Below are 144,179 nucleotides of genomic sequence, written 5' to 3'. Positions count from 1 at the left end.
TTTTGTTAACTGAAAAAAAGTAAGATATATTATAGTGTGTATAGCAGGCTACTACTGGTGTATAAAGAGGGAGAGAATATAGTAGGTTTATACTTTTATATACATAGACTATCTCTAGAAAGATTCACAAAAAATTGATAACAATACTTGCCTCTGGGTAGGAGAAGTACATAGCTGGGAGACAGGAAAAAGAGACTTATTTGAACATTGTCATGACATCTTTAAAAATAAAACCATAAAAATGATTGATAAAGTATACAGTAATGTATACTTTTATAATTTTTATTTTATAATTTTTAAAGTCTTAAAGTCAAAGGTTTTTAAAAATATGACACAAAACTTAGATATCATAAAAGAATAGACTGAGAAATTCAAATACCCAAAAGTTAAAGGCTCCTGCATGAGGACAATAAAAATATCACATCTTTTGCATGTCCTATTCAAAAATTAATATAAAATAATTAATACTTAAATGTTAATTTAAATTAGTTAAATTCCCATAACATCCCTGTCCCTCTCTCTACCTTACTATTCATCCTAGGACCAGTTTCTCTGGGTAGCAAAGCATCCCAGCCTTTGCCCCCCAACAAAGGTGTTGTTGTTTTTTAAACCCCCAATTCTAGTGAGGTTTTGTTGTTCTGGTTTGGTTTTCACCAGAAACATTTAAAAAATCATATCATCATCATCCCCTCTTTTAAAGGAGAGAGATAAAATAAGCAATGTGGATGCTCTTAATGCCTCATTTCATTTGACTCAGGGTACTTCACAATATACTTGTACCTCCTCCAGGCCAGGCTCTGGGTGGTGGGAATGAATATATGTGTCCAGTGAAACTCAGTACTTTCTTATATGATGAACATTTCCCATCTGTTTTAAAGGAGAAAGCTGATGGGATGTCTTTTGCATTATATTTTAAGAATAAAATTCAGAATCCCTAGTGCTAATGGTAAGATTGATATTCTAATACTCTAGCTCTAAGCCTAGCTTTGAATTCTTTGAATAAGGGAAGTCATTTCTTATGGCTTCTAACAGTTAATGCTTTTTTTCACTGATCTTCTTTCCGGGATTTTCTTTGTGAGGCTTTTCAAGCTTAATAGAAGTGAGTGCTTTGGGTAAACTCAAAGCTTGCTTCAGCCCTGGCAAGACTTATATTTAAAAAAATAATAATAAAAGGAGAGAGAGAGATTAGGGAAGACAGCTATTGTCACGTGTTTTACTCAGCTATACTGAACCAGAATTAGTTGTCTCAACCAATGGGAGTATTTATGAGGGAAGGAGGAAGGCAGGGAGTTTTTGGATCTGTGTAACATATATAGTTCTATGCTGCTTTTTGCCTAAAGGTGTTAAAGATTCTGACTAACTGGTTACTGTATCCACCTCAAGCTGTTATGAAATAAACTGATAGTACTTTAGATGTACATTTACTATTTGCCAGCAGACCTAGGCACTGTAGGAAGCAAAAAGATGACTCCTATTTTATACCAGAAGGCTTGGATAATAGTTAACTTAAAAAACCCATGTAGGGACTTCCTGGGGTCGCAGTGGTTAAGAATCCACCTGCCAATGCAGGGGACATGGGTTCGCACCCTGGTCCGGGAAGATCCTACATGCCACGGAGCAACTTAAGCCCGTGCACCACAACTACTGAGCCTGTGTGCCGCAACTACTGAAGCCGGCGTGCCTAGAGTCCGTGCTCCACAACAAGAGAAGCCACCGCAATGAGAAGCCCTCGCACCGCAACCAAGAGTAGCCCCTGCTCTCCGCAACTAGAGAAAGCCCGCATGCAGCAACGAAGACCCAATGCAGCCAAAAATAAATAAATTTATTTAAAAAAATTTAAAACATGTAAATGTATTGTCTTTGATTACTTCCTGGTTGAGCCTATAATCAAGTGGCAGAAATACCATGTGAAAGACTGCATGTGCTGGCCTCTTTTGTGGAAGACATTGTCTGCCTCCCATTTTGTGTCCACGTATATGTAGATTTTTGAGATTTGCCTTCTTAGTGTTAAGATTTAAATTATGAAGCAGCTTTCCTTAGACTGATCATGTTCCTTTGGTATGTGGTTATTTGCCTGTCCAGTGCAGTTCTGAGCTATCCACACTCAAATTCTACTATTCAGTGTGCTCTGAATGATAGATGAGAAGGTAGATAGTAAACCGGATAGAACTGGTAAACTAGAAAGGACCTAGAGAAGTCCTCTTGTACTTCTCCTTTCTTCATGTAGGACTATGTCAAAACCACTCTGGAAAGTCAGTACTCTTCTTTAATATTTCAAATTATTCATTTATTTAAAAGAACTTTTTAAAGATGAACTCTGAGCAAGACACTGTGTTCAACCTCTGTCTTTAGACAACTTCAGTCTGGAACAGCTGCTCAGTCTTTCTTTGACATTCATAACCTTGATACTTTTGAAGATTACAAACTAAGTTATTTAGTAGAGTGTCTCTCAATTTGAGTTTGTCTGATGGTTATGATGGTCCCTCACGATTAGATTTAGGGTATACATTTGACCAGACTGTCGCAGAGATGATGCTGTTTTTCTCACTGTGTCCATTCTATCAGAGGGAGCACAATTTTGATTCATCCGTTACTGGTGATGCTCATCTTGATCGTTTGACTAATGGTGGTTCCTGCCAGGTTCTCCATGTAAAGTCTCTATTCCCCTACATAACTAATAAGATTTTTGTGGTGAGGGCCTTGAAATTGTGTCAATTTCCCATTCCTAATCAAAGTTTAAATTTATTTCATTTGTATCTATGTGGACTTGTGATTTCCTATTCAATATTCTATTTTGTTCCTATCATTATTCATTTTAAAGCTCAAATTATCCCCTTTTTAGCCATTAGGAGCTCTTCCAAGATGGTGTCTGTGTCATTTGACATGTTCCCATTATTCTCTGAGCATAACTTGCTTTTGGAACAACAAGATATTCCAGGCTCTTTTTGTGCTTTCCTGGCTCTAGCCTTGAAACCAGGTATTTATTTAAGTAGCCCTCGTTCTTTTTAGTAGAGTATGGTATTTAGAAACCAGGATCTGTGCAGAAACTATGCTCACCAGGGAGGTATCATTGCTTCTAGGCCCCCTCAGCAGACAGAGCTAGGGAATACACACATACACACACATACACACACACGTGAAAACTCTGACCATGCACCATTACCTCCACTTCCAATCCAACACTAGAGGGTTCATCCTAGTTTTTTTCTCTTTCCCTTAATTTTTTATTAACATTTTTTATTGAAGTATAGTTGATTTACAATGTTGTGTTAATTTCTGCTGTATAGCGAAGCAAAGTGATTCAGTTATACATATATATATATTCTTTTCCATTATGGATTATCATAGGATTTTGACTATAGTTCCCTGTTCTATACAATAGGACCTTGTTGTTTATCCAGTCTATATATAATAGCTTACATCTGCTAAACCCAACCTCCCTCTCCATCCTTCTCCCAACCCCCTCCCCCTTGGCAACCACCAGTCTTTTCTCTGTGTCCATGAGTCTGTTTCTGTTATGTAGTTTCATTTGTGTCATATTTTCGATTCCACATATAAGTGATATCATATGGTATTTGTCTTTCTCTTTCTGACTTACTTCACTTAGTATGATAATCTCTAGTTGTATCCATGTTGCTGCAAATGGCATTATTTTGTTCTTTTTAATGGTTGAGTAGTATTCCATTGCATATATGTACCACATCTTCTTTATCCATTCATGTGTTGATAGACATTCAGGTTGCTTCCATGTCTTGGCTATTGTGAATAGTACTGCTATGAGCATAGGTGTTCTTTCCATTATCATAACTACTTTCTCTGACACTGAGAAATCTGGATCCTTAATTTGTTCCATCAATCCCCTTGTATGCATAAGTCTGTTATTTCTGCTGTCCCTCACCCCCACCTTGTGTGGCTGCCCTCCTCACTCTGCTGGGGCCCTAACTCCCCATGTCAGATTGCACCCCTCTCATGGACATCTTCCACTTGAACTGCAGCACATCCATACCAGGCTGCCTCTCTGTGTAAATGCCCTCCTCACTGTTCTTGGACTCTAATGTCCCCCATGAGGCCATCTCCTTGCATGGTTACCCTCCTCACTTTGCTTGGGTCCAGTCTCTCTGCTTGAGGCCACCCTGCACTCTGTTTTCATGGGTTGGTTACAAAAGGAAATTGGATGACTGACAAGTACTCAAGAATTGGCCCTAATAAGAGGAAACTAGGGCAGAGGTTCTTTAAGTGTGTTCTCTAGACCAGGAGCATCAACATCACCTGGCAACTTCTTAGAAATGCACAGTTTCAGGCCTTTCCTCAGACTTGATGAATCAGAGGCTCTGGGAATAGGGCACCGTAATGTGTGCTTTAAGAAGCCCTCCAGGAGATTCTGATGCACACTAGTGTTTGAGACCCACTGTCCTGGGGAAGATGGATTTTCTACTTAGTATTCCAGTCTTTATTGAGGTTATCTCTTGCATAATGAAGATTCCCTGGTTGTCAGGTGTGCTTAGGGACCATTTTTAGGGTTTTGGAGCCATCCCAGCATTTATGGCCTTGCGTCTGGGTCAGACTGGAGTATCTATCCAGACCAACTCATAGTCTGTGGAAAGCCCAGTCCTCTAAGGAAAATTATAAAATTGTAGAAGAATTAAACTTTGCTTCGTCTTTTTGGTTTAGAAACCTTTTTATTAAAGCCTAACAGAAACAGTTAAAGCAGGGATCAGAAATGGTAACAGCAATATCAAAGCAATGGAAGTTGTACAGTTGTTTTTTTTTTTAATTCTAAGGTCACTTATAAAGATATACAATTAATGAACTATTACTTTCCCATACAAACTATGTTTTCTGCAGCCATTAAAATATTCTATGCAATCCTTGTGCACCGTTGGTGGCAATGTAAATTGGTATAATCATTATGTAAACATCTTTTTTTCCTGAATGGCATGAAAATATAAGCCAAAAATACCTGTGTCTATACTAGAGAACAAAGCATAGTTGGTTCAATGTTGTGACCTTCACCTTAACTGGATTATCAGGGAATCTGTTCTTTGTTTAGATACCTGGGCCAGATATATTCTGTATCCTCTAGCTTTTCTGTCAGCAAAAAGGAATAATTATGACACAGTACCTGAATTAAAAATACTTTCAATTTGTATTAAAGGTTCCCTTAAATTAAAACTGACTCCCTTCTTAAACAGTGATTGATATTTCTGATTTTTTTCATTTTCTTTATTCTCAAAGAAGGCCCTTATTATTCTTTTTCACAAAAATTTTGTAAATGTTTCTGGGTTCTCTGTTCTGTGTTCATGTGAATAATAGTTTTGAGAATATCTACGTGTGTAATACCTTTGGCTTTTTCTGGACTAGAAACAGTAGATATGTAAATACATACCCACTCATATTTAGAGTCTAGGAGATGAAGTAAATCACTTAATATGAACTTTGGCTTAATTTGGTCTGGTCCTTACATATTTGCATTTATGAGTAATCTTTTGAAAATGTTTCACAGAAAATCATTAGCTTTGAAAAAGGAAATTTGAAAAACTTAGTATTCCAAGATTTATGATATAGATTTTTTAATTCATGAATTTATGATTTGTGATTTCAGCATTTTTGTGAGTTTTCTCCTAAGAGCCATGGACACTAATATTTTGTAATTTTGCAAAAGTCCTGATTGTCAGTATATGCCCTGTGAGGCTGGTGAGGAGCAAGTCTTGATGAGCCCAGACTTCTTTTCAGCATCTAGATTTCAACTTAACTTTGTTTCTGAGTGGAAGACATCTCCAAAGAGAAAGCGAGCTACTAGTGCTGATGGTAGAATTGAGGAGAACATGAAGGCCAAGGAAGTTATGGTTTTAAGCAAGAAAAAAAAAAAAAAAAATTTGGAATAAGCTAAAGCATGCTTTAACTTACGAAGTTTCATAGTAATGTCTGTCTATGTTATGAACCTATATCACTGTATACTTTATATAAGCAACAAAGTGCTTCATAAAACTATCTTAACTATTATGTTAGCCAGTACAAATTTGCTTATGAAAAGAGAAAGAAAAAACATTTATGGAGAATTGGAAAGTACCAGAATTTATCAGTAACTTTGGTCCCATATTTATAGATTCACCTTCATTTTCATTTTTTCAACTACTAACCTGAATTTTATATCGTAAGTTATATGTTACATTATAAATGATTTACAGAGTCTCAGGACAACCCTCATGTATACCAAGGTCTATAGTAGTGGAAGCTGGGGAAGGAGAGCTCCATATATTTTTTTTAATAAGATTAACTTTAAAATAGTAATATTTCATTAAATAAAAAGGTACCTGGCAGTTAGAAACTCTGTCTTACTCATAAATGTTAGTATTACTAGCACCTGGAGCTAGATGATGAGTAGGTTCTCAATGTGTACTTTTTGACGTGAATAAAATTAGACTTTACTTGAATCAACAGTGAAAACTGGATATCCTAACTTGGAGTTCCTCTGTAGTTTGTTCTTATATTCTTGTTTTGGAAATATCACGTTGGAGATTGTGGTAAGTATAAAAAGCCCATTTAGGCCCCAAAAGGTTTATCCTAATATTCCTACTTATCTTGTTGGCCAATGCTCTTGACACCTTTCTGTTGAATTGTATTAGATAATGTTCAGGTTTTGTATTTGCCTGAGGCATGTGTGAGTAGAAGCCAAGTTATAGGGAACAATTTGGAGTAACAACCTCTCCATAAAGAGTGAAAAAGAACCTCAGAGATAAAATTGAGTCACTGACATATAAAACAAAAAGAATTCTTCTTTTTCTTTCTCAACCTTTGCATATGTTTAAAAGGATCATGTTGAAGAGGATATTTCCCCTTGAGCTAAAAGCTTAAAACAGATTTCTATCTATAAGTCACTTTACATGTGTATCCTTTAGCCCTTGGATGTAGAGGGGAAATGGGTAATCTTTAGCAAGTTCTGGCCTGTCCTTTTCAATTACAGTAGCAAAAAAATAAAATAAAATAAAAAAATATATATGTGTATACCTCCCCATTTAAACTCCAACTAGGGAGATTTGAATACAATACTGTATGTTTATAGAATTCTTTACAAATGCTTAAGTCAAGATCTCTCACCAACACCATTGGACTCAGTGTTCCAACTCTAGGTGTAGCTGACAATCTTTACATAGTTTCTTGTAATAAGATATAATTAAATCGATTTTAAAAGTTAAATCAGGTCCCTCCTTCCCCTCTCTCTCCTTTTCTCTCTCCTCCCTCCATTTAATTAGTTCCTCCACACTTTCCCACATGCACCATTTGGAGGAAGTTTGTGACATCAGAGTGACTTGAGCACACTCTTCATTTCACTGCCTGTCCTATTGCAGTCATTTGTTTTAAAATGATACATGACATTGGAATTATGAAAGACAGCAACAGACTAAGCCTCAAGAGATCCCTTTGAGTGTTCTTTCTCATGCTAGGTATATAGTCAGTTTCCCCGTTGTAAATTATTACAGTGGGGAATTTATTAGGGAAAACATCATTTAAAAATCTTAACAGCTTCTATAAACTCTCATTTGTCAGCTCTCAGCTGACATTCAAACAGCTGAAATCTATGAGTGAGCTTTCACTTTCAGCTGCTGGAGGTCTTTCAATTTCTGTTCCAATGGAAATGAGGAGGGCTGGATGGGTGGAAGGGAAGTGAGGGTTGAGGCACACATTTCCCCATACCTTATTTTTCTTGCCTCCTCACAGTTTCCATGGAAACGGGAACATAAAAGCCACTCTACCCCAAGCTTTGGAGAACAATCATTCATGTGTAAACAGCAGTAGATGGGCCTTAAACAGGCATAAACAAAAAACCAATCTTACAGCCTTTTCTCTACCTGTGCAGCAAAACCTAATTGCAAGTATATTTTTATTTGATCTACTTCCCCTCAAAAATGATTAAATTAACTTTTAGAAAGTTTGATATTACCTTTTTTTCAAAGTGAGAATTGTCTTACACATACTCTTGTTGATTGTCAGGTATATGTCTATATATCTGTCCTTCGTGTTTTAAGCATTTAGTATGCGTGATACTTTTACTTATGTCTTTCCCCCCAAGATTAAAGAAATGAATTTCAGTTTAGGAAACAGCATCCAATTGCATAGCATAAAGAGTCTCCTCAAATAGTCTCATTGTTATGCACTACTTTAGAAATTGCCCCACAGAGCAGAGGTAATTATTGGCTCTGTCAAACATATCAAGGAAAACTGCCATTTTTAATTGGTTATCACAATCTTCTCATTTAGGTAACAAAAATATCCTGTGTTAAGTGGATTTCTATGTCTTTGCACTTATCAACTCTCTGTCATCACATATCTCCTGTAATACCCATACTCAAGGAAAATACATGGGCATAGTCTTTATCTGTCGTTTTTATTCCAATATTTAAACTACTTCACAAAATCCCTTTGAACCTTGAGACATTAAGAATATACTTAACTGAACAAATCTGCATTAGGCATCTACTGAGTATTCGACTTTGTGTTCGATTAAAGCAGTAGATACCAATTTAAAATAAGGCAGGGTTCTTTTTTTTTTGCCATAAAGCATCCTAATTGGGTTAAGACATTTCAAACCCAGGAAAAACTCATTACAGCCATATGTGATTATTAAAAGTGAAATAGACTAATTCTAAAGAATTTTTGGGAGGGGAGGGATGACCTGGCCTAACCAAAATGACCAGGGAAGATTTGCTTTAGAAGAACTCTCTTTTATTGGTTTCAATGGTCCTTCCTTTCCATTTCTACTGTCGCTTCCTTTTATTCTTTTATATTTTATTATTTAAAAAAAATTTTTTTTGGCCTCACCACATGGCTTGTGGGATTTTAGTTCCCCAACCAGGGATCAAACACGGGCCCTCAGCAGTGAAAGCGTGGAGTCCTAACCACTGGACAGCCAGGGAATTCCTGTACTGTCACCTTCTTAACAAAGGCATTTTCTCCTGAACTATTTTCATAACTTTATAAATATTATTTCAGTTGCCACCTTCCTCCTTTTCTTTATCCCCTTTTCTAGTTTAGCATGTATACCATTTTCAATGAACATTCTTACCAGCACAGTTAGGATCTTTCTGTTGCCCTATTTTAAAAACCTCAGTGACTTCTTATCATAACTGGGACAAGACTATTTTTTTTAAAAATAGTATCTATCTATTTATTTATTTATGGCTTCACTGGGTCTTCATTGCTGCACGTGGGCTTTCTCTAGTTGCAGTGAGCGGGGGCTACTCTTCGTTGCAGTGTGCGGGCTTCTCATTGTGGTGGCTTCTCTTGTTGCAGAGCAAGGGCTCTAGGCACGCGGGCTCAGTAGTTGTGGCTCGTGGGCTTAGTTGCTCTGTGGTATGTGGGATCTTCCTGGATCAGGGCGCGAACCTGTGTCCCCTGCATTGGCAGGCGGATTCTTAACCACTGCTCCACCAGCGAAGTCCAGGGACAAGACTTTTTTAAAAAGATAGTTCTAATGTCAAATATTCTGCCTTCTAAGTTCCATAAGCTACCGAAACAATTTAAAATTTTAGTATTTTATGTTCTTTCATATTCCAGATTGCTTCTCATATCCAGAATGGGCACAAACATCTGTTAAGCCCATGTGCCTGCTTTTTATTTCAGAAAATATGGTCACTGAACTAGCAACTACCAAAATAGGTTCACATTTTCATCAGTTTGGCAACGACCTAGATCTTCTAATGACCCGGCTCCAGGGTATTCTTTCCAGCCTGCTCTGCAGGTGCCATACACCAGGCATCTAGCTCCTCACCCAGACAAACATAGCTGTGTAGCACAGTTTGTAGGCCCATGTTTTTAGATCCATGCCTTTGCTTACAGCACTGCAGCTTCCTTTATGGAAAGGGGAAAGAAATAAGCCATAATGAGCTGTTCCCTCCTTATCTTGCCCCTCTCTGTAGCTCTTACAGTCCTACCCTACTGCTATACTCTCTGTAATTTACATTAAAATACTAAAACCTACACAGTGTGATATAATGTGTGTTAGTTTTAGTCTACACCTTGGACTTGATTAATATTTGAAGCACCCTGATAATGGGAATACACAGTCCAGGGGTAGTTGGTTAGCATTGGAAAGACCCTAATCAGGAGATAACTGCTATAAATTCAACCTACTTATATTTAACTCTACACTAAAGGGTTTTCTAATTAGCATAAAGGATGTTAAATAATTTTTAATTGGATTGGCTAGAAATGCTATATAGACCTTCTAGCCTTACATGGATTGCATGTAAGATTCTAGTAAGCTAGCAGTCTGAAACCTGCAGGATGACACCTGCAGCCGAATATGCTGGGCTTGTCGACTCTCACCTAACAAATGATGCTTCCTGCATGGTAGAAAGGTAGTGGGGTGGAGACGTATGGCCATGCTTATCTCCAATCCTTGGAGGCTACTGATCTCTACCAAAAAAAAAGAGAAGACGATGAAGATGAAAAGAAAAATCCTGACACTTGCAAATGGTCAATAGCAACAGCTCCCTCCAGGACAATGCTTGTTTACATGCTAGCTCCATTTTAAAGTCTGTCCTAAATTTCCTTGTAGATTTGTGAAAATATTCTTCTCTAAGCCATAACAGTATGAGGCTCATATTTCAATGATGGCATAAATCAAAGTCTGTAGTATATTGTAAGTTTCTTGATGAAAGGATTGTGTCATAGCTATCTTTGTATCCCACATGGCATCTGGCATAGTGCCTTGTACACAGTAGATATTTGTTGAATGAATAAGCACATACATGCACTTCTCAATTCTGCAAGGAACAGATCTAGCATTGGGTCCTGGGGGCACTAGGAGACAATGTGTGGGTTCCCAGAGTTCCACTAATTCAGCATTCAGAGTTCTCAAGGAGTCAGTAGTAATTGTCCATAACTACCTCAGCTCTAGTTGGCCATCAGTACAAAGATACATTGGGACTGTCATCAGTAGCAGAGGAAAGTAGCATTGTCTGTGTCATCTTCAAAAATCCATACCCAAATGTATCTCATGTTGCTGTTTCTGCCAACTCTGGCTCTAGAGGATGACGATGGATAAATCTTTAGGAAAATTATTTTTCTTGTTCTGTATCTCTTAGCCAATTTGAGGCAGTATATATGCTAATCAAGTACATAAAAAGGTTAAAGTAACAACAGAAGATCAGGGAGAAGAAATAAAATAGGCACAAGAATAACATAGAGACTGTCAAAAGCAAAATAAAACAACGTTTGTAAAAATGGTAGTATCATATAGTAGTTCAAAGCAAGGACTTTGGATCTGGACTGCCTGGATTGGAATAAATCCCCACCTTGCTAGCTCTGTGACCTTGGGCAAGTTATTTACCCTTTCTGGCTCTCTGTTTCCTCCTCTGTAAAGTGAGGAAAATTAATAGCACCTACCTCATAGGTGTGAGGCTAAAATAAATTAATACATGTAAAGCATATAGCATCCAGTGCCTGGTATATAAGGCAGTGCTCAGTGTGTTTGCTATTTCTACAGTGATATGGCCAAATCATTGCTCTAAAGGCAGAAGAATGCTAATTTCAGTCCGTTTGAAGTTCTTCTGTCTGTGTGTTTACACACTCTACCTCAAATGAGTAATCTTCACGCCTTGAATCTCCCACAAATTGGTGCTTATACTCTCTTGTGGAACTTATCACATTCTACCCTAAATAATGCAATTATTTGTAAGCTGCTTAAAAGCAAAGACTATCTTCTTTGTCTTCCTCTTAGCACACAGAAGAGTGCTTGCATAACAGCCTGGCTTACACAATAGCTCTTTAGTAACTATTTGTGGAACTGTGAAGGAGACAATAGTAGGTTGGTCTGTGAGGTTGGTCCCTGGAGGCCCTGTACCTTGGGCTGGTGCCTGTGTACCTCGCATACCTCTTCAGCCTCAGCTAGCCTTTTCTCTTCTCACTGTGCTCCAGCTGGCCTTCAGTCCCTCCAGCCAGCTTCATGGGCATGTGACCTGAGCGACTGCATTTGGTTTAATGCTCTACTGTCACCTTGAAATTCTCACTTTGGGGACAAGGGGCCTTGATTTTCATTTTGTATTGGTCCTGGCAAATTATGTAGCTGGTCTTCCTCTTTCCCATCTTGTGCCCATTGTGCCCTCTGCTGGGAACACTCTCCCCCCCTACTCTTCACTGGCTGACTTACTCTTCAGGTCTCAGCTTCATTGTCATTCCTCAGAGAAGCAATCAAAATTAGAACCTTGTGCACTGTTATCCCTCCACCTTTACTTCTCCCTAAGAGCACTCACCTTATGTAAGTGCAGTATTTATTTCAATTGTGTGATCATTTCTTCAAAGACCTCCTCCCCACCAGACTGTGCTCCTTGAGGGGACACACTGTGCATTTGTTCCTGGATGGCTGTGCCTGCTACACTGTATATAATCAATATTTGTGGAATGAGTGAGTGAATGGGTGATTTTTAAGAATGCAAAGGAGGTATGAGTTTTTCTTCCCATGTTAAAAAGTTGGTGTATAAAAATGGCAGTGCAATCATCATGCAGTTTAATACTGCTGCTGCTAACTGCTAACCAGTTTGACTTACTACCTTTAAGGTAGTACCTTAAAGATAGGTGAATACAGAAAAGTTTCCCCATTTCTCTTTCTTTCCCACTGCTTTCCTTTTCAGATAGTCTGCTATGGTAAAGGTGAATCTCTCTGAAGACGGAAGTACTCAGACTGTCTTATACAGCTGCTGTTTGGCATATTAGTCTTGAATTAAATTTCTTATAGCATAAATGTCTATAGCCTTCTGTCTACTGTGAATATTTTTCGCAATAGTATATATTTACTTTTGATCTAATTGCCAGTAGAAACTGACATGAAAGTACTGCTTCAGGTTTCTCAGCATCCTCAGTGCAAAGGCCAGCACTATTCTAATGAACATAGCATTTGATGGTAATAGTGTCCTACTTCGATCCCCTATCATTCTTCCCTCTGTCTCATTGTCTAGTTTTAAATAAGCTTAATTAGCTTGCTCTGAATGCATAGCTGTATCAGCTTTCTGTGGCCCAGTTTGGGGACTACATCTGGTTAATCTACTCCCTGGAATCAGACCAATACCATTCAACATGTAACCAGATTTAGTGTATTACATACCATCTTACAGTCTTAATTTTTAGCACTTGGTAGTCATTCTGTTATTTTCCAAAACTATAATAAACATTTTAAGCAATACATTTCCAATAAAAAAACTCATTCAGAAGTGGAATTTTACATGAGATATTACAGTGGATTTTGAGCACCTCCCACCAAAGGAAATAAAAGCATCCAGTATGGTATACCAACTTAAGATATCATTGCTTTTTAATCATTACAAAGAGGAAACAGAATTTCCATAATTCAGCCTAAAATGGAAGTTAACCAACATTGTGAGATATAAGGATTTGTATTGCTTAAAAACAGGTAAAATGTCTTTTTTTCTCCTTCAAGTATAAAAAAATTTGAGAAAAAGACTTAAAAACCAACAAGGAATAGTTGTGACCCAGTTGCAACTGCTGCACGTGGGTGAAAAAAAGAACCCATCTTTTTTTTTTTTTTTTGTACAAATCAGTACATGAAGCAGGTGGAACAGAAAGAAAGAAATATGAGAAACAATACACAGAGAAGGGCATTCTCAATGAAGCTGTAGGCCTCAAAAAATGTTCCATCTAAGCTCTGACTGATTCCAGTACCTTAAGGTAATTTGCTTTAAGCTGTAAATCTCCTAGATTGTTTATGCCTCAATACTTTTTTTGAAGCCTGAGAGAGAAGGAAAATATATCATTTCAATCTGCCCCCTCTTGAGACTTTATGGAATTTTAAGCAGGCTTCTCCCAGAGTTAAACTCCTGGTTCAATCACCTTAGGGTCTATTTGACCTTCCCTTTTTTGTTCTAGTTTGCCCAGAAAGTTCAGGGAGGAGGTGTATATATTTCTGAGCTCCTGCTTTATGCCAGGTAAGACAGCAGATATCCTAGGTTCATCACCTCCCAGTCAGGTGTTAAAGTATCTCTGTCATCTTGCAGTTGATTTGCTCAGTTAGTTGCAGCAGGCGACTGATGAGGCTTAGCAAGGGTCTTGGGTTTGAGAGCTCTGTGTGCTGGGTGGATGACAGGCATGTAACATACTGCAATTAAGGCTTTACCTTTGGTGTCAAAAAGGCCTATTGGGTCAGTCATTACCATGGTCCCTGTGCATGTCACTTAATCTTTCTCAGTGTACTCAATTTATTGAATGGGCATAGTAAACCCAGTTCAACTTTGTAAGGCTTAAGTAATATAAAATATGTTAAGTGTTTAGCCCAGTGCCATGGCATGCTGTATGCGCTTAATAAAAGGAGATGGACATGGTAGTTGTTATTTGTGTTATACCCCCATTTTAAAAAGTAAATAATTGAAGCTCTGATTAAGAGGTTTATTGCATGATATTTTCTTTTCTTTTTTTATTTTTTGGCACTGCCACGCGGCTTGTGGGATGTTAGTTCCCTGACCTTCAGGATTGAGAGTGCAGAGTCCTAACCTCTGGACCACCAGGGAAGTCCCCTGATTAAGAGCTTTAAATGAATTGCTTTTAGAATTACATATCTAGTATTTGACAGAGCAAGATTTCAAGTATAAACTAAGCCTGTTTAACCCCTAAATCACCCTACTTATAATATTGAGGAGTAACTCTATTGTTTAAATAATTGTTCTTGAAGCGTATGGGTTTTCCCTTATTTAAAACTTGATTCTGTCCTTATATCCAAACTGCTTATATAATAGATTCTTGAAATATTTTAGAACATTAAAAATTTCAGTTTTTCCTGAGAGTCTTCCTGATCTTAACAAATTTATTCTCTCCTAAAGTTTATTTAATAATTGGTTGTTTGAAACTCAGGATGGGTATTCCCTTAGAAACCAATGATTATGTTCTTAGGCCAGTTCATAAAAGCCTCTCTAGCCTGTCTGTCACTCTTCCCTTTCCATCACTTGATGTTTTCTTCCAGTGTTTTTCAGATGGACAGTGTATTGCCTGAGGGGCAGGCAATTTATAAACATAGAGGTGCATGACCATACCTCAGACCTTTTGAATTAGAATCTTGAGGTGAATGTGCTGGATCCGTCCCAGCAGGAGCAACAGCAGGCTCGAAATCCTGAGACAGGACAGAGTATGATGCGTCAAAGGGACTGAAAGAAGTCCAGTGTGGCTGCAGTAGAGACTGGTTGTCTCTAAACTCTTCTAATCGTGCATTGCTGTTAGTAAAAGGAATTTAAGCGTATACCTCCAGTATATGAATATTCATTTAAAAATAAATTAAGTACATGTACTTTGATAAAATCGGCACAAATATAGACATTTTTAAAAGTTGAGGTTAAAAAAGAAGTAGAACTGAAAATTCTAATAATTGCCTTTTGCCTTTTTGCATGCTTTGGATCCTTTTATGTACCCCTTGGGATGGGTGAACCCCACTTTTGTGAAATATAGGCATAGAAAGTGAGGGGGAGAGGTAGATAGAGACCAGATCCTATAGCACCAGCAGAACTATGTCAAGTATTTTTCTCTTTATCCTAAGCATGAGAGGCAATTGAAAAATTTAGGAAAGGGAATGACATCGGATTTGCATCCTGAAAAAAAAAGTTGACTACCTTTGGGAGTAGAGCAAGCATGGACACAGGGAGACCAGCTTGGAGGTTATTGCAGTGATGAGAGGTGATTATGACTTGAACTAGGGCAGTGCCAATGAGGTTCAAAAGAAGAAGACAAGCTAGAGATATATTTGGAGGCATACAGTATAGAATCTAGTGACTTACTTCATGATCATTGATGGGGGGAGAGGTCAAAGGTGACTGCTGGGTTTCTGTCTTGAGCATCTGGATGAAGATGAACCATGGAAGAGTAAATTGGGGGGTAGGGAGTGGGTTGTCTCTCCAGGTTGAAAACAATCTCAAATGTGAAACATCCAAATGATAATATGAAATTTACAGTTGATTATGTAGGTTGAGCTCAATAGAAGCCTTGGGCTGGGAACTATAAATTTAGGAGTTGTCAAAACATAGATAATAAAGAAATTACTCTACCTCCAGATATTATTTATTGATAGGAAAGCTCTAGAACAGAAGTGCCAAGGAGTTCCATAAAAATAGTATACGAGATTAGATTTATAGGCCTGGAGATGAGAAATTAGAAATGAACAGATAAGCAGTTTCTATAAAATGCAAGTGTCTCTTAAAGTTGCTACAGCATTGGGACCAGACAGCTTATATTACAACATGGTGAAGAAAGTAGAAATCAATATTTCAGAAGCTTTCATAGATACTTTGATGAGCACACTACATTAAGGAGTGAGCCATGAATGCCGGAAAGTGACTCACTTCATACAATTATTCATGAATGAGGACAGGAACCTGTCACAGGTGTGTGCACCATTAGGCTTGAGTAATTGGGGAAACTGAGCATGCCCAATGAAATGAAAGGAAGTGCAGCACTGTGGACTAATGTGTGGATTCAGGAAAAGAATGCCTAGTAATTTGATGTCTATAAGCCTTGGGAGTTATGTTAGAGTTACAGCAAGAGACAAATACTTTTCTTGTCCTCACTCCCTTAAACCATTGTATTCCTTAAGTATTGGAATACAACTAATATTGCCAGAGGCTCAGGGTCGTGTGAAATGGGTGAAAGGGGGTCAAAAGGTACAAACTTCCAGTTGTAAATAAATAAGTCATGGGGATGTAATGTACAGCATGGTGACTGTAGTTAATAATACTGTATTACATATTTGAAAGTTACTAAGAGAGTAGATCCTAAAAGTTCTCATCGCAAGACAAAAAATATGTAACAGTGGAGATGGATGTTAACTAGACTGATTGTGGTGATCATTTTGCAATATATACGAACATCAAATCATTAGGTTGTACATCTGAAACTGATATAATGTCATAAGTCAATTATACCTCAATAAAAAGGAACACAATGAATAATCATTTATAGGCTTTTATGTTCTCTGAAGGTTTTTCCCCCAGTACCCTGGGGTAAAACGACTCTGTTCCCCTCCTCCTAACGCTAAAAGCTCTAAGAGTCAGAATAGCTTCTTTTGCTGAATACCATGAAGAGGGTTAAGTGAAGCCTGTAAGGACATTCTCCCTCTTCTTAGATGTCTTCTCCTTTTGATTTCTTCTCATCTATTTCCTTCCAAGTCCTTTGGGCTTCTGCAAGCTGACTTAGAATTTGGGTTCCCACTGATCCACTTTCTGTCCACAGATCTTGATAGGTCTTCACGGAAGTGACTCTGAATTAAAAACTCTCAGCCTGGGCTTCCCTGGTGGCACAGTGGTTTAGAACCCGCCTGCCAATGCAGGGACACAGGTTCGAGCCCTGGTCCGGGAAGATCCCACATGCCGCAGAGCAACTGGGCCCGTGCACCATGACTACTGAGCCTGCACTCTAGAGCCCGCGAGCCACAACTACTGAGCTTGCGTGTCACAACTACTGAAGCCCGCGCACCTACAGCTCGTGCTCCGCAACCAGAGAAGCCACTGCAGTGAGAAGCCCACACACCACAACAGAGTAGCCCCTGCTTGCCGCAACTAGAGGAAGCCCACACACAGCAATGAAGACCCAACGCAGCCAAAAAAACCCCAAAACTCTCAGCCTGCGCCCCTCCTCCCCATCACCAAGAAATGTGGAACTCTGCTACTTATCTATTTTTTCTCTGTCCAGTGATTAATATATTAAATTGGGATCATTGTTGTTTATCCTAAGAAATTATCTGAAGTAAGAGCAGTACATAATGGTTAATACCTTCGACCTGATCATTTTTTAGGCACTCAGACCTCTGACCATCAGGAAGATATTGACTAGATCTTATCAGCCTTTTTCAAAACTTGTGATTTACTTTGCCAGAGTTTGTATCTATCACTAAATATTTTTATGTTGTTTATTTCTGAAATAGAGAAGCAGATTCATCAAGCCCTGAAATAGCTCTTACAAGTGACTGGCCCCCTGTTAAAATTTAGCACATGGAAATAGAGCATTATTTAATCTGGCAAGGTAGTCTACATGAACCAGTCATAATGAAAATCCTCCCTCACTGAGGCGCCCCCCCCCCCCCAACAAGTTTCCTCTTTGCACGCAGTAGATCCAGGTGGTTGAAGAGGGCAGACTCTGGAGGTTGACTGCCTGGATCCCATTTCTGACTGTGTTTACCAGCTGTGTGTGATCTTGGGCAAGTTATCTCTCTTCAGTTTTCTTATTTGTAAAATCCAAATAATACTTACTTCACAGAGTTGTTGATAGGCTTAAATATAGAGTTCTCTAAATTATAGCTTTAAAACTGTTAGGAAATTCTTTGACGTGGAGGCATTTCATGTTTTTCTTAATGCCGATTACTGCTGATCAAAAGCAGAGCGTCCCTTATGAATGCAGTACTGAAAACAACGCATGCTGGCCAGGCCTCCTTTGTCTTCATTGATAATTTTTTTTTTTTTTAAAGAAGAGGGTTTCTTTTTAAAAATTAATTAATTTTTTAAAAAATTGTTGGCTGTTTTGGGTCTTCGCTGCTGTGCGCAGGCTTTCTCTGGTTGCAGCGAGCCGGGACTACTCTCCGTTGCAGTGCACAGGCTTCTCATTGTCGTGGCTCCTTTTGTTGCGGACCACGGGCTCTAGGCGCGCAGGCTTCAGTAGTTGTGGCATGTGGGCTCAGTAGTTGTGGCTTGTGGGCTCTTGAGTGCAGGTTCAGTAGTTGTAGTGCATGGGCTTAGTTGCTCCGCGGCACGTGGGATCTTCCCGGACCAGGGCTCGAACCCGTGTCCCTTGCATTGGCAGGTGGATTCTTAACCACTGCACCACCAGGGAAGTCCTTCATTGATAATTTTTAGCGCAGTGGTTTTTAGTACGAATTCCACTTCCCAAGCATCTACTCTTCACACCTCCCATCCCCCAATGCCCTCCCCTTTCTGTTTGGAAAGGTGTGTGTGAATCCTAGGTGTCACAATGACTGGAGGGCGTGACTAACATCTAATAGGTGATATGTCAAATAGGCCAGGGATGCTAGAGGCTCAGAAATAGGAAGCGGGGTCTAACACAACCAAAAATTATTCCACCCAAAACGCCAGAAATTCCCCCACCTTGAGAAACACTGGTGGCTCCTAGATTCTTTTCTCTAGTTAAATTCTAAACCAACTTTTCATAAAATTGAAATACTATTTTCATAAGATCAGCATATGCCAACAATCATTCCATATATACTGCAGAGTTTAGATCAGGTTGAAAAATCTCCACACATGTGTTCTGCTATATTGTGTCATTTCCCTCTTTTCTATGTATAAATTTTCCTTAAGTTACTATAATAGGTGTATTCCAAATTTGTGACTTAAGCATTCTATTACTCCATTAATTACTACCCCAAATTTAAGATTTATTGTTTAAAGGCATCTGAACTCCTTAAATGTATAAAAATCACATTTGATAAACAGGAAACCTAACCAAATCATATGCATAAGAGAAGTATGTTTTATTAGAAATAACTAATGCATATGAAATTCAGGTATTCATAAGGAGTATTCAAAATAATGTAATAAAAGTAAAAACTATGAAATAAAGTAACTCAGGTGGATATGGTTACTGAGGTAAAGGTTATTAAGACAAATTCATCTAAAATTAATTGGTATACTTATATGTATGTATATTTATTCTATCAGAGTCATATAAAAACAGGAAATATGTGCTTTAAATGAAAAGAAGAGAGAGAGCATGGGAAACGAAGAATGTTGAGCATACAGTAGTCACCCCTTATCTGTGGTTTCACTTTCCGAGGTTTCAGTTACCCTCAGTCAACTGCAGTCTGAAAATATTAAATGGAAAATTCCAGAAGTGAACAATTCATAAGTTTTAAATTTTGAGCAGTTCTGAGTAGGGTTATGAGATTTTACACTATCCTGCCCCAGTTCACCCAGGATGGGAATCATTCCTTTGTCCATCGTATCCACTCTGTGTACACTACCTGCCGAGGAGTCACTTAGCCAACCCAGTTATCAGATCAACTGTCGTGGTATCACAGTGCTTGTGTTCAAGTAACCCTTTTATTACAGCATGTTATCTATATTATTATTAGTTATTGTTAATCTCTTACTGTGCCTAATTTATAAATTAAACTATCATAAGTATGTGTGTATGTATAGGAAAAAATAGAGTGTATGTAGGGCTTGGTACTATCTGCAGTTTCAGACATCCCCTGTGGATGAGAGGGAACTACTGTATTCTTATTTAGTCTTCCCCTCCTACAACTCCACCTGAGGCCTGCATGATTAACCTTTAGAAAGAGTAATGCAAATTAGTAATTACAGTCAACCCTTGGCATCCACAGGGAATTGGTTCCAGGAGCCCCCCCCCGCAAATACCAAACTCCACGGATACTTAAGTCCCTTATATATTATTTTGCATAGTATTTGCATATAACCTATGCAGATCCTCCCCTATTCTTTTGTTTTGTCTTGTTTTTGGCCACCTGCAAGGCATGTGGGGTGTTCCTTGACCAAGGATCTAGCCACATCCCCTGCAGTGGAAGCTCAGAGTCCTAGCCACTAGATCACCAGGGAAGCCTCCTCTCCCCTATACATCTCATTCTTCAAGTACACACTTACATTAAATTTATTTAACTTAAGGGAAGAGATACCTATACTGCTCTTGAGATAGTAGGTTGTTTAAATTCTAATAATTCTTAATGACTTTATGTTTTTTTAAATTAAAACTACATACTAAAGAGGTTTTTTTCATTCCTTTCTTTGATAAGAAAAAATTTAAGCTCAATATTACATTCCCTAAAATAAAATCAATTTTGTCCTGAAATATAGTTTTGAAAACTGTAACAGTCTGTTTTCTTTGATTATCTCATAAACCACGGGAGTTTCACATCAGCTCTCCTTCCTCTTCCACCTTTTTTTCCCCTTTTACTTTGTGCCAATCACAGGTGGATGCTCAATATCACCCCACAGCACAAGATAAATAAGCTTGGAAGGTTTCCTAGCAACATATTGTTCTGGGAACCTGCACTGTTTCCCTGAACAAGATGAAGCCAAACATCCTAGAATCTCAGCCAGATGGGAAAGGATTAGCTTATTGAGGGGTGTTTAATGCATTTTTAAAAATTTCACTTTGAAATGAACCTCTTAATATAACAAGATTGACTTTTAAAAGGACACTCTTAAAAAAAAAAAAAAAAAAAAAAAAAAAAGGACACTCTTTTACATATTTTTTAAAAAACCCTCAGTCATAGTTCCAATTTAAAAAATACAGTTTTAGAAGAAATTCTCTAGAGACAAGCTTGTAACATGTAATTCACTTCTTGGTGAATGGATCCATTTTAGAACTATGTGGAAAATACTTCCACATAAGACTGATGTTCAGCCTGATACCCAGTGGTACCAGTATTCAGCTACAAAAATATTAACATATTGTACTTCCTTCTCATTTTGTGGTAAGTGGCTGCTGGAGTAGGCTCCCTCCTCACAGTGCCTCCACACAAATCCTCTCACTTCTCCCTTGACCCCTCCTTCTAGAGATCCACGGGAAACCCCTGTCACTGCTTAAAACTCTGGGACTTCTCCCCTTTTCTCGTCAGCTCCAGGGCTACTTCAGTGCCAGTGATTTGCCATTTGGTCTTGAGAGTCTGGTTTTGGTTTTCAGAGTATATGATTAATACAGAGAAAAGAAAACTAGAGGAGATTTCCCCTCTCAAAATTCATGAAAAATAATGTTGTTGCTGTTTTGTTAGCACATGATCATGTATATTTTCCTTGCTGTTTATCAATGATCTTGAGGCCACGCAGTTGGCAGGTGGTGTTTTTCTTTCTTTTGCACTCTCGTTGGTCACAGCATACTGTTAAAGGTCTCTGGAGATGAAGTAGTAAAGGGTTAGAGTTTCTCATGCCAATATTCTGCAGTGGTTTTGCAATTCAGTTACATGCTGGAAAATGTTCTTTCCTCTAGTCTGATTGGGTAGGCAGTCCCCCATCAGCCAGGTGAATACTGTCATCATGTGGTAATTGAATGATTTACACTACCTGACAGGTTTGGACTGTGTGCAACTTCCCAGTTGTGGTGAGAAGCAGATAATTCCAGTACTCACAGTGCTCCTGGATGGAAAGAACAAAGTAACTAGAATAAGCTGGGGAATGACACCTGGTGTCTTTGCGTTTTATTTAACAAATTCTGTGGCCAGATTTAAGAGAATTGAGACTATCCTCATCCCGGAAAACCATAAGATAATTTTATTTTCATTGGTGCTTTCCATTCTCTCTTGCTCTCTCTTTCACACACTTACATGTTTTCTAAATACCATGTTTTGAAGTCGACAAGAAACAATCTGTTGAGGGCCTCCTAGGGGCCAATTACATTGGTAGGCATCATGATGGATACTGAGGGGCATCAATACATGGTCCTTGCCTTCACTGAGTCCCCAGTCATTAACCAGATAATGCACTTATTATCTTTTTAAAAATTTAGATAAATTTATTCTTCATTTCAAGTCATTTACGTTAGGACCTAAACGTTAAGGAAAGATTTTGATGTCTAAAGGAATTATATAATTTTGATTGTCCAAGAAAAGCCTAAGAGTAGACTTAGTCTGTTATATATAACATGTAATAGATTAAAATGGATTAATTTTTTGGAATATTTTCTGAAAACACAGTTTTAAAAAATTCAATGAACCAGGCATTATTTTAGATACTTTGTCATTTAATTCTCCTGACAACCATTATGAAATAGAAATTTGCCTACCAATTTTAGAATCTGTTTTCTCTCTGGTATATTATTAGCTCCATTAAAACTTTTTTGTGTTGCTCAATATTTTATTTTTATAAAATAATAATTCTCATTTTTAACATGTTGGGAGAGTGAATTTTACTTAAAGAAAGGCAGTTAACAGAATTAACACCACTGTTAAATGCATTAGCAAGAAAAAGTGATGCTATATCAGCAGTGTTGTAGAACAGACTACAGCGCATTTTGGTATATAAAATTTTATTGAAACACGGCCATACTCATTTGTTTGTGTATTACCCATGGCAGGCTTTGTGCAATAACAACAGTGGAATTGTGAACTAGATTGTGTGGCCCGCAAAGCCTAAAATGTATGCTATCTGGACCTTTACAGAAAACGTTTGCAGACCCTGTTCTAGAATCTAGATTTTCCCCCTACATTGAGTATGGTGTGCTCCTTTAGAATGCCAGAGGCTTTGTTGGGAAGCACATCAGAAAATGGTTTCTTAAACGATCTCCTTGACTAACATGCTTGTCCTCTAATCCCTGCAGGTACCGACCAAGAAGCTAAAGAAATATGAGAAAGAATATCAGACAATGCGAGAGAGTCAGCTGCAGCAGGAAGACCCAATGGATAGATACAAGGTATGGGAGACAGGGGTCACCTGTCAGAGCCAAGTGCCTTCTTTCCCCTAAAGCAGCAGCTGTGGAAAGTTTGTTCCCTCTGTTCCTTCTTGATTGATGTAGACTCTGACCATGCTCAATGTCCAGGTATGTTTTCATCTCAGGAGACTCCTGAGTGGCCAACCATAATATTTCTTTTCTTTCAGTTTGTATATTTGTAGGTAACTTCACCCGTTGCATTTATACTGGGAGTCTTCATAAGAAGCTGAGAGAAAGAGAGGGAAAAAGAAAGAGAGAAAGTGGCTATCGACTACTTTCAAAAATGAGAAAAAAGGAAAATGGCAAAGTACGGTTTTAGCTGTGCACAGTCACATCCACAAAGACTTTTAGAAGGCGAACTGCTTCAAGACTGGCACAAGAATGTTTCAGACTTACCTCTGTCTGTAGCCAATGTTCAAAATACAAACTCACTCAAAAGGAAAAATAAAACCCATAAAGCTATATTGAGCACACTCATGGTGTTTGTTGCAACATTTATTTCCACAAACAAATTTATGAGTAACAGTGACATTTCATTACAGTATGCAGTTCAAGAATCAAGATGATTTCAGTTTAATATCTCAGTTAATTGTAGTATTTTAAAAAATGGAGGCCAGTCATAAAGATCTCCTCAATGGTAATTAGCAACAGTGTTTCCATGAAGCAATGTTGGGGAAGTACTGATTTCAAACTTATTTTTTTTCCAACTGAAATATTTGTGTCTCTCTTCAACATGTTTTAATTCTTCAGATTCCTACAGATACAGAATGATTCCCTCCCTCTCCACATCAGTACATTAGGACAAGAGAATATTGTATTCACACATTGCCAAATGTATGTATTCAGCAATGCCAAAAAGTACTGCAATGACATTATTAATTAAACCACCCACTGTGGGATGACTTCTGCTTGTATAACTAGAGTTGCCTTTATGTGGTCAGAGAGCCGGACACGGGCAGCTGCAGTTACACAGTATATCTCGTCTCCGCTGCTGAATTGAATAGCATTGGAGGTTCACATAGGGGAATGGTGGAAGGAGTGTATGGATTTTGTAGTCAGATCTGAGTTCAAAACCTGAATTTCTGAAAAAGGAGACAGAATTTGGAGTCCAAGTTGGGGGTTTTAATCCCTATGCCGTTGTTCAGCATCTTGGACTAATTATTGAGCCTCTTCCTCATCTGTAAAACATATAGTACAAAAAAAAAAAAATAGGGCTTCCCTGGTGGCGTAGTGGTTGAGAGTCCGCCTGCAGATGCAGGGGACACGGGTTCATGCCCCGGTCTGGGAGGATCCCACATGCTGCGGAGCAGCTGGGCGTGAGCCATGGCCGCTGAGCCTGTGTGTCGGGAGCCTGTGCTCTGCAACGGGAGAGGCCACAACAGTGAGAGTCCCACATACCACAAAAACAAAAAGAACAAAAAAACCCCATATAGTATACACATTTTCTTGAAAGATTGTTGTGAGGATGAGGGATGTTATATGTTAAGTACCCAGCACATAGTTGGTGTGCAGTAAATGGTTGTGATTAGCCTTATTAGGTCCACTGCCTCTAATTACCCAATTATTACTAGAATAATATCACCTTATTTGTTTCTGCTCCACCAGTCCCTTGCTTATCTTTCTCCTATTTCTCTCGAGTATTGCTACCTAATAATCTAATATCAGTGTGTTACTGCCCTTGTTTATAAAACCAGCTGATAATAAAATCCCACATATTGCTATGGCAGATAACTATTACCATATAAGGTGCTCATAGATAAAGTTCAAAGTTAATTTCCACCCCTCAATAAAACCAGTTGTAATGCAGCTTATGTAGCATGCTGCTTTAGAAAGGCTTGAAGTAGTAATTATAAAATATTAAGGATCCAAAGTGAAGCTCTCCTACTTCTTGCATCATTCTAATTTTCTTATTGATGCCATCATTAAGAGTAAAACCTAGGAAGGATACTTTAAAATAGAAGAGAGGGAAATGAAAGACTAAAATGGTGTATTTAAAATCAGCCTGGAACTGAACTTATTATTTCTTATATCCTTTTTGTGTCAAAGCAGCTATGTATAAATAAATAGTACAATGCATATTATTTCTTAAAAAGTAATTATCACACATATACTGTTGATGAGTACAGTTTTTACTGAGGGGTCAAAGTAGAATTAAACTTTTTTTTGGTCTTTGTTTTGAAAACAGGTACTACTTTTAACCTTGAATGCTCTATTTATGCATATCAGATACCCTCTATAGCTGTTTCTTTTGCATTATTGTAATAGCTTGTCAATACATCATCCAACTAATATTTCTATACACTTTTAATAATGTCTAGAAATTTGTACTGGAGATAAACTTGGTAAAGTTATAGTCCTCACATTATAATTACATTTTCAAGGTGACAATTGACAACAGTGTCCAGCCATCAACAGATTTGTTCTTTCAGATATTCAGTATCTAGTTTAAGAAGCTAATTACAGTTGTATTCATTAAAGTAGGAAGGTGTCTTAGGAAATACATTTTAGCAACTTATAAATTTAATCCTGTCAAGAATAAGATCTGTGCCCTGGGAATAAGCACTTGATAATTCATAGTTCTTGGACTGGGAACCCGAAAATTCTCAAGAATAACTTGGGAAGATCTTTGAAGGCATTGAGTCAGAACGTATACCAGTTCACTGACAACCCCTCCTCAACCGTTAGGATCCATAGTGTTTAAAATGCCTTGTTTATCCTCTGGCTTGCCATATGGCCAGGGAGTTAGGAAGATTGTGTCAGTTAAAAAAAAAAAAGAAGGCCCAGAAATGTTATACCTTAAGATATTCCAAGAGATTTTTTCAGCTTCATACTATTTCTCTTGGGCATGGTGGGGTACAAAAAGAGGATAGCTCTCAGTAGTCACATTCTTGCTGTAGCTATCTAAACATGTGTTTTGTGTCTATTTTTATGATATATGCAAATATCTACTTCTGAGGTTATGTCACTGTGCTCACCTGTATTTAACACTTGATGAAATGGTGTTGGTATAAATTTAAATTTTAGAACCCTAAGCACAATGAAAATGTTCTGGAATTTGATAGTGGTGACAGTTGTACAACTTTGAGAATGTAGTAAAACCACTGAATTGTATGTATATTTTAAAAAGATGAATTTGGGCTTCCCTGGTGGTGCAGTGGTTGAGAGTCCGCCTGCCGATGCAGGGGACACGGGTTCGTGCCGTGGTCTGGGAAGATCCCACATGCCGCGGAGCGGCTGGGCCCGTGAGCCATGGCCGCTGAGCCTGCGCGTCCGGAGCTTGTGCTCCGCAATGGGAGAGGCCACAACAGTGAGAGGCCCGCGTCTCACACACACACACACACACACACACACACACACACAAGATGAATTTTATGGTATGTGAATTATATCTCAGAAGAAAAAAAAATCCAAGCAAGATGTCTGAAGAGAATTGGCATCTGCCTGCCATCCTTTTTTCATAAACCTCAGTCACACCAGAGGTACCTGTGCACAAGCCATACTTGTGGGAGGGAGACCTCCTGTCAGAACTGGAGCTAATCAATGACTGTAGATCTTATGTGTACTCATATTTATAAGGGAAAGGTCAACATAAGTGGGTGATGCATTCGTTTTCATGTATATATACGTACGTATGTATATATATATATGTATGTATATATATGTAGTATATACGCATACATGCACACAGACATAAACATATAAATAGATAATGCATATATATACACACTGCCTGTGCTACCTGGTGTTGGCATCAGTTTGTATTTGAAACCAGTAAGCTCTATAATGACTGCTTACAGCCTTTGGTGTACTCTTTCTGTTTATCTTCCTGACTAGATTCCAAGACACAGAAAGGAAACTTTATGGGAAGAAGAATATACAGTATTTATTCTAAGCCTCTTTTATTGTCCTTCTTAAGTTTGACCTGGCCAGATTTGTGTAGTGATATTTATCTGCTCTGATATTTTGGTTTGTAAATTTATTTATAGATTTCAAGTGAAGTGAAATGCAGGATAAAGATTTGTCTGTAGAAATACATCATGTATACTTTTATCTTCATACAAATCTCCAGAAAACAAACATTCATGGATATGTGCAGCTGTTTTAGTCACTTTAAAAATTAGTAGCCAAGCCCCTAAAAAGCAGCTATTAACTTCAGAAATTAAAATATTATTTGCTATTTTAAGGTGATGAATTGTTTTCATTTGGGGGAAGTTAGTTTTCTAATGACATAATCTATTGATGGCAATTTTAGAGAACTACAGCCTTCATCTTTCTTTAGAAGATGACATGCTTTTCTTGTTTAATTAAAGAACTACTTGTACAAATGTGGTTTAAGCCTTCAAAAAGCACAGCTAATTAATTAAATTCAGTGAATCTCCCATTGTGTAATGAAGGTTATGTTATTACCTGTTCTAGATGGGCAAATCCTAGAAAGAATCAGGAATGCTTAAACTCTCTTGGGTTTGGGAGACAGTATTATAAATACATAATTTCTAATTGAAGAATCTTATCTGTGTTCAGTATAATTAAATCTAGAATGTTTAACTTCTTTCTTGAGGTTAGACATAGTACATTTTTTATCAAAATGTAATTCAAACAGAAAAAAAATGATTCCTGTAAGTTCACAGAAGGTTTTTCTTGCCCATACTAATTTTTGTAGAGCAGTCATCCCTGCATGTGATTTAAAATTAAGCTATTTAATTATAAATAGTACAAACAAGATTTTCTAAATAAAGCTTAACTTGTAGTATTTGCTATCCTTACATATCTAAGGAAATAATTTAGAACAATTGTCACATTTTGTTTTTAACTTGATAAATGAAGAAGTTTATGCTAAACATACATGGAAAAAAAGGCCCCACCCCCACTTTTTTTTTTTTTTATTACTGTATTGGACCCTTCCTTACTCAGAGAAGTCAAGATAAGTGAATCCATCTTTGCAAAGTATTTTTCTTCCAGTGAAAATAAACTTATTATTTTTCACATCACAGAGATATTGCTGGTTTTGGGAAATATTTATGTTATGAAATCATGTGCTTTTTAACGAACAGTGATAGTCAAGAGGATGATTTCTATCTGCCTGTGACAACTTAATGATAAACTTCAAAAGGCTGCCACTCTTTCTTTTTGCACTTGGGTAACTCGATGAACTCACTGTTACAGGATGGTGGAGAAGGCAAGCCTAAGTTCTCTTGATGCTTCTCGAGCCACTTAGCTAAGAAGGAGCAGGTGGTTTCTAATGATACTTGTCTGCTGATTGAGTTATACTTAACACTCAGGAGAGGCATAAATGTTACGCATATTAAGAATCTCTTGGTATATTTATCAATGATCTTCAGAATTAATTCGCCAAAAATTTTCTTCAATTCTTAGTACGTCTTGTTTCCTGTTAAAGGAGTCTGACAGAGAAAATTACATCACACTCCTACGTTTCTACGTCATCTGTAACCCATTTGCTTTTTAAAAATTTGATTTGTATGCTAGAGTAGTACAGGGATTTGCAAACCATATGGCCTGTGGGCCAAATCTGGCCCACGGCCTGTTTTTGTAAATAAAGTTTTATTGGAACACAGCCACATGCTTATTATCTATAACTGCTTTTGCACAACAATGACGGAGTTGAGTAGCTGCAACAAAGACCATATGGCCTGCAAAGCCTAAAATATTTACTGTCTGGGCATTTACATTAAAAGTTTGCTGACCCCTATGCTAAAGTGTAATCTAAGATTGTTTTTAAGTGCTATGAGAAATGCAGTCTCGTTTGCCAACTGCCAGTTAGTTAGTACTGACAGGATTTTCTCTGTAGTTTGGCATTTAAAATTGTTTAAATTTCCACCAGAAAGATAAAACTGGATATACTGGGTAAAGTAGGAGCATAAAATGATTTCAGACATCCAGATTTTCTTTCTCAAATTTCATCTGCAGATAATGTAGACATTTAAACATTTCATCTATAGGCATTTGTCTTTGAATGTCAAAAAACTGTTTGATGAAATTTGAATATGATGACTGTCAACTCTTTTGAAAGAGGCATCCAGAAGGAAAGGTGTGAGAGTTGAGTGTGTTGTTGCTAATAAAATTGCATTGGGTCTTTTAGGAAAACATTTTCTCCTGACCCTTAAATGTCTTTAAAAGTCTGTGCCAAGAATTCATTATAGCAGCAGACAGCACACCCAAAATACTGAGCTAGAGTTATAAAGCTGCCTCCTTCCCCAACATTTTTTCCTTTAAGGCTGAGTTCATTTTCTTCTGATTGCCAGTTCACATTTCTCTGGTTTCTCATCTTGGAAAAAATCACATTCACCATTCCTTATACTGCTTCACCCAAACTCCAACCCCCAGACACAGAGGAGAGCTGGGATCCATTTTTCTTTTGCATTCCCCTGCCCAGCAATTTCATTCTGTTGCCTGAAGATGAAATATTTTGCAATGTTTCTGACTTTGTCATATAAGGAAGTTCCTTCCACCCAGCTCTAATAACAGTGTAAACAACTCACACCGTAGTTGCAAATAGTTCCACAGACAGCGTTTTCATCAGTCATGCAAACTGCAAATAACAGCGTGGAGAGGGAGGAGTTTAGTGTATCAGTCTTCCTGAGTTGAGACTTTGCCCATTGGCTGCCTCAAGTATACTTTCTTGCATCAAATGTTAGCTGTCCTGGAGAGAACTTAGAGTAAATGACACTCTAAGGAAAAACAGAAGAGCAAAATAGCATTAACAAGCATCTGTTTTTGTTATTGCCATTTCCTAATTGTATTAGTAGGTGTGCAATTTCATTGGATATTCTTTTTTTTTCAATTGTCTTTGTACCTATGATTGAAAACGGTAGTTGGTCTATGGCTTTTCAGGAGGTAAGTTTTTTGTCTATGTACGTCTGTAATATCAGCGTCTGTCTTTCTGAAAAATGCAGTATCCTCCTCCCCAAAGTTACTAACCCAACTTTCCCAGCTGCACATCTCCTATGCAAGAGGGGAGGGAACTAATGAGGAAAGTTGTTGTCTGCTGTTTGTTCCAATGTTGTTAATTGTGTGACCTGGAGGAGGTTTCAAACAGTGTGCTGTGAATTTTAAGGGTTATGTAAGCATTATCTCCTGTAGCCTTTTCCGAAAGGCAAGGGAAGTGATTTGCCTGTGTTGTTTATGGGCTCTGAGCGTTCAGCACATCCGCCTGTGCAGACTTACGGCATGTGAGTATCTCTGCACTGGCTGAGGTTATGGGGCCACTTCACGTCTTTCTCGGGTGGGCCGCCCTTGCCAACATTTCAGAATGAACCAAGCAAGATTCCGACCTTTCCCAAAGCTAAACTGTCCTCTTTATTCAAGTCTAAAGGCAGACTTTTTCTACAGTCAGTTCTAAAAACAGTTTTGGCTCCCTGGGAAAGGCTGGAAAAGACAGCCAAGTCATGTTGTCTCTCTTTAACCCTTGGTAAGCGTGGGCGGGTTCTTCTTCATAGAAAATCTCCACCTTGCCCCGCCCCCAGGTTCATACTTTGGAGGACGATACTGCATTTTTGGCCCCAGAGCTTGCTTTCCCACATGTCTGAGTGCAGAGCAGGAGTTGCACACTTCCCACTGTGCTGCTTGCTTTGCACACACTGAACTGAAGCTTCTTGCTAGAGCAAAAGCCACTAGGCTTGCCCCCTAGGCAATTTTGCTTTTTAGGGACCCTCAGGCACCCCTAATTTCTCCCCAGTCTTCCCCTATCCACCCCACCCCCTTAGCTATGTGTCTGCGAGGAAAGGTTTGAGTTGCGACAGTCATGGTAATGGGAAGTGACCAGTCAGTTTTCAGCCGAGCTCACACCTCTTGCATATATAATATAACATAACCCATCAGACATGTATCTCTAATCAGTAGTGAAGTAGCTCCTGGTGCAGTTTTTAAATACTTTGAACAAAGTGCTTTTCCATAGCGTTGTATGACTTTATTTGGAGGTTATTTTAACTTGATTCTAAGCATATGTCACTGTAACCTGAAAAACTGGTAGCTGCAACATTTTTCTCTTGTGCCAAATTAACGCAGTGTAATAAGTAGTTGAGGGAGCTGTTTGTATCTTGGAGACCTAAGTACAACTTCAGTAGAAACAGGACACTTAAGAATACGTATTCAAATAGTCTTATCACGGTCTCTTTTGAGGGGATTTATCAAGAAATGAGAAAAATCTCTTCCCTGCCTAAAGCAGTCTGCCTTGTGAAATATGGTATGATGAAATTGTGCTTGGTATTGCTGCTTGTTCCTGGCAAGGAGGAAATTTGTTGGAAAAGTTTTGAACCATATTTTTTTAATCTGTTTCCAACAAGCATGTAAGTTGTTTCTGTAAAAAGGGGTAACAGTTTGAAATATCAGGATGAAAGACTAATAATCTCTAGCCCCTGCTAGAATTTAGATGACTTCAGCAAAGATTGAAAGATTCAGCTGTAGACACCCTGGCTTTTTTATATTTTAGTTCCCACTTTTATTATGCTTCTATGGGAGGGTAGAACTTCTGTAGATTGAGGAGACAGACAGAATTTGATGAGTATAATTTGCCCCTACAAATATGTACACTGTCTTTTCAGGAATATCTTGGGAAAAGGGTTCCTGGCAAGGTGTCCTTTCTTTTGAGGGGTTACATTGTATCTTGGTCACAGAGGAAGATCCATTAGGGTTTCACATAGAACATGAGCTTCTAATAGGAGAAGACTTTTAAAAAATTCTCATTTTGGCGTTTTATCCTTTCCAATGGAATTGAAATTCTGAATTACTTTTTATTTTCTAAACAACTTTTTAAACACGTGTATTATATTCATTGTAGACAACTTGGAAACACTTTAAAAGCACAAAGACAACAGTTAAAATAATCCACTACCCAGAGTTAATGTTATTTATGTTGTTATGGAAATGAGATTTTCCAATTATTTGTCTTTTTTTCCTATAAAGTAGCATAAGCATTTCTCCTGTCATTAGATATTTTTCACTTATATTTTAACACTGTATGGAATTCTATCATTAATTTATTTAGAAGTATTTAAGATTGTTTTTTCTTTTTTAGATCTCTTTTTCAAAAATGTTTTGACTGTTCCCAACTATCCCAGTCTACCTTTAACAAAGGAAAAGGCAGCAATGGACCCTGTTGGCTGGCTATAGTCAAAGTGCACGTTTGTCCTTCGGCTTCTTTGCTGGCCCTGTTTTTGGATCCTCTCCCTCCTTGAAAGTCTCAGGCTTTGCCCTTACCATCTGTTTCTTAGCCCTTTTTAAAAAACAAAAAGAAAAGAAAAAGAAATCAGGGCTCTTCTTTCCATATAACAAACTCCAGGTGGTTCTACAGAAGATAAAATTCCCTCCCTCCCCCCATCCCCACCCTGCCTCCAGTATGCTCCGGTAACTATCTTCCAGGGCATAGATTTGTCTTCTGGTTGTACACCACTGCTTTGTCTGAGTTTTTGCCATCCTTGCAGAAAACACCGTAGGAGTGTAAATCTGAAAAACAGGAAGGTCTCATCACATTGATGTTTTTCCTGTCAGCTCTCTTTTGAATCTTCTGTAACTGCTAACAATAGCAGAGAGAGCACTTTTGATACTTTGGAATGGAGGACGCTAAATTGCTATTCAGAAAAAGCAGAGTGAATGTACACAGTTCATAATGACTGGTGAAGGGGAGCTCTTGCTTCATAAGAACTAGTGACTTGCTTCTTTCATCATATAACTGTTTCAAATTTTTTTCTAGGAGTTCAAGGGGAAATAAGCAACTCAGTAATTTATTTTGCCCAGAACCTTTTAATCTGAAGTTTTTTAAAAAAGCAAAACAAACATTCAGAGACATTATCATAAGGACAGTTGCTCTTACTAACACAAAAATTGGCGTTCAGAAAAGTAAATACATTCATATCCAAAGAATGAAAATGTCAGTTGATAGCAAAACAAATCCAAACCGTGTATCTTAAATATACTCAATTAATTTAAACTCTGATATGGGAAAAACTATTTAGAGAAATGTCTAAATTTTCCCAATTTCATCCTTACTGTGTCTTTGCAGCTTCCTTTGAGGTCAAGGGTGGGATTATCGTGCATGTTTCAAACAAAGACTTGCCTGTGTCTGTATTCGAGGTCTATATGAAAACCTCACAAGATTGAGGGTGTGTTTGGAAATTTTGCTTTTCATGGCACAGTTTTTATGATGAAGTCCTGTCTGGAGGGCTTAAGGGACAATTGTAAGTTTCACTGGGTAGAGTTCCGCATCTGCTCCGCTCGCTTAACCCACTGTTGTTTTCCAGACAGCAATCCTGCCTTCCTGTGCCACTCGCACCTTCTCCTTTTTACACCTTGAAAAGTTCACTTTGTTATTGTTGTTGCTGCTTGTTTCCTCACCAGTTCCATTTGTTTCTGGTAGTATGTCCAGGCACTAATGCCCTAATGCCCATCTCTGGTTGTTGCTCTTTTTCTGCAGAGGGAGAACCGGAGATTACAAGAGGCCAGCATGAGGTTGGAACAAGAGAATGATGACCTTGCCCATGAACTAGTAACCAGCAAAATTGCTCTGCGGAATGACTTGGATCAGGTAAACCTGTCCTTCACTAGGCGGAAATAAGACTGACACCCTCCTCCGGGGCAAGGACCAAGTTGCTCTCAGGGCAGTCCCACCAGGGCTTGCTCTGTACTTGACCCTGAGTGAGCTGCCTGATGGGTGAATGGGTGGGTGGTAGGTGGGAGGGGACTGCTGTGCTCACGGGAGACAGTGGAAAACGCAAGCTTTTGAGATAGGTTTCGGTCATTTCCAAACAGCATGTGCAACGTACTTAAAAAATAAAGATAGCTCTATGCTTCTCTGGTGTCTCTTCTCTTAACCTCTACTTTTCCTAAACCAAGGACTGCCAGCATCATTACCTGAGAATATCAGTCACCAAGAGTATACAGTGCCACTCTAATATCTGTAGGCACTGTATATTTTTGTTCCAAAAAGATTTCTCATCTACAGTAAATGTGGGAATTTTATATGAAGTATGTACATTGAGATATGTGTTGTTGGATTGACAGGCATCCTAGTGGTTGAGAGCCAAGACTGCCTGGGTGTGCATCCTGGCATCACCACTCACTAATCACGTGACCCAGGGCCATTCTTAACCTGCCCATAGGTTTAAAAAAGTGTTGACCTCATAGGGATGATGTGAGAATTAAATGAGGTAAAGCACTACAAGAGTATGTGTTCAATAAACATTAGCTGTTGCTAGGAAACCCTTAAATTCTTTAACTTCCTTGTCCTTTCCAACAGTACTCACAGCTTTAGGACTTCCTGTTTTAACATTGGTTGTGTTTTTGGAAATAATTGGCAATATAGAAGGAATCTTGCACAGATTTGAAATCATCACTCTATTTTCTGACTTTCAAAAAGCCAATATTCCCAATGGTGCAGGGTCAGAAAAGTTGAGACTTAACTGGTTGAATCTGTAAAAAAGAGGCATTACCTGTGCTCTGACTATGCATTGACAATATTTAAAATACAAATCCGTTAATAATATAGAGTTTAGGGGCTTCCCTGGTGGCGCAGTGGTTGAGAATCCGCCTGCCGATGCAGGAGACACGGGTTCGTGCCCTGGTCCGGGAGGATCCCACGTGCCGCGGAGCGACTGAGCCCGTGAGCCGTGGCCGCTGGGCCTGTGCGTCCGGAGCCTGTGCTCTGCAGCGGGGGAGGCCACAGCGGTGAGAGGCCCACGTACCACAAAAATTTAAAAAAAAAAAAAAAAAAAAAAAATACAGAGTTTAAAATTGGAGGAATTTTTTTAATGTTTAAAAATGGTCCCTGCCACAACTTCTTTTCCCAGATAAACAGCTAATTTTGCAGCTCAGAAGTTTTAGCCACAGTAAGATGAGAGATAAAGCCACTGTTAAGGAAAATTGTGCTGAAGGGGGAGAGGAGGACGCTGAAGGCATCAACACTAAATGGAGTTTGAAAATAAAACAAAAACTGTGCTGCTTGGGACACAGGATATAGAATGTAGAAGCAGCAGCCCCATAGTGGAAAGGCAGGGGAATGGCCCTTTTAACTGCAAACCCCATTCAGCCAGCCTCTCTGCAGGTTGTTAGAGATGGTATGAAAAATGTGTGACTCTAAAAGAGTCAGAAGCTGGGAAGGTAGAGGGGTCCCCATTCAACAGGGCCACACCCAGCCTGACCTTGGCTGTTGTACTTTTGTAGCAATAAGACCACAGTGTGACTCAGTACTCTAATGAAATTTTTGGTTCCATATTAGCTTTCCAAATGGCCTTGACTGACACTTGATTCTGCCATTTTGAATATTTTATCCATTAATAGTTTTCTTAAGATGAAAAAGTTTTGCAATAAATCTATTGTAATCATTCCATGTTGTATGTAATTCAGATCATTTTGTTGTGCACCTTAAACGTACACAGTACTGTATGTCAATTATATCTCAATAAAACTAGAAGGAACAAAAGTTTTAAGCAGTTAGACTCAGTAGGGATGTGGTGAAATAAGTTAGAGTTGTAAATTGAAAGTTATATGGGAAATGTATTTGGTACATTAAAATGTACATTTGGTATATTTAAAAGGTTGAACAATAATGAAATTAAATACTTACTGAGTTCCTACTATGCACCAAGCACTTTATTCAGCAATGTATAAGCATTATCTCATTTAATTTTCCTAATGACTCCATTAAGCAAGTATTTTATCTTCCATTTTATAAATGAGGGAACTGACGTATATACTCTGACTTGGAAAGCTATCCTAAAAAAAGTAGAGATTTGCTCAGAAATATAGGTACAAGGTTGTTTACTGCAGCATTACTTACAAGAATAAAAAATTGAAATAATGTACATGTCCAATAGAAGGAGAGAATGAAGGTATATCTGTAAAATATCTTTCTGGAATCATTTTTAAAAACAATGGGAAGGTAATGATATAATATTTTTTTTAAAAAGTAAACTTATCTATATATAATGTTTGTATCTAAATTGCAAGGAATATATGCTGGCAGAGGGCCATCCTATAGGAAAAGAAAGGAGGCTGGAATATACATTGACAGGAAAAAAAGCCTACAAGGAAATACATCAAAATGTTACTATTAGATGTCTCTGGGTGATAACAGTAAATCTAATTTTTATATTCATCTTTATACTTTTTTCAATTATATATCTTTTATAAGAAGACCTTAAATTGCTTAACCACCCTTGGTTAAGTAATAATGTGCGTTATAACTCTTTAATGATCAGAAAAAATATTTTATTTTAAAAAATTGTTTCACCACCCAAAAAACCCATTTTGTAGATTAGTCCAGAACAATTGCTAGGGTCCTCCTGAAATTATTGAGTACCTAGGTACCTCATGGAGCTACTAGATCAATCCCTGAAGAAAACATCCCTTCTTTTTATTTCCTCCCTTCATACCTCTCTTTCCCTTTTTAAAAAAGTAGTTAAGACCTGGCCCCTCTGCCTTTTGAAGCTTATTTTCTAGATGAAAGAATAAAAATTGCCATTTGATTGAATTGCTAACTCAAAAATTGCTATCTCCTCCTCACATCTAATTTTGTAGTTTCAGCCTGAGCAGGGTTTATTTGCACATCAAAAAGCTGTCCCTGCAGTTTAGGTGTCCTGCCCCTCCAGTCTTTGAGGAGAGGAAGGATATTAGCGTGAGGCTTTGCCTGCCTTCACCCAGTTTGCCCAGTACTTTTCCATTCCCAGTTTTTCAAAATCAAATCTTTTAATTAAAATAGCAAAATGTTGGCATACATTAAACAAATACGAAAGCAGATTGTATTTGAGACAATATGTAAAGCAAACAAACCTAATTAGGTAATCAGGTAAGTTACTTCATACCCATGTCATTTTAGCGCTGGCTTCAGGCTTCCTGGTCCCCAGCGCTCTTCATTTTTCTCTCTGACAGAGACTTCTCTTTTGACAACTTGCGGTCCCTGAGACTCCTTAAATAAGGACTTATCAGTGATTAGAAATGAAAAAAGATACAACATCTCCATTTCAGTTTCTGTTGCTATCTGCTTTCAGGCCATTCCTGTTCTTTCTGTTCCCAAGGAACAAAAAGCAAGAGACACCACAACCAGTGCTTTCCCACTGCAGCCTGGGCCCAGGTCCCTTCTGACCAGAGGGAGTTCCTGTCAAACCAGAAGCTGCATATCACAAGTGGCACATTCTTTTTTTTTGCGGTACGCGGGCCTCTCACTGCCGTGGCCTCTCCCGTTGCGGAGCACAGGCTCCGGACGCGCAGGCCCAGTGGCCATGGCTCACGGGCCCAGCCGCTCCGCTGCACGTGGGATCTTCCCGGACCGGGGCACGAACCCGTGTCCCCTGCATTGGCAGGCGGATTCTCAACCACTGCGCCACCAGGGAAGCCCGGCACATTCTTTTGTTCTGTTTTAAATTGAACAACTGCCTTGGCTAGTTCTTTGAGAAATTATTTCTGAAAGAGCCTCATCCCTAACGTGAGAGCTGAGCCTTCTGAGCAGGTTATCAGTTGGTTCATGATTTAATCACACATTGCAGTGTTTTTGTTTCTCTCATATATATATGTCATAGAAGTTAGAGAGCAATTAGAAGTTTTCATATCAATAAGGCATTAAAAGATGTTGGTAGGTGATTAGAAGACAGTAAGGACAATGGTCCACTCAGTCTTATCAAATTATGGTGAAGGTTTTATCATTTGGGCTCAAAGATGGCGAGTATCTATCTGTTTAGTATTCTGTTCCTGGAGATTCCTTTAACATTAAAGATGGTTTCTACTTAAGTGAGGTATAGAGATTGGCTATATAGAGACCCAGAACACCATTTTTAAAAGGAGAACCTTTTAAAAGGAGAATTCAGATCTGGTTCTATTTTGATGAGCAGAATCAGTCCTACTTTACTGTTCAGCATGGAGGGGAAACTCTGGATACAGCTTCCTGTGGGACCCACGGCAATTTCTGCAGATGTCAGATCTGATAACAACAGAAATAGAGGGAGGTCACCTGACCTTGGCATAGTGAAGAATGTGCAACAGAAAATGTGTACATAAAACTAATAGGCCTCGGACTTCTCTGGTGGTCCAGTGGTAGAGAATCTGCCTTACAATGCAGGGGATGTGGGTTCGATCCCTGGCCAGGGAACTAAGATCCCACATGCTGCGGGGCAACTAAGCCCACACGTCACAACTACTGAGCTCACGCGCCTCAACTAGAGCCCACGTGCCACAAACTACAGAGCCCACGTGCCGTGGAGCCTGCGCGCCACAACTAGAGAAGAGAAAACACACACACCACAACTAGAGAGAAGCCCGTGCGCCACAATGAAAAAATCCCGCATGCCTCAACGAAGATCCCGCTACCGCAACTAAGACCCGACGCAGCCAAAAATAAATAATAAATAAATCTTTTTTTTTAAAAAAAAAAAGTCCCTGTCGTTAAAAATTTCCTCAGGGAAGTGAGTTTTTTCCCTTTTTTTTTTTTGGCCGCACTGTATGGCATGCAAGATCTTTTAGTTCCCCAACCAGGGGTCAAACCCACTGCCTCCGAGGTGGAAGTGAGGAGTCTTAGCCACTGGACCGCCAGGGAAGTCCCGTCCCTTTTCTTATAGATATTTCCAAAATCGTACAACATCTAGATATGCTGCAGAATTTTAGAAGCTTGTTGCTGAATGTCAGGACAGCATTGACTATTCAGAAGTTGGCAAAAGGCTCACTTTTGAGTTTGAGTGAATCTCCCTTCAAGAAACCAAACTTAGAAAACATTTGTTTCAGTGTGTCATGATATATATTATAAAAAGGACTATTTTCTTCACCAAATGGAGATTGCTGAGGGTACGGTAAGAGGTGGTTAAAGTGCAGTCTTCTTTATTAGCAGGGCTGTCGCTCAGATATTCTGGGGTAGAATATCTAAGTGGACTGCCATTCTAGGGAGACAGATTTGGTAAGATTTTTAAAATGCTAAAGCCATCAGGACAGCATTTTTTTTTTCCACTAGAAAAATTGGATTTTTAATTTAAAAATATTTGCAAAGGCTAATGCCATAGTGGAACAACCACAGGATAGTTGAACCAAATTCTCAGGGCATTAGAGGAGCACCTGCCAACACAAGCTCATGATTCGCCACCGGGAGACCCTCTGTTGGAGACCTTGGGAAGGATCTCCTGCTTTGTAGGTAACTTGTCATCTGCCTTGCGGCTCTAGAATTCGCAGTTTTGAGTTCCCATAATCTACATCTAATATCTTACGATTTATTAAAACTTGCAACATGCATGTTGCATTTTTTTGGATATTTTTCCTGAAATTTAATTTTATTATAATAAAGACTAATTATGTCTTATAACCTAGTGACTAGTGATAGTTCATAAGTTTAGTAGTTTACTTTTTGGAAAGTGTATAACAATATTCAAATAAGACGTTATAGAAAGTATTTTAAAGAATGAAATGTTTTCTGTAATTCTTTTTAAAAGGCTTGGTCCATTTTGAAACATTGACAGTGAATGAAAAATAAAATCAAAAGAAAGAAAAATAAGTTTTCCCCTCAAATACATAAAAAACACTTGCTGGTATTTGTATTTTAAGTGCCTGGAGTAAGATGGGCTAAATTTTTCAAAGGCAGTTAGTAATAGCTTGTATACGGACTTGTTTCATTTGATTTAGTACCAACTAAAATAAAAATAAATATACCATTTAAGATATAGTCTGGTTTCTCCTCCATTTCTCATACTGCCCCACTTCTTGAGACCCACCTCTACTTTTAGGATGCGTTTTTGCTGTGTAGATTTTCCCCCCTAAAATCTAATGTACCAGAACAAATTTCAAAGTCTTTAAAAGGGACTTTTTCACTTTAACTACCCAATAGTTCCAAATTATCTGAAAACAGCTATAAGCCCTAGGCTGTGGGACATCAGGAACTGGAAGACAGAGCCGAGAAGCTGGAATGTAGTTTCTCTGCCAGGACCCAGCAGACTGTGCTGGCCTGCCCATCTGGACATGTGGGAGATATGGTGAAACACAGACAGAAGGCCACCTGGCCAGTTTTCACAAAGACTTGGACAGCATTTTGCTGCTGTCAGCCCGGGATGGCTTCTTCAAAGAGCTGCCTGTCTCCTGTGACTGCGGTTTTCTCTGCTGAACTCATCCTACGGCCCCGTCCACCCAGTCTGCTGCTCCAGGGCCTCAGAGCGCCACGTCCATTCACTCACTTACGGAGCACCTGCTCTGTCCCAGTCCTGGGCTCAGGGCTGGGGGTGTAGTGATGAGCAAACAAGAGAGATTTCCTGCCTCCCACAGCTGCAGACAGCTGGGCGAGGCACACATATCACACACGCAGTTTGTCGCTGTAGGTCCTGCTGTGTGCTGTCAAGGGAGATACGAGCTTCGGTGGGGTGAGGAGGCGGTGCGGATGGGGTGAGGGGGACAGGGCTCAGACCACGCTGCACTGCAGGGGTGAACCTGAAGCCGAGACCTAAAGGGCGAGCTAAGTGTCCTAACGTGTAAAGCAGACACGCGTTAACTCAGTTAAATATACAAACACACAGTGCTTTCACGGTGAATTTTGGTTCTGTATCCAAATTATGAGCAGTGTGCTCTCTCCAAGCTTTTCTTGGCTATTCTAGAAATATGGTCTTTTCTGCCTGGATTCCTGGTCCTTACTTCAGTTTTCCTCGGGGCTGTCTCTATCACGGGTTTTTGGTCTTAATTTCTCCTTACTGTACTCGTTGCTATTGTGAATAGCCTGGTGGGCCAGGTTCACCGCCCCACGCACCACCAGGTGGAAGCTTCCAAGTGAGGCTCCACCCCTTCATCCAGTCTTACCATGCAGTCTCAGAGTGAGTGCTGTAGTGACAGCTGAAAATGTGGAAGAGGCGTTTAGAAAGAGCATGGGCTTCAATGCCATTCATATCTGAATTCAGATCGTGGCTCTGATCTTAGATGTGTGTCCCAGTCAGGTTTATTTGATCTCTCCAAACCTCACTGTCATTACCTGGAAAATAATTTTTGTTGTGAGGATTAGAGATAATGTGCGCTAAGTGCGTGGTACCTGGCTGGCATTCAGTGAAAGCAGCCATCCCCTGGGTGAGCCAGAGGGAATAGAAAGGCTTCCGGTAATGTTGGAACAATAATAACTGGAGGTCGGAGAAAGTATACACGTGCTTTCTTCACCTTCTTTATGACTGTGATGGACTCTGATTTGCAGGCAGAAGACAAGGCAGATGTGCTGAATAAGGAGCTCCTCTTGACCAAACAGAGGCTGGTAGAGACTGAAGAAGAGAAGAGGAAACAAGAGGAGGAGACAGCTCAGGTAACAGGCGTAGGCGGGCTTGTCCTTACGCAGGTGTATTGGTACGCGGAGTTGATTAATACTGTAAACAAGAAGTAACATGAAATTTGTTCAGATCAAGGGCGATGCTGAAGCAGTACATGTGAGTAGAATTGAGGCAGCATTTCCACCCTTGAACAGCTTTTAGGAATTTGCCTTGACTGAGACATCTAGCGAGAGTGGTACGCTTTCTCCAAGTTTAGGAACTTGGAATTATGATCCAAGAGCTTTGAGGCATCCTCAGATTTCGTGTTGTATCTCCAAGATGTTTGACTTCTCTGAAGTAGTTTATGAGGATTGCTAAGCTGGAAGCCTACAGAGATCTCTGCTGGGAGTTACCTCCATCAGTCACGCTTCATTTTCCCAATTCATGCCTTAGAAGAAGGAGAATGCACATTTCTGTTCCTGGCAGAGCTCTCAAATCTTCTTCCCTGAGAGAATAAAAAGAAACCCTTTAGGAGCCAGCCCTGAAGTTAGCTCCCTGCAGTATCCATGTGAGTTGTGAGGCTCAGCAGCTGGAAGACACACCATTGCCAAGGACCCAGAGGTGACAGGAGGGACCTCTCCACCCTAGGAGTCAAAGCTTCCGGCTTCCCTGAGGAAGAGCAGGCTGCTTCACCAATGGTCTCCATCTCTGTCCGTCCCAGCCAGGCATGATTAGCTCACTTACTTTGAGTTCAGTTCGGAGACATCAATAATACTAAATATAAAACAGCACACAAAGCATTTCAAAGACCTACATCCAAGCAACCAGAAAAAGTTCCAGTGAAGTTACTAATGAAGGGATGTGTCGTTTAGCACCTTCAGGGATTTATAAAAAGTATTCCATGATTTTTTTTTTAATGATGAAATGAGTCTTGGCAATTACTGTGGACCAAGATTTTTGTTTTTCTTTAACATACTCAAAAATATTCGGGGGCCGATTATCCAGTTTGATATAGCCCTTTAGATGGGTTTTGCTGTTTTCTTTACTTCCTATTTTTTGGTGGCCCACTTCAGTACTTCAGGTAAAGAATGAAGCTGTTAGCAAATGAATTTAATCCATGCCCCTCTCCTCTGTGTGTGTGTGTGTGTGTTTATATATGTGTGTATATCCTGTTTTAATTGTTGTGGTTCCCTTGTGAGATAGGGATTATTCTCATTTGTCAGATGAGTAAACTACAGCTTAGAGAAATTAAATGAACTTGCTCAAAGCATCTCAGCTATCTCAGTTGACCCTGAGTCAGTGCAGCCTTATTGCAGAAGGGACAAAGGGTATGGCTGAAGTCCTTGAATTATGTAACAGAGAGAACAGAGACCAATATAAACAACTAAGTTTGAATCAGTATAACCTACAAATGCTCTTAGAATTTTAGAATGTAGCAAATATGAAGAAATTTCCAAAATCTTGTAATGATAAGACCAGTTATAAATTGCAATAACTTGTGAATTTGCAAGTACCGAGTATACTCCATTCATAATTTGGGATGCTGCAAAGCAGAATTCATCAATTTTTTCTGATTGTGTACTTAAAGATTAACCAGAGTTGTTTTTTGTTTGGTCAGTTTGGGAGAATCGAATTCTTTCCTTTTTATCTGGTGGCACCTGAGCTTTTTTCATTGCCTTAACCTTTTTCTATACCTAGAATTCTAGAGCTGCCAGGCTACAGAAATAACTGTGGTTTTAGGTTTAGCATTCATAATTTAGTATTTCTGCTACTGTAACAAGTACTGCATTATGTCACTTTAACTTCTTCTGAAGTCAGTGTTTCTTCAGTCCCCATCTCCCATGTCTGACTCCAGTCCCAAAAACCTCTTGTTCCTGCCTCCTGAGGGGTAACAGCAGTGTAGATATGGGATGAAAAAAGAAGCCCTAAAATGTTTTTTCAGTAATTTATTGCAGAGTATCAAGAGTACATGAAATGCTGCCTTGATGTTTTGTTTTAGACTCTCATAAGGATAAAGATAGCTTCTGAATGGACACTTATTTAGCAATATATTTATAAAGTAGTAAAAAGCATAAGCAGTTTTATACTAGGATTGCTCATATTCTTATACATTGCAGGAAAAAAAGTAAGATTTCTGTATCTCTGGAGATGATTAGGTTTTTCAAATGACCAACATGCAACTGCAGTAGGAAAAATGTGTGTACTTACAGTTGTTTACATTGTTGTTGACTATGAATCAGGCAGACTTGAATATGGATGTTCGTGGAAATTTATTAAGATTTTGACTGAGTCTTGATGTTTCTCATGCTTAACTCTTTTAGCTGAAAGAAGTCTTCAGGAAACAGCTAGAGAAGGCAGAATATGAAATAAAGAAGACTACAGCTATCATTGCCGAGTATAAACAGGTAATGTGCCATTGTGGGCTTTGACACTATAAAACTAATTGTTTTGCTCTTTTCTTTGGGGAAAGTTTGTTTGTTTTTAGAGTTTCCAGAACAGTAACTGTACTGCATTGATTATATTTGTTGGCTCATTTTCTCCTCTGAAACAGACAGTGGTTGGACCTGCTTGCTGATAACGTGAGAAGTTTAATTCAGCAAAACAATCTGTTGGTTGTTTTCAATGTTTGATAGATTTAGAGGAACAAGAAATCTTATTACCATTGGGATCCTGTCTCTGCCTTACTCAGAAGCTAATTTCCAATATATCACACTAGTAACATTTGCCTCTTGGTCGAGCACTAAAGTTCAGTCTCTGTATTAAATGGCATCAGCTAGGAGATCCATTAGTCCTTTGCTGTCACAGTAGAGAACATGGGAGCTCTTTTTCCCACATGGCTATATGGCCTTACCCAACAGAGGCCAGTGCTAGCAATTAACCTCCTCCTGTTAACCTTAAAAAGATCTTTTAATGGTGGGGCGGTGCTCTTCTCCTTGAGGACCTTTCTAGTCACATTGCGGGGTGGGGTGGGGTGGGGGGCGGTGGTGGCATGTCTCAGAAAGCCTTCATTCCAGCTCCAGTAGTATCTTCCTGTCCCTGCTGGTTATGTTGGGACATGTCAAGGACTCCTCTTGTTGCCGAAGTACTCTGACTGGACTGTTCAAGTTCCAGTTTTCCAGAATTGTTAAGGTACTGTATGCCACCTACTTATCCAGAAATTTCCCTGGGGTCTCCTGCCTCACAGAGGAGTTTGAAGTCTAAGGCTTACTTTTTAAAAAAGTGTCTTTTTGCTTATAAATGAAATTTACATTCCTTGTGGAAGTGCAGAAAAGCACAAGGAAAACAAACCTCCCTCAATCTTGCCAACTAGAAAGAATCACTAAATACACTGAGTATGCTTTGTTGCTGTATAAATAAAAATGTAAGTTATATTTTTCATGCATTTTGGGGGAAACTAATTCATTTGTATATTATGAACACCTTTCCATAAGGATTCCGCCCCTTCATGGAAGATTGCTTAGAAATAAAGCTTCAGAGCTATCTTCTTCTCTTTTATAATCTATTTATATCTATATATCTATATCTACATACAGATGTACAAAATCAATATATGTTTATTTAATGCCTGCTACATGTGAGGCTTGTTACTTTGGAGGAATAAAAGATAAATTCATTCCATTTCTCTTCTCTGGAAGCTGATCTTGTAATAGGGAGGTAAAACCTGTCCATAATTAAGAGGAGAGGGAATTTCTTACATATGGGAAATGAGGAATCCCTTCCTGGAGAAGGAAGTGATTTGAGTTGTGCTTCAAAGGCTAGGTGAGGTTTGGGTATCTGGAGATGGAGAAGGAGAGGATGGAAATGGTGGAAAGGTGGAAACAGCATGTGCAAAGGCATGGGAGGTAGATTAGTGAAAGAGTCTTGTTTAGCAAGAATTTCAAGTACAGACGAGAGAAGCAAAGGTGAGTTGGGACCTAGTTTCAATGAAGATCTTCAGGGATAGGCTGAGGAGTTAGGATTTTATTCTGTTTATAGGAGGGCAGTGGCATGACCAGGGACATATAATTGGCACTACTCTATCCAGGGAGAAATGTGGAACCAAGTGGAGAGATGCATGGGCAAAGAAAGACACAGAGCAGTAAGAGGCCAACAGCAGAGTCCAGGGGAGAAAAAAATGGGGCCCTGAACTACAATAAGTAGTAATGAAAACGGAGAAGCAGGAAACACAAGAGTCATTTTTTTTTGCTATATAAGGGAAAATACTGGAAGAGATCCTGAGATTTTGAATTTAGGGAACTAGGAGAAGGGCTGGTTAGACATTAAGCAATATAAGGAACGTTAAAGACCGTGTGCTGTGGAACTTGCCATTTGCCATTGCTGCAAATGCATTTTTTTCATCACATTAGGCCATGAGTGGCCACCATATGCAGAGCAATCCTTGGAACTATTCTTGAATATTATCTGGCAAGCACTTGAAGTAATGTAAAAGGCAACAGACCCATCTCTTTGAAGATAATTAAACATATAACATAATCTAAATGCATTCTGTAGTTGGAATTGGCTATTACTGGCTATATTTCAGAATGTTTGGGCTTATTTAATAGGGTTTATCTGTTTGCCAAAATTGCTTGAGAAATCTCTTCTTTTTAACATCAGCCCTACAGTCCTATTTATTGTTTCCAGGCTTGGATCTGGACAAATTGGAGACTGAACTCAACAAGTAGTCCCAGGTCTCTAGAACTATTTTGGAGTAGACTGGGATATTTTTTTTTAATGTCCATTTTGATAACAGAGGTAGACCTTTTATGCTTTTAGTCCAAATTGCTCTTGAAAATTTGACATCCTCTAACTTTTTTATTCCATTTTTTTTTTCCAAAATAAAAAATTCTTATTTCACTCAAGTTTAGCAAGACTTGAACTTCCATTTTTTTGTTTTAATACAATTTTAGGGGGCTTTGAAAGCACTTATTTCTGTCTGTTCCTGGTACTTGTTAGCACCTGATTTCAGAATCAGTAATAATGTGATATTATTTAATGGTGCTCTATATTAAACCCTTTACATAAATTTTCTTTCTCACTGATTACCACAGCACAGCACTTTTCAGTCATGAAGAAATTCAGAATTCTTTTCATCAGATTCCTAGGATAGTACCTTGCCCGAAGTACATACTCAGCAAAGATTCTATAGATTGATTCCAAAGTGAGGGCAGGAATTCCCTGGGACCAGTCACGGAAGCTAGTGACAGAAAGAAAGCAAATCCATCCCATGTGTTTCTTCTACTGATCGAGATAGAGGTGTGTTTTACACACGGAACCCTCTCAGGCTTCTGCTGCTTGTTTTATGGGAATGACTGGCATTTGCAGTGCTACTCATTTGCAAAATTTCTTCTAGCATCAGAGATGTGAGTGAATAAACAGCTATGTGCACATGCTACAAGAGACATTCTACTTTCTAGTAAAGTAGCTCTTTTCTTTCTTGTAGATCTGTTCCCAGTTGAGTACCAGACTGGAGAAACAGCAAGCAGCCAGCAAGGAGGAGCTGGAAGTGGTAAAGGTGAGGAAGAATGAAACAGTTCTGTGATACAATTTCTTCCAAATTCATATAGTCTTGAGTGAGCATCTGATAGGAGGATCCCAATATATGTTGATGCACCACAGGCAGGACAGCCTGTAGACATGACCCCACCCCACCTTTGTTTTAAGGGAGTTAGGAATTAGGGTGAATAGGGTCCCTCTTCTGACTGGGGTGTGGGCCAGATGAAAGGTTATGTTCCCAGAAATCTTTTGGGCTGTCAGAGACAGATAACAGGAAAGGAGGTAGGATTTCAGCATTGTCACAAGAGGCCCCTGAGCCTTCTTGGTTGTTGGAAACCTGGAAACCCGAACCCTCAGCAGCCTGCATCCCAACTGTGCCTGAATTGATGTGACTTCATTATGCAACCCAGTAGGCTCATCCCACAGTGGACACCATGGGCAGTATAGAACTCAGCTAGAGGAAACACGTTGGGTAACTGATTTTTTCCACCTAAAGTAGAGATTTGTTTTTAAGGAAAACATGCAGCATTTATTTCTATGCTGCCCCCTGGTGGTAAAACTCCTTATGCTGATTACCTACTTGAAAAAAGTGATTGTTTATTGTATAGAAAAAGCAGTAAACCAAATGGATTGGTATTCCTAAGAAGCAGTGTTGGTACAGCCAGCTCTTGGGGCCAGTGTTACAGAAACCTGATATAATTCTATTTGAATATATTCAGCTTTATACTAGTAAATAAATGCATTCTAGGCACTTCCGTATATCACTTACCAACTTGACAAGTTATTTAACCTCTCTTAGATTTATTTTGTGTTCTGTAAAATAGAGATAATATTACCTACCTCATAAGGTCATTTTGAAGATTAAGTAAGATCCTGTTAATAAAGTGCTTAGTCTAGTACTTGGCACACAATAAATGCTCAGTAAATACATATTTTAAAAGTTGTAACCTGAAAATCTGAGACATAAGAACTGAAAATAGGAACTTTGTTCTGAGAAGGTGACTTTTTGGGATTCAGGCCTGGGAGACATGCTTGGACATATCAAGAGGAAGAATTTTATGACCAGCTGAATATGGAGTGAAGGAGAAGCTAATGGAAAGATGACACCAAAGTCTTTAGGTCTAAATGGTGGGGTAATGCACAGTGACACAGAAGTGTGGGCATTGTTGCTTTGTGTGTGTGTGTGAAGACAGGGGTATAGTTACAGTTATGGACATGCTGAGCTTGTAACAGTAGGACATCAAAATAGATAAAAATTCTGTAGTATCTCTTATCTCTAAACTTTTTGAAGATATTTTAAGAAAACAGTAGCACTGTTGTCTTGAAAAGAGTTGCCATTGTTCAGTGCTCTGTGCTTGATTGGCAATCCAGGCATGTGGCAGAGTTGCTTTTATCACCTTGAACAATAGTGATCATCTTCACTTAAAGTTGAACAAAAGGACGTATACTTCACTTGTTGCAGGGGTAGACTTAGGTTAGTCATAATGACCTTCCTCAGTCTACCGCAGGGAAGTTACTTAAACTCTTAAATTTCTTTATTTATAAAATGGGGGTGATAATACTTAATCATAACTAAATGAGGTAATGCATGTAGAATATATGCCATGGGGCTTCGCATCTAGTAAGGATAATGGTAGTACAAAGTTTCTGGAAAAGATTTCAAAGAAATGCTATAATACTTTCTATCCCCAGAGTCTCTCTAGATACTGTAAGAAAAAATAGCACCTGTCTTGGATAATTGGGTTTTGTGCCGAATATATCCATTTTGGTCATAGCACAAGAAAAATAATTACTTTTATAAATCGGCCTGCATTTGATGACCACAAGCAGTGTCTAAAGAAAAATCATATTGCATTGTTTCAGGACATGATTTATGCTATGAAATGCAGTTTGATGTTGGTTATCTCTTTTGGATATTTCAGGGTAAAATGATGGCATGTAAACACTGCAGTGATATTTTCAGCAAGGAGGGTGCTTTAAAAGTAGCAGCCATAAGCAGAGAGGACCAGGGAATTGAATCGGATGATGAGAAGGACTCTCTTAAGAAGCAACTGAGGGAGATGGAGCTGGAATTGGCACAAACCAAACTGCAGCTGGTGGAGGCCAAGTGTAAAATCCAGGTTGGTGATTTGATAAAAGATCAATTTAAAAAAATAAACAGTTAGTGGTCTAGGATAGTCTAGTACTGTAGAGGCGGCCTATCAAGCTCAGAATCATACGATGTTACCATATAAGATGAATACATTTTCTGCCCACAAATGAGTTGCATTTTACATCATTTTTAAACACTGATATAAATACATAGTTTCAAATAAATTTTTAATAACTAAAATTATATATATCTTGTGAGAACTTAAGCATATGCCTTTTTAGTTTACCCTGATATTTTTTGGCCATGGTCCTTTCCCATTGAACTTGGTCACTTAGCTGAGCCTGAAAGTTGAAAGGCCAAACCCCTCCTGTTATCCTTCCCGTGACAGTTGAACGTTGGCTAACAGCCATTCTTTTCTTTGGAGCTTCTTTTCATCTTTACCTGATTTTGCCAAATCCCTTTCCCCATAATCTCTTTCCATATTGGAGGAAAATCAGAATTAGAAAAGCAGTCCTGGCTTCTGGTTCCCACTTCCATCTTACCAGTGACCCTCACCCTTGCCATGTCCTGCCATGGCACCTGCTGCGCCACACTAACGATCCTGAACTCTTTCTGCTTCGGACCTTGTACGTCCTCAAGGGGCACAGGCCATGTGCTTGGAACTAGAATTTATTCATGCTTACACTAATCAGTAAAAATTAATTCCATCTGTATGTTTACATTTACCTGTGGTTTTAAACATCTTCTCTTAGGCTGCAGCCTAAACCTAGATTTGGACCTAAATTGCAGGGGGAAAAAAGGGTAAAATGAGTTTTCATTTCACTGATCAGAGAAAGCACAGATTCTGGTTTTTAGTGGTAACTCTTTTAGCTCTAATTGTTTTTCTTGCATTCAGAAGCCAACTAAATCTCACCTGGGTTTTGTAGGAAGAAAACTGCAGCTGTGTAGACCTGCGGATTCCAAAAAGCTATACTCTAATTTTTTGGCAGAGAGAAGATATTTATATAACTCAGATGATTTTCTTTCTTGAATTAGGAACTTGAACATCAGAGGGGAGCCCTTATGAATGAAATCCAAGCTGCAAAAAACTCTTGGTTTAGCAAAACCCTTAACTCTATCAAAACGGCCACGGGAACGCAGCCACTGCAGCCGCCGCAGGCCACCCAGCCCGCCAAGGAGAGCACGTAGGCCCAGCCTCACCCAAGTACAAGAGCACAACGATGAAAGCTACGGAAACCCAGGATGATTCCTGGTGTCCCTTTAAAAGGAAGGAAAGGAGGCCAGAAAGCAAGCCAGGATCTTTCAGTAGCTCTTACTCTTTCTTGTATGACACTTTTAAAAAAGGGATGTTATTTAAACTAACCTGATTTATGTCGAATACCTGTTTTTGTGCTTCTCCATGAAAGACTGTGTTCTGATCCATCATAGTATTACACATTATTTTACATGCCTGATATTTGGTTGGAAATAAGTAATTCAGAACTAAATACTTTTTATTTAGAACTAATTATTCATATTATTTTTATCTTACATAAAGATGGAGATGTCTTTTATTCCAAGGTTGAAGTGATAGGCAAGTATTTGTCACAGCAAAAAAAAAAAAAAAAAAAAAAAGAGATTGCAACCTAAACCTCTTAACTTTTCAGGATTTATTCAGATAAAGCACATTGTGGGGCCAGTCATGACCACTGTCAGGTTTCCTCCTGAAAGTGATGCCCAGGATAGCGATAATCCTATCCAAAGGAAAGAACAGACCTGGGATTGAACAGTTCCCAAAGACAATTTATTTTTATTTTCTGTTGGGTACATCTGGAAATGAAGTGCCAAGAACCATGGAATAAGATAGGCTATTGAAAACACACACTAGATAAAAAAAAGAACTGAGATTTTGATAAATGCAGGATAAAATAAATCATTTTGGTCCTGGTCTTCTAACAGGTCCTTTTAAGAACTCCACATGGGAATTGTGAGTTCCTAAGTAAGAACACAGTTGTGACTTCTGGCAAATGTAAGTCAGAAGTGGATATTAGGAGTTGCATCTTTAGGAAACCTTCACCAGAGAAGCCTAGAAAGACCCAGGAACAGCTGTTGTGCTTAGAATGGAATGTAGAACCAGGGACAGAGTATTCATTTAATGTTGACATATACTTGCTAAGGAAACACTAATACTGTAACTTTGTTAAAGTTATGAAATGGGAAATAGAAGTCAGCTTCATATCATCTTAGTTTAATATTAGGCAACTTTTTCTGATTTCTGTAGCTTCCTCAAAATGTGCCCTTGGTACCCCTAGATGAAGAGATGCAAATGCATTTGTAACATTTTTGATTGCATATACAACCTTTATAGAAATGCTTATCTCATGGAAAGGTAAAGCTATTGTTTAAAAGTTGATGGAAATATTTTTTTCAATTATATTTAACATGTCTTTATAAATAGTCCTTGCAGGAAATCCTTTGGTAAGGGAAAAACTAATTTTCCCATTTTTTAAGCTATTTTGGAGGGCTTTGGTCCTTTACAGCAACCAAACTACTGTCAGCTATGTATAGTAACATTTATTGATACTCATGCTTGGCTTCACTGTTGAACATATTCTTTGCAAAGTATCTCAAACTCTGTAGTGCCAGAGTGACTCTCATCTGTGCCATATGTTGCAGTTAAAAGTAACACACTCTTGGAAGTAAAAATCATCTAAGAGCCATCTCAACTCCAGGAGCATGTACTACAAGTTGCTCATGATGGATCCTTTCCTCTAAAATAATCATTAAACTCTAAAAAGTGAAATCCCCTTCATCGGTAAGTGTTCGTATCATCTACAGCCCATAAAACTGATGTGGTTGTTTGTTATCCTTCTTTACACTCATCAAATAATACTTTTCTTACAGAATTCTTTTTGGTCCTGACATCTCTCATCATAGTTTTCATTTCCTTTTACCCAAAAGGAAAATAGCATTCTGAGTATCTGTGTTGACTTTAACATTCCCAACATGGTGTTTTTTTTTCCTTCTTTTTTGCAAAATATAATGGCTAGAAACTTGCATCTTGGTACTTTTTTCTGTAAATCATTTAATACAGTTTGTTAGCTTTACTGGTACTTTATGCTTTGATCCCAAGAAGCCTTGTACAAGTTGCCTTATCAGATGGCTAGCTAAATTAAAGATTTTTTTGTGTGTTTTGTGAATCTCATAATTCTGTACAGAGCTCTTTTTACATTTCACAGAATGCATAAATTTCATAATTTTCCTTAAATGGTAGTTGAGAGAGAAATAGCTCTAGGTCCAGTTCTTATCTGTAGACCTGGCTCAATTTTATAGCCCGTTACATTTTTTTCTTTAAACAAAATAACTAGGTACATATATTGCAAACATTTAATCTGTCTTTTTCATTTTCTTTTAATTCTTTTAAAAGATTACATTGGCCATCCATAGATTTTTATTTTCCTTCTCCAGTTCCATCTCATACTTGGGTATGTGTATTGGTACCATAGTCTAAACTGTCCCTCACTGCAATGTCTTTGGGTAAGTAGCAATAGCAAATACAGAAGGAAAGAAAATTCAAAAGTTGGTGTATGATATTATTCATACAATGTTATAATAGCACTATCCCAGACCCCATGCCCTTCACCATGTGTTGTTTGAAAACTCATGCATTCCAGCATTAAATAACTGCTAGTTTTAATTTCTCTTCTTTTGAAGTATATTTGAGAATTGCTACTCTTCTCTTGATTTCTTTTAGAAAGAGATTGACCAGCTCAAATATCCAGGAAATTTTCCGATATTCTAGAGTGTTTTTCATCTTTTCCTAGCATACATTATATAAAACATTCCTCCAAAACTCCAACATTTGCAAAATTCTGAGAAGTGACGATTTCTCCTTTCATTAAAGTCTGCAGAATAAATTAAGAGAATGAAATTCAATTGGATAATTCAGTCATTAGCTTTTATATCTTGAGAATCTTAACACATTTCCTTAAAGCTGAAAGAAACCAAGCTGAATTTTGCAGTGCATATGTTTGCTAGCTTCCCACATCCTGAGCCATGGCACAATTTGGTTATATTTAGTTACATACAATTTAATGCAAATAAATTCTCAGTTACCTAATGGTCTGTATATGAGTGCCTATCAGAAACATTAATTGGAATGTCACATAGGCTTATGACCTTATCTTTCCATGAAACCAATAATTCTCTTCCTCTCTCCCAACTATTAAGTTAGTAATTTGTTCTTCATTGGCTTTCTTAAATTTCCATAATAAAGTAGAAAAGTAATGTTTGTACTGATGTTGGGGTATTTTAATAGTATTTATCTTGTTTCATTGTTTTCAAAAATTCCATTCTCTTATCCTATGTATTAATATTCATTTTTCTCAAACCCTTACTCCATTTTCTTAAAATACTTTCTAGTTAATAACTAGTAGCTTCATTTCCTACCTAAAGTAAGAAAAACAAGAGAATACAGTTTAGGGCACAAGAGATGAGAGTTAGATCCTTAAAGGAATTGATTAGTTACTGAGGATGAGAATCACATATGTAACTAATGTAAGGGATTGAGTTTTCTTTTTCTTGAGCTGAAATCAGTCTACTCATTATTCTGCTAAGGTGGTTGTCTGATTTCAAGACCCTTTTAGGGAAAAAGAAGCTTTCAAAAAACTAAATACCCTGTTTGTTTTATATTTCTGGAAAAGAACACTTTTAATTACTTAGTAAGATTATTCTGTTGTATAACTTACTCTTAAAAAAAAGCACTCTAAAGTAGCTCCGATTCTCTTGCTTCAGTTACAGGTAAATGAGAGCATGGACAAACTCTGTTTGATTTGAATGCTGTGAGATTTGTGTGTGTGTGTGTGTGTGTGTGTGTGATCGGTAGAATTTTATATGGAGTATCCCTGCCTCTTTGGTATACCCAGGTACCATGCAACTGAATATGTACATGGCGATCAGATACGGAAGGCCAGGCACAGCTGAGTGGCCTGTGTTTCCTACTACCAGATATATAAAACTCTTTCTCTCTTGTTGCCATGCTGATTGTCACATTGAACTGGAACTGCTGCAAAACATCCTTCCTCTCTCATAGTGGCTTCCATATAATACAGGCAAAGCCCTTAGGGATTTCCTTATCTTTCAAGAGCTACCAAAATGAATACTTCAGTGCAGGCTGCACCTCAATAGGAGATGATGATCCTGAGTTGTAAGGAGAAAAGTGGATGTTTATGAGTAGCTTAGTGACTACAATCAACTGTCAGAAGTCCCTTTCTTAGCTTCCATCTAAAAGACTACACGTCAAGCTTATCTCCAAATGTATTTGCTACCTGCTATAAAAACATGTTCCTCAACACGTCCTACTCTCCCCACCTCCACCCCTGGTTTATCATTAGTGGTATTCTGAAAACGTTCAGAAAAAAGAATCATCGAGTAGAAGATGAATGTTTTGAGTTACTTTCCTTTTTCATTGGCAATAAGTTAACATGGAAAATCTTTTGTGTTAAAATGTAACTTTTAATAACTATATATTATATGGAATAAAATATAGGAAACTGAATGAAAAGGACATAAACACATCAAGACTCTGGTGTCATGAAAGCACAAGAATAAAGCCTGGAAATGGCCCCAGAATCCAAGATCCCAATAGCCTTTGCATCAGTTTCTCTATTTTTGGTATTTTGCATAATGTATGAATCCTTAGTTCAAATAAGGAAGAAAGTTTCTCAGTCAGCCCCAGGTCATTTCTTTCAACTCCTACCTTTCCCTTACTGAGGAGGTAGTAGAAATTCTGTGCCATCTATTTTTATGAATTCTATGATTTTGCCCATGGCTTCTCCAGTGAAAACAGGTTCCAGAATAAAGGAGTTGATTAGCTCAAACAGTGCTAATTGACTACAAAAGAAATTGGTGAGCAGCCTCTCTCCTCTATCAACACTGACCAATTAGATGTTTCCATAATTCCATGTATTATGTATAGTACACCCTATAAATGTAAATGTAATGCTTGTTAAAAAAAAGTGCAATTTATTGTACATTGTCCCAACAAATGTTTACTTTTATAATTGTTATGAACTTGAATTGGATTAGTATCTTGTTTTCATGTGTGAATGAAGCCTTGTGAAATAAACAAATGCAACCAAGATGGTAGCAAGATGACTGTTTTTGTGAGCCAGTGATGTTTTCAATGCTTTGTGTTGCTCCTTTGCCCCATTAAGCAGTAATAAACATTTGTTCTGAAATCCATATGGCTTTAAAATTTTTTTCTAGTTGATTTTATTCTGAATCATCTGAACCCAATGTTTGTGAAAAACTTATCTAACACTAGACTCTAGTCAATTTAGCAAGAAGAAATATACAGGAGTTTGCTCCAGGTTATACCCTGCAAAATGATATCCTGTACAGCAGGTACAGCCAAGTGCCCTGTATTCCTCTCTATAGTGATTCCTTGGTTGCAAGTAACAAACTTTCTTAAGCTAGCTTAATAATAATAAGGCAATTAATTAAAAGGAAAAAAGTATATTTAGCTCATAGCTACCAAAGGCCAAACCATTGGGCCTGAAGAGGCATGGGGACAAGGGACTGGAATGCCATCAGGAACCTAAGCAATTGTTCTTATAATCGCTCTTCTGCTTGTCTTGCCAGGTGATGCTTATCTGCTGCTGCTTCTCTCTCTGAAAAGAGGCATCCCCTGCTTCTAAGTGCACAGCTTCCAAGTTTACATGTCATCTCTTCAAGTGACCAGCAGAGATGGGCTGGCATCTCAGTGTCCCAGTTTCAAAATCTTGCAAAAATATGATTGGCTAATCCTGGATTGGGTGGCTACTGCTCATCTTTCAGAGTACAGCACAGTGGGTGACATCATATAATTCAAACAGAACTCCAGAGGCTCTCTTGAAGTGGAGGCAGAGTGCAGAGAATCCCGATTTGCATTTTGTTCTAATTTGCATTTTGTTTTGGGTATCCATGGAACCGAATGAATGCCAGATTAGTCAGCTCCTCTTAGAATTCAGCATGTATTAAAAAATAGTAATCACAGATTGTAAAATTAGTTTGTGGCCCAAACCCAGCCACAGACATCTTTTGTTTGGCCTATGCAGTATTTTAAAAAATGAGAAGTTTTACATAAAAAGTAAAACAGTCAAATTATTCAGAAAATATCTACTGAACTTGGCAGTGAGGAGGTCATGAGTGGTCTTGACATGAACAGTAAGTGGAACTCACTGTTCATTATTGATTAAAGGCCCTACACTTAGTGAAGTTACCCGTTAACCTGTAGATTTTTGTCCCGTAGGGATGCAAATCCCTATTTTCTTTCCATTGGAATAGATGACTCGAAAGGTTATGTATAGTTTACTACCCTGTAGGACATTAACTAGTTTGTGTCTAACTTTGCAACCTTACACTAATATTCCATTGTTAAATTGCCTAAAGTACCCACCTGTGCAAATGTACTTTTTGATAGTTTTAAGAACTTGTTGCTACCCTCATGGTTTATGCAATGAATTGCATAAAATATTTGTTAATATTTGTTTTATATTTGCATGAGAATCTTGATTTCACCTTTTTGAAATTATACTTTAACAAAACTTTTCAGTACTGTCAAAGGGACACTCAGAGCAAAATCTTTTGAAAGTTTACTTGCAAAGAAAGTTTGCAAGGAAGTTCAGGCTTTAGAAGAACAAGCTTGCTAAATAGAAATCACAACTATTTATAGGAAAAAACTACACAATTTCCAAGTATAGAGTCTATAATTAGTTTGTTCATGGTGGGAAAACAGCAATTCTCACACTACTATCCATATTTTTAGACATCAGCATTGCAAAAGTCAGAGATAAAGTGTTTGTTTGATTTTAGGGAGTCCAATTTTACAGGAAAGGCTCAGGTTCAGAATTTCATTTATCTGGGGGACTAGAACTAGACACAATGACCCTGATGTGTGTATGTCTTGATGATGTTTTGTTTTTGATTTATCTCAGGATGCAAAGTTCTTAATTTTTTTCTTGACTTTGGGATCTGATGTACCCAATTACTCCTAATGGTAGCAGGGCAAGGAGTCAGTTTTCTTCTACATGATAGACGTAAGAACAATTATAGGATACAGCTGGAGAGAAGCAGCTTTGAGTTTGTTGACCCTTAAGAACGGGAATTATGAGGTGTTTTAAATGCTGGCACAAAAGGAAGATAGAAAAAGGTTTGTGACGATCTGGAGGAAAACCATTCCAGACAGGAAGCACAGAGTACAGGCCTGGAGGTGAGAACAAACTCAGTGGATTCAAGAAGTAATAAAAATGCCACTGTTTAAACCAGGAAGAGGGGAAACTGGTGCAAGATGAGTTCCGTGAGACAAAGGAACTCATAAAGGTGAGATATAAGATCATGTAAAACATTCCAGGGTACATAAGGAGTTTGGACTTTATTCTAAGCCTAACAGGAAGTTATTGGAGGTTTTTAAGCAAAGGGATATAATCATTTGAAAAGATTACTGTGGCTACCCTGTGGAAAACTAACTGTAAAGGCACAGTGGGGAAGCAGAGAAACCAGCTAAGAGGCTAAAAATCCAGACAAAATAATGATGTCTTGGTCTTGGGTGGTAGCAGTGGAGATTGTGAGAAGTGGTTTTATTTATTTATTTTTTTTAAAAAAATTTAATCATTTAATGATGTAATTAAAATTTTGAGTCTGATATCTTTTAAATGTGTTCAGTGTTTTTAAACTTAATTTCACTTTTATACTCACTAGAAATTAAAAAAGAATTTGTCCAGAGTAGCAACCACCTTTCTTAATAGTATGATGTAGAAAGGGAGAAGTTTATCTTTTTTAAATTTTTTAATTGGAGTACAGTTGCTTTACAATGTTGTATTAGTTTCTACTGTACAACAAAGTGAATCAACTATACGTATACATATATGCCTTCTTTTTTGGATTTCCTTCCCATTTAGGTCACTGCAAAGCAGTGTTCTTAAAAGTTCATAGTATCAGTAGTGTATATATGTCAATCCCCATCTCCCAATTCATCCCACCCCCCCTTCCCCGTTGGTATCCATATGTTTGTTCTCTACATGTGTCTCTATTTCTGCTTTGCAAATAAGATCATCTATACCATTTTTCCACATATGTGCATTAGTATATGATACTTGTTTTTCTGACTTACTTCACTCTGTATGACAGTCTCTAAGTCCATCCACATCTCTACAAATTCCCCAATTTCATTCCTTTTAATGGCTGAGTAATATTCCACTGTATATATGTACTACATCTTCTTTATCCATTCCTCTGTTGATGAGCATTTAGGTTGCTTCCATGTCCTGGCTATTGTAAATAGTGCTGCAGTGAACATTGGGGTGCATGTGTATTTTTGAATTATGGTTTTCTCAGGGTATGTGCCCAGTGGTGGGATTGCTGGGTCATATGGTAGTTCTATTTTTAGTTTTTTAAGGAAACTCCATATTGTTCTCCGAAGTGGTTGTATCAGTTTACATTCCCACCGACAGTACAAGAGGGCTCCCTTTTCTCCACACCCTCTCCAGCATTTATTGTTTGTAGATATTTTTTTAAACATCTTTTTATTAAAAAATTTATTTATTTATTTATTTTTTGGCCGCTTTGGGTCTTCGTTGCTGCGCCTGGGCTTTCTCTAGTTGCGGTGAGCAGGGGCTACTCTTCATTGCAGTGCACAGGCTTCTCATTGCGGTGGCTTCTCTTGTTGTGGAGCACAGGCTCTAGGCTCGCAGGCTTCAGTAATTGTCGCTCGCAGCCTTCAGTAATTGTGGCTCACAGCCTCTAGAGCGCAGGCTCAGTAGTTGTGGCACACGGGCTTAGTTGCTCCATGGCATGCGGGATCTTCCCGGACCAGGGCTCGAACCTGTGTCCCCTGCATTGGCAGGCGGATTCTTAACCACTACTGTACCACCAGGGAAGTCCCATTTGTAGATTTTTTGATGATGGCCATTCTGACCGGTGTGATGTGATACCTCATTGTAGTTTTGATTTGCATTTCTCTAATAATTAGTGATGTTGAGCATCTGTGTTTTTTGGCAGTCTGTATGTCTTCTTTGGAGAAATGTCTATTTAGGTCTTCCACCCATTTTTTGATTGGGTTGTTTGTTTTTTGATATTGAGCTGCATGAGCTGTTTGTATATTTTGGAGATTAATCCTTTGTCAGTGGCTTTGTTTGCAAATGTTTTCTCCCATTCTGAGGATTGTCTTTTTATCTTGTTTATGGTTTCCTTTGCTGTGCAAAAGCTTTTAATTGGGTCCTATTTGTTTATTTTTGTTTTTATTTCCATTACTGGAAATAATGGATCAAAAAAGATCTTGCTGCAATTTATGTCAGAGTGTTCTGTCTATGTTTTCCTCTAAGAGTTTTATAGTGTCTGGCCTTACATTTAGGTCTTTAATCCATTTTGAGTTTATTTTTGTGTATGGTGTTAGGGAATATTCTAATTTCATTCTTTTACATATAGCTGTCCCGTTTTCCCAGCACCACTTATTGAAGAGGCTGTCTTTTCTCCATTGTATATTCTTGCCCCTTTGTCACAGATTAGGTGAGAGAAGTGATTTTATTCTCATTATATTTTGAAGATAAAACCAGCAAGACTTGCCAGATGGGATGTAGGACCTGAAATTGAAGGCTCAAGTATGACTTGAGAGCTCAAGTATGCCTGGCCTGAGCAATTAAGAAAATGAGGTGACCATTCACAGAGCTGGAGAATAACTGGAAGAACTGATTTGGTGTGCAAGGATGAGAAATCAGGAGGTTTTTTTGGTTGTTTTGTTTTTCAGACAAGCTGAATTTAATTTGCTTATCAGACATCGAAGCAAAGGCAGAGTCTGGAGCTCAGAGATATGGTGGAACTTATGGTATAGATTTGGGAGTCACTGGTAACAGGTGGTACTTAAAACCTGTGGCTTTAGGATATCTGGCAGAGAAGTTGCCCAAGGTGCATAATCAAGCAAATTTAAAAATCACTGCATTAGGTCAAGTTCTCACACAGTGGACTGGGATATTTGTTCCTATTTAATTAAGCACCTAAATAATTCCAGGCTTCCAGTTAGACACTCTTTTTTTAAGTGGCGTATTTTATTTTATTATTATTATTTTGGCTGTGCTGTGCTGCTTGTGGGAGCTTAGTTCCCTGACCAGCGATTGAACCCTGGCCTCGTTAGTGAAAGCGCCTGGAGTCCTAACTACTGGACCACCAGGGAACTCCCTAGACACTTTTTAAAAAACTTGAGGTATAACTAAAGAAAATGCACAGATCTTAGGAGTTCATTCTATGTATTATTTTTTAAATTTACAGACAGCATACATTTAAAAAAATATTTTCTTGGCCTCTTTTAAAAATCTTTTTTATTTTTTCTGGTCTTAGTTGTGGCATGTGGGATATTTCATTGCAGCGCAGGCTCTTCCTTGTGGTGTGAGGGTTTCTCTCTAGCTGTGGCATGAGGATGGACTTTCTCTCTCTAGTTGTGGTGTGGCCTCTGTAGTTTGCAGCACCACGGGCTCTAGCTGAGGCCCGCGGGCTCAGTTGCCCCACAGCATGTGGGATCTTAGTTCCCCACCCAGGGATCAAACCTGTGTCCCCTGAATTGGAAGGCAGATTCTTTATCACTGGACCACCAGAAAGTCCCTGTTCTGTGAATTCTGACAATTGCATGTATCAGTGTAATGCTTCTATCATCTCTGGAAAATTCCCTCCTGGGCCTACTTAAATATAACTTTTAGTTAACTAAAACATACAAAAGAAACTACACAAATTACAGCTCAATGAAATTTCTACAAAGTGAACACATCTGTAACCAGCATCCAAAGAAAGAAAACAGAACGTTACTTGAACCTCAAAAGTCCCCTTGTGGCTCCTTTCTGTCATTGTCCTCCCCACTTAAGGAAAGACTAACCCGATTTTGAATGTCTCGCAGTTTTAGACTTCATTTAAATGGAACCAAAAGAGAAGAACTTCTCTGTCTGGCTTCTTTCCCTTTAACGTCACGTTTGAGATTCATGCACGTTGTACGTAGCTGTAATTTGTTTTTGTGCTGTACTTCAGATTCTTTACTACCATAATGGTTAGCCTGCCTTTTTCTAGTCCTTTTTTCCTCCTCTGACGTGCTGATTCTAATCGATACCTCGGGCGATATATTAAGCTGAGTGTGGACTATTTGACTTCTCCGGGGTTACTGTTTATGTTCTCAACGGGGCTGCAGACGTTTTCAGTCGGCCAGAGGCTAAAACAGTCTGAAAAGGGGGGTTCTCAAGGGCTTTACATTAGCGGGATTGCGGGAGCCAGAACAGGAGCAGAAGGCAGCCCCAGGAAAGCTCAGTCCACATTTTCCTTGGCGAACAGGCTCACTTAAACCGAATCCAAACCTGGGTGACAACTAGAGACTCGCAGAATGGTCGGTGAAGGTACTAGGGAAGTCCTTCAACAGCCTAGGAGGGGAAACCGGGACCCCAAATAAGGTGACACATGGAGGTAGATGCCCGCTATATTAGACGCTTACTCCCCCGCGGGGTTACTGGGTCCCGTCACGTGGCCAACGCAACCCCACCTCCTCCCGCAATCCATGATGACGTCGCCACGTCGTACAGGATAAATCATGACGTCGCCAGAGCGCCAGCAGTCACTGAAAATAAAACTGTTTCCTTCAGGACCCGGCACACTTAACGTTCTCATTCTGTCCCGTCTTAGAATAAACAGGCTTCCTTTTCTCCCGTTTTTTTGTCCTTTTCTCGCACTTCACATATTAACCTGACACAAGATGGCCGCCTCGATGGCACTGGGTCCTAGAGAGCACGGAAACAGCCGACTCTCTAGTCAACTTCCGGCTTGGATCCCCGAAGATCAGTGCGTGATTTCCGGGGTTGGGTTATGGTACGGGAAAGCAGCGGTTCTGAGCTGCGACTGCGCAGCTGGGACCTACGGGGTCAAAGTATACTACGTACTGTTGCCCGGGCGTGGAGGTAGAGGCGGTTCTCTTCTCGAACTTCTGGTTTGATCGCGAGAGTTGAGCGTTGCTAAGAGGCGAGGTGGGCGGGGCGGGGCCGGGCAAGGAGGGGCGGGGCTGAGCCCTGTAGGCGGTGCTTGGCCCCGGGGGCCGGCCTCGACGGACTCGCGAAGGTTCCAGAGGCGGCGCGTGCGGGAGGCGGGCCGAGATCTCGCGCAGGGTCGGGTGTTCCCTCAGGCCGCTGCCACTGTGAAAGGTGCCGGTGCGGTCTGCGCTCGGGGTGAGCGCGGTCGGTGCGGCGTTTCCTGTTCTCGCCCCTGCGCCGCTGCAGCTGGGGCCTTCCTCTTACGCAGCCCGAGCATGGCTTCAACTGTGGAGGAGGTAAGGTATCCGGCCTCATCTTCCTCGCTTGGCCTTGCTGGATTTCTGCTCCGTCTCCCGCCCCACCGCCGTTTCCCGTGCGGAGCTGCCCAGCGGCCGCACGCGGCACCTGTCTGTCGGACCGCCTTCCTGCGTACTCGGGTTCCCGCGCTTCCCCTCGGCCTCCCACCCGCCCAGCTGCAGCCGCCCCGTTGCCGCCCCGGCCACTGCGGGCCTCGGGGCCTTCGCTTTCCACGGAAAGTTGACAATCAACGCCCCCGGCTCAGCCTTGGTCGGCGGTGTAGGTGAGCGGGGATGTGTGTCGTGGTTCCCGGCGGCAGGTAGGTCCGATGGTGGACCTGAGGGCTGGTCACCTTCACGTTATCCTCAGGCCTTTTCAGCCCGCGTTACAGTAGTCTGAGGACGTGAAGCTTCGTTAAATTAAAGCTGATTACAAAAACTGAGTGTCGTTCCATGGTAGAGGGCAGTTGGAAGGTGAGAAGTCTTCGGTCCCAGCACTTAAATTCTCTTAGTCATCTTTTCTCTACACAGACTTTGGGCAAGTTATGGTGCTTCTCTGGGCCACAGTATCCTTTTCATAGGGTTGTAAAGACCAAGTAATACTTCTGAATGTTCAAAACAGTGCTTGACAAAGCAATCTGCTATAGGCGTTTTAAAAAATAAATAAATTGGAAAGTTAGTTGTAACTAGTGGTGGGAAATAGCTTTTTCTCTTTTAAGCTCTTTAAATTCTAAACAGAGGCATCTTAACTTTTTTGGAGACTTAGTTTGCACAGTTACAGCATGGGAATAATAAACTTGGATTGCTCTTTTTTTGACTTAAGATGACAGTACTGTTATTCACAGTAAAGTGTTGGGGATCCATTGACTAGATTTGTTCTCTGGAAATCTTTTTGCTTAATAGGAACAAGAATGGGAAATCTCACATTTGACTTTTTAAGTCTGAGAATTTGCTTTAAATGAAGAAAAAGTATGTGTGTGTAAGTATTATTCTGGATAACTTGCCACAAGTTTGTTAGGTGTTAAAAGATTGGCCTTGTGGTACCATGTGCCCTGAGGAAAGAATCTCTGAAGTGACTTTACAGTCCTACATTTGGCGTGTTCAGTATTAATCCTCTTCAAAGTAAGGGGCTTTCTAATTGCGGTGTATACATTTAGGAACACTTTTTGTTTGTTTGTTTGAGATGAAATTCAGTTTTTAACCATTTTAAAGTGTACGGTGCAATGCTTTTTAGTATATTCACAGTGTTGTGTAATCATCACCACTATATAATTTGAGAACATTTTCATCAACCCCAAAAGAAACCCATTAAGTGGCCATTAAGCAGTCACTTCCCATTACTCCTCCCCACCCAGCAGCCACCAGTCTACTTTATGCCTCTATGGATTTGCCAATTCTAAGCATTTCATACAAATGGAGATTTACAATGTGTGGCATTTTACTTTTTGGCTTCTTTTACTTAGCATAATGTTTTCAAGTTCATCCATGGTGAAACGTGTATTTTTATTGCGGAATAATCCTTTTTATGGATATACCGCATTTTGTTTATTCATAAATTTATAGACATTTGGATGATTTCCACTTTTTGGCTTTTATGAACTGTGTTGCTATGAATACTTGTGTACAGCTTTTTATGTGGATATACGTTTTCAAATCTCTGCGTATATATCTAGGAGTGGAATTGCAGGGTCATATGGTAACTAACTTCGAGAAACTGGTAAACTCCTTTCCAAAGTGCATCATTTTACATTCCCACAAGCAGTGTATGAAGCTCCCGATTTCTGCACATCCTCATCAACACTTGTTATTTGCTGGAGTTTTTTGTTGTTGTTCGTCATCCTAGTGGATGTGAAGTGGTGTATCATTGTTAATTTAATGTGCATTTCCTTAATGCCTGATGATGTTGAGCATCTTTTCATACGCTTGAGGGCCATTTGTCTGTCTTTGGAGAAATGTCTGCACAAGGTCTTTGCCTATTTTGAGGCACTTTGGTTTTATTGCTTCCTAGTGAAGAATTTGGAAATAGATTAGAAGAGAAGGCTTTAATGTGTTTATGGATAGGGATAAAAGCTCCGGAGGTGTGATTTTGCATAAGGAAAACAAGTGAATGCCTAGATAAATTAGGTAAGAAATGCTGTATATAAGGCATCTTAAATATGTGTACAGGAAAAGCACCAAAGGGATCAATTTTACTGGTTTCAGATCTGCAAATAACAGAAGAACTGAGGAATTACCTTAAACAGGCCTGCTGTAAATTGCTTCAGACTTACAGTGGATATCTTATTTTTGTAGTACTGTAGAGCCAAACTGGCTGTAAAGAGGGCCTGTGGATCTCTTGCTTAATTCTCAGGGTTCTCTTCTGAGTCTCCTAGAAAAAGGATTCCTATTCCAGTCAAGAAGTAAAACCTTTTGTTTAGACTCTATACGTTTACTTTCTTCTTCTTTTTTTTTTTTTAAACTAAATCCTTACTCTGGAAACAAAATATACTCATTTAACATTTTATTTTTTTTTTCATCTTGTTATTAGAATGAATGTGAATTTTGAAAGCCATTATAACAAAAAAAGATTGCTTTGAACTAAAAGTATCTTGGTTCTATGCTTGAAAGATGAGTTTGCAATTTTTTTTCTTAGTAATATGAGTTTTGGGAGGTGGGGATAGAATTTGGTCAGGAGACTGGGCACAGTTGGACTTTTTATACCAAGTTAGCAGTTACAGATAGGTGAAACAAGGGCATCTGAGTTAAATGAGATAAAAGACTTGGAATAAAAGAAAAGCATTTGTTTTTCTGTTTTGCATTTTCTAAGACTCAAGAAATCTAAAGACTTTCAAGCTGTACTTTGGGTATTATACTAAGTTACCAAGCATTTAAAGATTTTTATATTGAGCCTTACATGATCTCAGGCTATAATGTCAATGTCTTCCTGTCAGATTGCTAGCTAGTATCAAGCCAGAATGTAAAGTCATTTTAAGAGAAATGAATCCCTTGTTTATAAAGATCTCATGCATTTGCAGTAAGTCAGAGGGTAACTGGGAAAAAGTTTTTAAGCCCATTAATTTTCTAACAGTGCCTTTAACTCTTAAACTTAGCAATGTTGACTTTGTCTCTAGAAAGTAATAGAAATAGACTTGGGTAGGCATTGTATTGGCGTGAGAAGAAAAAAACAGGTAGCTTTTTCAGTGATCCAGGAGTGCATTGCATGTTGGATTGTTTGTCCAGGTTTTTAACCTCTACTGTGCAACCAAGTCCCAGACTTTTGACAGTAAAATTAACCAGGAGCTTTAGAACTAAGAAGTTGTCTGACTTCTTAGAAGAAATATGTCTTTATTTTTTAATCTTTTGTCTTAAAAATTTAAACTTTCTTATGTGTATTACTTGGGGTAGGAAGATCAGTGAGGACCCATCACTGACGGAAAGTAGAGTATTACCTCAGTCAGGTTGCTGTAGCATTTCACCACATTTACCATGTACTCACTCATCTCTTTTATTTCAATATTTAAAAAATTCCTAATATCTCATGACTAGGACTGGATGTTACAAGGAAATCCACGATTCCCTTTTGTTGGATTTCTTCATGTTATAATCAGAAAATGTTTATAAATCACACTCGTATCTTGTAAATAAAATGTTTTAAGACAAAGGTAGATAACAGTCTACCAAACTGAAAAAATTTGGCTTGATTACCTATTGTTACTTCAAGATTAAGTTTTCCTTTTTAAAAGAAAGGAATCTTGAGTTATTTACAATTCAATAGGCTGGAGGAAAGAATCCTTGTTGCTACCCAATCCTAGGAAATTTAAATGAACCTCCTGTTCTTAGCTCTTACTCAGTAAATTGAAATGACCAATATGCACAATGTCAAACTATTGTCTTATTTGTCATAGCTAACTTATCTTTTATTTTAACACAGCTACAGAAAGATCTAGAAGAGGTGAAGGTGCTGCTAGAAAAAACCACTAGAAAAAGAGTACATGATGCCCTGACAACTGAAAAATGCAGGATTGAGACAGAAATCAAGAACAAGATGCAGCAGAAATCACAGAGAAAAGCAGAACTTCTGGAAAATGAAAAGCCAGCTGCTGTGGTTGCTCCTATTACGACAGGATATACAGTGAAAATCAGTAATTATGGTATGGCTCGCCCTTACATACAGCTCTATACAGTTCTTTCTGCCTCTGAGCAACGTATTCCTTAGTAGTGACCCACTAACAAAATCAATCTTTTTAATAGTTTTGAGTGTTTATTCTTGGTGATTTTAAAGAGAAGACCCATTAGTTTATTTAGTAAGATGCTTTTTAAGAGTTTAAAAAGAAAATGCTGCATTCTAAAAGCTAAGTAATTAATAAGAGAGCAAGATGATTAGTACAATGATGAGTAGCAGCAAGAAGGAACCTATTCTGAAATATATTCAGTATATGTGGACACAGCTTTTTGTTTTGGTTTTTTTTCCTGTTTTGCATTTCTGTTTACTAAACAACCACCGATATTAACTGAGGAAGAGAACCCATTTATATTCAAAAAACATTTTTGAGCACCTAGTATGTGCCTTTATTGTACTTGGACTTGTGGATACACAACAGTGAGCAAGACCCAATCCCTGCTCACTGTGTGGTTGGGACATAGATGTACAACTAATACCGGACCGGGGCACGAACCCGTGTCCCCTGCATCGGCAGGTGGACTCTCAGCCACTGTGCCACCAGGGAAGCCCGATTATAGACATTTTTATTTTGGAAGCAGTGTAACTTGAAGTCTGAGTAATGAGCTCTCACAAGGGCAGGGACAGTCTTATTTTCTTTTGTGCTCACAATATCTAGCACACAGTAAGTACTTAATAAGTATTTCATTAACTGAATAGAGATTTATAAAGTATTATGAGAATATAGCTGATAAAGTAATTCTGCTGGAGGGGAGGAACAGTCAGGGAGAATTAGGAGAGATATTTGAGTTTAAAAGGTGAGTTCAGGGCTTCCCTGGTGGCGCAGTGGTTGAGAGTCCGCCTGCCGATGCAGGGCATGCGGGTTCGTGCCCCGGTCTGGGAGGATCCCACATGCCGCGGAGCGGCTGGGCCCGTGAGCCATGGCCGCTGAGCCTGCGCATCCGGAGCCTGTGCTCCGCAACGGGAGAGGCCGCAACAGTGAGAGGCCCACATACCGCAAAAAAAACAAAAAAAACAAAAAAAAACCAGGTGAGTTCAGCAAGTATGAAGAAAAGAAGGGAATTGCATGAGCAAAGGACATGAGTAGAGACGTGAAACGCATCCTGCGTTTTGGGTATTGTCATAGCAAAAAGCACTGTGTGTGTTGTGTTTAAGTGATGTACTGCAGTACTGTAGGAGATAATGCTGTGTACTTCGTTGACTATAGGAAACTGGTCTGAAGGTGGTAGGATTCTGCCATAGTAACTAGGAACCTAGATTTGTGTTTAGGGAGAAATAGTTATCAATGTGGAAGATGGGTTGAATGGATGGGAAGAAACTAAATGAAGTACAGAACCCTCTAGAACATCTTTTTTTTAAAATTAACACTAGATTTCTATAGGACTAAGTAAGAAAAAGTTGTATAGTACAATAAATACATAAATATATATTTTATTATATGATGTGCTTTTTATGTGACATTTGTGTATTTTCTGTAAGCAGAATTCATCTAGGTTAGAGACTAGCTTGATAATAAAAAAATGAAATAACTTCCAAATATTGGTAGGTTAATTAAATGGGCAGATTTGGATGAATCTGATTCTCTAAGTTTATATTCTGCTTTGTCAGGGAAAGGATTTGAGGAAGCTAGGATTGCATTTGTTGAACTGCTTAGAGAAGTAGAAATGATTATGGGATTAGCTAATACTGATTAGACAAAGCTGATGTTTAGCCATCCAGCTTGGTGGAGATTATCAATATTTAGGAGTAGGACAATTATATTCATAAAAAGGAAATAAGCTACAATTAAGTATTTAACGATCATATTGCTTACTCAAAGGAATAAAAAGAACATGGGCTTTGTGTTCATTAAACCTGGATTTGAATCCAGGTTGTTTCACTAGCTAGATGCCTAACTTTGGGTAGATTACTTAATTGCTCTGAAGCTCAATTTTTCCATCTAAAAAGTTTCTTATATCTTTATTTTGTGTGTGTGTCTATTACTAGATTTTTATCTTAGTGAGTTTTATTATGAGCTGTGTGCATTTGCTATTCCAGAGATAATATCAGACTTTATTCATGGTCCATTTTTTGTTGTTGTTAACCAGGATGGGATCAGTCAGATAAGTTTGTGAAAATCTACATTACCTTAACTGGAGTTCATCAAGTCCCCGCTGAGAATGTGCAGGTGCATTTCACAGAGAGGTGAGTTCTCATAATGGGGAAGACAGTGCCTTATGGGTTCTTTTCAGTTTCTAAAATTCTGCTTAAATTTAAAATTATCCTTTACATCTGCTTTAAAGGTTGAGTCTTATCTGGGATGGCCAGGTGCACATCCTAAAGTAAAACTGGCTTTATTTCCACAACGACTGAAGAGAACCAGAAAGATAAAAGTGTTCACTATTGTGTTGTAGGTCATTTGATCTTTTGGTGAAGAATCTAAATGGGAAGAGTTACTCCATGATTGTCAACAATCTCTTGAAACCGATCTCTGTGGAAGGCAGTTCAAAAAAGGTAGGTTTCCTGTTTTTGTCGTAATATTGTCATAATTTTTTCATAATATTGTGAAACCTCGTGAAATTACCTGGCCAGTTTAGAATTAAGATGAACTAGAATTAATTTATCCTGTTGCCTGTTTTGTAAATAAAGTTTTATTTGAAATATCAGTGTTCATTTGTGTGTTGTCTGTGGCTACTTTTGTGTTTCAGTGGCAGAGTTAAGTAGCTACAACAGACCATGTGGCCCACAAAGCCTAAAATACTAATTATCTAGCTCTTTACAGAAAAAGGTTGCCAGCTCCTGCTCTAGAAAAATAGATTTTAAGCATATTGCATTAGAATCAGGAGGGTGTTGAATAAACTGAAAATGGTTAATGAGACTTGAGTTTTAATGCCAGTTTTATCACATATTAGTTGTGACCTTTGGCAGCTCACTTAATCACTTTATACCTCAGTTTTCTCATTTGTACAATGGGAATAATAATTTGTTTTACAAAATTGAAATAAACTGTCTTTGAAACAATATTATTCATATTTTTCATTAATTTAGATAATCCTTCTGTTCCTAATTTAAATAAATGAAGTTTAATGCCCCAGTACACAGATGTGCCATTTTGTTGTCTGTGTTTAGAGTTGTATAGCAGCTTAAAGGTAATATTAGAATATAATTTAATGATTAACTTGTGACTCCCTACTCCCTTCTTCAACCACTAATCACATGTTGAAGTATTACTCAAGAGTCCTAGAGTTATGTGGATCATTGTTGAAAGGGTTGTATATTCTTGCTGTTCGTGCTTACCTTCCAAACTCCCTAACCGATACTGCCTTACATGATTTTCTGCCTGTCTCTGACCCCTCTTACTGTTTTATTCTCTCCTTCAATCATCAAAATCCAGCCATTCCTCCTCCTTGTTTTCAAAGACACCAGAATCATCTCTTCCTGTGTCAACTGCCCGGAAGGCCCTCTTTCCTGGAGCTTGGGCCACAGCTCACATTTCACCCCAGAGAGGCTTTCCTAGTGAAGTTCCTTCCCCAATACTCATTAACATCCTCTTTTTCTTGATAGCACCTAGTATTTGAAGGAATTACAGTTTGTGTATGATTTTCCAGCCTAGTCATAAAAGTATTACTAGCACCTAAAACGGGTCCTGTACGTAACAGTAACTTGAGGAATTGAGTAAATAATTATCTTCTAAATATTCATGCTTATCCTCATGTGTTCTAAGTTCCTGTTTTCCACTTTTCTTCCAGATCAAGACAGATACAGTTCTTATCTTATGTAAGAAGAAAGCGGAAAACACACGGTGGGACTACCTGACTCAGGTTGAAAAAGAATGCAAAGAGAAAGAGTGAGTCTACTTTCATTTATTTAAGAATTATAATGTATTCTTTGCTAGGGTTGTAGATGTTCATCAATAATGGAGGTGTATAGTCTGCAATTTGACCATTTACCTTCTAATGTCCTCTGACTAACCCAGTTATATCTGCTTTCACTTGTCAGAGGGCACCCGAAGAGGGCATATATCTAGCAAGTTGCTTTTTAAGGAGGTCTTTGTACTTGTGGTTGGTTCTTTTGAGCTGGTTCTTAACCCTGGGCCAGTGGTGCTGCTATATAGGTACTGTGCTCATTCTGAGAGATTCCATTTCAGTAGTTCCATAGTAGTCCAGATACCCATATATGTTTTTTTAATTCCACAGAAGTTTCTGATATATAGTTAGAATTTCACTATCACTGGTATAGAGTGAAAAAGGGAATATTTTTATCCTACTTAATAATGGCTATTCTGAAAAACATTTATTCAAAGATATTTCCATCCTAGGTAAAACATGCCTCTGCTTTCCTGCAGTGGTGATGTACTACGTTGAGTCAATTAGCCATCCACATATCTCTCACTCCTCCCTCCCATAGCCAGTGTGCATTTGGGATGTGGTTGGCTAAGGTGTTAGGCATTATCTGTGGAATTGCTTTTATTTTATTTAAAAAATTTTTTTTGGCGGAATGCGGGCCTCTCATTGTTGTGGCCTCTCCCGGAGCACAGGCTCTAGACGCGCAGGCTCAGCGGCCATGGCTCACGGGCCCAGCCACTCCGCGGCATGTGGGATTTTCCCGGACGGGGGCACGAACCAGTGTCCCCTGCATCGGCAGGCGGACTCTCAACCACTGTGCCACCAGTGAAGCCCTGGAATTGCTTTTAAATCTAGAATGGATTACCTGAGTATAGGAACCTGTTTGTTTACTGTTACTGTATCCCCAGTGTCCAGTATAGAATCTGGCACTTAATAAATGAGGTAAATGAAAAATTAAGTATAAAGTTAATGAGCCCAGTTCGCACACTGATTGAACTATAAGTGTTGACTACATTGAGGACTGTGCTTTTATACCACCAGGCCCAAAACTCATGTATCTCAGGCTTAAGAGAAGGCTTTCTAATTAAAAAATACGAGCTTCAGTATGTGTCCATATATAACATACGTTTGTTTTTTTCTCAATGAAATTGTTTTTCATATTATATAAGGAAACATACTTTTAAGAAAATTAAAAGTTCAGAAAAGTAAAAGCTTATTTCCTTTTCCTGCTAAAAATTAACCTAAAATCCCATAGTCCCAAGATAACCCCTTACTGGGTTTTTTTGGCTGTGTTGGGAGGGTCTTTGTTGCCGCACCCGGGCTTTCTCTACTGCGGTTAGTGGGGGCTGCTCTTCGTTGCAGTGTGTGGGCTTCTCTTATTGTGGAGCATGGTCTCTAGGTTGTGCGGGCTTCAGTAATTGTGGCATGTGGGCTCAGTAGTTGTGGCTCGTGGGCCACGTGGGCTCAGTACTTGTGGCTCGCAGGCTCAGTAGTTGTGATGCACAGGCTTAGCTGCATGTGGGATATTCCTGGACCAGGGCTCAAACCCGTGTCCCCTGCATTGGCAGGTGGATTCTTAACCACTGAACCACCAGGGAAGTCCCCTTTAACTGTTTTTGATGCCCATTCTTTGATGCACTAAGTGTCGTTATATATTGTTTAAGATGAATTTGTGCATGTTTTGATTGTCAGAGTATGTTTGGTTACTCTGTCTTCCTCTTACCTCCATGCTTGTACTTCCTATATCCTAATTTGTCTCTTTTCATACTTACTAAGCATAACTATAAATTTTTTTAAACATCTTTATTGGAGTATAATTGCTTTACAATGGTGTGTTAGTTTCTGCTTTATAACAAAGTGAATCAGTTATATATATACACATTACCATATCTCTTCCCTCTTACATCTCCCTCCCTCCCATCATCCCTATCCCACCCCTCTAGGTGCTCACAAAGCACTGAGCTGATCTCCTGTGCTATGCAGCTGCTTCCCACTAGCTAGCTATTCTATGTTTGGTAGTGTATATATGTCCATGCCACTCTCACTTTGTCACAGCCTACCCTTCGCCCTCCCCACATCCTCAAGTCCATTCTCTAGTAGGTCTGCGTCTCCATTCCCGTCTTACCCCTAGGATCTTAATGACCTTTTTTTTTCCCCTTAGATTTCATATATATGTGTTAGCATACAGTATTTGTTTTTCTCTTTCTTACTTCACTCTGATAGACTCTGGGTCCATCCACCTCACTACAAATAACTCAATTTCTTTTCTTTTTATGGCTGAGTAATATTCCATTGTGTATATGTGCCACACCTTCTTTATCCATTCATCCGATGATGGACACGTAGGTTGCTACCATCCCCTGGCTATTGTAAATAGAGCTGTAATGAACATTTTGATACATGACTCTTTTTGAATTATGGTTTTCTCTAGGTATATGCCCAGTAGTGGGATTGCTGGGTCGTATGGTAGTTCTATTTGTAGTTTTTTAAGGAACCCCCATACTGTTCTCCATAGTGGCTGTATCAATTTACATTCCCACCAGCAGTGCAAGAGGGTTCCCTTTTCTCCACACCCTCTCCAGCATTTATTGTTTCTAGATTTTTTGATGATGGCCATTCTGACTGGTGTGAGATGATATCTCATTGTAGTTTTGATTTGCATTTCTCTAATGGTTAATGATGTTGAGCATTCTTTCATGTGTTTGTTGGCAATCTGTATATCTTCTTTGGAGAAATGTCTCTTTAGGTCTTCTGCCCATTTTTGGATTGGGTTGTTTGTTTTTTTGATATTGAGCTGCATGAGCTACTTGTAAATTTTGGAGATTAATCCTTTGTCAGTTGCTTCATTTGCAACTATTTTCTCCCATTCTGAGGGTTGTCTTTTGGTCTTGTTTATGGTTTCCTTTGCTGTGCAAAAGCTTTTATGTTTCATTAGGTCCCATTTGTTTATTTTTGTTTTTATTTCCATTTCTCTAGGAGGTGGGTCAAGAAGGATCTTGCTGTGATTTATGTCATAGAGTGTTCTGCCTATGTTTACCTCTAAGAGTTTGATAGTGTCTGGCCTTACATGTAGGCCTTTAACCCATTTTGAGTTTATTTTTATGTATGGTATTAGGGAGTGTTCTAATTTCATACTTTTACATGTACCTGTCCAGTTTTCCCAGCACCACTTATTGAAGAGGTCTTTTCTCCACTGTATATTCTTCCCTCCTTTATCAAAGATAAGGTGACGATATGTGCGTGGGTTTATCTCTGGGCTTTCTATCCTGTTCCATTGAGCTCTATTTCTGTTTTTGTGCCAGTACCATACTGTCTTGATTACTGTAGCCTTGTAGTATAGTCTGAAGTCAGGGAGCCTGATTCCCCCAGCTCCATTTTTCGTTCTCAAGATTGCTTTGGCTATTTGGGTTCTTTTGCATTTCCATACAAATTGTGAAATTTTTTGTTCTAGTTCTGTGAAAAATGCCAGTGGTAGTTTGATAGGGATTGCATTGAATCTGTAGATTGCTTTGGGTGGTAGAGTCATTTTCACAATGTTGATTATTCCAATCCAAGAACATGGTATATGTTCTCCAACTATTTGTATCATCTTTAATTTCTTTCATCAGTGTCTTATAATTTTCTGCATACAGGTCTTTTGTCTCCTTAGGTAGGTTTATTCCTAGATATTTTATTTTTTTTGTTGCAGTGGTAAATGGGAGTGTTTTCTTAATTTCACTTTCAGAGTTTTCATCATTAGTTTAGGAATGCCAGAGATTTCAGTGCATTAATTTTGTACCCTGCTACTTTACCAAATTCATTGATTAGTTCTAGTAGTTTTCTGGTAGCATCTTTAGGATTCTCTGTATAGTATCATGTCATCTGCAACACTGACAGCTTTACTTCTTTTCTAATTTGGATTCCTTTTATTTCTTTTTCTTCTCTGATTGCTGTGGCTAGAACTTCCAAAACTATGTTGAATAAGAGTGGTGACAGTGGGCAACCTTGTCTTGTTCCTGATTTAAGTGGAAATGGTTTCAGTTTTTCACCATTGAGGACGACGTTGGCTGTGGGTTTGTCATATATGGCCTTTATTATGTTGAGGAAAGTTCCTGTTGAGGAAGGATCCCTCTTTGCCTACTTTCTGCAGGCTTTTTATTAAAAATGGGTATTGAATTTTCTTGAAAGTTTTCTCTGCATCTATTGAGATGATCATATGGTTTTTCTCCTTAAATTTGTTAATATGGTGTATCTAGTTGATTGATTTACATATATTGAAGAATCCTTCCATTCCTGGAATAAACCCCACTTGATCATAGTGTATGATCCTTTTAATGTGCTGTTGGATTCTGTTTGCTAGTATTTTGTTGAGGATTTTTGCATCTGTGTTCATCAGTGATATTGGCCTGTAGTTTTTTCTTTGTGACATGTTTGTCTGGTATTGGTATCAGGGTGATGGTGGCCTCGTTGAATGAGTTTGGGAGTGTTCCTCCCTCTGCTATCTTTTGGAAGGTTTGAGAAGGATAGGTGTTAGCTCTTCTCTAAATGTTTGATAGAATTCGCCTATGAAGCCATCTGGTCCTGGGCTTTTGTTTGTTGGAAGATTTTTTTGTGTGTGGTACGAGGGCCTCTCACTGTTGTGGCCTCTTCCGTTGCAGAGCACAGGCTCCGGACGCACAGTCTCAGCAGCCATGGCTCATGGGCCCAGCTGCTCCGCAGCATGTGGGATCTTCCCAGACCGGGGTACGAACCCGTGTCCCCTGCATCGGCAGGCAGATTCTCAACCACTGCGCTACCAGGGAAGCCCTGTTGGAAGCTTTTTAATCAGTTTCAATTTCAGTGCTTGTGATTGGTCTGTTCATATTTTCTATTTCTTCCTGATTCAGTCTTGGCAGGTTGTGCCTTTCTAAGAATTTGTCCATTTCTTCCAGGTTGTCCATTTTATTGGCATAGAGTTGCTTGTAGTAATCTTTCATGATCTTTTGTATTTCTGCAGTGTCAGTTGTTACTTGTCCTTTTTCATTTCTAATTCTATTGATTTGAGTCTTGTCCCTTTTTTCTTGATGAGTTTGGATAATGGTTTATCAATTTTGTTTATCTTCTCAACGAACTAGCTTTTAGTTTTATTGATTGATCTTTGCTATCGTTTCCTTCATTTCTTTTTCATTTATTTCTGATCTGATCTTTATGATTTCTTTCCTTCTGCTAAATTTGGGGTTTTTTTGTTCTTAGATGTTTCCTGTTTCTTAAGGTAGGATTGTATTGCTATAAACTTCCCTCTTAGGACTGCTTTCGCTGCATTCCATAGGTTTGGGGTCATCCTGTCTCCATTGTCATTTGCTTCTAGGTATTTTTTGATTTCCTCTTTGGTTTCTTCAGTGATCACTTCGTTATTAAGTAGTGTATTGTTTAGCCTCCATGTGTTTGTACTTTTTACAGATCTTTTCCTGTAATTGATATCTAGTCTCATAGCATTGTGGTCGGAAAAGATACTTGATACGATTTCAATTTTCTTAAATTTACCAAGGCTTGATTTGTGACCCAATATATGATAGATCCTGGAGAATATTCCATGAGCACTTGCGAAAAATCTGTATTCTGTTGTTTTTGGATGGAATGTCCTATAAATATCCATTAAGTCCATCTTGTTTAATGTATCATTTAAAGCTTGTATTTCCTTATTTATTTCCATTTTGGGTGATCTGTCCATTGGTGAAAGTGGGGTGTTAAAGTCCCCTACTATGAATGTGGTACTGTTGATTTACCCTTTTATGGCTGTATTTTTGCCTTATGTATTGAGGTGCTCCTGTATTGAGTACAGAAATATTTACAATTGTTATATCTTCTTCTTGGATCAATCCCTTGATCATTATGTAGTGTCCTTCTTTGTCTCTTGTAATACTCTTTATTTTAAAGTCTATTTTGTCTGATACGAGAATTGCTACTCCAGTTTTCTTGTGATTTCCATTTGCATGGAATATCTTTTTTCCATCCCCTCACTTTCAGTCTGTATGTGTCCCTAGGTCTGAAGTGGGTCTTTTGTAGACAGCATATATATGGGTCCTGTTTTTGTATCCATTCAGCCAGTCTGTGTCCTTTCGTGGGAACATTTAATCCATTTACATTTAAGGTAATTATCGATATGTATGTTCCTATTACCATTTCCTTAATTGTTTCAGGTTTGTTCTTGTAGGTCTTTTCCTTCTCGTGTTTCTTGCCTAGAGAGGTTCCTTTAGCATTTGTAAAGCTGGTTTGGTGGTGCTGAACTCTCTCAGCTTTTGCTTGTCTGTAAAGGTTTTAATTTCTCCATCAAATCTGAATGAGATCCTTGCTGGGTAGAGTAGTCTTGGTTGTAGGTTTTTCTCCTTCATCACTTTAAATATGTCCTGCCACTCCCTTCTGGCCTGCAGAGTTCATTCTGAAAGATCATCTGTTAACCTTATGGGGATTCCCTTGTGTGTTATTTGTTGTTTTTCCCTTGCTGCTTTTAATATGTTGTCTTTGTATTTAATTTTAGACAGTTTGATTAATATGTCTTGGTGTGTTTCTCCTTGGATTTATCCTGTATGGGACCCTGTCCTTCCTACACTTGATTAACTAGTTCCTTTACTATATTAGGGAAGTTTTCAAGTCTAATCTCTTCTAATATTGTCTCAGTCCCTTTCTTTTTTTTTTTTTTTTTTTTTTTTTTTGCGGTATGCGGGCCTCTCACTGTTGCGGCCTCTCCCATTGCGGAGCACAGGCTCCGGACGCGCAGGCCTAGCGGCCATGGCTCACGGGCCCAGCTGCTCCACGGCATGTGGGATCCTCCCGGACCAGGGCACGAACCCGTGTCTCCTGCATCCGCAGGCGGACTCTCAACCACTGCGCCACCAGGGAAGCCCCTCAGTCCCTTTCTTTTTCTCTTCTTCTTCTGGGACCCCTATAATTCGAATGTTGGTGCGTTTAATGTTGTCCCAGAGGTCTCTGAGACTGTCCTCAGTTCTTTTCATTCTTTTTTCTTTATTCTGCTATGCAGTAGTTATTTTCACTATTTTATCTTCCAGGTCACTTATCTGTACTTCTGCCTCAGTTATGCTGCTATTGATTCCATCTAGAGATTTCATTTATTGTGTTGTTCATCATTGCTTGCTTCCTCTTTAGTTCTTCTAGGTCCTTGTTAAATGTTTCTTGCATTTTGTCTATTCTGTTTCCAAGATTTTGGATCATCTTTATTATAATTATTCTGAATTCTTTTTCAGGTAGACTGCCTATTTCCTCTTCATTTGTTAGGTCTGGTGGGTTTTTACCTCGCTCTCCTTCATCTGCTGTGTGTTTTTCTGTCTTTTCATTTGCTTATCTTACTGTGTTTGGGGTCTCCTTTTTGCAGGCTGCAGGTTCGTAGTTCCCATTGTTTTTGGTGTCTGTCCCCAGTGGCTAAAGTTGGTTCAGTGGGTTGTGTAGGCTTACTGGTGGCGGGTACTAGTGCCTGTGTTCTGGTGGATGAGGCTGGATCTTGTCTTACTGGTGGGCAGGTCCACGTCTGGTGGTGTGTTTTGGGGTGTCTGTGGACTTATTATGATTTTAGGTAGCCTCTCTGCTAATGGGGTTGTGTTCCTGTCTTGGGGTGTCCAGCACTGTACCTTGCTGGTCGTTGAGTGAAGCTGGGTCAGTGTTGAGATGGAGATCTCTGGGAGATTTTTGCCATTTGATATTACGTGGAGCTGGGATGTCTCTTGTGGACCAGTGTCCAGAAGTTGGCTCTTCCACTCAGAGGCACAGCACTGACCCCTGGCTGCAGCACCAAGAGCCTTTCATTCACATGGCTCAGAATAAAAGGGAAAAAACATAGAGAGAAAGAGAGAGAAAATAATTAAGAAAAAAAATGTTTTTAAGTTTAAAAAGACCACAAAAAAACGGATGGACAGAACCCTGGGACAAATGGTGAAAGCAAAGCTATACAGACGAAATCTCACACAGAAACATACAGACTCACAAAAAAAGGAAAAGGGGAAAAAATATATCTTGCTCTCAAAGTCCACCTCAGTTTGGGATGATTCGTTGTCTATTCAGGTATTCCACTGATGCAGGGTACATCAAGTTGATTGTGGAGATTTAATGCACTGCTCCTGAGGCTGCTGGGAGAGATTTCCCTTTCTCCTCTTTGTTCGCACAGCTCCTGGGGTTCAGCTTTGGATTTGGCCCCGCCTCTGCATATAGGTCGCCAGAGGGTGTCTGTTCTTTGCTCAGACAGGATGGGGTTAAAGGAGCAGCTGATTCGGGGGCTCTGGCTCACTCAGGCCTGGGGGAGGGAGGCGCAAGGAGTGCGGGGGCGAGCCTGCACTGGCAGAGGCCAGCACACGTTGCAGCAGCCTGAGGTGCACCATGCATTCTCCCAGGGAAGCTGTCCCTGGATCCTGGGACCCTGGTAGTGGCGGGCTGCACAGGCTCCCGGGAGAGGAGGTGTGGAGAGTGACCTGTGCTCACATACAGGCTTCTTGGTGGTGGCAGCAGTGGCCTTAGCATCTCATGCCCATCTCTTGGGTCCGCGCTGATAGACATGGCTCGCACCCGTCTCTGGAGCTCCTTTAAGCAGCGCTCTTAATCCCCTCTCCTTGCGCATCAGGAAACAGAGGGAAGAAAAGTCTCTTTCCTCTTCAGCAGGTCCAGACTTTTTCTGGACTCCCTTCTGGCTAGCCGTGGTGCACTAATCCCTTCAGGCTGTTTTCACACTGCCAGTCCTCTCCCTGGGATCCAACCGAAGCCTGAGCCTCAGCGCCCAGCCCCCACCTGTCCCAGTGGGTGAGCAGACAAGCCTCTTGGGCTGGTGAGTGCTGGTCAGCACCCACCTTCTGTGCAGGAATCTCTCCGCTTTGCCCTCCGCACCCCTATTGCACTCTCCCCGCAGCTCCGGTTTCCCCCCTCCGCCCCCCCGCCATTTCAGCCCTTGAAGGGGCTTCTAGTGTGTGGAAACCTTTCCTCCTTCACAGCTCCCTCACACTGGTGCAGGTCCTGTCCCTATTCTTTTGTCTCTGTTTATTCTTTTTTCTTTTGCCCTACCCAGGTACGTGGGGAGTTTCTTGCCTTTTGGGAGGTCTGAGGTCTTCTGCCAGTGTTCAGTGGGTGTTCTGTAGTTGTTGCACGTGTAGATGTATTTCTGATGTATCTGTGGGGAGGAAGGTGATCTCTGTCTCTTACTCTTCCACCATCTTCCCGGATCCTAAAGTTTGTGAATAAATGGGATTATTTATATATATTTCTATATATTCCATATATTATTACTATTATGTTTCATGTACATTATATATATTCTTCCATTATTGATTGCATGTGTTTTCTTTTTAACAGAAAACCCTCCTACGACACTGAAACAGATCCTAGTGAGGGATTAATGAATGTTCTAAAGAAAATTTATGAAGATGGAGATGATGATATGAAGCGAACCATTAATAAAGCCTGGGTGGAATCAAGAGAGAAGCAAGCCAAAGGAGATACAGAATTCTGAGACTTTAAAGTCTTTTGGGGAACTGTGATGTGGAAATATTGATATTTCCAATAAGGAAATGTTGGTGAGCTGCAGATAAATTTGACATATAACTACTTACACAGTCTAAGTAAAGGCAATGAATTCTCCATTTCCTGCTGGAGGATTTATTTAAATAAAATATGCTTATTAAACAAACACTCCCTCCAAAGATGGTTTCCTTAGTAACCGGGTCATTTTATTCAAGAAAAGGGTAATGTTGTATTCTAGTGTGAAATGTAAAGAAGCAAGTCTTACCTAATGAAAATGCCACATTGTGTGTATTATTGTTCAGCTAAGAGGTAGAAACAAGTCATTGCTTGCCTTTCAGTTCCTGATGTCAGCTCCCACCAATGTAAGAATAAAAAAACGTGAATTTTTTCATAAAGTTCAAATTCATACCTGTGTTTCAAGGTTGTTATAGAGAGATTGATCTGTTTACAGCTTAAGTAAGATATATAGAATGTATTACCATGCTCTAATAATCTAATCACAAATATTTTTCTCTAGATTTAAATATATTTATGAATAAATTGGAAGTAAACTGAAACTTGAGAATACACAAACATATTTATATAGTACCAGTAAGTGGGTTTTGCCATGGATCAGATGGCTTGTAAAAACAGTAACTGTAAAGTTAAAATAAATATGAAAATCCATCTGTTCTGCTGAATAAAAACCTATCATCTAGCAGATGCCCAGATTAGGGGAATTGTTTATTTCAGAGGGTATTACTTCCCCTAAAATGAGAAATAAGAGGAAGAAAGATGCCTGTGATTTCCATAACTATGTTGTATTGGAGCTATTTGCCACTGCAATTAGAAAAGGGAAAAAGCAAATTAAATGCGTAGAGGAGAAATCCAAAACTACTACTGTTAATAAGAGAATTCGGTAAAAGAACTAGGGTAAAGTTTGGTGGGGTTTAAAATTAGCATTAAAAAACAGCCAATATGTAGGATAACTATTACTAAATATTGAACATATTATAAAACCTCTGTAATTAAAGCTGTGATGTTTGCACATGAATAAACAGGCCAATTGAACAGAATAAAAAAGACCCAAGGTGTATGGAAGTTTTAGAACACAGTGACTAGCATTTCAAAGCTATGGGGAAGAGATGGGCTCTTATTGAGATAACTAAAAATAGCCATATACGGGTACATTCCAAACAGATCAGAAGATCTAAATGTAAAAGTGAAGCCACGTGAGTACTGAAAGACTCCATGGTAACCTCGGTGAGGAAAAACTATACTGTGTGACTTACTTAAAATCTAGATGTAACAAAGCTAAATATTTATAATTTTAACTACATAGTTTACATGGCAAAAAACCCCCCACAATTACCAAAAACATGACACACTGAGAGAATTCTAAAATTATTAACAAACACTTCGTTAGAAAAAGGAATGTAAGTGACTTGATTTGTTTATAACCTTTTAGGCGGTGTTGGGTCTTCGTTGCTATGCATGGGCTTTCTGTAGTCACCATTGAGCAGGGGCTACTCTTCGTTGCGGTGTGCGGGCTTCTCATTGTGATGGCTTCTCTTGTTGCAGAGCACAGGCTCTAGGCACACAGACTTCAGTAGTTGTGGCATGTGGGCTCAGTAGTTGTGGCTTACAGGCTCTAGAACAGAGGCTCAGTACTTGTGGTGCGTGGGCTTAGTTGCTCTTGCAGTGTGTGGGATCTTCCTGGACCACGGCTCGAACCTGTGTCCTCTGCATTGACAGGTACATTCTTAACCACTGTGCCACCAGGGAAGCCCTAAGTGACCATTTAACATACAAAAAGAATTTAACATATAAAAACATACTGTATTTTAATTTTTACTGGAAAAACTCTAAAACATACGGACTCTTCAGGGTATGGGGAAATACATACATGGTAATGGAATGAAAAGGTTGAGAAGCTTAAAGTGTGTATAGAAGAGTAGCTGTTGGTAGTATTTACCAGAATTATATGTGCATTTATCCTCTAATTCACAATTCTACTTCTAGGCTCTTTCCCAAAAATAACACTGGCAAAAATTTGGATATATACAAAAAATTGGAAACAACCAAATGTCAACTCAGGGGACTAGCTGAGTAAACTAGTACTTTGGGACATCCACACAGGACATACTAAGTCACCAAAAAATGAAGATTATTTCCAGATATTGATACACAGTGATCAATCAGGATACAGTAAGTGGAAAAGCAATGTGCAGAACATTGTTTATGCTACACTTAACTACCTTAGTGTCAGGAAAAGTGACAAATGTGAATATACAATACATCTGTTTGCATAAAATTCAAAAAGGAAGAGTAAACCGAAATAAAAATGGTTACCAATAGGGGCAGGAAAGAGATGGGATTGAAGCAATACTGTGACTGTATCTTTTTCTTAGTTTTGACCATCTAAAATTTAAGCATTTAAAAGCTAAATAAAAACTTGGGGAATGATATCAAGATGGCGGAATAAAAGGATGTAGAGCTCACTTCTTCATAAAAATACATCAAAAATACACCTACATGTGGAATAATTCTCAGAATGCCTACTGGATTTTGGCAGAAGATCTCATAAAACCAAAGCAGCAAGAAATACACCATGTAACTGGGTAGGATGAGACCTGTGCCCTTGGGAGGGAGCTATGAACGATTTCCTCACCCTGGGATTCTCCTACACCAGCTGAGAGGTCAGCTAGGAAAGATAGCCTGAGACTTGGAGGATAGTACAACACCTAACTTGTGGCAAGCAGGACAGAGAGCAGTGCAGAGGGTCCTTGGTACCTTGCTGCACTTCGCAGCAGGAGAGAAGCACCTGCTTGGTATGCACAGCAAGTCGCTGCTGAAACTTGGATTTCAGCTAACCGACTGGGGGAGAGGACTCTTCGGAGACAGCCTGAAGGGCTGGAATGTGCTCAGGGCCACAAGTGGGGGTGTGCAGGATGGAGCCTGGGTCCGCCATGGGAGCCCAATCGTTAACACACATGAGAGAGGGGCATCGTCCCGCCATAGCAGTCTCATTCTCGGCTTGCTCACAGTGGGCACAGGTCCGCCACTCTGAGTTGTAGGAGCACACAAAACACCAGTGGGTTGCCCACACGTGGAGGCAGGGCTGAGGGTAGTGCCTAACAGTGTACTTTGTGAGCACACACGGTGAGTGACAAATGACAGCGCAGGTCCTGGTGGACAGGTCTTGGGGAGGAATACGCAGTGGCTCCTTTCCCAGATGGAGCACTCCAGCCCCACCTACCTCACACCACAGCTTATAATCAGATCTGGGGGCTTCTACTCTTCAACAACTGGGGAGCAGACCCTGTCCCCAAAGGGCTATGACAACCACAGAAGAAAGAGGAAGCCCCACTCAACATCCAGTGCAGCCTCTGGTCACCACAACACCAAACTCACCCTCTTGGGAAAACGGCCAGCACACTGAGGAAAGATGGCGTAGGCATCCATAACAAAAAGCCATACGACCAAAAATACTGGACTCACACAAGCTACACAGGGATGCTTACACATAAAAACAGCCCTTCAAGACCACAGTAGATAACTGTTTTTCCTAAATTCATAGTAGATTCAGAAAAATATAAATAAGAAAAAGCAGAGGAGCTATTCCCAATTAAAAGAACAGTGAAACAGAACTGTCTGGTCTACCAGACCCTGAGTCCAAAAAGGAGGTAATAAAAATGCTGAAGGGATTAAGAACAAAATACTGACAGAAATGCAGATCACTGTAACAAACTATAAAGAGGAGCCAATTAAAATTAGACAATTCAATTGCCAAGATGAAAACCTATCTAAAGGCAATAAATAGCAAAATAATGTAGAAGAACGAATAAGTGATCTGGAAAATAGAATAATGGAAACCACCCAATCAGAACAGCAGACAGAAAAACAAATGAAAAAGAATGAAAGCGACATACGAGACTTATGGGATAATATAAAGCATGCCAATATATGCATAACAAAGATCTCAGAATGAGAAGAGAATAGGGGATCGAAAATGTATTCGAAGATATTATAGCTGAAAACTTCCCAAACCCAAAGAAAGAAACATCCAGGTAAAGGAAGCACAGAGGGTCCCAAACAAGATGAATCTACACAGACCTACGCCAAGACATATCAAAATTAAAATGGCAAAAGATAAACACAGAGAATTCTAAAGGAAGCAAGAGAAAACAAGGAGTCAGTTACAAGGGAACCTCTCTCTGTAAGGCTATCAGGGGATTTCTCTACAGAAACTTTGCAGGCCAGAAGGAGTGGCAAGATATATTCAAAGTCGTGAAAGGGAAAAACCTACTATCTAGCATACTCTACCCAGTAAGATTATCATTTAGAAGAGAAGGAGAGAGAAAGAATTTCTCAGACAAGCAAAAACTGAAAGAATACAGCAATACTAAACCTATCCTAAAAGAAATATTGAAAGGTCTGCTTTAAATAAAAAAGAAGCAAGAATCTATAGGAAAGGGAAAACCACAGTAGGAAAGGCAAATATATAAAAGGACTGTACATCACTTAAATAGCCAGTACACAGATTAAAAGAATATAAATAAAAACTTTGTGAAAGTGATTGTAACTACAATGAACACCAAAAGGATAAATAGAAAGATATAAAATAGGACATCAAAATCACAAAATGTGGGGGAGGGAAGTAAGAAAATGTAGATTTTTAAAAGAACGTGTTTGAGATGATATGACTACCAGCCTAAAGCAGGTGGATATAATAATGGGTTAACATACTTGAAAACCAGGGTAACCACAAATCAAAAACATATAATAGATTCACAAAAACCAAAAAGAAAACTCAAGCATAATAGAAAAGAAACCAACAAAACACAAAAGGGAAAACAAAAAGAACAAGAAAGGAACACAGAAGAAGTACAAAATCAACTGGAAAACAAGGTTTACAATGGCAATAAATACATACCTACCAATAATTACCTTAAATGTCAATGGGTTAAGTGGAAATGACAAGAAAGCAGGGGGTAGCAATACTAATATCAGATGAAATAGATTTTAAAACAGGCCGTAAAAAAGCTAAAGGACACTATATAATGATAAAAGGATCAATACAAGATATTACATTCATTAACATATATGCAAGGAATACAGAAGCATCTAAATATATAAAATAAATACTAGCAGACATAAAAGGAGAAATTGACAGGAATACAATAATAGTAGGAGACGTTAACACCCTAATGACATCAATGGACAGATCTTCCAGACAGAAAATAAAGCCACAGAGACCCTACATGACACAATACAACAGTTGGACTTAATTGATATTTTTAGGATATTACATCCAAAAAACCCCCAGAATAGACACATTCTTTTCAAGTGCACATGGAACATGCTGTGGGATATACCACATACTAGGACACACAAAAAAAGCCTTTCTGACCACAGTGGCATAAAACTAGAAATCAACCACATAGAGAAACGAGGAAAAAAAACCCGATTACTGGGAGACAAAACAACATGGTACTAAATATTCAATGGGTCAATGATGAAATCAAAGAGGAAATTAAAAATACCTTGAGACAAATGACAATGAAAACACAACCATAAAAAATCTATGGGGTGCAGCAGAAGCAGTCATAAGAGGAAAGTTCATAGCAATACAAGCCTTTCCCCCCAAAACAAGAAAAATCTCAAACAACTTAACTTACCACCTACAAGAATTAGAAGAATTAGAAAAAGAAGTACAAACAAAACCTAGAGTCAGCAGAAGAAAGGAAATAATAAAGATCAGAGACGAAATAAATAAAATAAAGGTTAAAAAAACAATAGAAAAATCAATCAAACCAAGAGCTGGTTTTCTGAAAGGATGAACAAAATTGCCAGGCCTCTGGCCAGGCTCACCAAGAAGAAAAGAGACAGAACCCAAATAAACTAAATAAGAAATGAAAGAGGAGAAATAACAACTGATACCACAGAATTACCAACAAACATAAGAGAATACTATTATATGCCAACAATACAATTATATGCCAACAAATTGGACAAACTAGAAAAAATGAGCAAGTTTCTAGAAACATACAGCCCACCAAAACTGAATCAAGAAAAAATAATTTGAACAAAATCACCAGAAGTGAAATAGAATCTATAAAAATAATTAAAAACAAACAAAAACAAAAAATCCCCCAAAACTCTCTGCAAACAAAAGTCCAGGACCATGGGCTTCCCTGGTGGCGCAGTGGTTGAGAGTCCACCTGCTGATGCAGGGGACACGGGTTCGTGCCCCAGTCCAGGAAGATCCCACATGCCGTGGAGCGGCTGGGCCCGTGAGCCATGGCTGCTGAGCCTGTGCGTCAGGAGCCTGTGCTCCGCAATGGGAGAGGCCACAGCAGTGAGGGGCCCACGTACCGAAAAAAAAAAAAGTCCAGGACCAGATGGCTTCACTCGGGAATTCTACCAAATATACAGAGAAAACCTTATACCTATCCTTCTCAAACTCTTCCAAAAGACCAAACAGGATGGAACACTCCCAAAGTCATTCTATGAAGCTGTGATCATGCTGGTACCAAAATCAGATAAAGATACCACAAAAAAAGAGAATCACAGGTGAATGTCACTGATGAATATAGATGCAAAAATCTTCAAGAAAATATTAGCAAACCGTATCCAACAACACATAAAAAAGATTATAGGGCTTCCCTGGTGGCGCAGTGGTTGAGAGTCCGCCTGCCGATGCAGGGGTCACGGGTTCGTGCCCTGGTCCGGGAGGATCCCACATGCCGCGGAGCAACTAAGCCCGTGAGCCATGGCCGCTGGGCCTGCGCGTCCGGAGCCTGTGCTCCACAGCGGGAGAGGCCGCAGCAGTGAGAGGCCCGCATACCGCAAAAAAAAAAAAAAAAGATTATACACCATGACCAAGCTGAATTAATCCCAGTGTGACAAGGATGGTTCAACATAGGCAAATCAATCAATCCCAGTGTGACAAGGATGGTTCAACACAGGCAAATCAATCAAAGTGATACACCACATTGACAAAGGAAAAGACAAAAACCGCATGACCATTGCAACAGGCGTGGGAAAAGCATTTGATAAAATTCAAAACCCATTCATGATAAAAACTCTCACTCAAGTGGGTATAGAGGGAATATATAGCAACATTGTAAAAGCCATTTATGCCAAACCCACAGCCAACATAATACTCAACAGTAAATACTAAAAGTCTTCCTGCTAAATTTAGGAACAAGACAAGGATAACCACTCTACCACTTCTATTCAACATAGTATTGGAAGTCCTAGTACTCAGAGAAGAAAAAGAAATAAAAGGTAGCCAAATGGGAAGGCAAGAGGGAAAACTGTAATTATATGCAGATGACATGATACTCTATACAGAAAACCCTAAACACACAAAAACTATCAGAATAAATTCAACAAGGTAGCAGTATACAAGATTAACATACAGGAATCTGTTGCATTTCTTTACACCAACAATGAAGAATCAGAGTAAAAAACAATCCCCTTTAAAACTGTTACAAGGACAAGATGTCAGAGTAGAAGAACCTTGAGCTCACTTCCTCTCATGAGCACACCAAAATCAAAACTAACTGCTGAACAACCATCAATAAAAAAGACTGGAAACTAACAAAAAAGATATTCTATATCCAAAGACATAAAGAAGAAACCCAATGAGATGGTAAAAGGGGCACACCTGCTATATAATCAAATCCCATACCCCTGGGACAGGTGACCCACAAACTGGAGAACAATTACATCACAGAAGTTCTCTAATAGGAGAGTTCTAAGCCTCACGTCAGGCTCCCCCGTATGGGGGTCTGAAATAGGGAGGGGCCTCCAGAGCATCTGGCTCTGAAGGCCAGAGGTGTTCAAGTGCAGGAACTCCACAGGAATGGGGAAAAAAGAGACTCCACACTTCTAGGGCACAGACAAGGTCTTGTGCTCACTGGGATCCAGGGCAAAAACAGTGACTTCATAGGAGCCTGGGCCAGACCTACCTGCTGGTCTTGCAAGGTCTCCAGGGAAGGCAGGGACAGCTGGGGCTCAATGTGGGGACAAGGACACTGGTGGCGGAAGTATTGGGGAATATTCACCAGTGTGAGCTCTTCTGGAGGCCACCATTTGGCACCACAACCTGGCCCCATCCAACAGCCTGTAGGATCCTGGAAGGCCTCAGGCTGAACAAACAACAGGGCAGGAACACAGTCCCCTGTGCTGATGAGCACAGGCTGCCTAAAGACTTCCAGAGCCCACAGCCACCTCTAAACATGCCCCTTGACATGGCCATGCCCACCAGAGGGCAAAGATCCAGCTCCACCCACCAGTGGGCAGATAACAGAAACAAGAAAACTACTATACAGCAACCTGTGGAACCAAGTCTGCAAAAGCAGTTCAGAACCTACCCTGGGAACAGCTGGTCTCTGGCCCTTGGGTGGTAGGGCCAGAGAAGGGAGTGTACTACTGGGACACATAGGACACCCGTACAGGGGACCACCTCTCCAAGGTCAAGAAACATAAATAACCTTCCATACACATTAAGATACAAATAGAAATTTAGACAATGAGACGGCAGAGGAATATGTTCCAGACGAATGAGATAAAACCCCAGAAGAACAACTAAGTGATGTGGAGATAGGCAACCTATCCAAGAAAGAGTTCAGAGTAATGATTGTAAAGATGATCCAGGAACTCAGGAAAAGAACGATATCCAGAGCAAGAAGTTACAAGAAGTTTTCAACGAAGAGAAAATATAAAGGACAGCCAAACAGAGTTCAAGAACACAATAAGTTAAATGAAAAACACACCAGAAAGTCTCAATAGCAGAACAAATAAGGCAGAATAATGGATAAGTGATCTGGAAGACAGAGTGGTGGAAATCGTTGCCATAGAACAGAATAAAGTAAAACAAGAATGAAAACACATCAGGCAAGTTTGAGACCTCTGAAACAAGGTCAAACACACCAACATTTGCATTATAGGGGCCCCAGAAGGAGAAGAGAGAGAGAAAGGGCCTGAGAAGATATCTGAAGAGATAATAGGTGAAAACGTCTCTAACATGGGAAATGAAACAGCCAACCAAGTCCAGGAAGCACAGAGAGTCCCACACAGGATTAATCCAAGGAGGAACAATCTGAGACACATAATAATCATTGACAAAAATTAAAGATAAAGAAAAAATACTAAAAGCAATAAGGAAAAAGCAACATATACATGGGAATTCCCATAAGGTTATCAGCTGATGTTTCATAAGAAACTCTGCAGGCCAGAAGGGAGTGACACAATATATTTAATGTAATGAAAGGGAAAAACCTACAACCAAGAATACTCTACCCAGCAAAGTTCTCATTCAGATTTGATGGAGAAATTACAAGCTTTATAGACAAGCAAAAGCTAAGAGAATTCAGCACCACAAAACCAGCTTCATAACAAATGCTAAAGGAGAGACTTCCATACAAAATGGCAGAGTAGAAGGACATGCTATTACTCCCTCTTGCGAGAACACCAGAATCACAACTAGCTGCTGGACAATCATCGACAGGAGGACACTTGAACTCACCAAAAAAGATACCACACATCCAAAGACAAAGAAGCCACAATGAGATGGTACGAGGGGCGCAATCACAGTAAAATCAAATCCCATAACTGCTGGGTGGGTGACTCAGACTGGAGAACACTTATGCCACAGAAGTCAATCACTGGAGTGAAGGTTCTGAGCCCCACATCAGGCTTCCCAACCAGGTGGTCCGGCAAGGGGAGGAGGAATTCCTAGAGAATCAGACTTTGAAGGCTACTGGGATTTGATTGCAGGACTTCGAAAGGACTGGGAAAAACAGAGACTCCACTCTTGGAGGGCACACACAAAGTAGTGTGCGCATTTGGACCCAGGGAAAGGAGCAGTGACCCCAGGGGAGACTGAACCAGACCTACCTGCTACTGTTAGAGGGTCTCCTGCAGAGGTGGGGGGTGGCTGTGGCTCACGGTGGGGACAAGGACACTGGCAGCAGAAGTTCCGGGAAGTACTCCTTGGCATGAGCCCTCCCAGAGTCTACAATTAGCCCCACCAAAGAGCCCAGGTAGGCGCCAGTGTTGGGTTGCATCAGGCCAAGCAACCAACAGGGACGGAACCCAGTCCCACCCATCAGCAGTCAAGCAGATTAAAGTTTTACTGAGCTCTGCTGAGCAGAGCAACAGTCAGCTCTACCCACCACCAGTTCCTCCCATCAGGAAACTTGCACAACCTCTTAGATAGCCACATCCACCAGAGGGCAGACAGCAGAAGTAAGAACTATAATCCTGTAGCCTGTGGGGAAAAAACCACATTCACAGAAAGATAGACAAAAGAAAAAGACAGAGGGCTATGTACCAGATGAAGGAACAAGATAAAACCCAGGAAAAACAACTAAATGAAGTGGATAGGCAACCTTCCAGAAAAAGAATTCAGAATAATGACAGTGAAGATGATCCAGGACCTCGGAAAAAGAATGGAGGCAAAGATCGAGAAGATGCAAGAAATGTTTAACAAAGATCTAGAAGAATTAAAAAACAAACAAATAGAGATGAACAATACAATAACTGAAATAAAAATTACACTATAAGGAATCAACAGCAGAATAACTGAGGCAGAAGAACGGATAAGTGACATGGAAGACAGAATGGTGGAACTCACTGCTGTGGAACAGAATAAAGAAAAAAGAATGAAAAGAAATTAAGACAGCCTAAGAGACCTCAAGGGATGACATTAAACACAACAACATTCACATTATAGGGGTCCCAGAATGAGGGCAGAGAGAGAGAGAGAAAAGACCAGAGAAAATATTGGAAGAGATTAGAGTCGAAAACTTCCTTAACATGGGAAAGGATATAGCCACCCAAGTCCAGGAAGCACAGAGAGTCCCATACAGAATAAACCCAAGGAGAAACATGCCAAGACACATAGTAATCAACTTGGCAAAAATTAAAGACAAAGAAAAATTACTGAAAGCAGCAAGGGAAAAACAACAAATAACATACAAGGGAACTTCCATTAGATTAACAGCTGATTTCTCAGCAGAAACTCTACAAGCCAGAAGGGAGTGGCATGATATACTTAAAGTGATGAAAGGGAAGAACCTAAAACCAAGATTACTCTACCCGGCAAGGATCTCATTCAGATTCGATGGAGAAATCAAAACCTTTACAGACAAGCAAAAGCTAAGAGAATTCAGCACTACCAAACCAGCTTTATAACAAATGCTAAAGGAACTTCTCTAAGTGGGAAACAAAAGAAAAGGACCTACAAAAACAAACCCAAAACAATTAAGAAAATGGTCATAGGAACATACCTATCAATAATTACCTTAAACGTGAATGGATTAAATGCTCCAACCAAAAGACACAAGCTTGGTGAATGGATACAAAAATAAGACCCATATATATGCTGTCTACAAGAGACCCACTTCAGACCTAGGGACACATACAGACTGAAAGTGAGGGGATGGAAAAAGATATTCAATGCAAATGGAAACCAAAAGAAAGCTGGAGTAGCAATACTCATATATCAGATAAAATAAGACTTTAAAATAAAGAATGTTACAAGAGACAAGGAAGGACACTACATAATGATCAAGGGATCAATCCAAGAAGACGATATAACAATTATAAATATATATGCATCCAACCTAGGAGCACCTCAATACATAAGGCAACTGCTAACAGCTCTAAAAGAGGAAACTGACAGTAACTCAATAGTGGGGGACTTTAACACCTCACTTACACCAAGGGACAGATTATCCAAAATGAAAATAAATAAGGAAACAGAAGCTTTAAATGACACAACAGACCAGACAGATTTAATTGATATTTATAGGACATTCCATCCAAAAACAGCAGATTATACTTTCTTCTCAAGTGCGCATGAACATTCTCCAGGATAGATCACATCTTGGGTCACAAATAAAGCCTCAATAAATTTAAGAAAATTGAAATCATATCAAGCATCTTTTCTGACCACAACGCTATGAGATTAGACATGAATTACAGGGGAAAAAAACGTAAAAAACACAAACACATGGAGGCTAAACAATACATTACTAAATAACCAAGAGATCACTGAAGAAATAAAAGAGGAAATAAAAAACTACCTAGAGACAAATAACAATGAAAACACAACAATCCAAAACCTATGGGATGCAGCAAAAGCAATTCTAAGAGGGAAGTTGATAGCTATACAAGCCTACCTCAAGAACCAAGAAAAATCTCAAATAAACAATCTAACCTTACACCTAAAGCAATTAGAAAAAGAACAACAACAACAAAAAACCCCACCAGTTAGCAGAAGGAAAGAAATCATAAAGATCAGAGCAGAAACAAATGAAATAGAAACAAAGAATAGCAAAGATCAATTAAACTAAAAGCTGGTTCTCTGAGTAGTTAAACAAAATTGATAAACCATTAGCCAGACTCATCAAGAAACAGAGGGAGAGGACTCAAATCAATAAAATTAGAAATGAAAAAGGAGAAGTTACAACAGACACTGCAGAAATACAAAGCATCCTAAGAGACTACTACAAGCAACTCTATGCCAATAAAATGGACCACCTGGAAGAAATGGACAAATTCTTAGAAAGGTATAACCTTCCAAGACTGAACCAGGAAGAAATAGAAAATATGAACAGACCAATCACAAGTCATGAAATTGAAACTGTGATTAAAAATCTTCCAACAAACAAAAACCCAGGACCAGATGGCTTCACGGGTGAATTCTATCAAACATTTAGAGACAAGCCAACACCCATCCTTGTCAAACTCTTCCAAAAAACTGCAGAGGAAGGCACACTCCCAAACTCATTCTATGAGGCCACCATCACCCTGATACCAAAACCAGACAAAGATACTACAAAAAAAGAAAATTACAGAATGATATCCCTGATGAATATAGATGCAAAAATCCTCCACAAAATACTAGGAAACAGAATCCAACAACACATTAAAAGGATCAAGTGGGATTTTATCAAGTGGGATTTATCCCAGGAATGCAAGGATTCTTCAATATATGCAAATCAACCAATGTGATGCACTATATTAACAAATTAGAGAATGAAAACCATATGATCATCTCAATAGATGCAGAAAAAGCTTTTGACAAAATTCAACACGATTTATGATAAAAACTCTCCAGAAAGTGGGCATAGAGGGAACCTACTTCAACATAATAAAGGCCACATATGACAAACCCACAGCAAACATCATTCTCAATGACGAAAAACTGAAAGCATTTCCTCTAAGATCAGGAACAAGACAAGGATGTCCACTCTCACCACTATTATTCAACATACTTTTGGAAGTCCTAGCCATGGCAATCAGAGAAGAAAAAGAAATAAAAGGAATACAAATTGGAAAAGAAGTACAAATGTCACTGTTTGCAGATAACATGATATTATACATAGAGAATCCTAAAGATGCCACCAGAAAACTACTAGAGCTAATCAGTGAATTTGGCAAAGTTGCAGGATACAAAATTAATGCACAGAAATGTCTTGCATTCCTATACACTAATGATGAAAAATCTGAAAGAGAAATTAAGGAAACACTCCCATATACCATTGCAACAAAAAGAATTACCTAGGAATAAACCTTCCTAGGGAGACCAAAGACCTGTATGCAGAAAACTGTAAGACACTGATGAAAGAAATTAAAACATGATACCAATAGATGGAGAGATACACCATGTTCTTGGATTGGAAGAATCAATTTTGAGAAAATGATTATACTACTCAAAGCAATCTACAGAGTCAGTGCAATCCCTATCAAATTACCAATGGCATTTTTTACAGAACTAGAAAAAAAAATCTTAAAATTTGTATGGAGAGGGCTTCCCTGGTGGCACAGCGGTTGTGAGTCTGCCTGCCGATGCAGGGGACACGGGTTCGTGCCCCGGTCCAGGAAGATCCCACATGCTGCAGAGCGGCTAGGCCTGTGAGCCATGGCCACTGAGCCTGTGCGTCCAGAGCCTGTGCTCCGCCACGGGAGAGGCCACAGCAGTGAGAGGCCCGCGTACCGCAAAAAAAAAAAAAAAAAAAAAAAAATTTGTATGGAGAAACAAAAGACCCCGAATAGCCAAAGCAGTCTTGAGGGAAAAAAAACAGAGCTGGAGGAATCAGACTCTCTGACTTCAGACTATAGGACAAAGCTACAATAATCAAGACAATGTAGTACTGGCACAAAAACAAAACATAGATCAATGGAACAAGACAGAAAGCCCAGAGATAAACTCACGCACCTATGGTCAACTAATCTATGACAAAGGAGGCAAGGATATGCAATGGAGAAAAGACAGTCTCTTCAATAAGCGGTGCTGGGAAAACTGGAGAGCTACATGTAAAAGAATGAAAGTAGAACACTCCCTAACACCATACACAAAAATAAACTAAAAATGGATTAGAGACCTAAATTTAAGACTGGACACTATAAAACTCTTAGAGGAAAACATAGGAAGAATATTCTTTATCATAAATCACAGCAAGATCTTTTTTGATCCACCTCCTAGAGTAATGGAAATAAAACCAAAAATAAACAAATGAGACCTAATGAAACTTCAAAGCTTTTGCACAGCAAAGGAAACCATAAACAACATGAAAAGACAACCCTCAGAATGGGAGAAAATATTTGCAAACAAATGAATGGACAAAGGATTAATCTCCAAAATATATAAACAGCTCATGCAGCTTAATATTAAAAAAAGACAACCCAATCCCCAAATAGGCAGAAGACCTAAATAGACATTTCTCCAAAGAAGACATACAGATGGCCAAGAAGCACATGAAAAACCGCTCTACATTACTAATTATTAGAGAAATGCAAATCAAAACTACAATTAGGTACCACCTCACAGCAGTTAGAATGGGCGTCATCAGAAAATCTACAAACAACAAATGCTGGAGAGGGTGTGGAGAAAAGGGAACACTCTTGCACTGCTTGTGGGAATGTAAATTGATACAGCCACTATGGAGAACAGTATGGAGATTCCTTAAAAAACTAAAAATACAATTACCATACGACCCAGCAATCCCACTTCTGGGCATATACCCAGGGAAAACCATAATTCAAAAAGACACATGCACCTCAAGATTCACTGCAGCACTATTTACAATAGCCACGTCATGGAAGCAACCTAAATGCCCATTGACAGATGAATGGATAAAGAAGATGTGGTACATATATACAATGGAATATTACTCAGCCATGAAAAGGAACAAAATCGGGTCATTTGCTGAGATGTGGATGGATCTAGAGACTGTCATACAGAGTGAAGTAAGTCAGAAAGAGAAAAACAAATATCGTATATTAACGCATATATGTGGAACCTGGAAAAATGGTACAGATGAACCGGTTTGCAGGGCAGAAATTGAGACACAGATGAGGAGAACAACCGTATGGACACCAAGGGGGGAAAGCGGCTGGGTGGTGGTGGTGTTGTTGTTATGAATTGGGCAATTGGGATTGACATGTATACCCTGATGTGTATAAGATTGATGACTAATAAAAACCTGCTGTATAAAAAAATAAAAAATTTAAAAAAACCCACAAAAACCCAGGACAGTCTTGATAACTGGCTAAACACTAAATGAACTACCCAACCCATATCCAACCAGACCCATCACCAGAGGGTAAATGACTTACCAGATTTGAGGTGTCTGAGCAAAATCTGTGTCCAAATCATTTACTTATCATTAAGCTGTGTAAACACTGACATGACCTCCAGGACGTCAGGCTATTAAAAAAAAAAAAAAAAACACAACAACAAATGCTAAAGGAAATTCTCTAGGTAGAAAAGGCCACAAGTAGAAACAAGAAAATTATGAAATGGAAAAGCTCACCAGTAAAGGCTAACATACAGTAAAGGTAAGAAATCATCCACACAAAAATATGATATATAAACAGGTAATCATGAGGAGCAGAGTACAAATATAGGTTATTTGAAATGCATTTGAAATTAAGAAACCAGCAACTTAAAACAATCATGTATGTATATAGACCATTATATCAAAACCTCATGGTAACTGAAAACCAAAAATCTATAATAGATACACATACAAAAAAAAAACTGAAACAAAAAAGGAATCCAAACACAACACTAAATGTAGTCATCAAATCACAAGTGAAGAGAACAAAAGAGAAAAGGAAGAAAAAAGACCTACGAAAACAAATCCAAAACAATTAACAAAATGGCAGTAAGAACATACTTATCGATAATTACCTTAAATGTAAAGGGATTAAATACTCCAACCAAAAGACACAGACTGGCTGAATGGATACAAAAAGAAGACGCGTATATATGCTGTTTACAGGAGACCCACTTCAGATCTCAAGACACATGCAGAATGAAAGCGAGGGGATGGAAAATGTATTCCAAGCGAATGAAAATCAATTAAAACCTGGAAGAGCAACACTCAGACAACCTAGACTTATTTTTTTGATTCTTTTTTACATTGTAATTTTCTGTCTCTGAAGTCTTCTTTTAATATATATTAATTAATTTATTTATTATTTTTGGCTGCACCAGGTCTTAGTTGCAGCACGTGGGATTTTCGTTGAGGCATGCAGTCTTTTCGTTGTGGTGCATGGGCTTCTCTCTAGTTGTGGGGTGTAGGCTCTGTAATTGTGCCACATGGGCTTAGCTACCCTGTGGCATGTGGGATCTTGGTTTCCTGACCAGGGGTCAAACCCATATCCCCTGCATTGGAAGGCAGATTCTTTACCATTGGACCACCAGGGAAGTCCCCCAAATAGACTTTAAAGTTTATAAGAGACAAAGAAGGACACAACATAATGATCAAAGGGTCAATCCAAAAAGATATAACAACTGTAAATATATATGACCCGATATAGGAGCACCTTGATATATAAGCCAAGTGTTAACAGACATAAAACGAGAAACTGACTAATACAATAATAGTGGGGGACTTTAATACCCCACTTACATCAATGGACAGCTCACCTAGACAGAAAATGAATAAGGAAACACAGGCCTTAAATGACATATTAGACCAGATGGACTTAATTAATATTTATATAGCATTCCATCTGAAAGCAGCAGGATACACATTCTTTTCAATTGCACATGGAGCATTCTCCAGGGTAGATCATATTTTTGGCCACAAAGCAAGTCTCAGTAAATTTAAGAAAGTTGAAATCATATCAAGTATCTTTTCCAACCACAACGTTATGAGATTAGAAATCAACTACAAGAAAAACACTGTAAAAAACACAAACACATGGAGGCTAAACAATATGTTACTGAAATACCAATGGAACATTGAAGAATTTAAAAAATGAAGATGAAGAATTCAGAAAATACCTAGAACAAATGAAAATGAAAACATGATGATCCAAACCCCATGAGATGCAGTAAAAGCAGTTCTAAGAGGGAAGTTTATAGTGATACAAGCTTACCTCAGGAAACAAAAAAAATCTCAAAGAGCCTAACCTTACACCTAAAGCAACTAGAGAAAGAAGAACAAGCAAAACCCAGAGTCAGTAGAAGGAAAGAAATCATAAAGATCATAGCAGGAAAAAATGAAATAGAGATGAAGAAAACAATAGAAGAGCTCAATGAAACTAAAACCTGGTTCTTTGAAAAGATAAACAAAATTGATAAACCCTTAGCTAGACTCATCAAGAAAAAAGAGGGCCCAAATCAATGAAATTAGAAATGAAAAAGGAGAAATTACAACCAACACCACAAAAATACAATGGACCATAAGAGACTACTATAAGCAACTATAAAACGGACACTGCTAGCTATAAAATGCCAATAAAAAGGACAACCTAGAAGAAACGGACGAAGTTTTAGAAAAGTACAATCTCCCAAGAACAAACCAGGTAGATACAGAAAATGTGAGTAGACATATTACTAACACTGAAATTGAATCAATTACTTAAGAATTCCCAATAAGCAGAAGTCCAGGACCAGATGGCTTCACAGGTGAATTCTACCAAACATTTAGAGAATAGTTAACATCTATCTTTCTGAAACTATTCCAAATAATTTCAGAGGAAGGAACACTTCTGAACTCATTCTATGAGGCCATCATCACCCTGATACCAAAACTAGACAAAGAAACCACACAAAAAAAGAAAATTACAGGCCAATGTCACCGATGAACTTAGATTCAAAAATCCTCAACTAAATATTAGCAAACCAAATCCAACAATAGGTTAAAAGGATCATATACCATGATCAAGTGGGATTTATCCCAGTGATGCAAGGATTTTTCAGTATCTGCAAATCAATCAGTGTGATTGAAGAATAAAAACCATATGATCATCTCAATAGATGCAGAAAAAGCTTTTGATAAAATTCAACATCCATTTATGATAAAAACTCTCCAGAAAATGGGCATAGAGGGAACCAACCTCAACATAATAAAGGCCATATATGAAAAAACCACAGCTAATAGCATACTCAATGATGAAGAGCTGAAAGCATTTCCTCTAAGATCAGGAATAAGACAAAGACGTCCACTCTCACCACTTTTATTCAACATAGATCTAGAAGTCCTAGCCATGGCAATCAGAAGAAGAAGAAATAAAAGGAATTCAAATTGGAATAGAAGAAGTAAAACTGTCACTATTTGCAGATGACACGATACCATAAACAGAAAATCCTAAAGATGCCACCAGGAAACTACTAGAGCTCACCAATGAAACTGGTAAAGTCACAGGATACAAAATTAATACACATAAATCTGTTGCATTTCTATACACTAAAAATGAAACATCAAAAAGAGAAATTAAGGAAACAATCCCATCACCATCACATCAAAAAGAATAGAATACCTACGAATAAACCTACCTAAAGAGGCAAAAGACCTGTACTCCAAAAACTGTAAGACACCGATGAAAGAAATTGAGGATGACACAAGCAGATGGAAACACTGTGTCTTGGGTTGGAAGAATCAGTATTGTCAAAATGACTATACTACCCAAGGCAATCTTCAGATTCAATGCAATCCCTAACAAATTATGAACAGCATTCTTCACAGAACTAGAGCAAAAAGTTTTTTAATTTGTATGGAAACAAAAAGGATCCCCAAAAGACAAAACGATCTTGCGAATGAAGAACTGAGATGGAGGAATCAGGCTCCCTGGCTTCAGACTATACTACAAAGCTACAGTCATCCAAACAGTATGGCACTGGCACAAAAACAGAAATACAGATCAATGGAACAGGATAGAAAGCCCAGAAATAAACCAACACACCTATGGTCAATTAATCTATGACAAGGAGGCAAGAATATACAATGGAAAAACGACAGTCTCTTCAATACTTGGTGCTGTGAAAACCAGACAGCTACATGTAAAAGAATGAAATTAGAACATTCTCTAACACCACACACAAAAATAACTCAAAATCGACTAAAGACCTAAATGTAAGACTGGATACTATAAAACTTCTAGAGGAAAACATAGGAAGAACACTCAGACATAAATCGCAGCAGTATCATTTTGTATCTCTCTGCTACAGTAATAGAAATAAAAAACAAAAATAAATAAATGGGACCTAATTAAACTTAAAATCCTTTGTATGGCAAAGGAAACCATAAACAAACGAAAAGACAACCTACAGAATGGGAGAAAATATTTGCAAATGATGCCACTGACAAGGGTTTAACCTCCAAAATATACAAACAGCTCACACAACTCAATACTAAAATAACAAACAACCCAATCAAAAAATGGGAAGAAGATCTAGACATTTCTCTAAAGAAGACATACAGATGGCCATAAGGCACATGAAAAGATGCTCAACATTGCTAATTATAGAGAAATGCAAATCAAAACTACCATGAGGTATCACCTCACACCAGTCAGAATGGCCATCATCAAAAAGTCTACAAACAGTAAGTGCTAGAGAGGGTGTGGAGAAAAAGGAACCCTCTCACACTGTTGATGGCAAAGTAAACTGGTATAGCCACTATGTTGAACAGTATGGAGTTTCCTTAAAAAACTAAAAATAGTGTTACCATATGATCCTGCAAGCCCACTCTTGGGAATATATCCAGAGAAAACCATAATTCAAAAAGTTACATGCACCCCTATGTTTACAGCAGCACTGTTTACAATAGCCAAGACATGGAAGCAACCTAAATGTTCACCAAAAGATGAATGAATAAAGAAGATGTGATATATATATATATATATATGTATATATATATACATTAACACACACACACACACAATGGAATATTACTCAGCCCTAAAACAATGAATAATACCATTTGCAGCAAAACAGATGGACCTACGCTTTATCATACTACATGAAGTCAGACAAAGACAAATATCATATGATATCATTTATATGTGGAATCTAAAAAAAATGATACAAATGAAATTATATACAAAACAGAAATAGACCCACAGACACAGAAAACCACTTACAGTTACCAAAGGGGAAAGGGGGGAGGGAGGGATAAATTAGGAGTTTGGAATTAACATACACACACTACTATATATAAAATAGATAACCAAAAAGGATTTACTGTATAGCACAGAGAATTATACTCACTTTATAATAACTTATAAGGGAAAAGAATCTGAAAAAAATGTATAGCTGAATCACATTGATGTACACCTGAAACTAACACAACACTGTAAATCAACTATACTTCAATAAAACATTTAATTATAATAAAAATAAAATGACAAAAAAAAACTTAGGAATAAACCTAACCAAGGAGGTGAAATACTTATATGCTGAGAACAATAAAACATTGATAGAGGATATTGAAGATGATTCAAAGAAACAGAAAGATATGCCATGTTGTTGGATTGGAAGAATTAATATAGTTAAAATGGCCATACTACCGAAAGCAATCTATGGATTAAATGTGATCAATATATCCATGACATTTTTCACAGAAGTAGAACAAATAATCCTAAAATTTATATGGAACAACAAAAGACCCAGAATTGCCAATGCAATCCTGAGGAAAAAGAACAAAGCTGGAGGCATAACCCTACCAGAATTCAGACAATACTACAAAGCTACACTAAGTAAAATAGCATGGTACTGGCACAAAAACAGATATATGGATCAATGGAACAGAATAGAGCCCAGAAATAAGCCCACGCACCTGCAGTCAATTAATCTCTGACAAAGGAGGCAAGACTATACAGTGGAGAAAAAAGTCTCTTCAGCAAGTGGTGTTGGGAAAGATGGACAGTTGTATATAAATCCATGAAGTTAGAACACTCCCTCACACCATACACAAAAATAAACTGAAAATACAAGATATGACAAGATAAACACAAGATACGGCACCGTAAAAGTCCTCAAAGAGAACACAGGCAAAAACATTCTCTGACATAAATTGTAGCAATGTTTTCTTAGGTCTCCCAAGGTAACAGAAATAAAAGCAAAAATAAACAAATGGGACCCAGTCAAGCTTATATGCTTTTGGACAGCAAAGGAAACAATAAACAAAACAAAAAGACAACCTACGGACTAGGAGAAAATATTCACAAACGATGCAACTGACAAGGGCTTAATTTCCAAAATATACCAACAGCTCATACAACTCAATCGTAAAATAACAGACGCGATTAAAACTGGACAGAATTAAATGCAATTAAAAATGGACAGAAGGCCTGAATAGACATCTTTCCAAAGAAGATATACAGATGGCCAACAGGCACACGAAAAGATGCTCAACATTGCTAATAATTAGAGAAACGCACATCAAAACTACAATGAGGTATCACCTCACACCGGTCAGAATGGCCATCATCAAAAAGTCTACAAATAAATGCTGGAGAGGGTGCGGAGAAAAGAGAACCCTCCTATATTGCTGGTGGGAATGTAAATTGGTACAGCCACTATGGACAACAGTATGGAGTTTCCTTAAAAAACTAAAAATAGAGTTGCCATATAATCCCACTCCTGGGCATATATCCAGAGAAGACAAAAATTCAAAATGATACATGCACCCCAATATTCACAGTAGCACTATTTACAACATCCAGATGTGGTCTCTACCATCACCTACTAAAAGAGGGACCCTTGAAAAAAATGTCTGAGGCAGGAAATATACAAGGTAAGCCTGGGTTATCTTATGCTAGTAAGCAAGGAACTATCAAAAAGTCCTGTATGAAATCATAGTGTATCAAGTCAACAAGATACAGGACCCAAGAGTGGAAGGATTAATTTGAGCATCAAAATAATGTCTGGAGTAAACTGAAACATTAAATACACAGGAAATCTACAAGCTCATTGTAGTGAAGTCATCTGTTTCCTTTGGAAGTTGCTAGAGCACCAACTCACTCTCAAAACTGATAAGACATTTATCTGGTCTTTAAGAAATGTATTTGAGGAAGATAAATTGTTAAGTTCCTAACAGAAAAATTCCAGCTAATGCAGAAAAGGTGATGGAATTTAGAAAATCACCATTAATTGAAATAGAGGTCAGGGTAACATACACCAGTGAAATGTTAAAATCATTAGGTGACAGGTTAATAAATGGTGAACTTCAAATGCAGGGATCAGGCTGACCCCACCTAAATCCACTGATAAATCATCACTAAAAGTTGGACAACCAGATATGTGCCTTCTTGACGTGAAGGGACAGAGTACACAGTGCACTTGAGAAAATTCATTCCTAAAATACTGAATCTGAATCTAGTCAAGCCTCTGGATGTAACTTCCACTTTATAGGGATAAAGGACTAAGTTAAAGTACACATAAAGAAGCAAACAGCCATATGTTGACGTTCTACAGGACAAATGACCTGGCTCCTTCAACAAATGAATGATATGAAGTCAAAGGGGAGTAGGAGATGGCAATCAAAACAAATATGTGGATAATGCCTGGACACTGATTCAAACAAAGGAAAAGGCAGGTTATCGGTGATATGCCAGAAATCAGCAACTTTCATGTTCTAGCTATGATTTGATTAATACTGGTTACTAGTTGAGATATTAGCTAGAGCATTTCAGTTAGTAAGTTGTAATATAAATTTAGGAAATACGAATCCAAGGTATATCATAATTCCCTCTCATGACCTCACCTGACTTCCAGACTTGACTTTCCCATCAGGACGACACTTGCATCTCAAGCACTGTACAAGTGAAATCTGAACTCAGGTACGCATCTTCCGTTTCCCCTAAACCCATTCTTTTATCCCCCAAATTATCTATTTTGGAGTTGCCTTCTACCATCTATATAGTAGCCCTTACCAGGAACCCAGAGAAAGTTCTTTACCAATTAAATATAATCAGTTTCTAAGTGTTGCCCAATTTTCCTTCCTAAACACTTTTAAAATTTGTCCTCTTGTCTACTTTGCTAATACCACTACTTTAGATCAGGCCCTAGTCTTCCTGAACAATTAAGACATCCTCCTAGCTGCTTATCTTGCTTGTAGTCTTTTCCTCTCATGGCCGTCTACCAGACAGCTGTCATTTGTCTGTAGAGCAAACTATCACGTCGTTCCTTTACTTAAAACTCTCCAACAGCTGGCATTTACGGCCTTTGTCGTGTGCTGCTTAGTTCTGATACACTGAAGTGACTGCAATTTCACTGTTTGATGCCTTAGTGCATTTGCTTCCACTGTTCCCTTTGCAAACAACCTCATCCCTTGCCTCCTGATTTAAATTCACATGTCAGCTCCAGGAATACCTTCCAGACTGATGTTAGGTAGGTGCATCCATACCACCCTGTGTACATTTTATCATGGGGCTGATGACACTATTGAGTTACCGCATGAGACAACACTTTGCTACCTTTACTCGTTTCTGTTACAGATGAAATAAATATGAATATAGAGAATATATACCATTCTAGCAAAACTCATCCTCTTTGGACAGATTTTCAGGGCTTAAAGAGACATATTTTGTTCTAAGGGCCCTTGAAGATGGAAAAAGAAAACAATTAGTGGTTTTGGTTTTGTTCAGCCATCACACCAAGAAGTTGAGCATTAGTTAGATAATCCAGAGCATCAGCTTTACCTTCCAATGTATTATCTAACAATCAACTAAAAGTAAAGTGAGCTATGCAGGTCAGGGTAGCCATCCTAGGATTAAAAACTGCCATAGATGAGCATTGACATGTATGTCAATGAGTTGAATTAACAAGAAGATAACACTGCTGTATGAAATAATGCTCTTAAAGTACAGGAACACTTACATGTTGCTAAAAGATTAAACATGATGGAAAAGACAACTATACAGACCATATTTCCACAGAAATATTTTTTATTACTCTACTCTTCACACTATGCTTGGGAACAGTAATTTATTAAGTCCAAGAGAAAAGATAATTCACTGACAGAATGAAACTTCCAAATTTTTTCATTTAAAATTTAAAAGTAATTTAACTATAGACAGCATCAGGTAGAGAAGACCTTTATTCTGGACCCCCATAAAAACTAGGTTTTTGTCTATTAGAGAAGTCCCTTCTTGCCAGAACTGGTTTTCCTGTAAGCTCAGTAGGTTCTGGAGCTGATGATTACCACATTGCTCGCTGCACGCCAGACAGCTGCCCATGGTCGGCTAAGTGACGGAAGACAATACGACTAAGCCTCCAGCGCCGCTTTACACCTCGTGGACGGGATGTCATAACACACCGATTCCTGATTCTAACAGGACAGCTATCCCGGGGAAGGGCAGCAATTTCTTCATCAGCCACTTCCTAAGGGAAGTCACAACATTATTTAAACAGATCACATGCATTTATTTATTCTAGATGATTAGTCAATGCTCAGAGGAAGAGAACAAAGGGCTAGATTCATTAATGGAGACAAGTTTGGCCAAAGAACCCTGGACACTATAGTGAACTTTAAGCTCTGAGTAGAAACAAACAGATCAGAAAAATGACAAATGTTTGACATACAATGTAATTTTTCAAAATTTAATTGAAACAATGTAGATACACAAGAATCCACAAACCATAAGTGTAAAGCTCAACAAGTTTTCACAAATAGAACATAGCCGTGTAACCAGCAACTAGATTAAGAAAAACTATCCGCACCCCAAGCCTTCCCTCTGCCTCCTTTCAGTCACTGACCTCCTGGCTAAGAGCTAACCTGGTTACTAACACCACCGATGAATTTTTCTTGTTTTGATTTTATATAAATGTAACTATGGAGTATAATAAAAACCAATCTTTTTTATTCATTTCTCTTTGGCTTCTTTCACTCAAAATGCTTGTGAGAGTCTTCATACTGGTGCATGTGTTGTAATTTGTTCATTCTCGTTGGTGCTAATTTTTGTTGTGTCAATATGCCATAATTCATTTATCCATTGTACAGCTGATGGACATCCGGGTAGCTTCTAGTTTGTTGTTGGTTTTTTTTTCCGGTACACAGGCCTCTCACTCTGCTGCGGCCTCTCCCGCTGCGGAGCACAGGCTCTGGACGCGCAGGCTCAGCGGCCACAGCTCACGGGCCCAGCTGCTCCGCAGCACGCAGGATCCTCCCGGACCAGGACACGAACCCATGTCCCCTGCATGGGCAGGCGGACTCTCAACCACTGTGTCACCACGAAAGCCCTCTAGTTTTGAGCTATTACAAATAGAGCTGCTATAGACATTCTAATTTCTCTTTTGGAAAATATATGAATGCATTTCTGTTGTCTCCCCAAACGATTTTTTCCCAGCTTTACTGAGATATAACTGACATATAACACTGTGTAAGTTTAAGGTGTACAATGTGATGTTTTGATGCATGTATATACTGTGAAAAATAACTACCACAATAAGGTTAGTTAACACCTCCATCACCCCACATAATTACTTTTTTTGGTGTGTGAGAACACTTAAGATTTACTCTTTTAGCAACTTTCAAGTATATAATACAGTATTGTTAACTGTAGTCACCATGTTGTACTTATTCAACCCCAGGACTTATTCACCTTAAAACTGGAAGTCTGTACCCTTCGGCCAACATCTCCCCATTTTCTCCAGTCCCCAGCTGCTGGTAACTACCATTCTATTCTGTTTCTATGAATTTGGTATTTTAGATCCCACGTATACGAGAGATCATACAGTATTTGTCTTTTTCTGACTTACTTCACTTAGCATAATGCCCTCAAGGTATATCCACGTTATTGCAAAGGGCAGGATTTCCTTCTATTTTATGGCTAAATAGTATCGTACTCTGTGTCTGTGTATGAATCACACTGAGTGTCACATTCATCTGTTGATGGACATTCTAGTGGTTTCCATGTCTTGGCTATTATGAATAATGCTGGAATGAACATAGGGGTGAAGATATCACTTCTATTTCTATCTAGTGATTTCATTTCCTTCAGATTTATACTGAGAAATGGAATTCCTGGATCATACATGGTAGTTTTATTTTTAATTTTTTGAGGAACTTCCATATTGTTTTCCATAGGGGCTGCACCAATTTACATTCCCGCCAACAGTGCACAGGGTTCTCTTTTCCACATCCTCGCCAAAACTTATCTCTTGTCTTCTGGATAGTAGCCATTCTGACAGGTGTGAGGTGATAGCTCTTTGTGTTTTCATTTGCATTTCCCTCAGTGATTTGATCATCTTTTCATGTACCTGTTGGCCATTTTTATGTCTTTTTTAGAAAAACCTCTATTCAGGTTCTCTGCCCATTTTTTAATAAAAAAAAACTGGGGGGGCTATTGAGTTGTATGACTTCCTTACATTTTCAGGACATTAACCCCTTATCAAGTACATGACTTGCAAATATTTTCTCCCTTTTCATGTTGTTGTTTCTTTCAGTGTGATGTAGTCTACTTGCTTATTTTTGCTTTTGTTGCTCGCACCTTTGGTGTCACATCTAAAAAATCACTGCAAAGACAAATGGCAAAGAACTTTTTTACCCTTTGTTTTCTTCTAGCAGTTTTACACTTTCGGGTCTGTCCTTTAAGTCTTTAACCCATTTCAAGTTAATTTTTGTGAGTGGGGTAAGATAGGGGTCCAATTTCATTCTTTCACATGTGAATATCGTCTCCCCAACACCATTTATGGAGAAACTATCCAATACCCACTGAGTATTTTTGGCTCCCTTGTCAAATATTTGTTGACTACATATCTGTGGCTTTATTTCTGGGTTCTTGATTCTGTTCCATTGGTCTATGTGTCTGTTTTTATGCCAATACCATACAATTTTGAATATTATAGCTTTTAAATCAGGAAACGTGACATCTCCAGCTTTTTGTTTGTTTTTTTTTCTTGGGATTGGACTATTCAAGGGTCTTTTGTAGTTCCATACAAATTTTAAGATTATTTTTTCTATTTCTGCTTCTTCAATTTCTTTCATCAGTGCATATAGTTCTCAGTGTACAAATCTTTCACCTCCTTAAATTTATTTCTAGGTTTATTATTAGTTTTGATGCTATTGCAAATGGGATTGTTTTATTTCTTTTTCAGATAGTTTGTCAGTGTATAGAAACACAACTAAATTTTGTAGGTTGATTTGGAAACCTGCAACTTTTACTCAATTTATGGATTAGTTTTAACAGTTTTTTGGTGGAGTCTTTAGGGTTTTCTATATATAATATCATGTTGTCTGCAAATAGAAAGAGTTTTACTTCTTCCTTCCTGATTAGATGCCTTCTATCTCTTTTTCTTGCCTGATAGCTCTGGCTAGGCCTTCTAGTGCTCTGCTGAACAGAAGTGGCAAGAGTAGGCATTCTTGTCTTGTTCCTGATCTTCGAGGAAAAGCTGTTGAATTTGGTTTGCTATTATTTTGTTGATAATTTTTACATCTCTATTCATCAGGGATACTGATCTGTAGTTTTCTTCTTGTAGTGTCCTGATCTGGCTTTGGTATCAGGGCAATGCTGGGCTCATAAAATGACTTTGGGAATGTTTCCCTCTTCTTCAATTTTTTGGAAGAGTTTGAGAAGGATTGGCACTAATTCCCCTTTAAATGTTTGGTAGAATTCACTCATGAAGGCACACAGTCCTGGGCTTTTCTTAGTAGGTTTTTGATGACTGATTCAATCTCCTTACTCATTATTGGTCACTTCAGATTTTCTAGTTCTTCATGATTCAGTCTTGATAGGTTATATGTTTCTAGGAATTTATCCATTTCTTCTAGGCTAGCCAATTTGTTGGCATACAATTGCTCTTATCAGTCTCTTATGATTCTCTGTATTTATTTGGTATCAGTTGTAATGTTTCCTCTTTCGTTGCTGATTTTATTGGAGTTTTCTCTCTTTTTTACTAGGTTAGTCTAGCTAAAGGCTTATCAATTTTATCTTTTCAAAAAACCAGCTCTTAGTTTCACAGATCTTTACTGTTTTTCCGGTTTCTATTTTCATTTATTTCTGCTCTGATCTTTGTTTCTGCTAACTTTGGGCTTACCTGTTCTTCTTTTTCTATTTCCTTGAGGTGTAAGTTAGGTTATTTCCCATAAGATTTTTGAATCATAAAAGTCTGAAACCTCTGGACTGAACATCAAGTAGGAGGAAAATGTGGTCTGAGGTGAAGTTGAAGAAGAAGGAAGGGCAGGAGCCCACAGAACCTTGACACCTATGGTAAAGACTGACGGCTGGAGACGCAACGACGAGTGATCAAGTGAGATTTACATTTTTAAAAGATCATTTGCAACGTACGGAAATAAATATGGTAAGGGCAAAAATGGTTCAGGGAAGAAAAACAGAGATTACTGCAGTAGTTAGCACTAAGGTTTCGTCAGTACAGATTTATTCTTATGTATGTGGTTAAAGTATGTGTATTATTGTGCGTGTGTGTTCGTGTGTGTGTGTGTGTGTGTGTGTGTGTGTGTGTGTGTGTGATTGACCCTGTACTAGACTATGATGGAAGCAAAATAATTACTCTAACATATTAAAAGTACATAAATGAGAAAATGTATATGAAATCCACTAAGTTTATATCAACTATTAAGCATTAAGAGTAGCTCCTGGGCTTCCCTGGTGGTGCAGTGGTTGAGAGTCTGCCTGCCGATGCAGGGGACACGGGTTCGTGCCCCGGTCCGGGAGGATCCCACATGCCGCGGAGCGGCTGGGCCCGTGAGCCATAGCAGCTGAGCCTGCGCGTCCGGAGTCTGTGCTCCACAACGGGAGAGGCCACAACAGTGAGAGGCCCGCCTAGCACAAAAAAAATTTAAAAAGAGTAGCTCCTGATCTCTAAAAGCTTATGCATGTGCTGCTATTAAGAAATACTGAGAGAATTATATAAAGCAACATGATTAAGTCAATGAATGGTAGACAGTAAATGCTACAGAGACAGGAGAAATGATTGGGCTAGCAGAATGAAGTGAAGTTTCATGGAGATAGAACTTGAAGAATACCTACAAATTGTTTACATATGTGTGAATGTAAAGATTTAAGGTAGTGTACAAATGAGGAAATTGGGCAAAGGGAAAATGAAACAAAAGAGCATTCTGTGAGAGCCTGTAAGTTTGTTAGCACTGGGGCATAAATTTGACTGGTAAGCTAGTTGGCAGGCAACATAGTGCCATGATCAGTTCCCATGATTCATAGGGTCTCTGCACAGCTATTGCTGGTTCTCATACCACAGACTCTTCTGGGGATCTTCATACATTTGTCCTCCACAACATCTTAAGCTGAGTTTCTCAGGAGCCACTTCTTATTACTCCCTAAATATAGGCAAGTAGCTTAATGTCACTACAGTAAAAGCCATAACAGAATGGTCCAGGGCACTCAGTTTTCTGCTTATCTGGCTTAATTTAGACAAGATTTAAAAAGAATCCACAGTAACGAGGGGCCTGTATATTATTCTCCAAATTTATATAAATGAAATATTATTTACTCTGAGCTTCTGATAAGTTTAATGGCCTTGAATTTGAGTTATACTCTCTGATAAGACTCTTGAATGCAGGTATTTTATGTCACCAGTTAGGCACGACTTATGATTCAGGGAGTCAAACAGAGTTGACATTCTCTTTTTCAAGTTAAAGAGTGTGACAAGAAAGTAAACCTAAATGGAAGGCCACCTCATGGGCAGAGGAATTCAGAGGGGCAGGCTTAAGGATGGCCCTGGATATGGAACGGTGTAGGCCATGTGCTGGGCACCTGGCCCCATGCATTGGCAAAGACTCCCAATGCCTTGAGAGTTGAATGATTACAGAAATAACTATCCAATTTCTGTGTGGTTACCATGCATCAGTACTTTCTAAGCATCACCTAATGAAATGGTTAAAGAGCTAGTTAAGAATGAATAGTTCTTTTTTAATTTGAAACTCATCAAAATCAGTTACAATGGTATTTGTTTACATTGACTGAAAAAATCTGATTATATTCTCCAGAAAGTATATTGATACTAAGTCACAACAAACAGTATTAAAAGTGATCTGATTTGAGTTAATGATTTTATGGTAGATACTCATCTTAACTTAGCTAACCTGAAGGTCTTTCGGCAGAATAGTATTCTTCCTGAGAGAATTGATCCGAAGCCTCTCATCTGCATACTCATAGGCCATTTTTCTTCTCTTCACATCACGCAACATTTTCCAATCTACATAGTAACTTCGAACTTGGCCTGAAGCTGATGAAGGAACCACCTAAGAGACAGAGACAAGGAACAAGTGAAGGACAGTCAGACCCAGACTCTGCCAGTTTCTCCATCCTGTGATCCTCTTTCAGTCACTATTTATGACCTTTTAACCCCCAAGTAATCATGAATAACTTTAATAATTTAAAATAATAGACTTCTTAATTCAGAAAAAATAACTTTTATGGACATACATTAAGCCAAAATGGTAGTAATTAATACAATGCTGATATGTGGGTTGGAAAGTGAAAATTTTTCTGAGATTTTTTAATATAATTCTGTTTTACCTTTACTTAGGTTAATAAATATATGGTTCAAAAGTCAAAAAAGTATAGAAAGGGGGAGGAGACCAAGATGGTGGAGTAGAGAGACATGGAGCTCACCTGCTCCCACAAATACATCAAAGATACATCTACACGTGGAATAATCCATACATGATACCTACTGAAAGCTTGAGGAAAATCTCAGACAACCAAAGCTGCAAGAAAGATTTCCATGAAACCACGTAGGATGAAGGGAAAAGGGAGAAGAGGAATTGGGATGGGACCTGCACCCTTGGGAGGGAGCTGTGAAAGACGAAAGTTCCCTCACCCTGGGGACCTCCTTCACTGGCTGGGAGGTCTGCTGGGACTGATAGGAAGCTTCAGAGGCTCAAAAGCAGAGTGCAGGAGCTGGTCTGCTGCCCCACAGGGTAGAGAGACCAGCACAGACTGTCTCTGCCACATTGCCACACTCTCCAGTCTGTGGCGCACCTGCTGGCGTGCATAGCAATTGGGTGTTGAAACTCAGGCTTCAGTGGACAGACCTGGGGAGATGACTTGGTTTGGCTGCGTGAAGACAGCTCAAAGGGCCTGGAGCGTGGCCCGAGCCACAACTGGGGGTGTGCACAGGATGGAGCATGGGGCTGCCGTAGGAGGCCCACTGTCAACATGGGAAGGAAGAGGCATGGGTCCACTATAGCAGCCTCACTATCAGCATGCTCACAGCAGGGCACAGCTCCAACTGCAGCAGGTTTTGCAAACTTTCTGTACGTGCACACATGGAGGTGGCACTGAATACTGAGGTGATCACTGGCACTCCTGCTTTAGGTATGGGGCTGCAGCTCCAGAGGACTTTCTCGCCCATGGTTTTGTGAGGGTTTCTCACCCATACCTAATTTTCAAGCCGATTCCAAGCACTCCTGCAGCAGATGCAGCCCCCGAGGGCAGTGCCAGCAACAGTGATCTTTGTGGGTGTGCACACCAGGTGGTAGGCAGTGTCACAGAGTTGCACATCACAGCAAACAGCTCCTGGGGAGGAACATACAGGGGCTCCTTTCCCAGAGGGAGTGCTCTAGTCCTGCCTACCTCACACTGAAGCTTAGAATCGGATCTAGGGGCTTCCACTCCAACAAATGGGGAGCAGACTCTACCCCTGACAGGGCTGCAACAATCACAGAGAAAAGAGGAGGCCCTGCCCAATATCCAGTGCAGGCTCCAGGCAACACACCACCTATATCAAGGAGACAAGGGCCAGTATATCCTGAGGAAAGACACAGCAAGCCAAAAACAGCCCTCGCACCAAAAATACTGGACTCATACAGTCTACACAAGGTCATTCCCAGATAAAAACAGCCCTTCAAAACCACAGAAGACAACTGTTTTCCCTAAATTCAGAGTAAGAGGGACTTCCCTGCTGGCACAGTGGTTAACAATATGCCTGCCAATGCAGGGGATACAGGTTCGAGCCCTGGTCTGGGAAGATCCCACATGCCACGAACAACTAAGCCCGCGTGCCACAACTACTGAGACTGTGCTCTAGAGCCTGTGAGCCACAACTACTGAGCCTATGTACGACAACTACTGAAGCCTGTGTACCTAGAGCCCGTGCTCCGCTACAAGAGAAGCCACTGCAATGAGAAGCCCATGCATCGCAATGAAGAGTAGCCCCGCTTGCTGCAACTAAGAAAGCCCACGTGTAATGAAGACCCAACGCAGCCAAAAATAGAATATAAATAAATAAATTTAATACTTAAAAAAATAAATTCAGATTAAGAGAAATATAAATAAAATGAAAAAGCAGAAAAATTACTCCCAATTAAAAGAACAGGTGAAATCCCCTGAAAGAACAAGCAATTAAACAGACCTCTCCAGTCTACATGACCCCAAGTCCAAAAAGGAAGTAATAAAAATGTTGAAGGGAGAGCAGCCAAAATAGCAGAGAAGGACCCTAAGCACACCTCCTCTCACAAGCACACGAAAATCAGAACAATCTGCAGAACAACCATTGTTGAAAAGGACTGAAACTTAACAAAAAAGATTCTCTACATCTAATACATAAAGATGGAACCACATGAGATGGGTATGAGGGGCACACTCATGATATAATCAAATCCCATACCCCCAGGTGTGCAACCCACAAACTAGAGAACAATTACATTGCAGAAGTTCTCCCAAAGAAGTGAGAGTTCTGAGCCTGTCAGACTCCACCCCCAGCCCAGGGGTCTGGCATGGGGAAGAGGAGCCCCCAAAGCATTTGGCTTTGAAGGCCAGTGGGGCTTGACTGCAAGAGTTCCACAGGAATGGGGGAAATAGAGACTTCACTTTCAAAGTGCGCACACAAAATCTCACATGCACTGGACCAAGGGCAAAAGCAGTAATCTGTTATGATAGAAGCCTGGGCCAAACCTACCTGCTGGTCTTGGAGGGTCTCCTGGGGAGGTGGCTGTGGCCCACCCTGGGGACACAGACTCTGGTGCCTAATATATCAGGGAGCATTCATTTGCATGTATGAGCTCTTGTGGAGGCTGACATTTTGGCACAAAGACCTGGCCCCACCCAGCAGCCCATAGGCTAAAGTGCTGAGAGGCACTGAGGCAAACAACACAATGGGCAGGGACACAGTCAAACCCATCAGCAGACAGGCTACCTAAAGACTTCCTGAGCTCACAGCCTCCTCTAGATACGCCCCTAGACATGGTCCTGTCCATCAGAGGACCAAGACCCAGTTCTACTCACCAGGGGACAGGCACCAGCCCCTCCCACCAAGAAGCCTGCACAAACCTCTACATCAGGCTCAGCTACCAGGGCGCAGTCACTAGAAGCAAGAAAACTACAGTTCCACAGCCTGCAGACTGAGTCCACAAACACAGGTCAGACTACCTGGGACCAGCTGGCCCCTGGTCCTTGAGGGATGAGAGGGGAGTGCACTGCTGGGACACAAATGACGTTTCCTACAGAGGGCCAGTTTTCCAAGGTGGAGGACCGAAACCAACCTACCACATACATAAAAACACAAATAGCAATTTACATAAAATGAGGCAACAGAGGAATATGTTTCACATGAATAAACAAGATAAAACCCCAGAAGAACAACTAAGTCACGTGGAGATAGGCAATCCACCCAAGAAAGAGTTCAGAGTAACGATTGTAAAGACGATCAAAGAACTCGGGAGGAGAATAGATGCACAGAGCAAGAAATCAGAAGTTTTAAAAAAAGAATTGAAAATATAAAGAATATAAAGAACTAAAGAAAACAATAACTGATATGAAAAACACACTAGAAGGAATCTATAGTAGACTAAATGATTCAGAAAGACGGATCAGTGAGCTGGAAGACAGAGGTAGTGGAAATCACTGCCACTTAACAGAAAGAAGAAAAATGAAATGAAATGAGGACAGCTTAAGAAACATCTGGGATAACATCAAGCACACTAATACTGGCATTTTAGGGATCCCAGAAGGAGGAGAGAGAAAGGGTCTGGGAAAATAATTGAACAGATAATAGCTGAAAACTGCCCTAACCTGGGGAAGGAAACAGTCACCAAAGTACAGGAAGTGCAGAGAGTCCCATACAGGATTAACTCACAGAGGAATACACCACAATGTATTGTAAGAAAGATGACAAAAGTTAAATATAAAGAGAGACTATTAAAAGCAACAAGGGAAAAACAACAAATAACACACAACGGAACTCCGGAAAGGCTATCAGCTGATTTTTCAGCAGAAACTACAAGCTAAAAGGGAGTGGCATGATATACTTAAAGTGATGAAAGAGAAAAAACTACAACCAAGAATACTCTACCCAGCAAGGCTCTCATTCAGATTTCATGGAGAAATCAAAAGCTTTACACACAAGCAAGAGCTAAAAGAATTCAGCACCACCAAACCAGCTTTAGAGCACCTGCTAAAGGAACTTCATTAGGTGGAAATGAAAAGGCCACAACGAAAAACAAGCAAATTACAAAATGGAAAAGCTCATTGATAAAGGCAAATATACAATAAAGGTAGAAAATCATCAATGCACAAAGCTGGAAGGGAAGTTAAAAGGCTAAATAAAGTAGTAAAATCATTTGTAACCACAGTAAGCAGTTAAGTGATTCACAAAACAATCAAACGTAAAATGTAAAATCAAAAACAGTAAACGTGAGGAAAGGAGACTACAAATGCAGTGTATCTAAAATGCATTAGAGACCCCAGAGAGAAGATGGCAGAAGAGTAAGATGCAGCTCCCCACAGATACATCAGAAATACATATACACGTGGAACTGCTCCTATAGAACACCCACTGAACGCTGGCAGATCTCAGACCTTCCAAAAGGCAAAAAATTCCCCACGTACCTGGGTAGGGCAAAAGAAAAAAGAATAAACAGAGACAAAAGAATAGGGACGGGACCTGCACCAGTGGGAGGGAGCTGTGAAGGAGGAAAGGTTTCCACACACTAGAAGCCCTTTCAAGGGCAGAGACTGCGGGGGACGGAGGGCGGGAGCTTCAGAGCCATGGAGGAGAGTGCAGCAACAGGGGGTGCGGAGGGCAAAGAGGAGAGATTCCCGCACAGAGGATCGGTGCCGACCAACACTCACCAGCCCAAGAGGCTTGTCTGCTCACCCACCGGGACAGACGGGGGCTGGGAGCTGAGGCTCAGGCTTCGGTCGGAAGCCAGAAGAGGGCTGGGGTTGGCTGCATGAACACAGCCTGAAGGGGTTACTGCAGCATGGCTAGCCGGGAGGGAGTCTGGAAGAAGTCTGGAGCTGCCGAAGAGGCAAGAGACTTTTTCTTCCCTCTTTGTTTCCTGGTGAGCAAGAAGAGGGGATTAAGCGCACCTCTTAAAGGAGCTCAAGAAATGGGCGTGAGCCGCCGCCATCAGCATGGACACTAGAGACGGGCATGAGACAATAAGGTTGCTGCTGCCGCCACCAAGAAGCCTGTGTGTGAGCACAGGTCACTCTCCACACCTCCGCTCCCGGGAGCCTGTGAAGCCCACCATGGCCAGGGTCCCGGGATCCAGGGACAATTTCCCCAGGAGAACACACGCGCGGCTCAGGCTGGTGCAATGTCACGCTGGCCTCTACCGCTGCAGGCTCGCCCCACATCCGTAGCCCTCTCTCCCCCCAGCCTGAGTGAGCCAGAGCCCCCGAATCTGCTGCTCCTTTAACCCTGTCCTGTCTGAGCAAAGAACAGACACCCTCAGGTGACCTACACGCAGAGGCGGGGCCAAATCCAAAGCTGAACCCCGGGAGCTGTGCTAACAAAGAAGAGAAAGGGAAATCTCTCCCAGCAGCCTCAAAAGTAGTGGATTAAAGCTCCACAATCAACTTGATGTACCCTGCTTCTGTGGAATAACTGAATAGACAACAAATCATCCCAAATTGAGGAGGTGGACTTTGGGAGCAAGATATATTATTTTTTCCCCCTTTTTCTCTCTTTGTGAGTGTGTATGTGTATGCTTCTGTGTGAGATTTTGTCTGTATAGCTTTGCTTTCACCATTTGTCCTGGGGTTCTGACTGTCCTGTTTTTTTTCTTTTTTTTTTTTTGTACTTACAAAAGTTTTCCTTATTATTTTTTATTTCAATAACTACTTCATCCTACTTTATTTTGTTTCTTCCTTCTTTCCCTCCCTCCTTCCTTCTCTCCCTCCTTCTTCCCTTCCCTTTCCTATTTTTTCTCCCTTTTATTCTGAGCTGTGTGGATTAAAGGCTCTTGGTGCTCCAGCCAGGAGACAGGGCTATGTCTCTGAGGTGGGAGAATGAACTTCAGGACCCTGGTCCACAAAAGACCTCCCAGCTCCACGTAATATCAAACAGGGAAAATCTCCCAGAGATGTCCATCTCAACACCAAGACCCAGCTTCACTCAACGACCAGCAAGGTACAGTGCTGAACACCCTACGCCAAACAACTAGCAAGACAGGAACACAGCCCCATCCATTAGCAGAGAGGCTGCCTAAAATCATAATGAGGCTACAGACATCCCAAAACACACCACCAGACGTGGACCTGCCCACCAGTAAGACAAGATCCAGCCTCATCCACCAGAGCACAGGCACTAGTCCCCTCAACCAGGAAACCTACTCAACCCACTGAACCAACCTTAGCCACTGGGGACAGACACCAAAAACAACGGGAACTACAAACCTGCAGCATGCAAACAGGAGACCCCAAACACAGTAAGATAAGCAAATGAAAAGACAGAAAAACACAAAGCAGATGAAGGAGCAAGGTATAAACCCACCTGACCTAACAAATGAAGAGGAAATAGGCAGTCTACCTGAAAAAGAATTCAGAATAATTATAGTAAAGATGATCCAAAATCTTGGAAACAAAATACACACTATGCAAGAAACATTTTAAAAGGACCTAGAAGAACTAACGAGGAAGCAAGCAACTATGAACAACACAATAAAGGAAATTAAAAATACTCTAGACGGGATCTAGAATAACTGAGGCAGAAGAACAGATAAGTGACCTGGAAGATAAAATAGTGGAAATAACTACTGCAGAGCAGAAGAAAGAAAAAAGAATGAAAAGAACTGAGGACAGTCTCAGAGACCTCTGGGACAACATTAAACGCACCAACATTCGAATTATAGGGGTCCCAGAAGAAGAAGAGAAAAAGAAAGGGACTGAGAAAATATTAGAAGAGATTAGACTTGAAAACTTCCCTAATATAGGAAAGGAAATAGTTAATCAAGTCCAGGAAGCACAGAGAGTCCCATACAAGATAAACCCAAGAAGAAACACGCCAAGGCACACATTAATCAAACTATCAAAAATTAAGTACAAAGAAAACATATTAAAAAGCAGCAAGGGAAAAACAACAAATAACACACAAGGGAATCCCCAAAGGTTAACATCTGATCTTTCAGCATGAACTCTGCAAGCCAGAAGGGAGGGGCAGGACATATTTAAAGTGATGAAGCAGGGGGAGCGAGAAGATGGCGGAAGAGTAAGACGCGGGGATCACCTTCCTCCTCACAGATACATCAGAAATACATCTACACGTGGAACTTCTCCTATAGAACACCCACCGAATGCTGGCAGAAGACCTCAGACCTCAGGCAAGAAACCCCCCCACGTAGCTGGGTAGGGCAAAAGAAAAAAGAATAAACAGAGACAAAAGAATAGGGACGGGACCTGCACCAGTGGGAGGGAGCCGTGAAGGAGGAAAGACTCCCACACACTAGAAGCCCCTTCGCGGGCGGAGACTGCGGGTGGCGGAGGGGGAAGCTTCAGAGCCGCGGAGGAGACCGCAGCCAACAGGGTGCGGAGGGCAAAGCGGAGAGATTCCCGCACAGAGGATCGGTGCCGATCAGCACTCACCAGCCCGAGAGGCTTGTCTGCTCGCCAGCCGCGGCGGGCGGGGCTGGGAACTGAGCCTCGGGCGGATCCCAGGGAAAGGTCTGGAGTTGGCAGAGTGAAAACAGCCTGAAGGGGTTAGCGCACCACGGCTGGCCGGGAGGGAGTTCGGGAGAAGTCTGGAGCTGCCGAAGAGGCGAGAGACCTTTTCTTCCCTCTTTACCTCCTGCTGCGCAAGGAGAGGGGTTTAAGCGCGCCGCTTAAAGGAGCTCCAGAAACGGGCGCGAGCTGCGGCTGTCGGCACGGACAACAGAGACGGGTGTGGGACGCTAGGGTTGCTACTGCCGCCACCAAGAGGCCTGTGTGCGAGCGCAGGTCACTCTCCACACCGCCCCTCCTGGGAGCCTGTGCAGCCCGCCAGTGCCGGGGTCCCGGGATCCTGGGACTGCTTCCCCGGGAAAACGCGCGGTGCGCCTTGGGCCGGTGCAGCGTCACGCCAGCCTCTGCCGCCGCGGACTCGCCCCACATCCGTGCCCCCCCATCCACCGCCTGAGTGAGCCAGAGACCACGAATCAGCTGCCCCGTTAACGCTGCTCCTTTGACCCCGCCCTGTCGGACGCCCTCAGACGACCTGCGCGCAGAGGCGGGGCCAGGTCCAGGGCTGAGCCCCAGGAGCTGTGCGAACAAAGAGAGGGGGTGGTCCCTCCCAGCAGCCTCAGAAACAGCGGGTTAAAGCTCCACAGTCAGCTTGAAGTGCCCTGCATCTGTGGAAAACCTGAATAGACAGCGAAATATCCCAGGTTGAGGAAGTGGACTTTGGGAGCAAGATATACTATTATTTTCCCCTTTTTTCTTTTTGTGAGTGGGTATGTGGGTGCTGCTGTGTGAGATTTTGTCTGTGTAGCTTTGTTTTCACCATTTGTCCTGGGGTTAGACTGACCTTTTTTTTTGTTGTTGTATTTGTTTTTTTTTCTTTAATAGAAATTTTTCTTCTTAATAATTATTTTGTTATTTTAATAACTGTATTTTACCCTACTTTATTTTGTCTTCTCCCCTTTCTTTCTTCCTTTCTTCCCTCCTTTCTTTCCTATTTCCCTCCTTCCTTCCTTCCTCCCTTCCTTCCTTTATTCCCTCCTTCCTTTCTTCCTCCCTCCCTTCCTTCCTTTATTCCCTCCTTCCTTCCTCCCTTCCTTTCTTCCTCCCTCCCTTCCTTCCTTTATTCCCTCCTTCCTTCCTCCCTTCCTTTCTTCCTCCCTCCCTTCCTTTCTTCATTCACTCCTTCCTTCCTCCCTTCCTTTCTTTATTGCCTCCTTCCTTCCTCCCTTCCTTTCTTCCTCCCTCCCTTCCTTTCTTCTTCCCTCTCTTTTCTTCCTCCCTCCCTTCCTTTCTTTATTCCCTCCTTCCTTCTTCCCTTCCTTTCTTCCTCCCTCCCTTCCTTTCTTTATTCCCTCCTTCCTTCCTCCCTTCCTTTCTTCCTCCCTCCCTTCCTTTTATTCCCTCCTTCCTTCCTCCCTTCCTTTCTTTATTCCCTCCTTCCTTCCTCCCTTCCTTTCTTCCTCCCTCCCTTCCTTTCTTCTTCCATCTCTTCTTTTCTTCCTCCCTCCCTTCCTTTCTTTATTCCCTCCTTCCTTCCTTTCTTCCTCCCTCCCTTCCTTTTATTCCCTCCTTCCTTCCTCCCTTCCTTTCTTCCTCCCTCCCTTCCTTTCTTTATTCCCTCCTTCCTTCCTCCCTTCCTTTCTTTATTGCCTCCTTCCTTCCTCCCTTCCTTTCTTCCTCCCTCCCTTCCTTTCTTCTTCCCTCTCTTTTCTTCCTCCCTCCCTTCCTTTCTTTATTCCCTCCTTCCTTCTTCCCTTCCTTTCTTCCTCCCTCCCTTCCTTTCTTTATTCCCTCCTTCCTTCCTCCCTTCCTTTCTTCCTCCCTCCCTTCCTTTTATTCCCTCCTTCCTTCCTCCCTTCCTTTCTTTATTCCCTCCTTCCTTCCTCCCTTCCTTTCTTCCTCCCTCCCTTCCTTTCTTTATTCCCTCCTTCCTTCCTCCCTTCCTTTCTTCCTCCCTCCCTTCCTTTCTTCTTCCCTCTCTTCTTTTCTTCCTCCCTCCCTTCCTTTCTTTATTCCCTCCTTCCTTCCTTTCTTCCTCCCTCCCTTCCTTTTATTCCCTCCTTCCTTCCTCCCTTCCTTTCTTTATTCCCTCCTTCCTTCCTCCCTTCCTTTCTTCCTCCCTCCCTTCCTTTCTTCTTCCCTCTCTTTTCTTCCTCCCTCCCTTCCTTTCTTTATTCCCTCCTTCCTTCCTCCCTTCCTTTCTTCCTCCCTCCCTTCCTTTCTTCTTCCCTCTCTTCTTTTCTTCCTCCCTCCCTTCCTTTCTTTATTCCCTCCTTCCTCCCTCCCTTCCTTTCTTCCTTCCTTCCCTCCCTTCCTCCTTTCTTCCTTCCTTTCTTGACTTTCTACTTTTTTCTCCCTTTTGTTTTGAGCCGTGTGGATTAAAGGCTCTTGGCACTCCAGCCAGGTGTCAAGGCTGTGTCTCTGAGGTGGGAGAACTAACCTCAGGACACTGGTCCACAAGAGACCTCTCAGCTCCACGTAATATCAAACGGCGAAAATCTCCCAGAGATCTCCATCTCAACACCAAGACCCAGATTCACTCAAGGACCAGCAACGAACAGTGCTGGACACCCTATACCCAACAAAGAGCGAGACAGGTCTACAGCCCCATCCATTAGCAGAGAGGCTGCCTAGAATCACAGTAAGGCTACCGACATCCCCATACACGCCCCCAGACGTGGATCTACCCACCAGGGAGACGGGATCCAGCCTCATCCACCAGAACAGGGGAACTGGTCCCCCCAACCAGGAAACCTGCTCAACCCACTAAACCAACCTCAGCCACTGGGGACAGCCACCAAAAATAGATAGAAATACGAACCTGCCGCCTGCAAAAGGGAGACCCCAAACACAGTAAGATAAGCAAAATGAGAAGACAGAAAAACACACAGCAGATGAAGGAACAAGATAAAAACACACCAGACCTAACAGATGAAGAGGTAATAGCTAATCTACCTGAAAGAGAATTTAGAATAATGATGGTGAAGATGATGCAAAATCTTGGAAATAGAATAGACAAATTGCAAGAAACAGTTAACAAGGACCTAGAAGAAATAAAGAGGAAGCAAGTAACGATGAGCAACACAATAAATGAAATGAAAAATACTCTAGACGGGATCAGTAGCAGAATAACTGAGGCAGAAGGACGGATAAGTGACCTGGAAGATAAAATAGTGGAAATAACTACTGCAGAGCAGAAGAAAGAAAAAAGAATGAAAAGAACTGAGGACAGTCTCAGAGATCTCTGGGACAACATTAAACGCACCAACATTCGAATCATAGGGGTCCCATAAGAAGAAGAGAAAAAGAAAGGGACTGAGAAAATATTTGAAGAGATTATAGTTGAAAACTTCCCTAATATAGGAAAGGAAATAGTCAACCAAGTCCAGGAAGCACAGAGAGTCCCATACAGGATAAACCCAAGGATAAACATGCCGAGACACATAATAATCAAACTGTCAAAAATTAAATACAAAGAAAACATATTAAAAGCAGCAAGGGAAAAACAACAAATAACACACAAGGGAATCCCCATAAGGCTAACGTCTGATCTTTCAGCAGAAACTCTACAAGCCAGAAGGGAGTGGCAGGACATATTGAAAGTGATGAAGGAAAAAAACCTACAACCAAGATGACTCTACCCAGCAAGGATCTCATTCAGATTTGATGGAGAAATTAAAACCTTTACAGACAAGCAAAAGCTGAGAGAGTACAGCACCACCAAACCAGCTTTACAACAAATGCTAAAGGAACTTCTCTAAGCAAGAAACATAAGAGAAGGAAAAGACCTACAAGAACAACCTGAAACAATTAAGTAAATGGTAATAGGAACGCACATATCAATAATTACCTTAAATGTAAATGGATTAAATGCTCCCACCAAAAGACACAGACTGGCTGAATGGATACAAAAACAGGACCCATATATATGCTGTCTACAAGAGACCCACTTCAGACCTAGGGACACTTACAGGCTGAAAGTGAGGGGATGGAAAAAGATATTCCATGCAAATGGAAATCAGAAGAAAGCTGGAGTAGCAATTCTCATATCAGACAAAATAGACTTTAAAATAAAAACTATTACAAGAGACAAAGAAGGACACTACATAATGATCAAGGGATCGATCCATGAAGAAGATATAACAATTGTAAATATTTATGCACCCAACATAGGCGCACCTCAATACATAAGGCAAATACTAACAGCCATAAAAGGGGAAATCAACAGTAACACAATCATAGTAGGGGACTTTAACACCCCCCCTGTCACCAATGGACAGATCATCCAAAATGAAAATAAATAAGGAAACACAAGCTTTAAATGATACATTATACAAGATGGATTTACTTGATATTTATAGGACATTCCATCCAAAAACAACAGAATACACATTTTTCTCAAGTGCCCATGGAACATTCTCCAGGATAGATCACATCTTGGGTCACAAATCTAGCCTTGGCAAATTTAAGAAAATTGAAATCGTATCAAGTATCTTTTCTGACCACAACGCAATGAGACTAGATATCAATTACAGGAAAAGATCTGTAAAAAATACAAACACATGGAGGCTAAACAATACACTACTTAAAAACGAAGTGATCACTGAAGAAATCAAAGAGGAAATCAAAAAGTACTTAGAAACAAATGACAATGGAGACACGACGACCCAAAACCTATGGGATACAGCAAAAGCAGTTCTAAGAGGGAAGTTTATAGCAATACAATCATACCTTAAGAAACAGGAAGCATCTCGAATAAACAACTTAACTTTGCACCTAAAGCAATTAAAGAAGGAAGAACAAAAAAACCCCAAATTTAGCAGAAGGAAAGAAATCATAAAGATCAGATCAGAAATTAATGAAAAAGAAATGAAGGAAACAATAGCAAAGATGAGTAAAAGTAAAAGCTGGTTCTTTGAGAAGATAAATAAAATTGATAAACCATTAGCCAGACTCATCAAGAAAAAAAGGGAGAAGACTCAAATCAATAGAATTAGAAATGAAAAAGGAGATGTAACAACTGACTCTGCAGAAATACAAAAGATTATTAGAGATTACTACAAGCAACTCTATGCCAATAAAATGGACAACCTGGAAGAAATGGACAAATTCTTAGAAATGCACAACCTGCCAAGACTGAACCAGGAAGAAATAGAAAATATGAACAGACCAATCACAAGCACTGAAATTGAAACTGTGATTAAAAATCTTCCAACAAACAAAAGCCCAGGACCAGATGGCTTCACAGGCGAATTCTATCAAACATTTAGAGAAGAGCTAACACCTATCCTTCTCAAACTCTTCCAAAAGATAGCAGAGGTAGGAACACTCCCAAACTCATTCTACGAGGCCACCATCACCCTGATACCAAAACCAGACAAAGACGTCAGAAAGAAAGAAAACTATAGGCCAATATCACTGATGAACATAGATGCAAAAATCCTCAACAAAATACTAGCAAACAGAATCCAACAGCACATTAAAAGGATCATACACCATGATCAAGTGGGGTTTATTCCAGGAATGCAAGGATTCTTCAATATACGCAAATCAATCAACATGATACACCATATCAACAAACTGAAGGAGAAAAACCATATGATCATCTCAATAGATGCAGAGAAAGCTTTTGACAAAATTCAACACCCATTTATGATAAAAACCCTGCAGAAAGTAGGCATAGAGGGAACTTTCCTCAATATAATAAAGGTAATATATGACAAACCCACAGCCAGCATTGTTCTCAATGGTGAAAAACTGAAACCATTTCCACTAAGATCAGGAACAAGACAAGGTTGCCCACTCTCAACACTCTTATTCAACCTAGTTTTGGAAGTTCTAGCCACAGCAATTAGAGAAAATAAAGAAATAAAAGGAATCCAAATAGGAAAAGAAGAAGTAAAGCTGTCACTGTTTGCAGATGACATGATACTATACATAGAGAATACTAAGGATGCTACCAGAAAACTACTAGAACTAATCAATGAATTTGGTAAAGTAGCAGGATACAAAGTTAATGCACAGAAATCTCTGGCATTCTTATACACTAATGATGAAAAATCTGAGAATGAAATTAAGAAAACACTCCCATTTACCATTGCAACAAAAAGAATAAAATATCTAGGAATAAACCTACCTAAGGAGACAAAAGACTTGTATGCAGAAAACTATAAGACACTGATGAAAGAAATTAAAGATGATACAAATAGGTGGAGAAATATACCATGTTCTTGGATTGGAAGAATCAACATAGTGAAAATGACTGTATTACCCAAAGCAATCTACAGATTCAATGCAATCCCTATCAAATTACCACTGGCAGTTTTTACAGGACTAGAACAAAGAATTTCACAATTTGTATGGAAACACAAAAGACCCCGAATAGCCAAAGCAATCTTGAGAACGAAAAATGGAGCTGGAGGAATCAGGCTCCCTGACTTCAGACTATACTACAAGGCCACAGTAATCAAGACAGTATGGTACTGGCACAAAAACAGAAATATAGATCAATGGAACAGGATAGAAAGCCCAGAGATAAACCCACACACATATGGTCACCTTATCTTTGATAAAGGAGGCAAGAATATACATTGGAGAAAAGACAGCCTCTTCAATAAGTGGTGCTGGGAAAACTGGACAGCTACCTGTAGAAGTATGAAATTAGAACACTCCCTAACACCATACACAAAAATAAACTCAAAATGGGTTAAAGGCCTACATGTAAGGCCAGACACTATCAAACTCTTAGAGGAAAACATAGGCAGAACACTCTATGACATCAATCACAGCAAGATCCTTTTTGACCCATCTCCTAGAGAAATGGAAATAAAAACAAAAATAAACAAATGGGACCTAATGAAACTTAAAAGCTTTTGCACAGCAAAGGCTACCATAAACAAGACCAAAAGACAACCCTCAGAATGGGAGAAAATATTTGCAAATGAAGCAACTGACAAAGGATTAATATCCAAAATTTATAAGCAACTCATGCAGCTCAATAACAAAAAAACAAACAGCCCAATCCAAAAATGGGCAGAAGAACTAGACATTTCTCCAAAGAAGATATACAGATAGCCAACAAACACATGAAAGAATGCTCAACATCATTAATCATTAGAGAAATGCAAATCAAAACTACAATGAGATATCATCTCACACCGGTCAGATTGGCCATCATCAAAAACTCTAGAAACAATAAATGCTGGAGAGGGTGTGGAGAAAAGGGAACACTCTTGCACTGCTGGTGGGAATGTAAATTGATACAGCCACTATGGAGAACAGTATGGAGGTTCCTTAAAAAACTAAAAATAGAACTACCATATGACCCTGCAATCCCACTACTGGGCATATACCCTGAGAAAACCATAATTCAAAAAGAGTCATGTACCAAAATGTTTATTGCAGCTCTATTTACTATAGCCAGGACATGGAAGCAACCTAAGTGTCCATCAACAGATGAATGGATAAGGAAGATGTGGCACATATATACAATGGAATATTACTCAGCCATAAAAAGAAACGAAACTGAGTTATTTGTAAGTAGGTGGATAGACCTGGAATCTGTCATACAGAGTGAAGTAAGTCAGAAGGATAAAAACAAATACCGTATGCTAACACATATATATGGAATCTAAAAAAAAAAAAAATCATGAAGAGATTAGTGGTAGGATGGGAATAAAACACAGACCTACTAGAGCATGGACTTGAGGATATGGGGAGGGGGAAGGGTAAGCTGTGACGATGTGAGAGAGTGGCAGGGACATATACACACTACCAAATGTAAATTAGATAGCTAGTGGGAAGCTACAGCATAGCACAGGGAGTTCACCTCTGTACTTAGTGACCACCTAGAGGGGTGGGATAGGGAGGGTGGGAGGGAGGGTGACAAAAGAGGGAAGAGTTATGGGAACATATGTATATGTATAACTGATTCACTTTGTTGTAAAAGAGAAACTAACACACTATTGTAAAACAGTTATACTCAAATAAAGATGTTAAAAAATAAAATTAAATTAAAAAAAATAAAAATAAAAAAATAAAGTGATGAAGCAGAAAAACCTACAACCAAGATTACTCTACCCAGCAAGTATCTCGTTCAGATTTGATGGAAAAATTAAAACCTTTACAGACAAGCAAAAGCTGAGAGAGAGCAGCACCACCAAACCAGCTTTACGACAAATGCTAAAGGAACTTTTTCTACGCAAGAAACACAAGAGAAGAGACCTACAAGAACAAACCTGAAACAATTAAGGAAATGGTAATAGGAACATACATATCGATAATTACCTTAAATGTAAATGGATTAAAAGCACCCACGAAAAGACACAGACTGGCTGAATGGATACAAAAACAAGACCCATATATATGCTATCTACAAGAAACTCACTTCAGACCTAGGGACACATACAGACGGAAACTGAGGGGATGGAAAAAGATATTCCATGCAAATGAAAATCAGAAGAAAGCTGGAGTAGCAATTTCTGTATCAGACAAAATAGACTTTAAAATAAAGACTATTACAAAACACAAAGAAGGATACTACATAATGATTAAGGGATCGACCCATGAAGAAGATATAACAATTGTAAATATTTATGCACCCAACATAGGAGCACCTCAATACATAAGGCAAATACTAACAACCATAAAAGGAGAAATCGACAGTAACACAATCATAGTAGGGGACTTTAACACCCCATTTTCACCAATGGACAGATCATTCAAAATAAAAATAAAAATGGAAACACAAGCTTTAAATGATACATTACACAAGATGGACTTCATTGATATTCATAGGACATTCCATCCAAAAACAAAAGAATACACATTTTTCTCAAGTGTCCATGGAACATTGTCCAGGATAGATCATATCTTGGGTCACAAACCTAGCCTTGGTAAATTTAAGAAAATTGAAACCGTATCAAGTATCTTTTCTGACCACAACGCTATGAGACTAGATATCAATTACAGGAAAAGATCTGTAAAAAATATAAACACATGTAGGCTAAACAATACACTACTTAAAAACAAAGTGATCAGTGAAGAAATCAAACAGGAAATCAAAAAATACTTAGAAACAAATGACAATGGAGACACGACGACCCAAAACCTATGTGATGCAGCAGTAGCAATTTTAAGAGGGAAGTTTATAGCAATACAATCCTACCTTAAGAAACAGGAAACATCTCGAATAAACAACCTAACTTTGCACCTAAAGCAATTAGAGAAAGAAGAACAAAAAACCCCCAAATTTGGCAGAAGGAAAGAAATCATAAAGATCAGATCAGAAATAAATGAAAAAGAAATGAAGGAAACGATAGCAAAGATCAATAAAACTAAAAGCTGATTCTTTGAGCAGATAAAGAAAATTGATAAACAATTAGGCAGACTCATCAAGAAAAAAAGGGAGAAGACGAAAATCAATAGAATTAGAAATGAAAAAGGAGCTGTAACAACTTACACTGCAGAAAAACAAAAGATTATGAGAGATTATACAAGCAACTGTATGCCAATAAAATGGACAACCTGGAAGAAACAGACATATTCTGAGAAATACACAACCATCTGAGACTGAACCAGGAAGAAATATAAAATTGTTGAACAGACCAATCACAAGCACTGAAATTGAAACTGTGATTAAAAATCTTCCAACAAACAAAAGCCCAGGACCAGATGGCTTCACAGGTGAATTCTATCAAACATTTAGAAAATAGCTAAAACCTATCCTTCTCAAACTCTTCCAAAAGATAGCAGAGGGAGGAACACTCCCAAACTCATTCTGAGGCCACCATAACCCTGATACCAAACCAGACAAAGACGTCACAAAGAAGAAAACTACAGGCCAGTATCACTGATGAACACAGATGCAAAATTCCTCAATAAAATACTAGCAAAATGAATCCAACAGCACATTAAAAGGATCATACACCATGATCAAGTGGGGTTTATTCCAGGAATGCAAGGATTCTTCAATATACGCAAATCAATCAACGTGATACACCATATCAACAAACTGAAGGAGAAAAACGATATGATCATCTCAACAGATGCAGAGAAAGCTTTTGACAAAATTCAACACCCATTTATGATAAAAACCCTGCAGAAAGTAGGCATAGAGGGAACATTCTTCAACATTAAAAAGGCCATATATGACAAACCCACAGCCAGCATCGTCCTCAATGGTGAAAAAGTGAAACCATTCCCACTAAGATCAGGAACAAGACAAGGTTGCCCACTCTCACCACTCTTATTCAACATAGTTTTGGAAGTTCTAGCCACAGCCGTCAGAGAAGAAAAAGAAATAAAAGGAATCCAAATTGGAAAAGAAGAAGTAAAGCTGTCACTGTTTGCAGATGACATGATACTATACATAGAGAATCTTAAGGATGCTACCGGAAAACTACTAGGGCTAATCAATGAATCTGGTAAAGTAGCAGGATACAAAATTAATGCACAAAATCTCTGGCATTCTTATACACTAATGATGAAAACTCTGAGAGTGAAATTAAGAAAACACTCCCATTTACCACTGCAACAAAAAAAATAAAATATCTAGGAATAAACCTACCTAAGGAGACAAAAGGCCTGTATGCAGAAAATTATAAGACACTGATGAAAGAAATTAAAGATGATACAAATAGATGGAGAGATATACCATGTTCTTGGATTGGAAGAATCAACATAGTGAAAATGACTGTATTACCCAAAGCAATATACAGATTCAATGCAATTCCTATCAAATTATCACTGGCATTTTTTACAGAACTGGAACAAAAAGTTTCACAATTTGTATGGAAACACAAAAGACCCTGAATAGCCAAAGCAATCTTGAGAACGAAAAACAGAGCTGGAGGAATCAGGCTCCCTGACTTCAGACTATACTACAAAGCTACAGTAATCAAGAGAGTATGGTACTGGCACAAAAACAGAAATATAGATCAATGGAACAGGATAGAAAGCCCAGAGATAAACCCACTCACATATGGTCACCTTATCTTTGATAAAGGAGGGAAGAATATACAGTGGAGAAAAGACAACCTCTTCAATAAGTGGTGCTGAGAAAACTGGACAGGTACATGTAAAAGTATGAAATTAGAACACTTCCTAAAACCATACTCAAAAATAAACTCAAAATGGGTTAAAGGCCTACATGTAAGGCCAGACACTATCAAACTCTTAGAGGTAAACATAGGCAGAACACTCTATGACATAAATCACCACAAGATCCTTCTTGACCCACCTCCTAGAGAAATGGAAATAGAAACAAAAATAAACAAATGGGACCTAATGAAACTTAAAAGCTTTTGCACAGCAAAGGATACCATACACAAGAACAAAAGACAACCCTCAGAACGGGAGAAAATATTTGCAAATGAAGCAACTGACAAAGGATTAATCTCCAAAATTTATAAGCAACTCATGCAGCTGAATAACAAAAAAAACCAAACAACCCAATCCAAAAATGGGCAGAAGGCCTAAATAGACATTTCTCCAAAGAAGATATACAGATTGCCAAGAAACACATCAAAGAATGCTCAACATCTTAATCATTAGAGAAATGCAAATCAAAACTACAATGAGATATCATCTCACACCAGTCAGATTGGCCATCATCAAAAAATCTAGAAACAATAAATGCTGGAGAGGGTGTAGAGAAAAGGGAACACTCTTGCACTGCTGGTGGGAATGTAAATTGACACAGCCACTATGGAGAACAGTATAGAGGTTCCTGAAAACACTACAAATAGAACTACCATACGACCCAGCAATCCCACTACTGTGCATACTCCCTGAGAAAACCATAATTCAAAAAGGGTCATGTATGAAAATGTTCATTGAAGCTCTATTTACTATAGTCAGGACATGGAAGCAACCCAAGTGTCCATCAACAGATGAATGGATAAAGATGTGGCACATATATACAATGGAATATTACTCAGCCATAAAAAGAAACAAAACTGAGTTATTTGTAAGTAGGTGGATAGACCTGGAATCTGTCATACAGAGTGAAGTAACTCAGAAGGCGAAAAACAAATACCGTATGCTAACACACATATATGGAATCTAAGAAGAAAAAAAAGGCATGAAGAGACTAGGGGTAGGACGGGAATAAAACACTAGACCTACTAGAGCATGGACTTGAGGATATGGGGAGCGGGAAGTGTAAGCAGTAACGAAGTGAGACAGTGGCATGGACATATATACACTACCAAACGTAGGGTGGATAGCGAGTGGGAGGCAGCCGCATGGCACAGGGAGATCAGCTCGTTGCTTTGTGACCACCTAGAGGGGCGGGATAGGGAGAGTGGAGGGAGGGAGACGCAATATTGAAGAGATATGGGAACATATGTATATGTATAACTGATTCACTTTGTTGTAAAGCAGAAACTAACACACCATTGCAAAACAGTTATGCTCCAATAAAGTTGTCAAAAATAAATAAATAAATAAAAATAAAGTGCATTAGAAATTAAGAGATGAGCAACTTGAAACAAGCATGTATAAATATAGACTCCTATACAAAAACCTCATGGTAACTGCAAAACGAAAATCTCTGATAGATGCAGACACAAAAAAGAAAAAGGAATCCAAACGTACCACTAAAAATAGTCATCAAATCACAACACAGGAGAGCAGGAGAAAAAATGGTGAAAAAAGACCTTCAAAAAGAAATCCAAAGCAATTAACACAATAGTAATAGGAACATACATATTGATAATTACCTTAAATGTAAACAGACCAAATGCTCCAATCAAAAGATACAGACTGACTGAATGAATACAAAAACAGGACCAGTATATTTGCTGTGTACAAGAGACACACTTTAGATCTAAAGATGCATACGGACTAGAAGTGAGGGAATGCAAAAAGGTACTCCATGCAAATGCAAATCAAAAGAAAGCCAGAACAGCAATATTTATATCAGACAAAATAGACTTAAAAAAAAAAAAGATGGTTACAAGAGACAAAGAAGGACACTACATAATGACCAAAGGATAAATACAAGAGTATATAATAATTTTAGTGGGGGACTTTAACACCCCACTTACATCAATGGACAGATCATCCAGACAGAAAATCAATAAGGAAACACAGGACTTAAATAACACATTAGACCAGATGGACTTAATTGATATTTATAGAGCATTCCATCCGAAAGCAGCAGAATACACATTCTTTACAAGTGCACATGGAACATTCTCCAGGATAGATCAAATGCTGGGCAACAAAGCAAACCCTGGTAAATTTAAGAAAACTGAAATCATATCAAGCATCTTTTCTGACCACAACACTATGAGGATAGAATTCGACTACAAGAAAAAGACTGCAAAAACACAAACACATGGAGGTTAAACAATATGCTACTAAACAATCAATGGATCACTGAAGAAGTCAAAGAGGAAATCAAAAAATAAGTGGAGACAAATGAAAATGAAAACACAACAATCCAAAATCTACGGGACATAGCAAAAGCAGTTCTTAGAGGGAAATTTACAGAGATGCAAGGAAATAAGAAAAATCTCAAATAAACAGCCTAACCTTACACCTAAAGCAACTAGAGAAAGAAGAACAAAACCCAAAGTTAGCAGAAGGAAAGAAATCATAAAGATCAGAGCAGAAATGAAATAGAGACTTAAAAACTAGGAATGATGATGAAATTAAAAGCTAGTTCTTTGAAAAGATAAACAAAATTGATAAACCTTTACCAGACTCATCAAGAAAAAAAGGGAGCAGTCCCAAATCAATAAAATAGAAACTAAAAAAGAGAAGTTACAACTGCCACCACAGAAATACAAAGAATCAAGAGACTACTTTGAACAACTATATGCCAATAAAATGGACAACCTAGAAAAAATGGACATATTCTTGGAAAGGTACAATCCTGCAAGACCGAACCAGGAAGAAAGAGAAAATATGAACAGACCAACTGTAAGTAGTGAAATTGGGGTGGTAATTTAAAAACTCCGAACAAGCCAAAGTCCAGGACCAGACGGCTTCACAGGTGAATTCTACCGAACATTTAGAGAAGAGTTAACAACTTCCTTGTGAAACTATTCCCAAAAGTGGCAGAGGAAGGAACACTTCTGAACTCATTCTATGATACCACCATCACCCTGACACCAAAACTAGACAAAGGACCCACACAAAAAAAGAAAAGTACAGGCCAATATCACTGATGAACATAGATTCAAAAATCCTCAACTAAATATTAGCAAACCAAATCCAATGACAGGTTAAAAGGATCATATACCATGATCAAGTGGGACTTATCCCAGGGATGCAAGGATTTTTCAGTATCTGCAAATCAATCAGTGTGATACACCACATTAACACACTGAAGAATAAAAACCATATGATCATATCAATAGCTGCAGAAAAAGCTTTTGATAAAATTCAACATCTATTTACGATTAAAACTCTCCAGAAAGTGGGCACAGAGGGAACCTACCTTAATACAATAAAGGTCATATATTACAAACTCACAGCTAACATCATACTCAATGGTGAAAAGCTGAAAGCATTTCCTCTAAGATCAGGAACAAGACAAGGATGGCCACTCGTGCCACTTTTATTCAACATAGTTCTGGAAGTCCTAGCCACAGCAATCAGAGACAAAAAGAAATTAAAGGAATCCAAAATGGAAAACAAGAAATGAAACTGTTGCTGTTTGCAGATGACACTATACACAGAAAACCCTAAAGACGCCACAAGAAAGCTACTAGAGCTCATCAACAAATTGATAAAGTTGCAGGATACAAAATTAATACACAGAAATCTGTTGCATTTCTATACACAATGGAATATCAGAATGAGAAATTGAGGAAACAATTTATATTGTTAAATTAACAATATGAACAATTTATATTAACAATATAAACAATTTTTTTTCTTTAGAGAATACTTTATTAGTTTCTGTAATCAAAACCATGTAGATAAGACCTTACATATTTAACACAGTGCGCTACCCCTGTACAAATGGAAAAAATTATGTTTAATGTTTCTAGACCAATATGGCTGTTGATTTCTGTACAATGCCAACCCAACACAGTACAACTGGGATACTTCTCCAAACTTGACAGCACAGCTAAAGTTTCCCATCAACAGAATAAACTACTTATGAATAAACCTACCTAAGGAGGCAAAAAAACCTGTACTGAAAAAACTGTAAGACACTGATGAGAGACACTGAACATGGCACAAACAGATGGAAAGATATATACCATGTTCTTGGGTTGGAAGAATCAATATTGTTAAAATGACCACACTACCCAAGGCAATCTACAGATTCAGTGCAATCCAATGGCAATAGATTAGATAGAAATCAACCACAAGAAAAAGACAAGTATAATCCAATGGCATATCAAATTACCAATGGCATTTTTCACAGAACTAGAAAAAACAATGTTTAAATTTATATGGAAACAGAAAAGACCCTCAAAAGCCAAAACAATCTTGAGAAAGAAGAATGGTACTGGAGGAATCACCTTTCTTGACTTCAGATAATACTACAAAGTTACAGAAATCAATACAGTATGGTAGTGGAACAAAAACAGACACATAGATTAATTGTACAGGATAGAAAGCCTAGAAATAAACCCACACACCTATGGTCAATTAATCTATGACAAAGGAGGTAAGAATATACAATGGAGAAAAGACAGTCTCTTCATTAAAAGGTCCTAGAAGAACTGTACAGTTACGTGCAAAAGAACAAAATTAGAACACAATAGATAAAAATAAACTCAAAATGGATTAAAGATCTAAATGTAAGACTAGATACTATATCAGCTTCCCTGGTGGCGCAGTGGTTGAGAGTCCGTCTGCCGATGCAGGGAACATGGGTTCGTGCCCCGGTCCGGGAGGACCCCACATGCCATGGAGCAGCTGGGTCCGTGAGCCATGGCCGCCGAGCCTGCGCGTCCAGAGCCTGTGCTCCGCAACGGGAGAGGCCACAGCAGTGAGAGGCCCACGTACCGCAAAAAAAAAAAAAAAAAAAAAAAAAAAGAAAAGAAAAAGACTAGATACTATAAAACTCCTAGAAAACAGAGGCAGAATACTCTTTGACATAAATTGCAACAATATGTTTTTGGATCCACCTCCTAGCATAATGGAAATAAAAACAAAAATAAACAAATGGGACCCAGTTAAACTAAGCTGTTGCACAGTAAAGGAAATCATAAAGAAAACAAAAAGAAAACCAACCAACTAGGAGAAAATATTTGCAAACAATACTTCTGACAAGGGATTAATTTCCAAAATATACAAATAGCTCACACAGCTTAATATAAAAAAAAAAATCAAAATATGGACAGAAGACCTAAATAGTCCTAAATAGACATTTCTCCAAAGAAGACATACAGATGGCCAACAATCATATGAAAAGATGCTCAATATTGCTAATTATTAGAGAAATGAAAATCAAAACTACAGTGAGGTATCACTTCACACAGGTCAGAATGGACACCATCAAAAAGTCTACAAATAACAAATGCTGGAGAGGTTGTGAGAAAAGGGAACCCTCCTACACTTTGGTGGGAATGTAAATTGGTGCAGCCACTACGGGTAACAGTATGGAGGTTCCTCAAGAAACTGAAAATAGAGTTACCGTATTATCCTGCAATCCTACTCTTGGGCATATATCTGAAAAAGAACTCTAATTAGAAAAGATACATGCACATCAATGTTCACAGCAGCACTATTTACAATAGCCAAGACACGGAAGCAACCTAAGTGTCTATCAATAGATGAATGGATAAAGAAGATGAAAAATTACTCAGCCATAAAAAAGAAAGAAATAATGCCATTTGCAGCAACATGGATGGACCCAGATATTATCATACTAAGTGAAGTAAGTCAGACAGAGAAAGACAAATATAACTTATATGTAGAATCTAAAAAAATAGTACAAATGAACTTATTTACAAATCAGAAAGACTCACAGACACAGAAAACAAACTTATGGTTACCAAAAGGGATAACAGGATAGGAGGAAGGAGAGGTAGATAAATAAGGAATATAGGATTAACAGATACACATTAGTATATATAAAACAGATAAACAAGGATTTACAGTATAGCACAGGGAAATATATTCAATATCTTGTAATAAACTATAATGGTAAAGAATCGAAAATATATATATATAAAACACACCAAATATAACCAAATCACTTTGCTGAAATCAACTATAGTTCAATAAAAAAATAAAATTTAAAAAGTATATACATACAGTGGATTCACCCTCCCACCTCATCCCTCACCAGCCGAGTGACCACACCCCCACCTCCAGAGGTATACAGTTACTAGTTTCTTGTGCAGCCTTCCAGAGATTTTTGTCTATAAAATACATGTACACACACCCACTCCCATGTTTCTTCCCCTACCCCCTTTTTCAACATTTAACAATACATCTTGGAGATCTTTCCATATCCATATGCCAAAAAGCTTCCACGTTGTTTTAGGTCACATAATATTCCACTACATGGATGTGACCAGGTTCAGGAGACACTACCTCAAAATATGGCTCCTTTGGCATACTGACTACTTCAAGCAAATGGAATTTGAGAAACAGCAGGTGCAAGAAGGATTTTCTGACCTTCCCCTGAAACAGGTTATAAGACCCTTATGTGAGAGGTGCCCTCCCTATAGCCAGGGCATGAAAGAAGCATCTTTATCTCTGAAGCCTGAGGGACACTGAGAAGAATCTGAATAACAGGCCTTGCTAAGTTTCCCTTAGTTTTCTACACTTAGCCCATACCTTTTGTCTTATCACATTTCCCCATGACTTTCCAGGCTTCATCAAACCTAGCACAAAACCACTCAGGTTTAACTTCTTTGGGTCTCCATTTCCCTATGAAACTTCCCATGTCGGGTAAAACTTACAAATTTGTATGCTTTTCTCTTGTTACAAGGGCCCCAGCTGAGAACTTAGAAGAAGATAAAGCAGTTACTTTTTCCTCCCCACAGATGTGTCATGATTTATTATCCTGTGAGCTACTGGTGGGCAGCTAGACCATACCTTACCAGTTATCATTATAAACAATGCTGCAATGAATAATGTCTTATGTAGATCATTTCATATATATTTCTATATATCAGTAGGATAAATTCTTGGAAGCAGAACTGCTGGGTCAAAGCATTATTTCAATATGATAATTTGAAATGATCATTGACCTAATATTTCTTAGCATGAGTTGTCCAGTAATAATAGTAGGCTCCTCATTGTCACATGTTTACATGGTGAGAGTTTAAAATTCTGACTGACAGTACAGACAGAGAGAGTACAGGCCACTAGAAACTCTAGTCTCCCCCAAACCAGAGCAAATTTTATATGTTCATTAAATTGCAGCTATGGAAAATAATGATGGCCTCTTATAACTGCTGTTTTAGAAACAAATATATTACAGCATTATACAGAATATAAAGCTGAAAATGAGAATACTAGATTAGAAAGAAAACGTTTTTTCAATCTATTAACAAAAGATAAACTGAGCATCTTAAATGCTTCAAAGTCTCATGGGGAAATACAACAACTCTAAAATCTGCTTTTTGGAAATAAGACAGCATGAAGGAAATCTCAATATCGATTTGACACGACTGAGTTAAATGAACACGTGGTCACTGTGGCTGGAAATGAGCATCATGGAAAGGAAGGGAGAAAAGGTGAAGTTTTTCCAAACCAAAAGAGGAAATGAACAAGATATAGTGGTAAGGTCTGAGGAGATTATTTTGGCCGAAAGAAAAAATTCACATTAAGGATCAATGCAAGGTTTGTTTTTATCTATGAAATTTAAAGTTAAAGAGAATTAGAAAACAAAATTAAACATTTTTCCCCTCAATTCTTTTCCAGACTATTCCTAGTCAACATCCTCTCTACCATCTCCTAACGGGTTTCTATTTATTTAAGAAAACAAAACAAAACACCTTTCATTCTTTTTGTACAACTTTTTTTCTGACTATAAAAGAAATACACTTTAAAAATAAGCATTTATTGGTCTATTATAGTAATTTCTTCTGTAAATAGTGTATGTCCTTTGCCCACATTTCTATTGTCAGTATTTTCTTACCAGTTTATAAGTGCTTTATATATTAAGATTGCATTCTGTTCTGTACTTATCCTATCCTGACCCTCTCTCTCACCCCTCTTCACCTCCTAAAACTCTTCCATTAGGCCCTCTTCAACTCATGGTCTACCATCGTCGAAATTTTCTAAATCCTCAATTCCTTAACATCTCCTTCAGATATTTGCTCTAGAGAATCTTGAATCCCAGATAGTTTCCCCATAGCTCTTTTTTTTCTCCCACGAATGGGAGAAAGCTTCCTTGCTCTTCGCTGCAGCTCCCAGACTGTCCCTCCTTCCTGAAGGGAAGCTTCGGCTCTCGTGCCATTGGGTTACACTCCCAGCACCCGTCAACACTGCAGTCATCTACCACAGCCCCCACCATTCCCTTGCGTTTTTCACTCATTGTAAATGCTGGTTCACTGTCGCTCTCTCCAATATTCTTCCTGTCTTAATTCCTGATGATCTCAACACACATGAAATTACACTGTGATCTCTCCATTCCTCGAACTCTTTTCCTCCAGTGATTTTTGTCCTCCAATCTTCTTTACCTATTCACTTCCATGCCCTAGGTCTTTTATTACCAGTAGCTGCAAGCCCTCCATTTTCTCAGCTGTGTGTATCTCATTCTCTATCACTTCTTTCTAGCTTGCTCCTTCTAACACCTGATATCAGCTCCTCTGAGACTTTTTTTTTTTTTTTTTTTTTTTTGCAGTACGCGGGCCTCTCCCGTTGCGGAGCACAGGCTCCAGACGCGCAGGCTCAGCGGCCATGGCTCACGGGCCCAGCCGCCCCGCGGCATGTGGGATCTTCCCGGACCGGGGCACGAACCCGCATCCCCTGCATCGGCAGGCGGATTCTCAACCACTGCACCACCAGGGAAGCCCTCCTCTGAGACTTTTAATCCATTGTTCCTACCAGCTTTTCACTGTCTCTCAGCTTTTGATTTCCTATCTCCAGCTTACCCAGCCTGAATTCCACGGTCCGTAAATACAATGTCGTCTTTCATACACCCTCAACTCCCTGGTCCCTCTCTCACTTCACTGTACTGGCTCTAATTCTTGCCCCTATTCTTCTGATCTACTCTTGACTATTTTACACCATCTGGTCTTTCCTTAAATCTCTGACACCTGCTCCCACATCCCCACGTTTAGCTGATGACTTCAATTTCTCTTTAATTACGAAATTAAAAGCACCTGTAATCAGATATAGAGAACAGACTTCTGGTTGCCAAGGGGGAGGGACAGATGGGGCTTTGGGATTAGCAGATGCAAACCATTATATAGAATGGATAAACAAAAAGGTCTTACTGAATAACACAGGGAACTATATTCAATATCCTATAATAAACCATAATGGAAAAGAATATGAAAAAAATATATATGCATAACTGAATCACTCTGCTGTACAGCAGAAATTAACACAACATTGCAAATCAACTATACTTCAATTAAATTTTTAAAAAAGCATCTGTAATCACATGTACTACATTCCATCCTGTTATTAAAATCTGCTCTGTCCAATACAGTAGCCACTAACCACACACAGCTAGTGAGCTCTTGAAATGTAACGAGAGAAATGTAATTCCTAATTTAATTTTAATTAATTAAAAATTTAAACTGAAGCAAGATAAACATTAACTTTAGTGTTTTGGTAGGACTACATTTTCCATTTTTTTAAAAAAATAAATTTATTTTATAAAATTTATTTTTGGCTGCATTGGGTCTTCGTTGCAGTGGTTTCTCTTGTTGCAGAGCACGGGCTCTAGGTGCCCAGGCTTCAGGAGTCATGGCTCGCAGGCTCTAGAGCACAGGCTCAATAGTTGTGGTACATGGGCTTAGTTGCTCCGCGGCATGTGGGATCTTCCCAGACCCAGGGTTCGAACCCATGTCCCCTCTATTGGCAGGCAGATTCTTAACCACTGCACCACCAGGGAAGCTCCTACATTTTCCATTTTAATGGTGGAAAATTTAGCATCCAAACTAAGATGTGCTTTAAGTGTAAAACACAAACTGATTTTGAAGATCTAGTATGAAAAAAAGAATGTAAATATCTCATACATCACGTTTATAAGATTACATGTTGAAATAATATTTTTGACATACCTAGTTAAATAAAATATTTCAATAAAATTAACTTCATCTGCTTTTTACTTTTTTTAATGTGGCCACTTAGAAACTTTTAAGTTACATATGTGGTTGGCATTTTATTTCTACTGGACAACGCTATAACAGATTAACTATGTTCCTAAGACCAAACAATTGAACACGAAACTCATCACCTCTTGCCTACACAGGGGTACAGCTCCAGCAATTCTTCCATCTCCTACATCATCCATTTTCCCCACTTTACAGAATCTTTCCCTTTAACGCAAAAACATGCAGTTACTTCTGTCAGGTTAAAAAAAAATAACACATAACACCCACACTTAACCCACCTCCTCTCCAGCTATTGACCCATTTTTCTGCTCCCCTTTGCGGCAAAACGTTTTCAAAGGCTTGCCTATATTCGTAGTCTCCAATTTCTTTCCTCCTATTCTGTCGTGAACGCTTTCGCCCCCACCACGCCACCGAAACGGCTATGATCGAGGTCCCAACAATTTCCACTCTGCTAAACCCAACAGGCAATTCTCAGCTCGTCTTTTAATTAACTTTGAGCAGAGAGTTGCCCACCCCCTGCTCCTGGAGTGCTTCCGGGCCACCATGCTCTCCTCCCTCGCTCTGCTTCTTTCAAGTCTCCTTTGCTGGGCTCTCTTAACATTGAAGGCTCGAGGGCCTCATTCCTCGGACACCTTCTCTCCTCACCTAAATTCCTTATAAACTGGAGTCAATCTGTAGCTTTCAATGCCAGTCAGCTGTAAGTTTACGAATACCAAATTTACATCTGCAGCTCGGCCCTCCCCTGAAGCAGGCCGGAGGAGAGAAGGGGACAGAGGGAAAACCCTGGGACGGGTCTGCACTGGGCGCTACAGCTGGCAGAATAGTGGGGGACCCGAGCGTTTGGAGGTTCAGAGGAGAGGGGGAGGAGGGTATAAGGTCGTGAAGCAGACCTGCCGGACTGTCCGCAACAGAAAGCCGAGAGTGGAGGCCGCCATGTTGTCCGCCGCTAATGTCAGACCGCTGCAACTTTATTAACGCTGCCGGATACAGCGAGGACACGAGGGGCGGGACCTGGGCCGCAGGGGGCGGGGCGGCAGGCGGGTCTTTTAGCGTACAGGAAGGAGGGGGTAGTTAATTGGATGTACGTTCTCGCGGTATTCAACGGGATATGGGCAAATTATCTGGGAGCGGAGCTGTGATACGGATAGTGGAGTCTGACGGTCTTTACGTGTTCCACATTTCCTGAGCGCTTTACACACCCTCTTAAATTACCTTTGTCCTCACCCAGCTCCTTTTCCACCCTCCTTTACCTACCAGTTCATTGTTACCAACTTCTCTTTCCCAAAATTCTTCTCGCTCAACCTACTTCTCCTGTATCCTCCATCAGTTTAGGATGCTACTTGCCAGAAACCTACAAGTATGGACAGCAGCTCCTCCTTCTCTGTCCTCCTAACTGTGGATTTTGCAAATCTCTCCTTCTCTCTGCTATAAAGGTCATAGTGATCATGTTGAGAATGGCAATGCTATCCTTCCCGTTTATATGTCTAGGGTTTAAAAATACGTGTATTGTGTATTGGAGCTTTAGCTGAAAAGCAATTAAAATATTTTGGGTTTTTTTTCGGGGGCGGGCCTGGGGTGGGGAGCATTGTCATTTAAAAATTGCTGTTTTCAGTCTGTAGTACAGGGTACTTTCAGTTCATCTTCATAGCAAATGTCCTTTGTCTGGAATGAACCCTTTGTGGGGCCCCTTTACTTTGTGTGAATGTCAGGCAAGTACCACCCACCTACCATCCTGGTAGAAGAGTATCAAGGAGTATATATTAGCTTGGCAAAGACATCTATTTTAGATGTGCTGATTGATGAAGTGAGGAGGTGCCCCTGTGTGCTATTTGCATCTACATTATTGGACAGGAGTCTTCTGGGAAGGGAAGCTAGGTGCAGACTCCTTTCTTTTTTTTTTTTTTTTTTTTTTTTCCGGTATGCGGGCCTCTCACTGTTGTGGCCTCTCCCGTTGTGGAGCACAGGCTCCGGACGCACAGGCCTAGCGGCCATAGCTCACGGGCTTAGTTGCTCCGCGGCATGTGGGATCCTCCCGGACCAGGGCACGAACCCGTGTCTCCTGCATCGGCAGGCAGATTCTCAACCACTGCGCCACCAGGGAAGCCCCAGACTCCTTTCTTTAGAGAGAGATTCAAGTTTATTGGAACATGTGTAATGAACTGGGGAGGGATTGATTGAGGCCAGCTGGCAGGAAAGGACAGCATAAGCCCCTGTCATGGTAGAATCAGAAAATTCCTGAACCAGTGTCAGGCAGGCATCGAGTCCTAATTCTAGCCCATGTAATACCTCTGCACAGTTGAGGGTTATCTTCTGCAGTTGTATTCTGTTACAAGTTAATCACTAAAGGGATGTTACCTATAAGTTTAAATGATACGTAATGATGCATTTCTGGGAATTTGCATCCTAGATAATGAGCATTAAGCTAAAATACCTTTATTTAGCTCATGGGAAACATCCCGACCAGGCCCACCTGTGAATGGCTGCAGGAAGGAAGAAATTAACTCATCCCCTCCGGAGTCTGGCCAGAACCAAGACTTTATCCCTTCCCCTTTTAGTATAAAAGAAGCCTGAATTCTAACTCTGGGAAGGTGGTTCTTTGGGACACTAGTCCACCATTGTCTCTGTCTGCCAGCTTTCCGAATAAAGTCACTATTCCTTGTCCCAACAACTTGTCTCTTGATTTATTGGCCTGTCGTGTGGTGGGCAGTGTGAGCTTAGACTCGGTAACACAATTAGCTCACAAAGTAGGTGAGTCAGCTTTATACACAGCAGCCTTTTGTTTTCTTTCCGTAAAACTAGTGCTGAAAGCATCTTTAAACAGCATTGTAACTTTAAAAAAATTGTGGTAAAGTATACATAACATGAAATTTACCATCTTAACCATTTTTAAGTGTACAGTTCAGTGGCATTAAGTACATTCACGCTGTTGTACAACCATCACCACCATCAATCTCCAGAACATCTTTATCTTCCCAACTGAAACTCTGTACCCATTAATCAATAAGTTCCCTTCCACCTGCATCCCAGCCCCTGGCAACCACCATTCTGCTTTCTGCCTCTATGAATTTGACTACTCTATATATCTTATATAAGTGGAATCATACATTTGTTCTTTTGTGTCTGGCTTCTTTCACTTAACATAACGTCTTCAAGGTTCATCTTTGCTGTAGCATGCTTCAATACATCCTTACTTTTTAATGACTGAATAATTCTCCATTGTGTGGATGTATAACATTTTGTTTCTTTATTCATCTGTTGATAGACACTTGTTTTGCCTCTACCTTTTGGCTATTGTGAATAATGCTACTATGAATATGTATGTACAAATATCTTAAACAGTATTAGTATGTTATTAGGCTGTTTTTCTTTAGAAGAGATTAAAGCAATTTAATGGCTGGTAAGATAGGAAGCTCTGAGATAGGAAGAGAAGACTCCAGGATCTTCTTTAATTAATTGTGTTGGTTTTGTAAAATAGCCTAAGAGTTTTCCCCCAGTGCACCCTCCTCCATTAGTGTGTAGGGAAGCCTGGAAAAGCCTAAAGAAGAATCACTTTACCTTGTGTTCTCCCAAAAAAGTCTATGATTCTCTCTGGCCATTTGACGGAAAGCAGGGAAAGCTGTTGGCCTTACTGTCCTGGAATTCTAAGATCAGGAGAAACATCAGCATTCATTCATTTATTCATTCAAGAAACATGTATTAAATGCCTGTCATGTACCATGGTGTATGTATGTGAGGTGCAGTGACAGCAAGAAATCCCTGCCCTTCTGATGCAGTTGGGCATTATTTAGATGTAGGTGGAGATATTCAGCATTGCCAGTTATGTTGCCTTTGGTTTTTCAGATAGTCCTTCCCTTGGAGGCTTAAATGTTATTTTTTGGGTAGACAGATTAAAAGTTAATTGTTAAACATTTTGAGATTTGATTGTGAGAGACTGTTCTAGTTACCATATTGATTCTTGGTATAATAAAATAAGAGGAACCATTGTACAGATGATGAAATTGAGGCACAGAGAGGTTAGATGACTTGCCAAGCTCACAGAACTAGTCCCAGACCAAGACCTACAACCTTAATCCCTGCTCAACACTGTCCTGTTGAGAAGCAGCAGATCCAGGACAAAGGCCTGACTGCTGTCATGGGATCCTTACTTATAAAACATATCAGTTGGCTAAAGTATAGGTTTCATGCCATTTCAATAAAAACCCTCAATGCAAATTTTCTTAAAATACTACTAAAATGTATAGAAAAGATTAAGTGGGATGGGAAAGAGGTAGAAAGCTATGAAATTTTCAAAGAGGAAAAATAATGAATAGTCTTGCTCTACCAGATTATAAAATGCCATATATTATAAAGCCATAGTGATTGAACTAGTGTGATACTGATGCCAAAATCAACAGACAGGTATATGAACTAGATTAGTCAGGTCAGAAAGAAAGCCTAGTGTAATTACAATTTGTTATATCTTTTTTTTAAAAAGACTAGTCCTTTGTTTTATTAATTAATTAATTTATTTTTGGCTGTGTTGGGTCTTCGTTTCTGTGTGAGGGCTTCCTCCAGTTGTGGCAAGCGGGGGCCACTCTTCATCGCAGCACGCGGGCCTCTCACCATCGCGGCCTCTCTCGTTGCGGAGCACAGGCTCCAGATGCGCAGGGTCAGTAGCTGTGGCCCATGGGCCTAGTTGCTCCGCGGCATGTGGGATCCTCCCAGACCAGGGCTCGAACCCGCGTCCCCTGCACTAGCAGGAAGACTCAACCCCTGCACCACCAGGGAAGCCCCAATTTGTTATATCTTAAAGGAAGCATAAAATCACTGAACAAGTGGTACTGGAACACTTGGTTAAAGAACTGGGAAAAACTGTTTTAATTATATCTTTACCTCTTACCATTTATCAAAATAAATTTTAGGTAAGTTAAAGAGTTAAATGCTAACAATGCCTTGAAAAAGAAGAAAAGATAGGTGAA

General features: G+C 39.4%; 3 protein-coding genes across 11 annotated transcripts in view; 2 read left to right on the top strand and 1 right to left on the bottom strand.

Moving 5' to 3' along the window:
- RABGAP1L (RAB GTPase activating protein 1 like) overlaps positions 1–52,326 on the top strand; it is a 742,996-nt gene extending 690,670 nt beyond the window's left edge. For 4 of the 6 annotated variants that reach the window (XM_067031217.1, XM_059046250.2, XM_059046253.2 and 1 more), the window contains 7 exons: positions 23,272–23,364; positions 33,809–33,919; positions 41,528–41,632; positions 43,898–43,981; positions 46,999–47,070; positions 48,974–49,171; positions 50,179–52,326. In XM_067031217.1, coding sequence (XP_066887318.1) covers positions 23,272–23,364; positions 33,809–33,919; positions 41,528–41,632; positions 43,898–43,981; positions 46,999–47,070; positions 48,974–49,171; positions 50,179–50,331 — 816 coding nt within the window. In that variant the 3' untranslated portion in view covers positions 50,332–52,326. Of the gene's footprint in view, positions 1–23,271; positions 23,365–23,549; positions 23,856–33,808; positions 33,920–41,527; positions 41,633–43,897; positions 43,982–46,998; positions 47,071–48,973; positions 49,172–50,178 lie in introns of those variants that run through there. The other 2 variants (XM_059046252.2, XM_067031239.1) reach the window with 2 other exon arrangements.
- Positions 52,327–62,034: 9,708 nt separating this feature from the next.
- On the top strand, positions 62,035–80,072 carry CACYBP (calcyclin binding protein). 3 transcript variants are annotated; one of them, XM_059046347.2, is made up of 6 exons: positions 62,035–62,084; positions 66,360–66,579; positions 68,696–68,792; positions 69,002–69,101; positions 70,337–70,434; positions 79,739–80,072. In XM_059046347.2, exons 2-6 carry the CDS (start codon positions 66,474–66,476, stop codon positions 79,893–79,895), a joined length of 558 nt encoding a protein of 185 aa, XP_058902330.1. In that variant the 5' UTR covers positions 62,035–62,084; positions 66,360–66,473; the 3' UTR covers positions 79,896–80,072. The 3 variants fall into 3 exon arrangements, with proteins under 3 accessions (XP_058902330.1, XP_058902315.1, XP_066887290.1); XM_059046332.2 differs by having other exon boundaries at positions 62,061–62,449; XM_067031189.1 differs by lacking the exon at positions 62,035–62,084 and adding an exon at positions 63,358–63,428.
- MRPS14 (mitochondrial ribosomal protein S14) lies at positions 77,419–140,231 on the bottom strand. 2 transcript variants are annotated; one of them, XM_067031199.1, is made up of 3 exons: positions 140,112–140,231; positions 110,206–110,364; positions 77,419–79,610 (listed from the first exon to the last, which is right to left on the bottom strand). In XM_067031199.1, exons 1-3 carry the CDS (start codon positions 140,154–140,156, stop codon positions 79,386–79,388), a joined length of 429 nt encoding a protein of 142 aa, XP_066887300.1. In that variant the 5' UTR covers positions 140,157–140,231; the 3' UTR covers positions 77,419–79,385. The 2 variants fall into 2 exon arrangements, with proteins under 2 accessions (XP_066887300.1, XP_058902379.1); XM_059046396.2 differs by lacking the exon at positions 77,419–79,610 and adding an exon at positions 104,075–104,528 and having other exon boundaries at positions 140,112–140,227.
- Between the last annotated feature and the right edge of the window lie 3,948 nt (positions 140,232–144,179).

This window comes from Kogia breviceps, chromosome 1, assembly GCF_026419965.1.
Source record: "Kogia breviceps isolate mKogBre1 chromosome 1, mKogBre1 haplotype 1, whole genome shotgun sequence".
Taxonomy (NCBI): Eukaryota; Metazoa; Chordata; class Mammalia; order Artiodactyla; family Physeteridae; genus Kogia; species Kogia breviceps.
The sequence above is the reverse complement of the archived record's forward strand: the minus strand, read 5'-3'. Positions and strand labels throughout refer to the sequence as shown.

Coding starts and splice junctions, on each gene's coding strand:
- CACYBP (XM_059046332.2), top strand. CDS start 62,429: ATGGCTTCAACTGTGGAGGAG. Junction 66,580..68,695: donor AGTGAAAATCAGTAATTATG/GTATGGCTCGCC, acceptor GTTGTTAACCAG/GATGGGATCAGTCAGATAAG. Junction 68,793..69,001: donor CAGGTGCATTTCACAGAGAG/GTGAGTTCTCAT, acceptor ATTGTGTTGTAG/GTCATTTGATCTTTTGGTGA.
- MRPS14 (XM_067031199.1), bottom strand. CDS start 140,156: ATGGCGGCCTCCACTCTCGGCTTTCTGTTGCGGACAGTCCGGCAG. Junction 110,365..140,111: donor TGTTGCGGACAGTCCGGCAG/GTCTGCTTCACG, acceptor TCTGTCTCTTAG/GTGGTTCCTTCATCAGCTTC. Junction 79,611..110,205: donor TTCTGCCGAAAGACCTTCAG/GTTAGCTAAGTT, acceptor CACAAACTTTAG/GATCCGGGAAGATGGTGGAA.